Raw genomic sequence first — 111,327 nt, forward strand, 5'->3', positions numbered from 1 at the left:
CCTCCGAACTGTGGGAGGAAACCGGAGCACCCGGAGGAAACCCACGCAGACACGGGGAGAACGTGCAGACTCCGCACAGACAGTGACCCGAGCCGAGAATCGAACCCAGGTCCCTGGCGCTCTGAGGCAGCAGTGCTAACCACCGTGCTGCCCACATGCTGGTGTTTCTATGTGAATGACAGTTTGTCATAGAACAAGCAACAGGGGATGGACAGTACGCCGATGGCTGTCTGTATTTCATGTCTCAATCTGGACACAGTCAGTCGCACTCTCATCACTGTCGCTAGAAGGTTATAGGTTCAGGTCCCTCTGCAGGGGGCCGAGGAAGTGCTGCACTGTAGGGGATGCCATCTTTTGGATGAGACAAGGCCATGTGTGAACATAAAAAGATCCCTTGGCACTTTCCTTGAAGAAGTGCCCTATCACAGGATCATAGAACCCCGGCAGTGCAGAAGGAGGCCATTCGGCCCATTGAGCCTGCACCGACCACAATCCCATCCAGGCCCCATCCCTGTAACCCTACTAATCCCCCCCGACACTAAGGGGCAATTCAGCATGGCCAATCAACCTAACCCGCGTCTGTGGGTTCTCCCCAGGGAGAGTGCCAGGGACCCGGGTTCGATTCCCGGCTTGGGTGACTGTCTGTGCCGAGTCTGCCCAAGTCTGCGTGGGATTCCTCTGGGTGCTCCGGTTTCCTCCCACAGTCCGAAAGACGTGCTGGTTAGGGTGCATCGGCCGTGCTAAATTCTCCCTCAGTGTATCCGAACAGGCGCGGGAGTGTGGCGACTGGGGGAATTTCACAGTAACTTCACTGTAGTGTTAATGTAAGCCTACTTGTGACACTAATAAATAAACTTAACACTTTAAACTTTATGCGGAAATCACAAACCTAGATTGACCATTCCCTGTGGTGAACGGATCAGGGGTCCGACAGAAGGAAACCAGTAAAAGAAAGAGCTTGGATTTATGGTAACATTTCTCATGAGGTTAAACAGGAGTGTTATAGAATACATGTTGGCACGGAGGCACTTTGAAGAATGACCAGGGTGAGGTTAGGGCCGGTCAAGGACAGTGGTGGGAACTTGTGTATGGAATCAGTAGAGATAGGCGAGGTGATGAATGAATACTTTTCTTCAGTGTTCACCAAGGAGAGGGGCCATGTTTTTCAGGAAGAGAAGGTGTTACAGGCTAATAGGCTGGAGGAAATAGATGTTCGGAGGGAGGATGTATTGGCAGTTTTGAATAAACTGAAGGTCGATAAGTCCCCTGGGCCTGATGAAATGTATCCTAGGATTCGTTGGGAGGCGAGGGATGAGATTGCAGAGCCTTTGGCTTTGATCTTTGGGTCCTCGCTGTCCACGGGGATGGTGCCAGAGGACTGGAGAGTGGCAAATGTTGTTCCTCTGTTTAAGAAAGGAAATAGAAATGACCCTGGTAATTATAGACCGGTTAGTCTGACTTCGGTGGTTGGTAAATTGATGGAAAAGGTCCTTAGGGATGGGATTTACGACCATTTAGAAAGATGCGGATTAATCCGGGATAGTCAGCACGGATTTGTGAAGGGCAAATCGTGCCTCACAAATTTGATAGAATTTTTTGAGGAGGTAACTAGGTGTGTTGATGAAGGTAGGGCGGTTGATGTCATATACATGGATTTTAGTAAGGCGTTTGATAAGGTCCCCCATGGTCGGCTTATGATGAAAGTAAGGAGGTGTGGGATAGAGGGAAAGTTGGCCGATTGGATAGGTAACTGGCTGTCTGATCGAAGACAGAGGGTGGTGGTGGATGGAAAATTTTCGGACTGGAGGCAGGTTGCTAGCGGAGTGCCGCAGGGATCGGTGCTTGGTCCTCTGCTCTTTGTGATTTTTATTAATGACTTAGAGGAGGGGGCTGAAGGGTGGATCAGTAAATTTGCTGATGACACCAAGATTGGTGGAGTAGTGGATGAGGTGGAGGGCTGTTGTAGGCTGCAAAGAGACATAGATAGGATGCAAAGCTGGGCTGAAAAATGGCAAATGGAGTTTAACCCTGATAAATGTGAGGTGATTCATTTTGGTAGGACTAATTTAAATGTGGATTACAGGGTCAAAGGTAGGGTTCTGAAGACTGTGGAGGAACAGAGAGATCTTGGGGTCCATATCCACAGATCTCTAAAGGTTGCCACTCAAGTGGATAGAGCTGTGAAGAAGGCATATAGTGTGTTAGCTTTTATTAACAGGGGGTTGGAGTTTAAGAGCCGTGGGGTTATGCTGCAACTGTACAGGACCTTGGTGAGACCGCATTTGGAATATTGCGTGCAGTTCTGGTCACCTCACTATAAGAAGGATGTGGAAGCGCTGGAAAGAGTGCAGAGGAGATTTACCAGGATGCTGCCTGGTTTGGAGTGTCGGTCTTATGAGGAAAGGTTGAGGGAGCTGGGGCTGTTCTCTCTGGAGCGGAGGAGATTGAGGGGAGACTTAATAGAGGTTTATAAAATGATGAAGGGGATAGATCGAGTGAACGTTCAAAGACTATTTCCTCGGGTGGATGGAGCTATTACGAGGGGGCATAACTATAGGGTTCATGGTGGGAGATATAGGAAGGATATCAGAGGTAGGTTCTTCACGCAGAGAGTGGTTGGGGTGTGGAATGGACTGCCTGCAGTGATAGTGGAGTCAGACACTTTAGGAACATTTAAGCGGTTATTGGATAGGCACATGGAGCACACCAGGATGGTAGGGAGTGGGATAGCTTGATCTTGGTTTCAGATGAAGGTCGGCACAACATCGTGGGCCGAAGGGCCTGTTCTGTGCTGTACTGTTCTATGTTCTAAGAAATTAGAAAAAACAAACAAAACCTGGATCATAGAATTAGGTTTTAAGGAGTCTCTTGAAAGAGACAGACATTGAGGTTTAAAGAGGGAATTCCAGAGCTTTAGGTCCAGACAAAACAAATTGGGGTCAGAATTAGAGGAAATCGCAGAGATCATAGATTCTCTACAGTGCAGAAGGAAGCCATTCGGCCGATTGAGTCTGCACCGACCACAATCCCACCGAGCCCCTATTCCCTTGACCCGACATATTTACCCTGCTAATCCCCTTGACCCTAAGGGGCAATTGAGCACAGCCAATCAACCCAACCCGCACATCTTTGGACTGTGGGAGGAAACCGGAGCACCCGGAGGAAACCCACGCAGACACGGGGAGAACGTGCAAACTCCACACAAGTCACCCGAGGCCAGAATCGAACCCGGGTCCCTGGCGCTGTGAGGCAGCAGTGCTAACCACTGTGCCATCGTGCTTCTCAGACCTCTGAGAGTTGAAGTGCTGGAGGAGATTACAGAGATAGGGAGGGGCACCAGGGAAGGATATGCAATCGAGGATGAGAATTTTGTGAAAGACTCCACCTGTGTGAGTCAAATGATGATGTGGCAATCAGACCCACTGGTTGTGTATTTGGTGGCATTGGGTGCAGTTTATGTGTTAGCGGGTGCAATGTGGAGAGTAGGAGAAGACTTACATAAACAATGCAGGGATTGGTCATTGGTCAGCTCCAGGGACCCGAGTTCAATTCCAGCCTCGGGTCACTGTCTGTGTGGAGTCTGCATGTCCTCCCCATGTCTGCGTGGGTTTCCTCCCACAGTCCAAAGATGTGCGGTTAGGTGGATTGTCCATGCTAAATTGTCCCTTAGCGCCCCAAGATGTGTAGATTAGGTGGATTGGCCATGCTAAATTGCCCCTTAGTGTCCAAAGATGTGCAGGTTAGGTGGATTGGCCATGCTAAATTGCCCCTTAATGTCCAAAGCTGAGCAGGTTAGAGGGATTAATGGGGTAAAGGTGTGAGGCTACGGGGGATAGGGCCTGGGTGGGATGCTCTGTTGGAGAGTCAGTACAGATTCGATGCGCCGAATGGCCTCCTTCTGCACTGTAGGGATTCTATGATTTTAATCTGATGAAATTTTTTCTTACTATTCGACTGTTTTCGCTTTCTCCCCGGGGAAAATCCCAACCCGTAACTATTTAAATTACAAGCTCAAAGATGTCCAAGGTTGGCCTGCAGACATGAAGCAAGTATTTTTTTTACGTTCGAAAACGCCAGTTTCAGATGTCCACGAGGAATGCGCAGATCTGGAACAGGCTGCCCGACTGTCTGAAACTTGTTTGCCTTGTGGCTATCTTATAGATGCCAATTTCGATTTCTGAAAGAAAAGTCACAACCAGTGCTTGCCAAAGCTTCCCAATTTCATGTGACAAAGGACTTGCACAACAGTTGTACTTTTCTGGAAAATGTGACACCGGCACAGTGACTCAATACTGGCCGCCTCGGGCCTGAAGGCGTGCCAGATTTCGGATCCTGTCAGATTTGAGCTGGGCGGTTCAGGTCAAGGGTCACTGGGAGTGTGGGAATGGATCATTGTGCAAGATGCGAATGATATAACTAGAGCGACACCACCTTGTGCCAAAAGCAACGCCAAGACAAATTGTCCAGGAAATCATTTTTAAAATTTAATTTAATTAAAATTATGCACAGTGGTTGGCACTGCTGCCTCACAGCACCAGTGACTGAGGTTCAATTCCAGCCTCGGGTGGTTGTCTGTGTGGAGTTTGCACATTCTCCCCGTGTTTCCTCCGGGTGCTCTGGTTTCCTCCCACACTCCAAAGATGTGTCGGTTAGGTGGATTGGCCATGGTAATATTGCCCCTTAATGTCCAAAGATGTTCAGGTTAGGTTGATTGGCCATGCTAAATTGCCCCTTTGTGTCCAAAGATATGCAGATCAGGTGGATTGGCCATGCTAAATTGCCCCTTAGTATCCAAAGGTTTGTAGGTTGGGTGGATTGGCCATGTTAAATTGCCCCTTAGTGTCCAAAGGTTTGGAGGTTGGGTGGATTGGCCATGTTAAATTGCCCCTTAGTGTCCAAAGGTTTGTAGGTTGGGTGGATTGGCCATGTTAAATTGCCCCTTAGTATCCAAAGGTTTGTAGGTTGGGTGGATTGGCCATGTTAAATTGCCCCTTGGTGTCCAAAGGTGTGTCCAATTCAAACTGACTTTTGAAGTGACTTTCCCTTTAGTTTGTCAAAGAACAGTTCACCAGTGAACAGAGTGGGTTACAGGGTTCGAATCCTGGCTTGGGTCACTATTTGTGCAGAGTCTGCACGTGCTCCTTGTGTCTGCATGGGTTTCCTCCGGATGCTCAGGTTTCCTTCCACAGTCCGAAAGACGTGCTGGTTAGGGCGCATTGGACATGCTAAATTCTCCCTCAGTGTACCCGAACAGGCGCCGGAGTGTGACGACTGAGGGATTTTCACAGTAACTTCATTGCAGTGTGAATGTAAGCCTACTTCTGACACTAATAAATAAACTTTACTTTAGTTTCTTGTGGTCTTGGACAGAGCAGGAGTCATACCAAGTTGTGATACAACTGGAAAGAATACTTTTTATGGTGCACCTGTAAAATCAGAAGGAGTTTCTGGCCAATATAACATTGCTGTTTGTGGGTGTTTGCTGTGTGAAAACCGCCTGCCACGTTCCTCACTTTACAAAGCACTTTGCGATGCCCTTCCTCCTCTCATATCGCTCAACTCTTCCCCATATCAGCTCATCTGCTGCTGGAACCGTCATTTATGTCTTTGTTATCTCTAGACTTTATTATTCCAACACACCCCCGGCTAGTCTTCCCCATTCTAACCTCCCTAAACTTGAGCTCATCAAAACCCTCTATGTCTTAACTTGCACCAACCACTACAGTTTGCCTACCGCCGCAACAGGTTCACAGCAGACGCTGGCTCTGCACTCAATCCTGGAACACCTAGATAACAAGGACACCTATGTCAGACTCCTTTTTATTGACTACAGCTCAGCCTTCAACACTATTAGAAACATAGAAACATAGAAAAACTACAGAACAAACAAGCCCTTTGGCCCACAAGTTGTGCCGAACCCGTCCCTACCTTCTAGACCTACCTATAACCCTCCATCCTATTAAGCTCCATGTACTCATCCAGGAGTCTCTTAAAAGACCCTATTGAGTTCACCTCCACCACCACTGACGGCAGCCAATTCCACTCGCCCACCACCCTCTGTGTGAAAAACTTACCCCTAACATCTCCCCTGTACCTATCCCCCAGCACCTTAAACCTGTGTCCTCTCGTAGCAGACATTTCCACCCTGGGAAAAAGCCTCTGAGAGTCCACCCGATCTATGCCTCTCAACATCTTATACACCTCTATTAGGTCTCCTCTCATCCTTCGTCTCTCCAAGGAGAAAAGACCGAGCTCCCTCAGCCTATCCTCATAAGGCATGCCACTCAATCCAGGCAACATCCTTGTAAATCTCCTCTGCACCCTTTCAATCTTTTCCACATCCTTCCTATAGTGAGGCGACCAGAACTGAGCACAGTACTCCAAGTGGGGTCTGACGAGGGTCTTATATAGCTGCATCATTATCCCCGGACTCCTAAACTCAATCCCTTGATTGATAAAGGCCAGCACACCATACACCTTCTTAACCACCTCCTCCACCTGCGGGGCCGATTTTAGAGTCCTATGGACCCGGACCCCAAGGTCCTTCTGATCCTCTACAGTACTAAGAGTCTTTCCCTTTATATTGTACTCCTTCATCCCATTTGACCTACCAAAATGGACCACGACGCATTTATCTGGGTTGAAGTCCATCTGCCACTTCTCCGCCCAGTCTTGCATCCTATCTATGTCCCTCTGTAACTTCTGACATCCCACAAAACTCATCTCCAAACTCTGTGGCCTGAACCTCGGCACTTTCCTCTGTGATTGGATCCTGAACTTTCTAACTCACAGACCACAATCAGTAAGGATAGACAACACCACCTCCTCCACGATCACCCTCAACACCGGTGCCCCACAAGGCTGTGTTCTCAGCCCCCTACTATACTCCTTATACACCGATGACTGTGCGGCCAAATTCCCCTCCAATTTGATTTTCAAGTTTGCTGATGACGCCACCGTAGTGGGTCGGATCTCAAACAATGACGAGACAGAGTACAGGAATGAGATAGAGAATCTGGTGAACTGGAGCGGCAACAATAATCTCTCCCTCAATGGCAACAAAATGAAGGAGATTGTCATCGACTTCAGGAAGTGTAAAGGAAAACATGCCCCTGTCTACATCATTGGGGACAAAGAACAGTTCACCAGCGAACAGAGTGGGTTACTTTACACAGGAGTACATCGGGTTCGAATCCTGGTTTGGGTCACTATCTGTGCAGAGTCTGCACGTGCTCCTTGTGTCTGCATGGGTTTCCTCCGGATGCTCAGGTTTCCTTCCACAGTCCGAAAGATGTGCTGGTTAGGTGCATTGGCCATGCTAAATTCTCCCTCAGTGTACCCGAACAGGCGCCGGAGTGTGGCGACTAGGGGATTTTCACAGTAACTTCATTACAGTGTTAATGTGAGCCTACTTGTGACGAACAAATAAACTTCACTTTACTTAGACAGAAGCAAAGCACAAGAGAAAACTAATTAAAGGCAAAAAACTGGGAACTCAAAGGAGCAGGGAGCAATTGAGGATTTCTGAGGATGGCGTAGCGGTATTGTCACCGGACTAGTAACCCAGAGACCCAGGCTAATGCTCTGGGGACGCGAGTTTAAATCCTGCCACGGCAGATGGTGAAATTTGAATTGAATTAAAAAATCAACAGTCCATTCTGCGGTGACCATGAAACCATTGTCGTAAAAACCTATGTGGTTCACTAATACCCTTTAGGGAAGGAAATCTGCCGTCCTTACCTGGCCTGGCCTACATGTGACTCCAGAGCCACAGCAATGTGGTTAACCTTTAACTGTCCCCTCAAGGGCAATAAATGCTGGCCCAGCCGGCAATGCCATGAATGAATAAGGAAAAAAGTAGCAACAAGAACGAAAATGAAGTTTTCGGACATGAAGCAGAGAGTTTCAGTTTAAATTTCCTTTTGGAAGACAATCTGAATTTGCATTCACCCGCCAGCCAATCAAACAGATTACAACAGCACCTGTCTAGTATTCAAACAAAAACCCTTTATCGTAAATGGACAGATTACTTTCAACAAAATGTAAAGAAATTTGATGTGAAGTTTCAGAATGCTACCATAGATGTGCGTTAACATTGTGAAACCCAATGTCACAATACAAGTGATTGTTGTAAAAAACATTTGTTTTATGATATAACCTGATTACTAAATTGCTCTTCTTTGTCTCTGATCAGGTTGTCCCATCACAATTTATTTAATCACCACACTGTGTGATCTCCCTGACGCACACTGGCTTCCAGTTAAGCAATGTCACCATTTGCAAATTCTCATTTTTGGTTTCAAATGCCTCCGTGGCATTTACATGGAAGGAATTTTTTTATTATTATTCATTCATGGGACATGGGCGTCGCTGGCTGGCCAGCATTTGTTGTTGCCCGAGTTGATTTATTATTGTCACATGTATCGGTATGCAGTATTGTTTCTTGCGCGCGTTACAGACAAAGCCTACTGTTCATAGAGAAGGAAAGGAGAGGGTGCAGAATGTAGTATTACAGTCTTAGCTAGGGTGTAGAGAAAAGGTTAACTTAAGTTGAATGAAGGAGCAGGTTTGAAGGGCCGAGTGGCCTACTCCTGCTCCTATTTTCTATGAAAGTGGAAATAGATACAGACATGAGATGAGGTTCAGACGGGCGGCACAGTGGTTAGCACTGCTGCCTCACAGCACCATTGCTGTGGATCTGGAGTCACATGTAGGCCAGACCAGGTAAGGACATTAGTGAACCAGATGGCTTTTTCCGACAATCGACAATGGCTTGATGGTCATCAGTAGATTCTTAATTCCAGATTTTGTTTTTAGTGAATTCAAATTCCACCACCTGCCGTGGCGGGATTCAAACCCGGGTCCCCAGAGCATTAGCTGAGTTTCTGGATTAATAGTCAAGCGATAATGCCACTAGGCTATCACCTCCCCTTGGTCATAGGGGAAAAAAAAGAGGAGATGCATTGGCCATGCTAAATTGCTCCTAAGTGTCCAAAGATGTGTGGGTTAGGTGGCTAGGCCATGCTAAATTGCCCCTTAGCATTCAAAGATGTGTAGGTAGGTGGATTGGCCATACTAAATTGCCCCTTAGTGTCCAAAGATGTGTCCAATTCAGACTGACTTTTGAAGTGACTTTCATTTTGCTTGTCAAAGGACAGTTCACCAGTGAACAGAATGGGTTACTTTACACAGGAGTACATTGGGCTCGATTCCTGGCTTGGGTCACTGTCTGTGCGGAGTCTGCACGTTCTCCCCATGTCTGTGTGGGTTTTCTCCGTGTGCTCCGGTTTCAAAGAACAAAGAACAAAGAACAGTACAGCACAGGAAACAGGCCCTTCGGCCCTCCAAGCCTGTGCTGCTCCTTGGTCCAATTAGACCAATCGTTTGTATCCCTCCATTCCCAGGCTGCTCATGTGACTATCCAGGTAAGTCTTAAACGATGTCAGCGTGCCTGCCTCCACCACCCTACTTGGCAGCGCATTCCAGGCCCCCACCACCCTCTGTGTAAAAAACGTCCCTCTGATGTCTGAGTTATACTTCGCCCCTCTCAGCTTGAGCCCGTGACCCCTCGTGATCGTCACCTCCGACCTGGGAAAAAGCTTCCCACTGTTCACCCTATCTATACCCTTCATAATCTTGTATACCTCTATTAGATCTCCCCTCATTCTCCGTCTTTCCAAGGAGAACAACCCCAGTCTACCCAATCTCTCCTCATAGCTAAGACCCTCCATACCAGGCAACATCCTGGTAAACCTTCTCTGCACTCTCTCCAATGCCTCCACGTCCTTCTGGTAGTGCGGCGACCAGAACTGGACGCAGTACTCCAAATGCGGCCTAACCAGCGTTCTATACAGCTGCATCATCAGACTCCAGCTTTTATACTCTATACCCCGTCCTATAAAGGCAAGCATACCATATGCCTTCTTCACCACCTTCTCCACCTGTGTTGCCACTTTCAAGGATTTGTGGACTTGCACACCTAGGTCCCTCTGTGTTTCTATACTCCTGATGACTCTGCCATTTATTGCATAACTCCTCCCTACATTATTTCTTCCAAAATGCATCACTTCGCATTTATCCGGATTAAATTCCATCTGCCACCTCTCCGCCCAATTTTCCAGCCTATCTATATCCTGCTGTATTGCCCGACAATGCTCTTCGCTATCCGCAATTCCAGCCATCTTTGTGTCATCTGCAAACTTGCTGATTACACCAGTTACACCTTCTTCCAAATCATTTATATATATCACAAATAGCAGAGGTCCCAGTACAGAGCCCTGCGGAACACCACTGGTCACAGACCTCCAGCCGGAAAAAGACCCTTCGACCACTACCCTCTGTCTCCTATGGCCAAGCCAGTTCTCCACCCATCGAGCCACTTCTCCTTGTATCCCATGAGCCTTAACCTTCTTAACCAACCTGCCATGTGGGACTTTGTCAAATGCCTTACTGAAATCCATATAGACGACATCCACGGCCCTTCCTTCATCAACCGTTTTTGTCACTTCCTCAAAAAACTCCACCAAATTTGTAAGGCACGACCTCCCTCTTACAAAACCATGCTGTCTGTCACTAATGAGATTGTTCCGTTCTAAATGCACATACATCCTGTCTCTAAGAATCCTCTCCAACAACTTCCCTACCACGGACGTCAAGCTCACCGGCCTATAATTTCCTGGGTTATCCCTGCTACCCTTCTTAAACAACGGGACCACATTTCCTCCCACAGTCCGAAAGACGTGCTGGTTAGGTGCATTGGCCATGCTAAATTCTCCCTCAGTGTACCCGAACAGGTGCCGGAGTGTGGCGACTCGGGGATTTTCACAGTAACTTCACTGCAGTGTTAATGTAAGCCGACTTGTGACTAACAAATAACCTTTACTTCACTTTACTTAGACAGAAGCAAAGCACAAGAGAAAACTAATTACAGGCAAAGAACTGGGAACTCGAAAGGAGCAGGGAGCAATTGAGGATTCCTCCAAGGGGAGACGATGGCGTAGTGGTATTGTCACTGGACTAGTAGCCCAGAGACCCAGGGTAATGCTCTGGGGACGTGGGTTCAAATCCTGCTACGGCAGATGGTGAAATTTGAATTGAATTGAATTAAAAAATCAAAAGTTTATTCAGCGGTGACCATGAAACCAATCAATCAAACAGATCATAACAGCACCTGCCTAATATTCAAACAAAAACCCTTTGTTGTAAATGGACAGATTACTTTCAACAAAATGTAAAGAAATTTGATGTGAAGTTTCAGAATGCTACCATAGATGTGCGTTAACATTGTGAAACCCAATGTCACAATACAAGTGATTGTTGTAAAAAACATTTGTTTTATGATATAACCTGATTACTAAATTGTTCTTCTTTGTCTCTGATCAGGTTGTCCCATCACAATTTATTTAATCACCACACTGTGTGATCTCCCTGACGTACACTGGCTTCCAGTCAAGTAATGTCACCATTTGCAAATTCTCATTTTTGGTTTCAAATGCCTCCGTGGCATTTACAGGGAAGGAGTTTTTTTAAAAATTCCTTCATGGGACATGGGCGTCGCTGGCTGGCCAGCATTTGTTGTTGCCCAAGTTGATTCGATTTGATCTTGATTTGATTTATTATTGTCACATGTATTGGTGTACAGTATTGTTTCTTGCGAGCTATACAGACAAAGCATACTGTTCATAGAGAAGGAAAGGAGAGGGTGCAGTATTACAGTCAAAGCTAGGGTGTAGAGAAAGATTAACTTAAGTTGAATCCTGCTCCTATTTTCGATGAAAGTTGAAAAGGAGAAATAGATACAGACATGAGATGAGGTTCAGTAGGGCGGCACAGTGGTTAGCACTGCTGCCTCACAGCACCATTGCTGTGGCTCTGGAGTCACATGTAGGTCAGACCAGGTAAGGATGGTAGATTTCCTTCCCTAAAGGACATTAGTGAACCAGATGGGTTTTTCCGACAATGGCTTGATGGTCATCAGTAAATTCTTAATTCCAGATTTTTTTTTTAGTGAATTCAAATCCCACCATCTGCTGTGGTGGGATTCGAACCCGGGTCCCCAGACCATTAGCTGAGTTTCTGGATTAATAGTCAAGCGATAATATCACTAGACCATCACCTCCTCTTGGTTATAGGGGAGAAAAAAAAGGAGTGGGACTAATTGGATAGCTTTTTCAAAGAAACATAGAAAAACTACAGCACAATACAGGCCCTTCAGCCCACAAAGTTGTGCTGAACATGTCCCTACTTTAGTGATTACTAGGCTTACCTCTAACCCTCTATCTTACTAAGTTCCATGTACTTATCTAAAAGTCTCTTGAAAGACCCTATCGAATCCGCCTCCACCACCGTTGCTGGCAGCCCATTCCACGCACCCACCACCCTCTGAGTGAAAAACTTACCCCTGACATCTCCTCTGTACCTACTCCCCAGCACCTTAAACCTGTGTCCTCTTGTGGCAACCATTTCAGCCTGAGGAAAAAGCCTCTGACTGTCCACTCAATCAAAACCTCTCAACATCTTATACACCTCTATCAGGTCACCCCTCATCCTTCGTCTCTCCAAGGAGAAAAGGCTGAGCTCACTCAACCTATCCTCATAAGGCATGCCCCCCAACCCAGGTGACATCTTTGTAAATCTCCTCTGCACCCTTTCTATGGCTTCCACATCCTTCCTGTAATGAGACGACCAGAACTGAGCACAGTACTCCAAGTGGGGTCTGACCAGGGTCCTATATAGCTGCAACATTATCTCACGACTCCTAAACTCAATTCCTCGATTGATGAAGGCCAGTACACCATACGCCTTCTTAACCACAGCCTCAACCTGCACAGCTGCTTTGAGCGTCCTATGAACTCGGACCTCAAGATCCTTCTGATCTTCCACACTGCCAAGAGTCCTACCATTAATATATTCCACCATCCTATTTGATCTGCCAAAATGAACCACCTCACACTTATCTGGGTTAAACTCCATCTGCCACTTCTCCGCCCAGTCTTGCATCCTATCAATGTCTCACTGCAACTTCTGACATCCCTCCACACGATCCACAACACCTTAGCGATTACAAAAGAACCAGTAACAAGGGCGATGGGCTGAATGGTCTCCTGTGCAGTATTCTTTTGTCAGGTTAAATACATTTTCTAATAAAAAATGAAAAGATGGAAGATCAGCGAATTTCACCTGCTAAATTGCAAGTGCAGGACCAACTGCTGTAAAACTGTAGCCATGACTTACGATAGTCCAAAGATGTGCGGGTTAGATGGATTGGTCATGGTAAATTGACCCTTCGTGTCAGGGGGATTAGCACGGGTAAATACGTGGGGTTACAGGAATAGATCCTGAGTGAGATTGTGGTCGGTGCAGACTCGATGGGCAGAATGGCATTCTTCTGCACTGTAGGGATTCCATGTTTCTATAATGCGTAAACCCAGATTTCTTTGTAATATGTTGTATGGGGAGGTGATGGCCTAGTGGTATTATCGCTAGACTATTAATCCAGAAACTTAGCTACTGCTCCGGGGACCCGGGTTCGAATCCCGCCACGGCAGATGGTGGAATTTGAATTACAAAATTATTGCAATTACGAATCTACTGATGACTATGAAACCAATGTCAATTGTCGGAAAAACCCATCTGGTTCGCTAATGTCCTTTAGGGAAGGAAATCTGTCGTCCTTCCCTGGTCTGGCCTACATGTGACTCCAGAGCCACAGCAATGTGGTTGACTGCCAACTGTCCTAGGGCAACAAAGGGATGGGCAATAAATGCTGGCCCAGTCAGCGATGCCCATGTCCCATGAATGTCCATGTTTTCCTCAGCATGCATGCACGTGACATGTTGTCAGCATGTGCTCAACTGATGAGCATGAAGTACTTCAGAAGCTTCCGGAAACCTCAATACCAAAGGAATGCTATATACACATTATAAGGAAGTCTAACCACAAGTGTGCCATTCTGCCTCATTATTTTAAGGCTGTATAGCTACATGTACAATAGGGGTGGCACAGTGGTTAGCACTGCTGCTTCACAGCGCCAGGGACCCGGGATCGATTCCTGGCTTGGGTCACTGTCTGTGCGGAATCTGCACGCTCTGCCCATGTCTGCGTGGGTTTCCTCCGGTTTCCTCCCTCAGTCCGAAAGACGTGCTGGTTAGGGTGGATTGGCCGTGCTAAATTCTCCCTCAGTGTACCCGAACAGGCACCGGAGTGTGGCGACTTGGGGATTTTCGCAGTAACTTCATTGCAGTGTTAATGTAAGCCTACTTGTGACACGAATCAATAAACTTTAAAAATAGCACGACTGCTTCCTGATGGTCTTTCCTGGGGAAGAGGCTGTATTGCGAAACAGGAATTCTACATTCTTTAGCCACCCTTCAACAATCAGCTGATACACCCTCCTTGAAGGCTACCGTGCCACCCAAGCAGAGGTCATAACATTGCCTTTTCTTGGAATTTCTTTTATCTACCTGGAACCAGCAACCTTTGCACCCTCAGTTATTAACTCCTCATGAATTGTAATGAAAGGGCAGCAGCCACATTGCCATCTGAGACTTTGCTGCAGCTATTTTTGAGTTGATCTATAAATGGGCATCACAGGGGTTGATTCTCGCATCCTGCTGTGCTGCTTATGTAGCACAGCGGGCCGGGAGACTCGAGTCAAGGCCATTTTGTGGGCTGCCTGCTGGGTGCTATGGCCTCCAAGTGTCTCCCAGTGCCGGATTTCCAGCGCAAAGCTGAATAATTTACGCAAAGTCTCATTTTAATACTAGTTTAATATCATTAGCAGGCCCGGGACTAAAGTCTCCAGGTCCGCTAGCCTCTCCCCCATCACCAGGAGTAGTTCACTCCAGCAGGGTTTACTGTAGATCCCCACTGCGGGGGGGTTGGTGGCGCAACCCTGTTGGAGTGAAGGGGTGACAATTGAGGCCACCCAAGAGGGTCGGGAGCCAGGGGGTTGCCCCCTGGGCATTGGCACCTTGACAGTGCCAGCCTGGCTTCTTGGCGCTGCCCATGGGGCTAAGTGCCAATGCCCTGGGGTCACCTTGGCACTGCCCACCTGGGCACCGGGCTCTGCCAAGGGGGCGGGGGCTAATGGGGACGGGGCCTGGTGGGGGCGATCGATGGGGATTCCTGCCGCTGCTCTGCACTTTGGACTGAGTGACAGAGGGAGGGGGGCCAGCGACTGGGGCTGGCCATCAGGGTTGGGTGGGAAGGGGGGAGTCAGTCTGTTGGGGGGCCAGCACTGCGAGGGGATTGGAACTGCTGGTGGGGAGAGAGAGGGGGAATCGGGGGGAGTGGGTGGCACTGCGGGGGAGGGGGTGGTGGTCTGGACTGCTGGTGGTGATGGTTGGGGGGGGGGGAATTGGGAGGGGCAGAAGATCGGATCTGTCAATGGGAGGGGCGGGGTGGGGCGGGAGATCGAGGCGGGCTGGAAGTGGATGGCAGGGCTGGCCAGGGCATGTTTGGGGGGCCAGTGATCAGGCCGTGGGGGGGGGGTGTGGGGGGTTGCCGGCCTCCCAATCGCTGGCCAGCTCGATCTCAGGCCAGCCACACGACCCCCGCCCCAGCTGGCGTCTCGACCCTGCCGGAGTGAAGAGGGAGCAATTGAGACCACCCAAGAGGGTCGGGAGTCAGGGGGTGTGCCTCCTGAGCATTGGCACCTTGGCACTGCCAGCCTGGCTTCTTGGCACTGCCTGAGGGGCTAAGTGCCAATGTCCTGGGGCCATGGTGGCACTGCCCACTTGGGCACCGGGCAGTGCCAGGTGGCAGGGCCTAATGGGGACGGGGCCTGATGGGGGGGGCAGGGCTTCTGAGGGTGATTGGTGATGGGGGCGTTGGGGGGCTGGCCAGGGATTGGGAGGCCGGCAGTGCGGGGCCACGGGATATGCACTGAATGCACCGATCTCGGCACTGACAGATCGGTGTACGCGCAGTGGCCCACTCAGTGCCATGCTGCCGGCCTCTCCAGCGGGAATCGGCCCCGTCCACTGACCTTCTGGTGTGACTCACACTGAGGCGCTCTGCAGAGCACAGAGTGTGGGAGATTCATTTTGAAACTCCCACAGAAAAAAACCCAGCGGGATTTACTCCAGTTTTTACGCAAATGCGACACTTGGAATTCTTTTGGGGGAATCGCCCCAAGGGCAAAAAAAAGGGCAATTTCTCTCAGAGGTGAAACAATTGCCCTTCTTGAGACAGTTGAGTGTGGGCAACACTGCTACACTTGTCCCTTACACAAATATGCAATGTGTGTGCTCCTTCAGCATTACACCAAGACTTACCTTGTAATATCTGCCTGTGAAACCCTTGCCACTTCAGACATCCATCTTGATTAAGTGAGGTGAATCTCCAAGGCATGTGCAATAATGTTTATTTCTTAAAAGTATTTCCTAAAAGTTTAATAACCCCACCAGCTGAGAAGCATCGCTGGATGTCATTGTAAAGACATTCAGCAAATGGAAAGCACATCGGCACAACCCCTCATCCCATTTGGTACAACTGGATGTGCCAGTGGCAACAGTGGGCACAGCAAACATTCACTGCCCACCCACGGGCGGCACAGTGGTTAGCATTGCTGTCTCACAGCGCCAGGGACCAGGGTTCGATTGCCACCTTGGGTCACTGTCTGTGCAGAGTCTGCACGTTCTCCCCGTGTCTGCGTGGCTCAGTAAAGATAGTTAAATAAACAGCTAGCAACACCCAATGGAACTGCACCAGATTTGCTCTTCACTCCCCTTGTACGCGCATTTGAAATGGGAACGGGTAGACGAAGGAACTTATAAGTCGTGTGTTTTCTTGCTGTCGTAACATTTCGGCACAAGCCTACTTGTGACGCTAACAAATAAAAAAAAAACCTTTTATAAATATATACGGGCAGTGCTAACCACTGTGCCACCATGTTGAATGCAAACTCCCCAGGGAGTTCAAGTTTAAAGGGCTTAAAGTTTATTTATTATTGTCACAAGTCGGCTTACATTAACACTGCAATGAAGTTACTGTGAAAATCCCCTAGTCGCCCACACCCCGGCGCCTGTTTGGGTTACGCTGAGGGAGAATTTAGCATGGCCAACGCACCTAACCAGCACGTCTTTTGGACTGTGGGAGGAAACCAGAGCATCTGGAGGAAACCCACGCAGACACGGGGAGAATGTGCACAGACGGTGACCTGAGGCGGGAATCGAACTCTGGTCCCTGGCACTGTGAGGCAGCAGCGCTAACCACTGTGCCACCGTGCTGCTTGGAGAATGTTTTTCTGTCTGATCTTTGACAGAGGCTCCGACTCATTTCTAAGTGGTTGGCAATGCGAATTCTGTGCCCTATATCAGTCCATTGGTAAAGTATCATTACTGTACCATGCGGCAACGGTATCAATCATCGAGAGGCGAAGGCTGAACAAATATACCAAGAGAGAGAGAGAGAGAAATACTCCCACTGTTCGCCTTTTTTTGCTGAAGTTTTGTTGACTTGTTTCAGTTTATACTCACAGGAGCAATTTGTCCATTCAGACGCTTGCTAATACATTGCGCAATTTTCAATTACTTAACTTGAAAATGTGGTGGATGTTGCACATTTCTTTTTCTTCATCCATGGGACATGGGCGTCGCTGGCTAGGTCAGCATTTATTGCCCATCCCTAGTTGCCCCTTGAGAAGGTGGTGGTGAGCTGCCTTCTTGAATCGCTGCAGTCCATGTTCACTCACCTGATGAAGGAGCAGCGCTCTGAAAGCTCGTGAGTCCAAATAAACTTGTTGGACTTCAACTTGGTGTTGTGAGACTTCTTACTGTGCCCCACCCCAGTCCAACGCCGGCATCTCCACATCATGTGCTGTGGGTTGACCCACAATGCCGTTAGGGAGGGAATCCCAGGATTTTGACCCAGCAACTGTGAATACCCCACGTATTCGCCCTGCTAATCTCCCTGACACTAAGGGGCAATTTAGCATGGCGATATGTTTCCAAGTCAGGATGGTGAATGACTTGGAGGAGAGCTTGCAGGTGGTGATGTTCCCATGTATCTGCTATCCTTGTCCTTCTAGATGGAAGTGGTCGTGGGTTTGGAAGATGCTGTCTAAGGATCTTTGGCGAATTGTTGCAGTCCATCTTGTGGATAGTACCCACTGCTGCTACTGAGCATCGGTGGTGAAGAGATTGAATGTTTGTATGTGTGGTGCCAATCAAGCAGGCTGCTTTGTCCTGGATGGTGTGGATCTTCTTGAGTGTTGTTGGAGCTGCACCCATCCAGACAAGTGGGAAATATTCTATCACACTCCTGATTTGTGCCTTGTAGATGGTGGACAGGCTTTGGGGAGTCGAGGGTGAGTTACCGCAGAATTCCGAGCCTCTGACCTATTCTTGTAGCCACTGTGCTTATGTGGCGAGTCCAGTTGAGTTTCACATCTGCACTCATCAACTGGATATCACTTATCTCCTCTTGTCTCTCATCTTCCAACCTAGCTTTTATTATTAGGCAACTGATTGTCGAAGCAATCTGGCTATTTACCATTTTGCACGTTCTCCCCATGTCTGTGTAGGTTTCCTCCCACACTCCAAAGATGTGCAGGTTAGCTGGTCTGGCCATGCTAAATTGCCCCTTAGTGTCCCAAGATGTACGGGTTAGGTGGATTAGCCACGGTAAATATATGGGGTTGCAGGCTTATCATAGAATCCCGACTGTGCAGAAATAGGCCATTCGGCCCATTGAGTCTGTACTGACAACAATCTCATCCAGGTCTTATCCACGTAACCCCACGTATTCACCCTGCTAATCTCCCTGACACTAAGGGGGAAATTTAGCACGGCCAATCCACCTAACCTACACATCTTTGGAGTGAGGAAACCGGAGCACCCGGAGGAAACCCGCGCAGACACGGGGAGAATGCGCAAACTCTACACAGACAGTGACCCGAGGCCAGATTCAAACCCGGGTCCCTTGGCGCTGTGAGGCAGCAGTGCTAATCGCTGTGCCACCATGCTGCCCCATGTGTAGGGCAGGGGAGAGGGTCTGGGTAAGATACTCAATCAGAGGGTCGGTGTGGATTTGATGGGCTGAGTGGCCTCCTTCGGCACTGTTGGGATCCTATGATTATAGACAATGAGGCTGGAATATCTTGCTTGTGTATATCTTGGGTAAGCGCATATCACCACATGCGCTCACAGCGCAACCCCTGTATCACTGAAGCAAAACAGTGGCTAGGGGAGGGATTGAGAGGGGCCATCACATTTGAGACCAATCCTTGAACCCATCTGGCATCCACACACTGTCAACACCCATTAGCTGTCACATGATGGGGTTCAGACGAGGCACGATGGCCCAGTGGTTAGTTAGCACTGCTGCCTCACAGCACCAGGGACCTGGGTTCAATTCCAGGCTTGGGTCACTGTCTGTGTGGAGTTTGCACATTCTCCCTGTGTCTGTGTGGGTTTCCTCCGGGTGCTCCGGTTTCCTCCCCGAGTCCAAAAATATTGGCCATGCTAAATTGCCCCTTAGTCGGGGGATTATCAGGGTAAATACGTAGGGTTACAGGGATAGGGCCTGGGTGGGATTATGGTCGGTGCAGACGCGATGGGCCAAATGGCCTCTTTCTGTAGGGATTCTATGTTTGAAAAGGGAGGATGTTGCGTTTCTTAAGGCTGGTGGATAAGTAGATATTTTGATGAGGGATTTCCAGATAGTTGGGGGTAGGGGGATGAGGGTGTCGCGATGGGGGGAGGGAGGGGTATCGCGATGGGTGAGGTAGGGGAGGCGATGGCCAAGTGGTATTATCGCTAGACTATTAATCCAGAAACTCAGCTAATGTTCTGGAGACCCGGGTTCGAATCCCACCACGGCAGATGGTGAAATTTGAATTCAATAGAAAATATCTGAAATTAAGAATCTACTGATGACCATGAAACCATTGTCGGAAAAACCCATCTGGTTCACTAATGTCCTTTAGGGAAGGAAATCTGCCGTCCTTACCCGGTCTGGCCTACATGTGACTCCAGAGCCACAGCAATGTGGTTGACTCTCAACTGCTCTCAGGCAACTAGGGATGGGCAATAAATGCTGGCCCAGCCAGCGACGCCCATGTCCCATGAATGAGTGAAGAAAAGAGTGCTGCCAATTTCATTTTTTGCTGCGTTCATTATTTTGGTGTTTGTGCATGCCTGGTATCTGCTCCCTGTTTACCGTGTGTGATTAATTAAACCTGGGTGAGAAAAAAAGCAGAACTGTAAGCAAGCAGCTGTAGACACGAATGCTGACATCTCAAACTGTCCTGAATAAATCTCCTGCACATATAGAAACTGGCGCATCATCTCTGCATATCTCCGAAGCACGGCAGCAGGGTGGTTAGCACTGCTGCCTCACAGCGCCAGGGACCCCGGTTCGATTCCCGGCTTGGGGTCACTGTCTGTGCGGAGTCTGCACGTTCTCACCGTGTCTGCGTGGGTTTCCTCCGGGTGCTCCGATTTCCTCCCACAGTCCCAAAAATGTGTGGGCTAGGCTGCTTGGCCGTGCTAAAGTGCCACTCAGTGTCCCAGGATGTGTAGGTTAGAGGGATCAGTGGGGTAAATATGTGGGGTTGTGGGGATAGTGCCTGGGGTGGGATTGTGGTCGGTGCAGACTCGATAGGCCGAATGGCCTCCTTCTGCACTGTAGGGATTCTATGATTCTATAAAACACAAATGGTAATGGCAGCCAGAGCAGTTGGGCTGGTATTGGGTGGACCAGACAGGGACATTACTGGAACAGGGTTTTCATTTTTTGATTTGATTTATTATTGTCACATGCATTAATATACAGTGAAAAGTATTGTTTCTTGCGCGCTATAGAGACAAAGCATACTGTTCATAGAGTACATAGGGGAGAAGGAAAGGAGAGGGTGCATAATGTAATGGTACAGACATAGCTAGGGTGTAGAGAAAGATCAACTAAATATAAGGTAGGACCATTCAAAAGCCTGATGGCAGCAGGGAAAAAGCTGTTCGTATCACAGAATCCATAGAATCCCTACAGTACAGAAGGAAGCCATTCGGTCCATCGAGTCTGTACCAACCACAATCCCACCCAGGCCCTATTCCCGTAACCCTCATCTACCCTGCTAATCTTCTGACACTACGGGGCAATTTAGCACGGCCAATCAACCCAAGCCGCACATCTTTGGAGTGTGGGAGGAAACCGGAGCACCCGGAGGAAACCCACGCAGACCCGGGGAGAACGTGCAGACTCCACACAGACAGTGACCCGAGGCTGGAATTGAACCTGGGTTCCTGGCGCTGTGAAGCCCTAATTGAGTTGGTTGGTACGTGACCTCAGATTTTGTATCTTTTTCCCGACGGAAGAAGGTGGAAGAGAGAATCTCCGGGGTGGGTGGGGTCCTTAATTTTATGCTGGCTGCTTTTCCGAGGCAGCGGGAAGTGTAGACAGAGTCGATGGATGGGAGGCTGGTTTGCGAGATGGACTGGGCTACATTCACAACCCTTTGTAGTTTCCTGGGGGCTTGGGAAAAGCAGGAGCCACACCAAGCCGTGATACATCTGGATAGGTGACAGGTTGAGAGTGAACTGATGCCGTGGTGAAATTTAGAAGATGAGGAAGATTCCCAGTGGATGGAGGAAATTCCCAAGAAATTCCCAAGAAAGAGTCATACAAAGGAAGAAAGTCTATTAGTGGGTTCAGCACGGTCACAAGCCTTGTAAGTTTCCCCTGCTTTGTCTCTCCAGCCTTGCCCGGTCCCCAGCTGCAGCTTTCGAAGGCTTGTTATGGAAATGAATTTGATTTCAAAAGGGCAAGGTGACAAGAAGCGATGAAGCCACAAAAGCAGAGCTTAACTGGAAAAGCAAACTGCATTCTTTTAGCAGGGGAATCTGCTAATCCCGGAGTCCGCATTCTGATGAAAGTTCCTTTCTCTCGAAGTGCTCTCAGGTTCCCCTCACATTGGCAATAAAGACGAGTCCCGGGGTTTCATTTCCACCTGGTGGGATTGTTTGAAACAAGTCACTCAGGGTGAATTGTCGCTAATTGCGCTTAGAAATGATTATGTGTGATTCTTAGATATTTCTGTGGGCAACGGACCGGGTGCTCATCTTGCAGTGGGATGGGGGGGGTAGAGGGTTGGGGGGGAGGGGGTGGGAGGGATGGTTCTTCCCGTGTCTGCATGGGTTTCCTCCGGGTGCATTGGTTTTCCCCCATACTCTAAAGATGTGCGGGTTAGGTGGATTGGCTATGTTAAATTGCTCCTTAGTGTCCAAAAATGGGCAAGTTAGGTGGATTGGCCATGCTGAATTGCCCCTTAGTGTCCAAAGATGTGCAAGTTAGATGGATTGGCCATGCTAAATTGCTCCTTAGTGTCCAAAGGTGTGCAGGTTAGATGGATTGGCCGTGCTAAATTGCCCCTTAGTGTCCAAAAATGGGCAAGTTAGGTGGATTGGTCATGCTGAATTGCCCCTTAGTGTCCAAAGATGTACAGATTCGGTGGATTGGCCATGCTAAATTGCCCCTTAGTGTCCAAAGATGTGTAGGTTAGGTGGATTGGCCATGCTAAATTGCCCCTTAGTGTCCAAAGATGTGTAGGTTAGGTGGATTGGCCATGCTAAATTGCCCCTTACTGTCCAAAGATGTTTAGGTTAGGTGGATCAGCCATGATAAATGTGCAGGGTTATTGGAATAGGGTGGGATAGTGGGCCTGGATAAGATGCTCTATCAGAGAGTCAGTGTACCTTTGATGGGCCAAATGGCCTCCATCTGCACTGTAGGGATTCTATGATTCTATGAAGTGTAAATCTTTTTTGTTTTTACCACTTGAAGTTGATAATAGTTATATTATATAAATGTTTGCGCATTTTCTATAACTTAAGACTTATGCCTCACAGCGCCAGGGACCTGGGTTCAATTCCGGCCTCAGATGGCTGCCTATGCGGAGTCTGCACGTTCTCCCCGTGTCTGCGTGGGTTTCCTCCGGGTGCTCCGGTTTCCTCCCACAGTCCAAAGATGTGCGGTTTAGGTGGACTGGCTGTGCCAAATTGCCATTTCATATCGGGAGAGCAACAGGGTAAATACGTGAGGTCACGGTGATAGGGCCTGGGTGAGATTGTTGTTGTGTGCAGCCTCGATGGGCCGAATGATCTCCGTCTGCACTGTAGGGATTCTATGATTATGAAATTTTTGGCTTGCATTAAATATATTTAATCTTATTCATGGGGTCATGGTGAGTGAGCACACCCAGTTACAAACTTGCGGCCCATTGAGATAAAGGAGGGCCACTCAGTCAGTCCAGTCACTAGCCTAGGTTACTCATCATCGCTCTATCTTATGCACGGTGGCACAGTGGTTAGCACTGCTGCCTCACAGCGCCAGGGACCCGGGTTCGATTCTCGGCTTGGGTCACTTTCTGTGTGGAGTCTGCACGTTCTCCTCGTGTCTCCGTGGGTTTCCTCCGGGTGCTCTGGTTTCCTCCCACAGTCCAAAAGACGTGCTGGTTAGGCGCGTTGACCGTGCTAAATTCTCCCTCAGTATACCCGAACAGGCGCCGGAGTGTGGCAACTCGCAGTAACGTCATTGCAGTGTCAATGTAAGCCTACTTGTGACACTAATAAATAAACTTTAAACTTTTTGCTAGCCCCCCTGACACTAAGGGGCAAGTTAGATCGGCCAATCCACTTAACCTACACATCTTTGGAGTGTGGGAGGGAACCGGAGCACCCGGAGGAAACCCACAATGTGACGACCCGGGGGCTTTCACAGTAACTTCATTGCAGAGTTGATGTAAGCCGACTTGTGAAACTGATAAATAAACTTAAAACTGCTGTGGCAACAAATCAGTTCTGCTTTTAGCGACAGCTGAAGTGTTTATACCCATTTGTGTACCAGTCGATGCCCCAAATTTGACGCAAAGGTCGTTAAATAAACAGTGAGCAACACTCAATGGAACTGCACCAGAATTACTCTTCACTCCCCTTGTACGCACATTTGAAATGGGAACAAGTGGACGAAGGAACCCATAAATCGTGCATTTTCTTGCCGTCTTAACTTTACAGTACATGTATTCTGGTCGCCTCCATTTGTTGCATAGTTCTGAAGCATTTATTTTCCAGATAATTTGATATTGAGAACCCTATTCAATTTTTAACTTTGTGTTCTTGTGATGTGAGGGTAGTTGGCAAGGATATCTTGCCCTGTGGTGGAGATTACACAACTAAGTGCTCCTTTCCAAACAAAGCTGAACACAATCAATCAATCAAGCTTCGTGAAGGTAGGTACAGGGAGATCTTTGACATAACTTAGAATGACGTCTTGTTGATAGCGATGCATAACTTGTAAGTGGGGTTTTGGTGCTGTTTGTTGTTGACTTAGGCATGTTGCTCAATCCTGGAATGGCCCAATCGTTAGGCCATTCCAGGAATGTTGTCAAATCCAAAGCAAGAGGTCAAGGCCGGTAATGACATGGCTGGCTTCAGGAGAGTAGGAGGGAAGGCCATGCATGACCAAGCAGTGTTGAATGTGAGGGACGAAGCCTGTGGGACTTAAAACTTTATTTATTAGTCACAAGTAGCTATATAAGACCCTCGTCAGACCCCACTTGGAGTACTGTGCTCAGTTCTGGCCGCCTCATTACAGGAAGGATGTGGAAAAGATTGAAAGGGTGCAGAGGAGATTTAGAAGGATGTTGCCTGGATTGAGTGGCATGCCTTACGAGGATAGGCTGAGGGAGCTCGGTCTTTTCTCCTTGGAGAGACGTAGGATGAGAGGAGGCCTAATAGAGGTATACAAGATGTTGAGAGGCGTAGATCGGGTGGACTCTCAGAGGCTTTTTCCCAGGGTGGAAACGGCTGCTACGAGAGGACACAGGTTTAAGGTGCTGGGGGGTAGGTACAGGGGAAATGTTCGGGGGAAGTTTTTCACACAGACGGTGGTGGGCAAGTGGAATCGGCTGCCGTCAGTGGTGGTGGAGGCAAACTCAATAGGGTCTTTTAAGAGACTCCTGGATGAGTACATGGGACTTAATAGGATGGAGGGTTATAGGCAGGCCTAAAAGGTAGGGATATGTTCGGCACAACTTGTGGGGCCGAAGGGCCTGTTTTGTGCTGTAGCTTTTCTATGTTTCTATGTTTCTAAGTAAGCTTACATTAACACTGCAATGAAGTTACTGTGAAAATCCCCTAGTTGCCACACTCCGGCACCTGTTTGGGTACACTGAGGGAGAATTTAGCACGGCCAATGCACCCTAACCAGCACGTCATTCCAACTATGGGAGGAAACCGGAGCACTTCGAGGAAACCCACACGGACACGGGGAATAGGCCCTAGGTGGGATTATGGTCTATGCACTCTCCGCGCAGACAGTGGCCCAAGCCGGGAATTGAACCCAGGTCCCTGGCGTTGTGAGGGAGGACTTGTGACATTGGATAACTGTCTGACACTAAGGAGGGACAATCTTGGTGAGAGAGGAGGGTGGTAGGTTTACTAACCCGCAGTCTTCATCACTTGAGGTTTGATCGGAGCAATCTATAATTTGCCTGTTGAGAAATAAAATAAAATTTATCATAGAATCCCTACAGTGCAGGAGGAGGCCATTCGGCCCATTGGGTCTGCGCCGACCACCATCCCACCCAGGTCCCATCCCCATAACCCCACACATTTACCCTTCTAATCCCCCTGACACTAAGGGGCAATTTAGCATGGCCAATCAACCTAACCCGTCCATCTTTGGACTGTGGGAGGAAACCGGAGGAAACCCACGCAGACACAGGGAGAATGTGCAAACTCCACACTGACAGTGACGCAAGCTGGGAATCGAACCTGGCTCACTGGCACAATGAGGCAGCAGTGCTAACCACTGTGGATGAGTACTTGCCAGAGCACTGAAGACAGCTCCAAAGGCCCTTCTTAGAATACTGCTATGAAGCTTTCTTTGCCTCCACGTGAACAAGCAGACAGGGCTTCGATTGAGGGTGTAAGCTTTGACAGCAACTCCTGACGGTGCTGTGCTCCCTCAGTACTGCACTGGAGTATCAGCCTAGATTCTGTGGTTGCAATTCTCGGGCAATTTGTTTTCAATTCAATCTGTTTTCATTTATTAAAGTAAAGTAAAGTTTATTTATTAGTGTCACAAGTAAGGTTTACATTAACACTGCAATGAAGTTACTGTGAAAATCCTCTAGTCGCCACACTCCGGCACCTGTTTGGGTAACACTGAGGGAGAATTTAGCACGGCCAATGCACCCTAACCAGCACGTCTTCCAGACTGTGGGAGGAAACCGGAGCACCCGGAGGAAACCCACGCAGACACGGGGAGAATGCGCAGACTCCACACAGACAGTGACCCAAGGCTGGAATCGAACCTGGGTCCCTGGCGCTGTGAGGCGGCAGTGCTAACCACTGTGCCACCGTGCCGCCCCTCATTACCACCGCATTGCAGCACTGAAGTATGGAACCTGACATCTCATGTATATTCTGTCCTTTTGTTCCGCCTGGACGTATTTAGGTGAGGTTTGTTAATTATTGGTGCGCTCCAAATGGACTGAGGCAATTTATGTCACGTGCCAGACACTGCGACGACAAACATTGGCCTGGATTTTGTGCACCTGGGGGTGTCAGGTTCAGCAAGTACGGGACGATCAAGTGGGAAGGAGTGCACGAGTGAGCTCCGTTCTGTTCATTGTCGAGGGGCAGGTGGAGTCACTCACGAGTCCTGTTCTCTCAACCTGATTATTAGGCCTTTACCTTCCCAGGTAATGGAATACGTCCCCGTCACAGAACAAAGGAAATTTGTTCTTGGGTCTGAGGAATGTGATATAATAATCGCTTTGTGTGTTGCAAAATTTGCTGAAGGTACAAAAACCTAGTTTGTTGATTGATGAGTCAGTGTTTGCCAGAACGTGTGGACGAGTTCTCCCCGGCTCTGAATAGTGCTGCTGTGATCTTCGTATCCTCCTGAGAGAACAGACGGGAGTCTCAGTTTAATCTTTCATCTGGAAGATGGCACCCCTAACCGTGCAGTTTTGATGTCACATCTACAAGACTGCCCCCATCGACAATTGTGGTCGGGGTTACCCTAAGCCTGCCTCATCTGGAAACTTGCCCACACTTGCTGTTTAGCAGCCCCGGCTGGGCACGTGGGTGTCAGATGCCAGGAGGGTGCCCATACCCGCAAGGAAAGAACGAGAGGGGAAAAAAAATTGGAAGAGTGTTAAGAATGTGCTACCGCAGGAAGTGAATACTGTTGAACCCTAACAATGCAGAAGGACGCCATTTGGCCCATCGAGTCTGCATCGACCACAATCCCACCCAGGTCCTATCCCCATAGCCCCATGCTTTACCCCAGCTAGTCCCCCGACACTAAGGGACAATTTATCATGGCCAATAACCTGACCTGCATACCTTTGGACTGTGGGAGGAAACCGGAGCAAACCCACGCAGACACGGGAAGAACGTGCAAACTCCACACAGACGGTGACCCGAAGCCAGGAATCGAACCCAGGTCCCTGGTGTTGTGAGGCAGCAGTGCTAACCACTGTGCCACCGTGCCGCCCAATGAAGCCAGTAGGATAGATTTGATTTATTATTATCACATCATTTTTAATTTATTTGTGGGACATGGGTGTCGCTGGCCAGCATTTACTGCCCATCCCCAGGTTGCCTGAAGGCAGTTGAGAATCTGGCCTACATGACTCCAGAGCCACAATGCATTGTGACTGCCCTTTCAACTAAGGGGAACAGAGACTAGGTAAAGGCAGCTGAATTCCTTCGTGAACCAAATGGGTTTTTCCGACAATGGTTTCATGGTCATCAGTAGATTCCTAATTCCAGATATTTTTCAATAAATTCAAATTTCACCATCTGCCGTGGCGGGATTCGAACCCGGGTCCCCAGCACATGAGCTGAGTTTTTGGATTAATAGTCTAGTGATAATACCACTAGGCCTCCCCATGTATTAGTATGCAGTGAAAAGCATTGTTTCTTGCATGCAATACAGACAAAGCATACCGTTCATAGGGAAGAAAAGGGGAGAGTGCAGTCATAGCTAGGGTGTAGAGAAAGATCAACTGAATATGAGGTAGGTCCATTCAAAAGTCTGATGGCAGCAGGGAAGAAGCTGTTCTCGAGTCGGTCGGTACGTGACCTCAGACTTTTGTATCTTTTTCCCGACGGAAGAAGTTGGAAGAGAGAATGTCCGGGGTGCGTGAGGTCCTTAATTATGCTGGCTGTTTTGCCGAGGCAGCGGGAAGTGTAGACAGAGTCAATGGATGGGAGGCTGGTTTGCGTGATGGATTAGACCCTTTGTATTTGGGGAGGAAGCTAGACAGGCCAGAACAAGATTGTGAGGGGCATGGACAGAGTGGGTAAAAAGCATCTGTTCCCCTTAGTTGAAGGGTCAGTCACGAGGGGACATAGGTTCAAGGCAGGAGGCTTGGGGAAAGACTTTTTGATCCAGAGTGTAGTAACAGTCTGGAAAGCGCTGCCTGGTAGAGGCGGGTTGCCTCACATCATAGAGAATCATCGAGTCCCTACAGTGCAGAAGGAGGCCATTCGGCCCATCGAGTCTGCCCTGACCACAATCCCATCCAGGCCCTTTCCCTGGGACCTCACATATTTACCCTGACAATCCCCTTGAGACTAAGGGGCAATTTAACATGGTCAATCAACCTAACCCCGCAACTCTTAGGACTGTGGGAGGAAACCCACACAGACACGGGGAGAATGTACAAAACTCCACACATCCTTTAAAAAGTACCTAGATGAGCACTTGGCACGTCAGAACATTCAGGGCTATGGGCCAAGTGCTGGTAAATGGGATTAGGTGGGAGGTCAGGTATTGCTAGCGTGTCAGTGCAGACTCGATGGGCTGAAGGACCTGTTCTGCACTGGACGATTCTATGTAAATGTGGGGGAAGGGAATAGCGGTTGCGATGGCAGATTTAGATGAGGATAAATGGGATTCCGATGGATTGGATGTGCAGCATAGCCGATGTAATTCCATGTAGTAGGGAAAATGCTGGAATCCATTATTAAAGAGGAGATAGCAGGGCATCTGGATAGAAATGGTTCGATCAATCAGACGCAGCATGGATTCATGAGGGGAAAGTCGTGCTTGACGAACATGTTGGATTTTTATGAAGATGTGACTAGGGCGGTTGATGGAGGAGAACCGGTGGATGCGGTGTTTTTGGATTTCCAAAAGGCATTTGATAAGCCCCATAAAAGGCTGCTGAAGAAGATTAGGGCACACGGAGTTGGGGGTAGTGTGTTAAAGTGGATTGGGGACTGGCTATCCGACAGGAAGCAAAGAGTCGGAATAAATGGGTGTTTTTCCGGTTGGAGGAAGGTAACTAGTGGCGTGCCGCAGGGATCGGTACTCGGGCCGCAACTGTTTACCATTTATATAGATGATCTGGAGGAGGGGACGGAGTGTAGGGTAACGAAGTTTGCAGACGACACAAAGATAAGTGGAAAAGTGAATCGTGTGGAGGACGGAGAAGATCTGCAGAGAGATTTGGACAGGCTGAGTGAGTGGGCGAGGATATGGCAAATGGAGTATAACGTTGATAAATGCGAGGTTATACACTTTGGAGGAAATAATAACAAATGGGATTACTATCTCAATGGAAACAAATTAAAACATGCTACCGTGCAAAGGGACCTGGGGGTCCTTGTGCATGAGACGCAAAAGCCCAGTCTGCAGGTACAACAGGTGATCAAGAAGGCAAATGGGATGTTGGCCTATATCGCGAGGGGGATAGAATATAAAAGCAGGGATGTCTTGATGCACCTGTACAGGGCATTGGTGAGGCCGCAGCTGGAATACTGTGTGCAGTATTGGTCCCCTTATATGAGGAGGGATATATTGGCATTGGAGGGAGTGCAGAGAAGGTTCACCAGGTTGATACCGGAGATGAGGGGTTTGGATTATGAGGAGAGGCTGAGGAGATTGGGTTTGTACTCGTTGGAGTTTAGAAGGATGAGGGGGGATCTTATGGAGACTTATAAGATAATGCGGGGGCTGGATAGGGTGGAGGCGGAGAGATTCTTTCCACTTAGTAAGGAAGTTAAAACTAGAGGACACAGCCTCAAAATAAAGGGGGGTCGGTTTAAGACAGAGTTGAGGAGGAACTTCTTCTCCCAGAGGGTGGTGAATCTCTGGAATTCTCTGCCCACTGAGGTGGTGGAGGCTACCTCGCTGAATATGTTTAAAGCGCGGATGGATGGATTCCTGATCGGTAAGGGAATTAAGGGTTATGGGGATCAGGCGGGTAAGTGGTACTGATCCACGTCAGATCAGCCATGATCTTATTGAATGGCGGGGCAGGCTCGAGGGGCTAGATGGCCTACTCCTGCTCCTATTTCTTATGTTCTTATGTACAAATTGTATAATTTTCCTCCTTTTCATGCACTATTAATCACTCCTGTGAATTTGCTTTTGCTACGCACCGAGTTTGACTTGTACAGTTTTTTGTGTACTTCACCCCTTATGTTTGTTTAGTGTCTTTCATGCAATCTATGTATTTATACTGGAGAAATGATGGCTGATTTAGGGCATTAGGATTCATATATAAATTTAATTATAATTCTTCAAAGGGCCATTAATGCCCAGGTTTGGAAAATGTAAACCCCAGTCGTTTTTAAGCTCATGATCCTTAAAGGTGGCAGCACAGGTGGAGAAGGTGGTCAAGAAGGCATATGGCATGCTTGCCTTTATTGGACGGGGCATAGAGTATAAAAGTTGGCATATGATATTGCGGCTGTATAGAACATTGGTTAGGCCACATTTGGAATACTGCGTCCAGTTCTGGTCACCACACTACCAGAAGGACGTGGAGGCTTTGGAGAGAGTACAGAGAAGGTTTACCAGGATGTTGCCTGGTATGGAGGGTCTTAGCTATGAGGAGAGATTGGGTAAACTGGGGTTGTTCTCCCTGGAAAGACGGAGGATGAGGGGTGACCTAATAGAGGTGTATAAAATTATGAAGGGCATAGATAGGGTGAACGGTGGGAAGCTTTTTCCCAGGTCGGAGGTGACGAACACAAGGGGTCACGGGTTCAAGGTGAGCGGGGCAATGTTCAACACAGATGTCAGGGGACGTATTTTACACAGAGGGTGGTGGGGGCCTGGAATGCACTGCCAAGCAAGGTGATTGAGGCAGACACGCTGGGATCGTTTAAGATTTATCTAGATAGCCATATGAACAGACTGGGAATAGAGGGATACAAACGAATGGTCTAGTTGGGCACATGAGCAGCGCAGGCTTGGAGGGCCGAAGGGCCTGTTCCTGTGCTGTATTGTTCTTTGTTCTTTGTTCAAGTTTTTAAGTTAAGTTTATTTATTATTATCACAAGTAAGGCTTACATTAACGCTGCAATGAAGTTACTGTGAAATTTCCCTCGTCGACACACTCCGGCGCCTGTTCGCCATGGTAGGTGGTGGAATTTGAATTCAATAAAAAATACCTGGAATTAAGCTAAAGTTTATTTATTAGTGTCACAGGTAGGCTTACATTAATGCTGCAATGAAGTTACTGTGAATATCCCCGTGTCGCCACACTCCAGCGCCTGTTAGGGTACACTGAGAGAGAATTTAGCACAGCCAACCCACCTAACCAGCACATCTTTTGGACTGTGAGAGGAAACCGGAGTACCCGGAGGAAACCCACGCAGACACGTGGAGAATGTGCAGACTCCACACAGGCAGTGACCCGAGTTGGGAATTGAACCCGGGTCCCTGGCGCTGTGAGGCAGCAGTGCGAACCACTGTGCCACCGTGCCGCCCAGAATCTACAATTAAGAATCTACTGATGACTATGAAACCATTGTCGATTGTCGGAAAAACCCATCTGGTTCACTAATGTCCTTTAGGGAAGGAAATCTGCTGTCCTTACCTGGTCTGGTCTATTGGGGGAGTCAAGATGGAGGAGAAAGTTCACAGTGTAAAGTGGTTGAACTCAATGTTGGGTCCAGAAGGCTGTAACGTGCCTAATTGGAAGATGAGGACCTGATTATGTTAAATTGGTTGTTGGTGTAGCTAGGAGCACACGTAATGTTTGTCAGCAATCTTTAATCTTTAACGCAATGCCCCGCTGCACAGTTGTACAACTTGGAAGTTGAGTGACTGCCTCGTGGCAACTAACCTAAAGTAAAAGTTTATTTATTAGTCACAAGTCGGCTTACATTCACCCTGCAATGAAGTTACTGTGCAAATCCCCGGTTTGCCACACTCCGGCGCCTGTTCGGGTACACTGAGGAAGAATTTAGCACGGCCAATGCACCCTAACCAGCACGTCTTTCGGAGTGTGGGAGGAAACCGGGGCACCCGGAGGAAACCCACGCAGACACGGGGAGAATGTGCAGACTCCGCACAGACAGTGACCCAAGCCGGGAATCGAACCCAGGTCCCTGGCGCTGTGAGGCAGCAATGCTAACCACTGTGCCACCGTGCCGTCCCACGTGGTATGGTACCCACAGGAGGAGGAGGAGTAATTAAGACAAGGAGAAGGAATGCATTTCAGCGGAAGTACATCCAATCCAACAACTGCAGTTTCCGATACACACTTGAGCACACGTGAAAATCCCTAATTAATATCCACCATCTGAATATAATTATAACACAAATGATGTACAATTAGCACCCAATTCCATTCTGATTTTGTCCCTTTCACAGCCCCGGGGTATCATAGAATCCTACAGTGCAGAAGGAGGCCATTCGGCCCATCAAGTCTGCACCGACCACACTCCCACCCAGGCCCTATCCCCGTAACCCCACATATTTACCCTAGCTAGTCCCCCTGACACTAAAGGGCAATTTAGCATGGCCAATCCACCTAACCCGCACATCTTTGGACTGTGGGAGGAAACCAGAGCACCCGGAGGGAACCCACGCGAGAATCTGCAAACTCCACACAGCCAGTGTCCCAAGCCAGGAATCGAACCCGGGTTGCTGGCCCTGTGAGGCAGCAGTGTGAACCACCGTGCCGCCCCTATTGTCCCCATTGTCGTGTGCCAATTAACTTGAGACTAGCGAACTCTGAACAGGCCAAGACAAAATCTGGATCAGTGGTATACTTTGCTTTCATCTGTTCCACTCCACCTTTGTGTCATTCTCCTAGTTATACAGTCGATAATGTAATCATGGCAGCGTGATTGAAGCATGGTATTTTCAAAACCTTGGTAAACATTGGCCAACCAACACAAAGTAGGTTAGGCAATGCTCGGTTGCAATCAGTCTTTCAACAACTCCCTGGTCTCCCATATCTGTCAGCCTTTGAGACTGGATTTTTTGAAGCCAGACCTTAGCTAGTCTGCAAAATTAAATGTGTCTCATGAAAGACCCCCACAATTAACTCTTTGCCCATGTTTTGTCTCGCCTAAGAGCCTGAACAATGCCCGACTGTAGTTTAGACAACTCGTGCACACTTATTCTGTCCAAGGTAATTTTGTTTTTGGAATAAAAGCAAGTTACTGCGGATGCTGGAGTCTAAAACCAAAAGAGAAAATGCTGGAAGATCTCAGCAGGCCTGGCAGCATCTGTAAGGAGAGAAAAGAGCTGACGTTTCGAGTCCAGGTGACCCTTTGCCAAATCTGTTTTTTGGATTCGGCAACAGTGAACAGCACCCGGAGGAAACCCACGCAGACACGGGGAGAACGTGTAGGCTCCGCACAGACAGTGACCCAAGCCGGGAATCGAACCCGGGTCTCTGGCGCTGTTTAAAGTTTATTTATCGGTGTCACAAGTAGGGTTACATTAACAATGCAATGAAGATACTGTGAAAATCCCCCTAGTCGCCACACTCTGGTACCTGTTCGGGTACACTGAGGGAGAATTTTCTGTATTTTCAGAAGTCTTCTCGCAGGCTACTCTGGCATTTTGAATCTCTTGCACTTCTCATTGGAAGTGTATAAAGCTCAGGAAATAGCCTCCTGGGTTGATTCTCTTATCGTTTGACCTCACTGTACTGACGAGGACTTTATATCGCTGCCTTCCATGGATGCGAGCTGCCAAAAACACTTTACGCCTACTGCAACTTTGGAAGAACAACTATAAGCCTATGGGGTGGTACGATGGCACAGTGGGTTAGCACTGCTGCCTCACAGCGTCAGGGACCCGGGTTCAATTCCTGGCTTGGGTCCCACACTCCCAAAACTTTCTGTCTCTTTCTACCTCTCATTCTTTAAGACTTTCCTGAAAACCTACTTCTTCAGCCAATCTTTTGATTTGATTTATTAGCACTGTTGCGTCCCGGCTTGGGTGACTGTGCGGAGTCTGCACGTTCTCCCCGTGTCTGTGTGGGTTTCCTCCGGGTGTTCCGGTTTCCTCCCACAGTCCTAAAGACGTGCTGGTTAGGGTGCATTGACCCGAACAGGCGCCGGAGTGTGGCAACTCAGGAATTTTCACAGTAACTTCATTACAGTGTTAATGTAAGCCTACTTATGTAACTAATAAATAAACTTTAAACAGTGCCTGGGACCCGGGTTCGAGTCCTGGCTTGGGTCACTGTCTGTGTGGAGTTTGCACATTCTCCCCGTGTCTGCGTGGGTTTCCTCCGGGTGCTCCGGTTTTCTCCCACAGTCTGAAAGACGTGCTGGTTAGGGTGCATTGGCCGTGCTAAATTCTCCCTCAGTGTACCCGAACAGGTGCCGGAGTGTGGCGACTTGAGGAATTTTCACAGTAACTTCATTGCAATGTTAATGTAAGCCTACTTGTGACATTAATAAGTAAACTTAAACCCAAGAGAGAATTTAGGAGGAACTTCTTTACCCAAACAATGGTTGGAATATGGAACTCATTAACGGCACCGGTGCATTTCGAGAGAAGCTTGAGAAACATGTGAGTGAGAATGGAATGGAAGGATATCTTGATAGGTTGGGAGACATTCTTATGGAGCATCAAGACCAGGATGGAGCTATTGGGCCAAATGACTTGCTCCTCTACTGCACATTCAATATAAAGTCAGCCTAGAAGGAAGGTCTTGCATTTATAAACCGTTTTCATAGAATCCCTCCAGTACAGTAGGAGGCCATTCAGCCCATCGCGCCTCCACCAACACCAACAATCCCGCCCAGGCCCTATCCCCACATATTTACCCTCCTAGTCCCCCTGACACTAAGGGGCAATTTAGCATGGCCAATCAACTTAACCCGCCCATCTTAGGAGTGTGGGAGGAAACCTGAGCACCCGGAGGAAACCCACGCAGACACGGGGAGAATGTGCAAACTCCACACAGTCAGTGACCCAAGGCTGGAATTGAACCCGGGGCCCTGGCGCTGTGAGGCAGCGGTGCTAACCGCTGTGCCACCGTGCTGCCCCATTACATTATAACAGAGAATGCGCTTCTACTATACTTCATTGGCAGTGAAGAACTTTAAGACATCCCGAGGTTGCAAAATGAGCCAAGCACTTTGAGCTTACTGCCATTTTCTAATACAGAATTTAAATGTTGAAAAAAGGAGACATGTTGCCAAAGCTTTTTGTCTTGCACTCACCAGGACCAACGCAAGAATACCAAATTTCAAACAATCACTATTTAATCTACAGGAGAAATACAGGTGCTGATTTGTGGGTAAGTCGACTCCGATTGGCTCAGATGTTGACATGGAGAAAGCAACAGAGAGCTATTGGCTCCCCTGATAATTCAAAAAAGGCGAAATGAAATTTTGTTTGGAGAGAACCGAGAACCTGTGCATGAATGTACGTTGCTTCCAATAGGCCAAAATGAGCCATAATACAAGATCTCAAATCAAAGCAAAATACTGCAGATGCTGGAAATCTGAAATAAACACAGAAAATGCTAGGGCGACACGGTGGCACAGCGGTCAGCACTGCTGCCTCACAGCGCCAGGGACCCGGGTTCGATTCCTGGCTTGGGTCACTGTCTGTCTGGAGTTTGTATGTTGTCTGCGTGGGTTTTCTCCGGGCGCTCCCATTTCCTCCCACAGTCCAGAGATGCGTGGGGTTAGGTGGATTGGCTGTGCTAAATTGCCCCTGAGTGTCAGGGGGACTAGCGAGGGTAAATGGATGTGGTTATGGGGATAGGGTTTGGGTGAGATTGTGCCGAATGGCCTCCTTCTGCACTGTAGCATTCTATGCTGGATAAACCCAGCAGGTCTGGGTTTATCCAGCATGAATATCCAGGGGTATCAGGCGTTTAGGAAGAATAGACAGGAAGGAAAAGGTGGTGGGGTCGCGCTATTAATAAGAGATAATATCAGGGTAGTACTGAGGGATGACATAGGCTCTGAGGAACAAAACGTGGAATCGTTATGGGTAGAGATGAGGAATAGTAGAGGGAGAAAGACACTAGTAGGTGCGGTATATAGGCCCCCAAATAATAATGTTGAGGTAGGGAGGGCTATAAACAAGCAGATAAGGGATGCGTGTAAAAACGGAACGGCAATAATCATGGGGGACTTCAACATGCACATTGACTGGCAGACTCAAGTCGGTAAGGGTGGAATGGAGGAAGAGTTCTTAGAATGCTGTCGGGATAGTTTCCTTGAACAGCATGTTACGGAACCGACGAGGGAACGAGCTATTTTGGATCTGGTATTGTGTAACGAGGTAGGTAGAATTAAGGATCTTATTGTGAAGGACCCTCTTGGGTCTAGTGACCACAATATGGTCGAATTTCTGATTCAGATGGAAGAGGAGAAAGTTTGGTCTCAAACCAGTGTCCTCTGTTTGAACAGAGGGAAATATGATAGGATGAGGGATGAATTGGCTAAGGTAGACTGGGAGAGCAGGCTGGCAGGTAGGATAGCTGAGGAACAGTGGAGGATTTTTAAGGAGATCCTTTTCAGTTCTCAGCAAAAATATATTCCAGCAAAAAACAAAGATTGTAAGAAAAGGGAGAACCGGCCGTGGATAACGAAGGAAATAAAGGAGAGTATTAAAATAAAAACAGCTGCGTACAGAGTGGCCAAAAATAGTGGAGAAACAAGTGATTGGGAAAAATTTAAGAAACAACAAAGAGAGACTAAGAAAGCGATAAAGAAAGGAAGGATAGACTATGAAGCTAGGCTAGCAATTAATATAAAAAATGATAGTAAAAGTTTTTATCAATATATAAAAAGGAATAGAGTGGCTAGAGTGAATGTTGGACCCTTGGAGGACGAGAGGGGGGAGTTAATAGTGGGAAATGAGGATATGGCTGAGTCTTTAAATAAGTTTTTTGTGTCGGTCTTCACGGTGGAGGACACAAATAGTTTGCCAAATATTAACGATAGAGGGTTGGCAGCAGGAGAAATACTTAACACAATTAATGTTACCAGAGAGGCAGTGCTGGGTAGACTAATGGGACTGAAGGTGGACAAGTCCCCGGGTCCGGATGGAATGCATCCCAGGGTATTGAAAGAAATGTCAGAGGTAATAGTGGATGCGTTAGTGATTATTTATCAAAACTCGTTGCATTCTGGGGTAGTGCCGGTTGATTGGAAAACGGCTAATGTTACGCCGCTGTTTAAAAAAGGAAGGAAACAAAAGGCGGGTAACTATAGGCCGGTCAGCTTAACGTCTGTAGTAGGGAAAATGCTGGAATCCATTATTAAAGAGGAGATAGCAGGGCATCTGGATAGAAATGGTTCGATCAATCAGACGCAGCATGGATTCATGAGGGGAAAGTCGTGCTTGACGAACATGTTGGATTTTTATGAAGATGTGACTAGGGCGGTTGATGGAGGAGAACCGGTGGATGCGGTGTTTTTGGATTTCCAAAAGGCGTTTGATAAGGTGCCCCATAAAAGGCTGCTGAAGAAGATTAGGGCACACGGAGTTGGGGGTAGTGTGTTAAAGTGGATTGGGGACTGGCTATCCGACTGGAAGCAAAGAGTCGGAATAAATGGGTGTTTTTCCGGTTGGAGGAAGGTAACTAGTGGCGTGCCGCAGGGATCGGTATTCGGGCCGCAACTGTTTACCATTTATATAGATGATCTGGAGGAGGGGACGGAGTGTAGGGTAACGAAGTTTGCAGACGACACAAAGATAAGTGGAAAAGTGAATCGTGTGGAGGACGGAGAAGATCTGCAGAGAGATTTGGACAGGCTGAGTGAGTGGGCGAGGATATGGCAAATGGAGTATAACGTTGATAAATGCGAGGTTATACACTTTGGAGGAAATAATAACAAATGGGATTACTATCTCAATGGAAACAAATTAAAACATGCTACCGTGCAAAGGGACCTGGGGGTCCTTGTGCATGAGACGCAAAAGCCCAGTGTGCAGGTACAACAGGTGATCAAGAAGGCAAATGGGATGTTGGCCTATATCGCGAGGGGGATAGAATATAAAAGCAGGGATGTCTTGATGCACCTGTACAGGGCATTGGTGAGGCCGCAGCTGGAATACTGTGTGCAGTATTGGTCCCCTTATATGAGGAAGGATATATTGGCATTGGAGGGAGTGCAGAGAAGGTTCACCAGGTTGATACCGGAGATGAGGGGTTTGGATTATGAGGAGAGGCTGAGGAGATTGGGTTTGTACTCGTTGGAGTTTAGAAGGATGAGGGGGGATCTTATGGAGACTTATAAGATAATGCGGGGGCTGGATAGGGTGGAGGCGGAGAGATTCTTTCCACTTAGTAAGGAAGTTAAAACTAGAGGACACAGCCTCAAAATAAAGGGGGGTCGGTTTAAGACAGAGTTGAGGAGGAACTTCTTCTCCCAGAGGGTGGTGAATCTCTGGAATTCTCTGCCCACTGAGGTGGTGGAGGCTACCTCGCTGAATATGTTTAAAGCGCGGATGGATGGATTCCTGATCGGTAAGGGAATTAAGGGTTATGGGGATCAGGCGGGTAAGTGGTCCTGATCCACGTCAGATCAGCCATGATCTTATTGAATGGCGGGGCAGGCTCGAGGGGCTAGATGGCCTACTCCTGCTCCTATTTCTTATGTTCTCATGTTCTTATGTTCTTATCTGCGGAGAGAGAAACAGAGATGACATTTTGAGTTCTTTTGACCCTGCCACAGAACTGAAGAAGGGAAGGCCTAGTGGTATTATCACTAGATTATTAATTCGGAAACTCAGCTAATATTCTGGGGACCCGGGTTCGAATCCCGCCACGGGTAGTTGGTGAAATTTGAATTCAATAAGAAATAAGAATCTATGATGACCATTGTCGATTGTCGGAAAAACCCATCTGGTTCACTAATGACCCTTGAGGGAAGGAAATTTGCCATCCTTACCCAGTCTGGCCTATTGGGGGAGTCAAGATGGAGGGGAAAGTTCACAGTGTGAAGTGGTTGAACTCAATGTTGGGTCCAGAAGGCTGTGACGTGCCTAATTGGAAGATGAGGACCTGATTATGTTAAATTGGTTGTTGGTGTAGCTAGGAGCACACGTAATGTTTGTCAGCAATCTTTTATCTTCAGTGCAATGCCCCGCTGCACAGTTGAACAATTTGGAAGTTGAGTGACTGCCTTGTGGCAACTAACCTCCCACAAAGTAGTGATTAGATGAATAACAATCAGGGAGCCCAAACTACTTGTATTTACAGAACGCTTTTAATTTAGTAAACTCATCCCAAGTCACTTTGCAGGAATGCTATCAGATGAACTTTGGCATTGAACCACATGTGGAGATTAAAGCAAATGGCTAAAAGATTTTAACAAAGAACAAAGAAAATTACAGCACAGGAACAGGCCCTTCGGCCCTCCAAGACTGCACCGACCATGCTGCCCGACTTAACTAAAACCCCTTACCCTTTCGGGAACCATATCCCTTTATTCCCATCCTATTCATGTATTTGTCAAGACAACCCTTAAAAGTCACTACCGTATCCGCTTCCACTACCTCCCCCAGCAACGAGTTCCAGGTACCCACTACCCTCTGTGTAAAAAATCTGTCTCGTACATCTCCTTTAAACCTTGCCCCTCGCACCTTAAACCTGTGCCCCCTAGTAATTGAGTCTTCCACCCTGGGAAAAAGCTTCTGACTATCCACTCTGTCCATGCCCCTCATAATCTTGTAGACTTCTATCAGGTCGCCCCTCAACTTCCGTCGTTCCAGTGAGAACAAACCAAGTTTCTCCAACCTCTCCTCATACCTAATACCCTCCATACCAGGCAACATCCTGATAAATCTTTTCTGTACCCTTTCCAAAGCCTCCACATCCTTCTGGTAGTGTGGCAACCAGAATTGAACACTATATTCCAGGTGCAGCCTAACTAAGGTTCTATAAAGCTGCAACATGACTTGCCAATTTTTAGACTCATTGCCCCGGCCGATGAAGGCAAGCCATGCCATATGCCTTCTTGACTGTGTCAATGTAGCCCAATCCATCACGCAAACCAACCTCCCATCCATTGACTCTTCCATTGACACTTCCCAGTGCCTCAGAAAAGCAACCAGCATAATCAAGCACCCCAAGCACGCTGGACATTCTCTCTTCCACCTTCTTCTGTCGGGAAAAAGGTACAAAAGTCTGAGGTCGCATACTCAAGAACAGCTTCTCCCCTGCTGCCATCAGACTATTGAATGGACCTACCCTATATTAAGCTGATCTTTCTCTTCGCCCTATTGGTAATTGTAACACTACATTCAGCACTCTCTCCTTTCCTTCTCCCCTATGTACTCTATGAATGGTATGTTTTGTCTGTATAGTGCACAAGAAGCAGTACTTTTTGCTGTAACCCATTTGATTTGATTTGATTTATTATTCTCACACGTATTAATAAATAGTGAAAAGTATTGTTTCTTATGCTATACAAAGCATACCATTCATAGAGAAGGAAAGGAGAGACTGCAGAATGTAGTGTTACAGTCATGGCTAGGGTGTAGAGAAAGATCAACTTAATGCAAGGTAGGTCCATTCAAAAGTCTAATGGCAGTAGGGAAGAAGCTATTCTTGAGTTGGTTGGTACGTGACCTCAGACTTTTGTGTTTTTTTCCCGATGGAAGAAGGTCCAATACATGTGACAAGAATGAAGTTGTAAACTTAAAATTTTTTAAGTTTAAAGTTTTTAAACTTTATTAGTGTCACAAGTAGGCTTACATTAACACTGCAATGAAGTTACTGTGAAAATCCCCGAGTCGCCACACTCTGGCACCTGTTCGGGTACACTGAGGGAGAATTTAGCACGGCCAATGCACCCTAACCAGCACGTCTTTCAGACTGTGGGGGAAAATCGGAGCACCCGGAGGAAACCCAGACAGACACGGGGAGAACGTGCAGACTCCACACAGACAGTGACCCAAGCCGGGATGCAACAGTGCTAATAAATCAAATCAAATCAAAAGATTGGCAGCCGAAGTAGGTTTTAAGGAAAGTCTTAAAGAATGAGAGGTAGAAAGAGATGGTAAGTTTGGGGGGGGGAATTCCAACTTAGAACTGAGCCAGTTGAAGACACGGCCCCAAGTGCTGTGGCAAAGAAAATAAGTTGACCACCGATGGACAGCAGTTTGAATGAACATTGCAGTCAAAGGACTGTACCTCTGACAATGCAGCACTCTTCACAATGTCATGATGCAATCAGGACCTGGAGTGGGCCTTGTTTCTACCACCTTTTGGGTTGAAGGCTACCCACTGAGCTAAGCCAACAGCAGAACAGTGATAGGAGACGGAAGATTAGGAATTTACAGTTCATGTCCCTTCAGAGGCTTTTCTGGGGATGTAAGGAAGAGGAAATTCTAGCGTGAAGCAAAAGCCCCCAGTGGAGTCCAAGAGGAGATACAACCATCCAATAAGGCATTCCATATTAATCAGGGTTATCGGAAACAGAGTGGAGAATTGAAGCACTCCATTTAAACCTCGCCACTCCATTCCCGCTCCCTGTCTCCCGAACCCCCCCAGCCCTGGAGTTAACCCGGACCTGCCAAATATAAAATGTCGGCCTGGCAGTGATTTGGCACCTTGGCCGCTGTTTTATGCTCCCGATTTCACCGGGAGAGTTTGGCGACGGGTGCGAGAGCAGCCCAATTGCATTTAACAGCAACATAAATGCATGACAGGGTGGATTCAGAAAGAATGTTCCCGATGGTGATGGGAGCCCAGAACTAGTGGTGTTATCGCTAGATTATTAACCTAGAGACTAAGCTAATGTTCTGGGGACCCAGGTTTCGAATCCTGCCACGGCAGGTGGTGGAATTTGAATTCAATTTTTTTTAAAATCTAGAATTAAGAATCGACTGATGACCATGAAACCATTGTCGATTGTTGGAAAAACCCACCTGGTTCACTAATGTCCAGTAAGTAGCCTCACAACACCAGGTTAAAGTCCAACAGGTTTATTTGGTGGCAGGGGAGTGGCACTGATGAAGGAGCGGCACTCCGAAAGCTCGTGCTACCAAGTAAACCTGTTGGACTTTAACCTGGTGTTGTGAGACTACTTACTGTGCCCACCCCAGTCCTACGCTGGCCTCTCCACTTCATCACTAACGTCCTTTAGGGAAGGAAATCTGCTGTCTTTACCTGGTCTGGTCTACATGTGACTCTAGAGCCACAGCAAGGTGGTTGACTCTCAACTGCCATCCAAGGGCAATTAGGGATGTCCCACGAAAAAAAGTTTGAGGATAAGGGGTAAACCTTTTAGAACTGAGGTGAGGAGAAATTTCTTCACCCAGAGAATGGTGAAGGTGTGGAATTCACTCCCACAGAAAGTAGTTGAGGCCAAAACGTTGTCTGATTTCAAGAAGAAATTAGATATAGCTCTTGGGACTAAAGGGATATTGGAGGGGGGAGGAAGGGGGGATCAGGATATTGAATTTGATGATCAGCCATGATCAAGATGAATGGCAGAGCAGGCTCAAAGGGCCAAATGGCTTCCTCCTGCTTTTATTTGTGATTTATTATTGTCACCTGTATTGGGATACAGTGAAAAGTATTGTTCCTTGCCCCCTATACAGACAAAGCATACCGTTCATAGAGAAGGAAACGAGAGAGTACAGAATGTAGTGTTATAGTCATAACTAGGGTGTAGAGAAAGATCACTTAATGCAAGGTAGGTCCATCCAAAAGTCTGATGACAGCAGGGAAGAAGCTGTTCATGAGTCGGTTGGTGCGTGTCCTCAGACCTTTGTATTGTTTCCTGGTGGAGCAAATTTGTTCAGCATGACCTCCCTCTGGCGAAGCCATGCTGACTACCCCTGATCAAGCTTTGCCTCTCCAAGGGGCAGCACGGTGGCACAGTGGTTAGCACTGCTGCCTCACAGCGCCAGGGACCCAGCGTCAATTCCAGCCTCGGGTCACTGTCTGTGTGGAGTTTGCACGTTCTCCCCGTGTCTGCGTGGGTTTCCTCCAGGTACTCCGGTTTCCTCCCACAGTCCAAAGATGTGCAGGTTAGGTGGATTGGCTGTGCTAAATTGCCCCTTAATGTCAGGGGGACTAGCTAGGGTAAATGCATGGGGTTAGGGGGATAGTACCTGGGTGGGATTGTGGTCGGTGCAGATTCAATGGGCCGAATGGCCTCCTTCTGCCCTGTAGGAATTCTTCTATGTGCTAAGTGGAGATAGATGCTCTCCTTGCGTGGGGTGCTTGATTATGCTGGCTGCTTTTCCGAGAGCAGCGGGAAGTGTGGACGGAATTGATGGATGGGAGGCTGACTTGCGTGATGGACTGGGCTGCGTTCATGAGCCTTTGTAGTTTCTTGCAGTCTTAAGAACATAAGAACATAAGAAATAGGAGCAGGAGTAGGCCATCTAGCCCCTCGAGCCTGCCCCGCCATTCAATAAGATCATGGCTGATCTGACGTGGATCAGTACCACTTACCCGCCTGATCCCCATAACCCTTAATTCCCTTACCGATCAGGAATCCATCCATCCGCGCTTTAAACATATTCAGCGAGGTAGCCTCCACCACCTCAGTGGGCAGAGAATTCCAGAGATTCACCACCCTCTGGGAGAAGAAGTTCCTCCTCAACTCTGTCTTAAACCGACCCCCCTTTATTTTGAGGCTGTGTCCTCTAGTTTTAACTTCCTTACTAAGTGGAAAGATTCTCTCCGCCTCCACCCTATCCAGCCCCCGCATTATCTTATAAGTCTCCATAAGATCCCCCCTCATCCTTCTAAACTCCAACGAGTACAAACCCAATCTCCTCAGCCTCTCCTCATAATCCAAACCCCTCATCTCAGGTATCAACCTGGTGAACCTTCTCTGCACTCCCTCCAATGCCAATATATCCCTCCTCATATAAGGGGACCAATACTGCACACAGTATTCCAGCTGCGGCCTCACCAATGCCCTGTACAGGTGCATCAAGACATCCCTGCTTTTATATTCTATCCCCTTCGCAATATAGGCCAACTTGTCAGAGCAGGAGCCATAACCGAGCTGTGATATATCGGGAAAGGATGCTTTCTATTGCGCATCTGTCAAAACGTGGGATGATGTGTGGAAATAAAACAAATTTGAACAACTGATTTACTCTATTTATCCAAAGATAGACTTTGTTCCACTAAATGAGAGGGCGGTGGGGAGCTGAGATAGCTACTCAGCTTTGCCTGAAGGACAGCAGGGAGATTAAAAAAGGCCTTTGAACTCAGTTAAGTTTTGAGTAAAAACTTAATTCCGCTGGATAGCATCTGCTTTAGGCTCAAGAGACTTGAGATGGCAACACAAGAGAACCTATCGGTTGTGGTGCACTCCCCTGGAGATCTGCGGCTGGTAATCTGTAGTTTTTTGTGATTTTATTTTGTGTACTCTGGGGAAGATCATGCCTAAACCCTGACTGACATGTTCGTTCCTTTCCAAACTCTTGTGGTGAATTGTCAGAATAGTGAAATTTGAAGGCTGCCTATCTAATTTCTTCTGCCTGTTTTGCAATCGTGGAAAACGTTCCAAGTTGTCACCTTGCCAGTCGAGTGAAGGGAAACAAGAGCAGAAGATACTGGTAAAGCTCAGCAGGTCAGACAACATCTGTGGAGAGAGAATAGAGGCAACATTTTGGGTCTGGGTGACCCTTCGTCGAAGCTGAATGAAGGGTTATCCAGACTTGAAACGTTAGCTCTATTCTCTCCCCACACATGTTGTCAGACCTGCTGAGGTTTTCCAGCATTTTCTGGTTTTATTTCAGATTCCAGCATCCGCAGTGATTTGCTCTTATCTGAGTGAAGGGAAGGTGCTTTAGCGTACATGAGGGAGCAGAAATCGGGATATACCCAAACACAGGAAGCTGGGCACACATTGTACGCACCTATGTCAGTGTTGTCCCAGCTGTACATAGAAACCTATAAAAATAGAACCTCATGGAAACTTGTAAAATTCCAGCAGGGTAGATTCAGAAAGAATGTTCCCGATGGTGGGGGGATCATAGTTTGAGGATAAGGGGTAAATCTTTTAGAACTGAGGTGAGGAGAAATTTCTTCACCCAGAGGATGATGAATGTGTGGAATTCACTGCCACAGAAAGTAGTTGAGGCCAAAACGTTGTGTGATTTCAAGAAGAAATTAGATATAGCTCTTGGGGCTAAAGGGATCAAGCGATATGGGGGAAAGGGGGGGTATCAGGATATTGAATTCGATGAATGGTGTAGCAGGCTCAAAGGGCTGAATAGCCTGCTCCTGCTTCTTGGGTCTGAAGGGATATGGGGGGGGGGGGGGGGGGGAAGGGAGGATCAGGATATTGAGTTTGATGATCAGCCATGATCAAAATGAATGGTGGAGCAGGCTCGAAGGGCCGAAAGACCTCCTCCAAGGCCTAGTTTCTATGTACAGCCAGTGCTGTCTGTGTTATTTATTGACCCTGCATCTGTTTGACGGGGGTACGCTGAGCGACTATTGAGGGCACCTCATGTGACAGCAAAGGACAAACTCTCTCCAGCCCTCTAACATGTTTGAATGAGAATGGTGCTAATGTTGTGTGGGAGCTGTGGGGAAGTGAGGGTTGCAGTAATAAAGAACAAAGAACAATACAGCAGAGGAACAGGCCCTTCGGCCCATCAAGCCTGCACCCATACGTGGTTTCTAACCCTCTGTTCGCCTCCCATTCATGTGTCTGTCAAGATACATCTTGAGCGTTGCTAATGTGCCCGCTTCCACCACCTCCACTGGCAGTGAGTTCCAGGCACCCACCACTCTCTGTGTGAAAAACTTTCTCTGCACGTCTCCCCTGAACGTCTCACCTTAAACCTGTGCCCTTTTGTAGTCAACCTTTCCACCCTGGTTGTCTATCCACCCTATCTGTGCCTCTCACAATTTTGTAGGCACCTGTCAGGTCTCCCCTCAGCCTCTGTCTTTCCAATGAAAACAATCCGAGTTTATCCAGCCTCTCCTCATACCTAAAACCCTCCATACCAGGCAACATCCTGGTAAACCTTCTTTGCACCCTCTCCAAAGCATCCACGTCCTTCTGGTAGTGTGGCGACCAGAACACAGTGATTCAAGAAGGCAGCTCACCACCATCTTCTCAAGGGCAGCTGGGGATGGGCAATAAATGCTGGCCAAACCAGCGATGCCCATGTCCCACGGATGAATTAAAAAAACTGCACACAATATTCCAAATACGGCCTAACTAAAGTTTTATACAGCTGTACATCATAACTTGCCAACTTTTGTACTCAGTGCCCTGGCTGATGAAGGCAAGCATGCTGCATGCCTTCTTGACCATCTTATACACCTGTGTTGCCACTTCCAAGGATCTGTGGACCTGTACGCCCAGATCCCTCTGTATATCAATGTTCCTAAGGGTTCTGCCATATACTGTATAATTGGCACCTGAATTTGATCTTCCAAAATGCATCACCTCGCATTTGTCTGGATTAAACTCCATCTGTCATTTCTCTGCCCAAGTCCGCAATCTATCTATATCCTGTTGCATCCTTTGACAATCCTCCCCACTATCTGCAACTCCACCAATTTCCGTCCTCAAACTTACCAATCAGACCACCTACATTTCCTCCAGATCATTTAAATACGGTAAAAGTGGGGAGTGCAAAATGTGTGTAAAGTAAAGTTTAGTTATTAGTCACAAGTAAGGCTTACATTAACACTGCAATGAAGTTACTGTGAAATTCCCCTAGTCGCCACACTCCGGCACCTGTTTGGGTCAATGCACCCTAACCAGCACGTCTTTCAGACTGTGGGAGGAAACCGGAGCACCTGGAGGAAACCCACGCAGACACGGGGAGAATGTGCAAACTCCACACAGACAGTGACCCAAGCCAGGAATCGAACCCGGGTCACTGGCGCTGTGAGTGCTAACCCACTGTGTCACCGTGCCACCCATTTGCATGTTTGCATGTGGTTCACCAAGTAATGTGTTAAAGTACTAATGGAGGCCCCTTGTACATCATGGTTCAAAGAACAAACAAAGAACAAAGAACAGTACAGCACAGGAAACAGGCCCTTCGGCCCTCCAAGCCTGTGCCGCTCCTTGGTCCAACTAGACCAATCGTTTGTATCCCTCCATTCCCAGGCTGCTCATGTGACTATCCAGGTAAGTCTTAAACGATGTCAGCGTGCCTGCCTCCACCACCCTACTTGGCAGCGCATTCCAGGCCCCCACCACCCTCTGTGTAAAAAACGTCCCTCTGATGTCTGAGTTATACTTCGCCCCTCTCAGCTTGAGCCCGTGACCCCTCGTGATCGTCACCTCCGACCTGGGAAAAAGCTTCCCACTGTTCACCCTATCTATACCCTTCATAATCTTGTATACCTCTATTAGATCGCCCCTCATTCTCCGTCTTTCCAAGGAGAACAACCCCAGTCTACCCAATCTCTCCTCATAGCTAAGACCCTCCATACCAGGCAACATCCTGGTAAACCTTCTCTGCACTCTCTCCAATGCCTCCACGTCCTTCTGGTAGTGCGGTGACCAGAACTGGACGCAGTACTCCAAATGTGGCCTAACCAGCGTTCTATACAGCTGCATCATCAGACTCCAGCTTTTATACTCTATACCCCGTCCTATAAAGGCAAGCATACCATATGCCTTCTTCACCACCTCCTGGATTTGCACACACAAAAGGCACCTGAAGAAAGATATGGACACCATTAAAGTGAAGGGGGCAAGTACCATTTCCCTGCCCCCATCCAGTTGAAGCAGGAAACTTCAGAACGTCCCACAGGGGTTCATTTAACAGGAGTAGTTTCAGCAGGAAACACGTTTATCATATTCAATGAGTGTGATTTGGGAAATCATGTTGCAGCTATATAAAACCTTGGTCAGGCCGCATTCGGGGCATCACATGCAGTCTCTGGTCATCACATTACCAGAAGGATGTGGAAGCTTTGGAGAGAATGCGAAGAAGGTTCACCAGGATGTTACCTGGTCTCGAGGGCGTTGGCTATGAGGAGAGGTTGAATAAACTAAGATTGTTTTCACTGGAAAGATGGAGGCTGAGGGGGAGACCTGATAGAGGTCAACAAAATCATGAGAGGCAGAGACAGGGTGGACTGTCAGAGGCTTTTTCCCAGGGTAGAAGTGTCAATTACAAGGGGGCACAGATTCAAGGTGAGAGGGGGAAAGTTTAAGGGGGGGGGGGTGTGAGAGGGGGAAAATTTAAGGGAGATGTGTGGGGTGATGCACCATCAATCGGGCAAAGACTAGTTTGTATGTAAGAACAAATAGGCTTTTATTAGCAAAAGACTTGGAGCACACCTATGCCGATGAACTGGTCCAGACTGAGGCAGGGGGGTGGCCAGCAGTCGCCTTTATACCTGGACCAGGGGGGGGAGGTGTCTCGGATAGGGCCGGCAGGGATGTGTCCAGGCATGTCACATGTACAGGTAATAAGCTAACAGTGGTTTACCACACAGGGGACGTTTTTCACGCAGAGAGTGGTGGGTGCCTGGAACGCGCTGCCAGAGGAGGTGGTGGAAGCAGACACATTAGCAACGTTTAAGAGGCATCTGGATGGGCATGAATAGGGAGGGAATAGAGGGATATGGACCCAGTCAGGGCTGAAGGTATTTTTTTAGTTTACTTAAAGCATCACGATTGGCATGGGCTTAGAGGCTTGAAGGGCCTGTTCCTGTGTTGTACTTTTCTTTGTTCTATGTCCTATGACAGAGTATGTCTCCATGAGTTATAAATCACTGCCTTTGTAAACCTCCCCTATGTCAATTTGAGGTCAGGCCAAAGCTCCTACAAGCAAAAAAGGGTGTTGGGTTCATTCAGTCCACGTCTTCGTGTGCAGGTATTCAATGGATTTGTTTGCTGTGTTACTCCTCCCAATGGGGCTACTTTCTATCAATCCAACAATCAGAGATATTTCCCCTAGTGAAGGAAGAGTTCGTTCAGCTGGGTGTTAAGAGTTGAGGGAAAGTCACGTTGCAAAGTGATGTCTCAGGGAGTTCGTATTTTCAATAGCTATGACATTGAATGATGGCCAGTTGAAATGTTTACTCTCATGGTGCGGGGGTAGAATTTCTGCTGTAGGTCCCTGATTTTTTTTAGTTTACTTATTAGTTTTTAAAAAATTCATTTGTGGAACATGGCTGGCCAGCATTTATTGCTCATGCCCGGGTTGCTCAAGGGCAGCTGAGAGTCAACCACATTGCTGTGGCTCTGGAGTCACATGTAGGCCAGACCAGGTAAGGATGGTAGATTTCCTTCCCTAAAGGACATTAGTGAACCAGGTGGGTTTTTCCAACGATCGACAAAGGTTTCATGGTCATCAGTAGATTCTTATTTCCAGATGTATTTTATTGAATTCAAATTCCACCAGCTGCCACGGTGGGATTCGAACCCGGGTCCCCAGAACATTAGCTGAGTTTCTAGATTGTTAGTCCAGCAATAATATCACTAGGCCATCGCCTTCCCCTAGTGTCACAAGTAAGCTTATATTAACACTGCAAATGAAGTTACTGTGAAAATCCCCTAGTCACCACACTCCGGCGCCTGTTCAGATACACTGAGGGAGAATTTAGCATGGCCAATGCACCCTAACCAGTACGTCTTTCGGACTGTGGGAGGAAACCGGAGCACCCGGAGGAAACCCACGCAGACACGGGGAGAACGTGCAGACAGTGGACCCAAGCCAGCAATCGAACCTGGGTCCCTGGCGCTGTGAGGCAGCAGTGCTAAGCCACTGTGTTATAATTTTGTGGAAGACAACATCGTGCATTTATATAGTGCCTTTAACACAGTAAAGAAACTCCAAGGTTCCTTGCAGAAGGGTTATCAAACCAAAAATTTAGATTTAAAAATTTGAATTCAATTAATAAATCTGCGATATAAAGTTAGTTTCAGTAATCATGATGTGGAGATGCCGGCGTTGGACTGGGGTGGGCACAGTAAGTCATCTCACAACACCAGGTTAAAGTCCAACAAGTTTATTTGGTAACACGAGCTTTCGGAGCAGTGCTCCGAAAGCTCGTGCTACCAAATAAACCCGTTGGACTTTAACCTGGTGTTGTGAGACTACTTACAGTCTCAGTAATGGTGATCATGAAACAAGCATCAATTGTTGAAAAAAACCATCTGGTTCACTAATGTCCTTTAGGGAAGGAAATCTGCCGTCCTTACCCGGTCTGGCCTACATGTGACTCCAGAGCCACAGCAATGTGGTTGACTCTTAACTGCCTTCTGAAATGGCCTACCTAAGGGCAGTCGAAGATGAGCAACAAATGCTAGCTTTGCCAGTGATGCCCACATTCCATGAAAGAAGAGAGAACAAAAAAAAGGAAGGTGACCAAGGGCTTGGTTTGGAGTAGGGTCTTAAATGGGGAGAGAGAGGTCGAGGAATAGGACCTGGCTGGGTGGAAGTTTGATTGGCAGTGGTGGAGCGATTAAAATTATGGATGTGCAGTTGGTCAGAATTGGAGGAGCGAAGAGACCTCAGAGGGTTATCGGAGGAGATTAGGAAGTACCCTCTCCTTTCCGTCTCCCCTATGTATCATAGAATTTATACATATATAAAGAGCAACAGGGTAGCCAGGGAGAGGGTTGGCCCACTCAAGGACAAGGGAGGGAATCTATGCGTGGAGCCAGAGGAAATGGGCGAGGTATTAAATGAGTACTTTGCGTCAGTATTCACCAAAGAGAAGGACTTGGTGGATGATGAGTCTGGGGAAGGGTGTGTAGATAGTTTGAGTCATGTTGAGATCAAAAAGGAGGAGGTATTGGGGTTCTTGAGAAACATTAAGGTAGACAAGTCCCCAGGGCCTGATGGGATATACCCCAGAATACTGAGAGAGGCAAGGGAGGAAATTGCTGGGTCTTGAGAGAAATCTTTGTATCCTCACTGGCTACAGGGGAGGTCCCAGAGGATTGGAGAATAACCAATGTTGTTCCTTTGTTTTAGAATAATCCAGGTAATTACAGGCTGGTGAGCCTTACATCAGTGGTAGGAAAATTATTGGAGAGGATTCTTTGAGACAGGATTTATTCCCACTTGGAAATAAATGGACGTATTAGTGAGAGGCAACATGGCTTTGTGAAGGGGAGGTCGTGTCTCACTAACTTAATTGAGTTTTTTGAGGAAGTGATGAAGATGATTGATGAAGGTAGGGCAGTGGATGTTGTCTACATGGACTTCAGTAAGGCCTTTGACAAGGTCCCTCATGGCAGACTGGTGCAGAAGGTGAAGTCGCATGCGATCAGAGGTGAGCTGGCAAGGTGGATACAAAACTGGCTCGATCAAAGAAGACAGGGGGTAGCAGTGGAAGGGTGCATTTCTGAATGGAGGGCTGTGACAAGTGGCGTTCCTTAGGGATCAGTGCTGGGACCTTTGCTGTTTGTAATATATATCAATGATTTGGGGGAAAATGTAACTGGTTTGATTAGTACGTTTGCGGACGACACAAAGGTTGGTGAATTTGCAGATAGCGATGAGGATGATCAGAGGATACAGCAGGATACAGATCAGTTGGAGACTTGGGCGGAGAGATGGTAGATGGAGTTTAATCCGGGCAAATGTGAGGTAATGCATTTTGGAAGGTCTAATACAGATAGGAAATATACAGTAAATGGCAGAACCCTTAAGAGTATTGATAGGCAAAGAGATCTGGGTGTACAGGTACACAGGTCATTGAAAGTGGCAATGCAGGTTGAGAAGGTAGTCAAGAAGGCATACGGCATGCTTGCCTTCATCGGTCGGGACATTGAGTTTAAAAATTGGCAAGTCATGTTGCAGCTTTATAGAAACTTTGTTAGGCCACACTTGGAATATAGTGCTCAATTCTGGTCGCCACGCTACCAGAAGGATGTGGAGGCTTTGGAGAGGGTACAGAAAAGATTTACCAGGATGTTGCCTGGTATGGAGGGTATTAGCTATGAGGAGAGGTTGGCGAAACTTGGTTTGTTCTCACTGGAACAACGGAGGTGGTAGAAGTCTACAAGATTATGAGAGACATGAAGCTTTTTCCCAGGGTGGAAGAGTCAATTACTAGGGGACACAGGTTTAATGTGTGAGGGGCAAGGTTTAAAGGAGATGTACGAGGCAGATTTTTCACACAGAGGGTGGTGGGTGCCTGGAACTCACTGCCAGGGGAGGTAGTGGAAGCAGATACGATAGTGATTTTTAAGGAGCATCTTGACAAACATATGTGTTGGAGTAAAATCAAAATTAAAGGACACAAAATGGTTACCTGGCACACAATGGACTCTGGGAAAAGACATTAAGATGTGCTGACTTGGGCACAGACATTGCACAGCAAGTTAAAACATGTTAGTGTTTGAATTGCTGCAAGAAACAGATCAGACCTTGAGGCACCTTAGCTGCTTGATATAAAGCAGAACCAAAATAATGAGTTTTAATAACGAGATCAGTCGTTGATGGGGAACATAAGTGCATAAATGTATCTACTCTATGAACAACGATGTGTTAACTGCCGATGTCTGTACTTGTCGACTCAACGTATAACGATGGGCCCGAATTTACCAAAACTTCGCGCCCGTTTTCGTGGTAAAGTTGGGCATCGGGCCTATACCGTGATCTGCACCCGATTCCGAGCAGATCGCGGGCTTTACCGACACCCGATTCGGGCGCAGGTCCGGCCCGTGCCCGAATCGGGCGGCAATGAACCGCGCGCCCAACTCTACCGCCAAATCCCACTTTACCGTCTTCTGGCCCGTTCCGCATCCGCGCTGTAAGCGACCTGCCAAATAAAAGTCTGAAGTTGTCGCTGCAGCGGGATCAGAGACTGCAATGGCTCCCTGACCCAGGTCATCCTCTAGGTGGGGGGGGCTGGGTGGGAGGAGGGGGGGGGCGGGACCCAGATCATGCTCTGGTCGGGGGGTGGGGGGGGGGGGGGTGGTGGGAGGAGGGAGGGGTGGGTGGGAGGAGGAGGGGGATGGCGGGACCCAGATCATCCTCTGGTCGGGTGGGGGTCCGCTGCCAGTCTGCGGCCGATCCCTCCTCCCGGAGTGGACGTGCGGCCATGCCATCCCACAAAACCTTCAGGATGAAGCGATTCCTCGCTAAGAGGATGAAGCAGAACCGGCCGATTCCACAGTGGATCCGCTTGAAAACCGGCTACAAGATCAGTACCAGTCCAAGAGGAGACACTGGAGAAGGACCAAGCTGGGCCTGTAGAGGGATACACCATCACTGGAACACTACCAGCCACAGCCATCTCTCCCGCTCTCTTGCCCCTGCAGGGAAGAGTAATCTGTGGCTCGTAGTGTGCGCGGATCTATTTGACGCCCAGATTCGGCACTTAGACTCAAAATGGTAAAATCAGGCCCGATGTGCTAACGGCTAATGTCCGTCCTTGTCTATTATTTGAAAAGGTATAAAGATGTTCAACTGCCATTGTAAAGTTGAGATGGTGACTGCGCGCACTGCAGAGAGCCCAGCGCTTCTCCCAAAGCTTTGTCCGATAAAACTACACGTTGAATCTTTAAGTCTGACTCCGAGTGGTGATTTTCCCACAACACATGAATAGGATAGGAATGGAGGGATACGGTCCCCGGGAGGGTAGGGGGTTTTAGTTAAGTCACGCAGCATGGTTGGTGCAGGATTGGAAGGCCGAAGGGCCTGTTCCTGTGCTGTAATTTTCTTTGTTCTTTGTTCAGAAGGAGGCCATTCGGCCCATCAAGTCTGCACAGACAACAATCCCACCCAGGCCCTATTCCCATAATCCCACATAATTACCCTGCTAATCCCCCTGATACTGAGGGCAATTGAGCACGGCCAATCAACCTAAACCGCACATCTTTGGACTGTGGGAGGAAACCGGAGCACCCGGAGGAAACCCATGCAGACACGGGGAGAACTTCTGTTACTCTGCAGTTAGACCACCAATGCCTCTACTTTCTCAGGAGGCTACAGAAATTTGGCATGTCCGCTACAACTTTCACCAATTTTTACAGAGGCACCATAGAAAGCATCCTTTCTGGATGTATCACAGCTTGGTATGGCTCCTGCTCTGCCCAAGATCGCAAGAAACTTCAAAAGGGTTGTGAACGAAGCCCAGACCATCACACAACCCAGCTTCCCATCCATCAACTCCGTCTACACTTCCCTCCGCAAAGCAGCCAGCATAATCAAGGACCCCACGCACCCCGGACATTCTCTCTTCCACCTTCTTCCATCGGGAAAAAGATACACAAATCTGAGGTCACGTACCAACCGACTCAAGAACAGCTTCCTCCCTGCAGCCATCAGACTTTTTAATGGATCTATCATATATTAAGCTGATCTTTCTCTACACCCTAAATACGACTGTAGCACTACATTCTGCACTCTCTCCTTTCTTCTCCCCTACGCACTCTATGAACGGTATGTTCTGTCTGTATAGCGCGCAAGAAACAATACTCACTGTATCCCAATACATGCGGCAATAATAAATCAAATCAAAAGGGGAGATCAAAGAATGGTTTGAAGGCGAGGATGGGGACTTTTTTAAACTGAAGTGTGCCCATGTTGGGAGCCGGTGGCCAGTGTGGGTCGGTGAGCACAGAGAATGGCGTGACTAACGATAAAGGTGTTATTTCTTTCGAATTTCCGCTGAAGTTACAGAGATTGGCTGGTGACCATCTCAAATGCAACACTGGAATCAGAGGCACCAGGGAGAAGTTGATCGAACCATAGAAAAGTTACAGCACGGAAGGAGGTCATTCAGCCCATCTTGTCCATGCCAGCCCAAGGACTCCCAGGTGCCCTTTCTAATCCCACTGTCCTGCACTCGGCCCAGAGTTTACAGCAATTGAGGTGCAGGTCCAGTTGTTTTTTTAAAGGATTTTAAGGTCTCTGCCTCCACCACCAAGTTCCAAGTCTGTCACTCACCAGAACGAAGTTTAACAACACCAGGTTAAAGTCCAACAGGTTTATTTGGTAGCAAAAGCCACACAAGCTTTCGGAGCTCTAAGCCCCTTGGGCTTAGAGCTCCGAAAGCTTGTGTGGCTTTTGCTACCAAATAAACCTGTTGGACTTTAACCTGGTGTTGTTAAACTTCTTACTGTGTTTACCCCAGTCCAACGCCGGCATCTCCACATCATGACTCACCAGAACAGACAGAGATCTGGGGATAGCCACCCTTTAGCCATTGGATAACGCTGTCCTGTTGATCTGTGCCGCCATATTCCAGGGCATTGCCACACTAGAACAGACAGCAGTCCCAGCCGCACTGTGACTCACCCGCAGCAAATCCACATTGAGATAAGCCTTTTCACTCCTTATTTCCAGCCTGGGGTGGCTTTTAAAATTTCAGTTGACAGAAATTTAGAAACTAGAAGGAGGAGGCCATTCGGCCCTTCGAGCCTGCTCTGCCATTCATTATGATCATGGCTGATCATCAAATTCAATATCCTTCCCCTTCCCCCCATATCCCTTGATCCTTTTAGCCACAAGAGCTATAACTAATTTCTTCTTGAAATCGCGCAACGTTTTGGCCTCAACCGCTTTCTGTGGTAGTATAGAAAACAGATGTTCGAGAGGCACAGCAAACTTTCATATAGAATCATAGAATCCCTGCAGTGCAGAAAGAGGCCGTTCGGCCCATTAGGTTTCCACCGATACCATTCCCACCGAGGCCCTACCCCCGTAACCCCACATATTTGCCCTGCTAATCCCCCTGACACTAAGGGGCAATTTAGCACGGCCATTCCACCTAGCCCGCAATTCTTGGGACACTAAGGGACAGTTCAGCATGGCCAATCCACCTAACCTGCACATCTTTGGATACTAAGGGGCAATTTAGCATGGCCAATTCATCTAACCCGCACATCTTTGGACACTAAGGGGCAATTTAGCATGGCTAATCCACCTAACCCGCACATCTTTGGACACTAAGGGGCAATTTAGCATGGCTAATCCACCTAACCCGCACATCTTTGGACACTAAGGGGCAATTTAGCGTGGCCAATCCACCTAACCTGCACATCTTTGGCCTGTGGGAGGAAACCGGCGCAGCAGCTGGAGGAAACCCACTCAGACACGGGGAGAACGTGCAGACTCCACACAGACAGTCAGCCGAGTCCAGAATTGAAGCCGGGTGCCTGCCACTGCGAGGCAAGCCACAGATACCTGATCGTCCTGGCGTCACATCATGTCACCCGAGATGCTGAGCTGGCCTGTGGTGTTCGGAAGATCGCAGTGAAAGGGGTGGAGGGGTGTTAACGCCGCGAGTCACAGCTACATCAGGATCCAAAGCTAGGAGGGGGAAAACCCTACCTGTGCAGCATGAGGAAGTCACACCTGAGAATTCAGTCCGAACAATTGATTTGGAAACTTCAAATTTATAAAGAAAAGAGGCAGATTGCGAAAGACCTCAAGGTTGAAAAACAATAGATGCACTTTCCTTAATGGGCATCAAATGCAAAAAAAACCGCTGCACCCTTATGTCTAAATTTCCAAACCAGCCAAGATCACTTCAGTGAAACCGCCTTCAAGCTTCTCAGTTTACATAACCATCCCCAACCTTTTTCCTTACCCTCCCCAGCTCGCCTGTGTTTAGTTAACTTCATCCGTGCCAAATACTGTCGATCATTTGGCCTAGAATTTGGCGATTGTAAGTAACTTGGCTCAGAAGTACCCTTTGTGGGCCCAGCTTCAGTAAATAAAAGTTCGGCCACTTTGTCCAACACCAAGTTCGCCACTAAGCGTTGGCCGAATACGGGTGCCGTGCACACGGCAAGTGCTTTGGCTACACGTCCCTGAAGTCGCTTTGCAGAACCCGGGCGGCATGGTGGCACAGTGGGTTAGCACTGCTGTCTCACAGTGCCAGGGACCCAGGTTCAATTCCTGGCTTGGGTGACTTTTTAAAAATATAATTGTTCATGGAATGTGGGCGTGACTGGCCGGACCAGCATCTATTGCCCATCCCTGAGGGCATTTAAGAGTCAACCACGTTGCTGTGGCCCTGGAGTCACATGTAGGCCAGACCGGGTAAGGACGGCAGATTTCCTTCCCTAAAGGACATTAGTGAACCAAATAGGTTTTTCTGACAATTGACAACAGTTTCATGGTCATCAGTAGACTTTTAATTCTAGATTTTATTGAATTCAAATTTCACCATCTGCCGTGGTGGGATTTGAACCCGGGTCCCCAGAGCATTGCCCTGAGTTTCTGGATTACAAGTCCAGTGCTAATACCACTACACCACTGCCTCCTTTTTATATAAAATGTCTGTGTGGAGTCTGCACATTCTCCCCATGTCTGCGTGGGTTTCCTCCAGGCGCTCCGGTTTCCTCCCACAGTCCAAAGATGTGTGGGTTAGTTGGATTGGCCATGCTAAATTGCCCCTTAGTGTCAGGGGGACTAGCTAGGGTAAATGCAAGTGGCGATGGGGATAGGGCCTGGGTCGGATTGTGGTCGGTGCAGATTCGATGGACCGAATGGCCTCCTTGATGCGCGATTAATCCACTCGGGAGGCTAGATCGTACCCGGGAATAAAGGCTTTTATTCGCAACAAGAATAGAGCATACTGCTTAACAATACTATGATGTGGAGATGCCGGCGTTGGACTGGGGTAAGCACAGTAAGAAGTCTCACAACACCAGGTTAAAGTCCAACAGGTTTATTTGGTAGCAAATACCATAAGCTTTCGGAGCACAGCTCCTTCGTCAGATGGAGTGGATATCTGTTCTCAAACAGTGCACAGACACAGAAATCAAATTACAGAATACTGATTAGAATGCAAATCTCTACAGCCAGCCAGGTCTTAAATGTCATCTGACGAAGGAGCATTGCTCCGAAAGCTTATGGTATTTGCTACCAAATAAACCTGTTGGACTTTAACCTGGTGTTGTGAGACTTCTTACTAACAATACTATCCCAGACTAAGGGTCACTAGGAAGTGGCAGTGATCTTTATACTCCTATAAGAAGGCGGAGCCAAACGGAGTGTACCACAGAACAATGCTAACAGGTGGAACACCCCAACCCTAACCTCAACAGTAACAAGAGTAACATATGCACAAGTACCCATAGTGGTAACCATCTATGGTTCACCACACTCCTTCTGCACTGTGGGGATTCTATGATATCTATGATAACCAGTGATGGCACTAATGCCAGGAGTGGCCCACAATGCATTTCTGCTGCTGATTGCTTGCTGGTTTTGACCACGATTAGAGAGATAAGGGAGGGGGAGGGGGAGGGGGAGGGGGAGGGGGGCGATAAGGCCATGGGTGGGTTTGAAAGCAAGGGAAGAGAATTTTCAAAATCAAGGCATTGCTTGACGGAGAGACAATATATCTATGTGAGCACAGGGAGCGGGGCTTGGTACCTGTTCAGACAGAGCTAGCAGAGCTTTGGATGAGCTCAGGTTTACGGGAGGATAGAATGTGGGAGACCAGCCAGGACAGCCTTAGACAGATCATTCGATAGACATGTAGAGGCTAGATGTACGTTCCCAGTCTTGTGCCTATGCTGTGTGCCAAACAACACTGTCTTTCCCAACAATGCCAGTTCAGAGCAGCTCAATGTTTCTGTGACACACTTGGAATCGGTAAGAAGTCTCACAACACCAGGTTAAAGTCCAACAGGTTTATTTGGTGTCATGAACTTTCGGAGCACGGCTCCTTCATCAGGCGACTCACCTGATGAAGGAGTAGCATTCCGAAAGCTCATGACACCAAATAAACCTGTTGGACTTTAATCTGGAGTTGCGAGGCTTTTTACTGCGCCCACCTCAGTCCAACGCCAGTATCTTCACATCACACTTGGAATCGAACTGGAAACAAAAATTGGCACAATTGCAGATAGTGACAAGGATTGTCAAAGAATACAGCAGGATATCGATAGATTGCAGACTTGGGCAGTGAAGTGATAAATGGAGTTTAATCCAGACAAATGTGAGGTGATGCATTTTGGAGGATCAAATTCACGTGTGAGTTATACAGTAAACGGCAGAACTCCTAGTTGCATTGACATACAGAGGGATCTGGGCGTACAGGTCCACAGATCCCTGGAAGTGGCAATACAGGTGGCTAAGGTGGACAAGAAGGCATGCGGCATGCTTGCCTTCATTGGCCGGGGCAAAGAAATTAGCGCAGCAGGATGGGCGGGAGAATCGTCCATTGTTTCTTGCGCACTATACAGACAAAGCATACCATATATAGAGAAGAAAAGGAGAGGGTGCAGAACGTAGTGTAACAGTCATAGCTAGGGTGTGCAGAATGATCAGCTTAATGTAAGGTAGGTCCATTCAAAAGTCTGACAGCAGCAGGGAAAAAGCTGTTCTTGAGTCGGTGGTACGTGACCTCAGACTTTTGTATCTTTTTCCTGACGGAAGACGATGGAAGAGAGAATGTCCGGGGTGCGTGGGGTCCTTAATTATGTTGACTGCTCTTCCATGGCAGTGGGAAGTGTAGACAGAGTCAATGGATGGGAGGCGAGTTTGAGTGATGGGCTGGGCTTTGTTCATGACCCTTTGTGGTTTCTTGTGGCCTTGGGCAGAGCAGGAGCCATACCAAGCTGCGATACATCCAGTAAGGATGCTTTCTTTGGTGCATCTGTAAAAGTTGATGAGAGTTGTGACGGACATGCCAAATTTCCTTAGTCTCCTGAGAAAGTAAAGGCGTTGGTGGGCTTTCTTAACTATGGTGTCGGCATGGAGGGACCAGGACAGGTTGTTGGTTACCTAGACATCTAAAAACCTGAAGCTCTCGACCATTTCCACTTCATCACCGTTGATGTGGATGAGGATAGAAAACAAGATTTGCGACTATTACAGTTTCAGGATGTTGCAAAGTGTTTCACAGCCAGCAAGTGTAGTCACTGTGATAATGTAGAAGACACGACAATGTGATAATGGCCAGACGGTGTGATGTTGCTGGAGGAATAAATGTTGCTTGTCCCCTCCTCTTTGTGGAAACAAAGCCATGGGATCTTCATTAGAATCCTACAGTGCAAAAGCAGGCCATTCAGCCCATCGAGTCTGCACCGACCACAATTCCACCCAGGCACTATCCCCATAACCCCATGATTTACCCTAGCTAGTCCCCTTACACTTAGGGGCAATTTAGCATGGCCAATCCATCTAACCCGCACATCTTTGGAGTGTGGGAGGAAACCGGAGCACCCGGAGGAAACCCACGCAGACACGGGGAGAACGTGCAGACTCCGCACAGACAGTGACCCAAGCCGGGAATCGAACCTGGGTCTCTAACGCTGTGAGGCAGCAGTGCCAACCACTGTGCCACCACTTCTGTGCTCATCTAAATGGGCAGACAATATCTCATCTGAAAAATGGAAGCTCTGACAATCCCGTTCTGCTGTCAGTATTACACAGGGAATGTCAACCTGGATATAGGCTGGAATTTTACTACCACGCCTGCCACGGGAATCGGAGCGGGCGAGAGGCGGACAATGGGAATGTCTGTGTAATAAGTCTTCGGAGGCAGAATCCCTTCTTCAAAATCCCATTATTTACAAGTCTGACGACAGCATACATGGTGCTTTCAGTTAGTAGTCGACACTAGGAGTTCCAGAGGAACTGACACTCCTGGTTAAATACAAAGCAAGAGGCTCCCTGATTTATATATCGCAAGGGGGATAGAATATAAAAGCAGAGATGTCTTGCTGCATCTGTACAGGGCATTGGTGAGGCCGCAGCTGGAATACTGTGTGCAGTATTGGTCCCCTTATTTGCAGAAGGATTGGCCTTGGAGGGAGTGCAGAGAAGGTACACCAGGTTGATACCAGAGATGAGGGGTGTTGATTATGAGGAGAGACTGAGCAGATTGGGTTTGTACTCGTTGGAATTTAGAAGGCTGAGGGGGGATCTTATAGAGACCTATAAGATAATGAAGGGGCTGGATAGGGTAGAGGTAGAGAGATTCTTTCCACTTAGAAAGGAAGCTAGAACTAGAGGGCACAGCCTCAAAATAAAGGGGGGTCAGTTTAGGACAGAGTTGAGGAGGAACTTCTTCTTCTCAGAGGGTGGTGAATCTCTGGAATTCTCTGCCCACTGAAGTGGTGGAGGCTACCTCGTTGAATATGTTTAAATCACGGATAGATGGATTCCTGATCGGTAAGGGAATTAGGGGTTATGGGGATAAGTGGAACTGATCCACTTCAGATCAGCCATGATCTTACTGAATGGCGGGGCAGGCTCGAGGGGCTAGATGGCCTACTCCTGCTCCTATTTCTTATGTTCTTATGATTTGGCCCTTAGTCCGGAAGTTCATATTCTAAGAGGCCCACCTGAATTGCTTGATTAAAGTCATAACACTCTGTTGACCTCAAGCGGGATTTTACGGTTTCGGGATGACTGAGGCCATAAAATCCCGCCCCTATTGTCAAGCCCCTGGAGTGGGGCTTGATTGAACCCAGGACCCTACTGATACAGAGGCGAGCATGTTAGCAACAAGTGTTGACATCTTTGTAATCCAGGGAGTAGAATTGTGGTGGATAAAGGCAAAATACTGCGGATGCTGGAGTCTGAAACAAAGACAGAAAACATTGGAAAATCTCAACAGGTCCAACAGCATCCGTGGAGAGAGAATAGAGCCAACGTTTCGAGTCAGGATGACCCTTCGTCAGAGCTGAGGACAAGCAAAATCGGAGAAGCCTTACACTGTGAGAGTGAGGGGTGGGGGTGCGGGTAGGAATAGCATAGACAAAAAGGCAAAGGGAATGTAAATGGTGGTGATAAAGGCCGGGGATGGTGCTAATAGCGTCCATAAAGAGATCAGAATGTGTAAATGGCAGGACGGAATGTAGGAATGTGGCAGTTGGCCCTAGTGGGGTGGGGGGGGGGGGAGGGGAAACGAGATGGAAAGCGAGATTTAAAGAAGTGCAAAAATAAAAATAAGAATATAAAGTAATAACTCACTGGCCTGACTTCGAAATATATCGGCCGTTCCTTCACAGTCGCTGGGTCAAAATTTTGGAATTCATAGTATAATAAAATCCCTACAGTGCAGCAGGCGGCCATTTGGCCCATCGAGTCTGCACTGACAACAATCCCACACAGGCCTTATTCCCGAAACCCCACTTATTTACCCTGCTAACCCCCCCCCCACATCATCATAGAATCCCTACAGCGCAGAAGGAGGCCATTCGGCCCATCGAGTCCACACTGACAACAATCCCACACAGACCCTATTCCCGTAACCCCACATTTTTACCCTGCTAACCCTCCTCCCCGACACTGGAGTCAATTTACCATGGCCAATCAACCTAACCTGCACATCTTTGGAGTTCTGTCCCCATCAGCATTGTGGGTCAACCCACAGCACGTGGACTGCAGCGATTCAAGAAGGCAGCTCACCACCACCTTCTCAAGGGCAACTAGAGATGGGCAATAAATGCTGGCCAGCCAGCGACGCCCATGTCCAATGAATGAATAAAATAAATGTATGAATAAGACAAAAAGAAGAAATGAAACAAAATAAATGGGGTGAAGGTGGAGGAGGGAGTTTATGCTCTGAAGTTGTTGAACTCAATGTTCAGTCCGAAAGGCTGTAAAGTGCCCAGTCGGAAGATGAGGTGCCGTTCCTCCAGTTTGCGATATTTAACGATACGGTGTCTGTTACAGTGATGAAGGATTCTTTCTTTCTCAAATACGTTTCTTCTCTTAGGAGAAACGGCCAATCCCAGAACCAGGTCAGAATGGTGAGTGTTGTTATTCATTTCTATCCCAAGGTTCTGCAACTCAACGTTAAATTCTACATGAAAGTTTAAAGTTCATTTATCAGTGTCGCAAGTCGGCTTACACTAACACTTCAATGAAATGAAAATCCCATAGTCGCCACACTCCGGCGCCTGTTCGGGTACACTGAGGGAGAATTTAGCACGGCCAATTCTCCCTATTATAAAAAGGATATTATTAAACTAGAAACAGTGCAGAAAAGATTTACTAGAATGCTACCAGGATTTGATGATTTGAGTTATAAGGAGAGGCTGGGATTTCTTTCCCTGGAACGTAGGAGACTTAGGGGTGATCTTATAGAGGTAGAATCATAGAATCATAGAAATCCTACAGTGCAGAAGGAGGCCATTTGGCCCATCGAGTCTGCACCAACCACAATCCCCCCCAAACCCTACCCCCATATCCCTACACATTTACCCGCTAATCCCTCTGAACTACACATCTCAGGACACTAAGGGACAATTTTTTAGCATGGCCAATCAACCTAACCCGCACATCTTTGGACTGTGGGAGGAAACCGGAGCACCCAGAGGAAACCCACACAGACACGAGGAGAATGTGCAAACTCCACACAGACAGTGACCCAAGCCGGGAATCGAACCCAGGTCCCTGGAGCTGTGAAGCAGCAGTGCTAACCACTGTGCTACCGTGCCGCCCTGGTCTATAAAATAATGAGGGACATAGATCAACTAGATAGTCAACATCTTTTCCCAAAGGTAGGGGAGTCTAAAACTACAGGGCATAGGTTTAAGGTGAGAGGGGAGAGAAACAAAAGGATCCAGAGAGGCAATTTTTTCACACAGAGGGCGGTGAGTGTCTGGAACGAGCTGCCAGAGGCACTAGTAGAGGCGGGTACAATTTTGTCTTCTAAAAAGCAGTTAGACAGTTACATGGGTACGATGGGTATAGAGGGATATGGGCCAAATGCGGGCAATTGGGACTAGCTTACCGGTTTAAACCTCTATGACTCTAATGCCCCTAACCAGCATTTTTATTCGGGCTGTGGGAGGAAACCGGAGCACCCGGAGAAAACCCATGCAGACACGGGGAGAATGCACAGATTCCACACACGGACTCCTTTGGGAAAAGATGTTGACTATCTAGCTGATCTATGTCCCTCATTATTTTTATAGACTTCTATAAGATCACCTCTAGGTCTCCTACGTTCCAGGGAAAAAAGTCCCAGTCTATCCAGCCTCTCCTTATAACTCAAACCATCAAGTCCCGGTCGCATTCTAGTAAATCTTTTCTGCACTGTTTCTAGTTTAATAATATCCACACAGACAGTGACCTAAGCCGGGAATCGAACCTGGGTCCCTGGCGCTGTGAGGCAGCAGTGCTAACCCACTGGGCCACCGTGCTCCCCCTACATTTCAGGTGCAACACCATTAATCTTTAAGTAACAAAATAATTTTAATCTGTTTTATTTTTATTGTTTTGTTTAGGGTGGCACAGTGGTTAGCACTGCTGCCTCACAGCGCCAGGGACCCCGGGTTCGATTCCCAGCTTGGGTCACTGTCTGTGCATTCTCCCCGAGTCTGTGTGGGCTTCCTCCGGGTGCTCCAGTTTCCTCCCACAGTCCAAAAGATGTGCTGGTTTGGTGCATTGGCCCGAACAGGCGCCGGAGTGTGGCGACTAGGGGAATTTCACAGTAACTTCATTGCAGTGTTAATGTAAGCCTTACTTGTGATTAATAACTTCTTAACTTTAATTTTGAGATTTAGAAGTCAAACTCTTTATCATATTCATAATGTGCACAAATGTCATAAAAATGATGCATAGGATTCATAATTGGTAACTTCATGGAATCATAAAATGTTACAGCACAGAAGGAGACCACTTGGCCCTTTATACCTGTGCCAGCTCTTTCGCAGTAGACATACCATTAGTCTCAGCCACTTGCTAATTCCCCGAAGCCCTCCAAGCTTTCCTTTTCAAGTATGTATTTATTCACTTCTCTTTGGCAAGTGGTTGTTGAATCTGCTTCTCCCACCCTCTCACTGTGGCAAAGCAGTTGACCTTGATTCTGGGTGCAGGACTGGAGTCGGGCCAGTGTTCATGCACGCACACGATTTACAAAAGCAGCTTCCACCATCGAAGTGGGATTTTGTAAGAGCAGCCACGTAGAATCTGGAGTGCGCAGATCAGAACAGGTAACAGGAGGTCTGAACCTGGCGAATTCATATGGAAAACCAACCCTTTCGATAGAGTTCTGGGACACCTTTGTAGGGCGTCCTTTGGGATTGTTAAAAGTGGTCATGATTGTGCATCTTTCATGCACCAACCCATTGCAACTGTAAAAGAGGAAGCCAGCGGTCAAAGGAGTGCGAAGGAGATGTCCAGCCTCCAAGGAAATGTCCAAGAATTGTCCAACTGTCCAGGAACTGTCCAGCTGTCAAATCATCAAAGCTACCCAGGAAGTGTCGATGCTGCTCAGGAACTGCCAAAGGATACTCATTGAATTGGCCTGGAGGGGGTAGGTAAGGACGAAAGGGTGGTGGAGGGTCATAAATTGGCACGCGTTGGCACTACTTGGCATAGGGGCGGATAGAGTTGGCATACAGGTGTGGGGCCATAGAGTGTGTATAGAGGTTGATTTGATTTATTACTGTCACATGTATTGGGATACAGTGAAATGTATTTGTCTATACAGCAGTGCCAACCACTGAGTCACTGTGCCAGAAATGTGGTTGACTCTCAACTGCCCTCGGGCAACTAGGGATGGGCAATAAATTCTGGCCCAGCCAGCGACGCCCAAGTCCCACGAATAAAAACCTGTGGTCCTTTTGCCAGTTTCCGTAAACCCTTTTGCTACTGAGCCCGGAAGCAGTTTCTCCTTTCATATTCCGTTTCCTTTTCTATGAGCGGTATGCTTTGTATCCAAAAGAGAAAATGTCAGCAGGTCTGGCAGCATCTGTAAGGAGAGGAAAGAGCTGATGTTTCGAGTCCAGATGACCCTTTGTCAAAGCTAAAAGGCAGAGAAAGTGGGAGATATTTATACTGCAGGCGGTGGGAGTGAAAGATGAGTCAGAGCCACAGAAACCAGGGGAAAAGGCTGCTAATAACTGTCCTATGCTTTGTCTGTACAATATGCTTTGTATAGCGCGCAAGAAACAATACTTTTCACTGTAAACTAATACATGTGACATAAATCGAATCAAATCAAATCAAATCTTGCACAAGTCCTCATGTTTAAAAGTAAGATAGGGTTGTGCCTCTAGGGTATTAACAATGGAAACTGGTGATACATAGTAAGGTTTGCAGTTTCTTTTTCCAACCCTGGGAAGAATGGAATGCAGTGTTGTAAAACTCCTGTTATTGTGACACACAATTGGGTAATATTTCCAGAATGCAAGGGTCAGAGACTTGAAGCATTGCACTGATGAGAAGTTCCTGGAAACTCCAAGAATGTAGAAACTTTAGTTTAAAACGGAGAGACGGTTAGTAAATCCTTCTTTGTTTCAACCAGCATTCTTGCAAGCTGTCGACTGATGAAGCAACTCATGTTAAGGTGCTAAATGCGCAGATATCCCAAATCCCGGAAGGGAAATTTGGAACGTCAGTTCTTAGCTGTCTATTTTGCAATTTTGCATCATGTGAGGCAAATTTAAGTTCATTTATTAGTGTCACAAGTCGGCTGACATTAACACTGCAGTGAAGTCACTGTGAAAATCCCCCAGTCGCCGCACTCCGGCGCCTGTTCGGGTACACTGAGGGAGAATTTAGCACGGCCAATGCACCCTAACCAGCACGTCTTTCAGACTGTGGGAGGAAACCGGAGCACCCGGAGGAAACCCACGTAGACACGGGGAGAACATGCAGACTCCACAATCACCCAAGCCGGGAATCAAACCCAGGTCCCTGGCGCTGTTAAAGTTTAAGTTTATTTAAGGTTTAAAGTTTATTAAAGTTTAAGTTTATTTATTAGTGTCACAAGTCGGCTGACATTGACACTGCAATGAAGTTACTGTGAAAATCCCCTAGTCGCCACACTCCCGTGCCTGTTCGGGTACACTGAGGGAGAATTTAGCATAGCCAATGCACACCTAACCAGCACATCTTTCAGACTGTGGGAGGAAACCGGAGCACCCGGAGGAAACCCACATAGACATGGGGAGAACGTGCAGACTCCACACAGACAGTGACCCAAGCCAGGAATCGAACCTGGGTCTCTGGCGCTGTGAGGCAGCAGTGCTAACCACTGTGCCTGGAATGGCAGGTCTGTCATATGAAGAGAGACTAAGTCAGTTAGGATTATATTCACTGGAATCTAGAAGAGTGAGAGGGGATCTCATAGAAACTTATAAAATTCTCACACGGTTAGACCGGGTAGATTCAGAAAGAATGTTCCCGATGGTGAGGGGAGTCCAGAACTAGGGGTCATAGTTTGAGGATAAGGGGCAAACCTTTTAGAACTGAGGTGAGGAGAACTTTCTTCGCCCAGAGGGTGGTGAATGTGTAGAACTCAGTCCCACAGAAAGTAGTTGAGGCCAAAACATCTGATTTCAAGAAGAAATTAGATATAGCTCTTGGGGCTAAAGGGATCAAGAGATATGGAGGGAAGGGGGGGATCAGGATATTGAATTTGATGATCAGCCACAATCATAATAAATGGCAGAGCAGGCTTGAAGGGCCGAATGGCCTACTCCTGCTTCTAGTTTCCATGTTTCTATGTTCATAGAATCCCTACAGTACAGAAAGAGGCCATTCGGCCCATCGAGTCTGCACCGACCACAGTCCCACCCAGGCCCTACCCCCATATCCCTACATATTTTACCCACTAATCCCTCTAACCTGCACATCTCAGGACACTAAGGGGAAATTTAAGCATGGCCAATCAACCTAATTCGCACATCTTTGGAGTGTGGGAGGAAACTGGAGCACCCGGAGGAAACCCACGCAGACACGGGGAGAATGTGCAAACTCCGTACAGACAGTGACCCAAGCCGGGAATCGAACCCAGGTCCCTGGAGCTGTGAAGCAGCAGTGCTAAGCACTGTGCCACCGTGCCACCCTCCATCCTAAAAGCATGCCTCGAAAGTTTCTTGGGATGTTTTATCATAGAATCCCTACGGTGCAGAAGGAGGCTATTCGGCCCATGGAGTCTGCACCGACCACAATCCCACCCAGGCCCTATTCCCGTAACCCCACATATTTACCCTGCTAATCCCCTGACACTCGGGGCAATTTAGCACGGCCAGTCCACCCAAGCAGCACGTCTTTCGGATAGTGGGAGGAAACCGGAGCAAACCCACGCAGGCATGGGGAGAAAGTGCAAACTCCACACAGACAGTAACCCGAGGCCGGAATTGAACCCAGAGCCCTGGCTGTGAGGCAGCAGTGTTAACCACCATGCCACCGTCCCCCCCCTTTACTATATTAAAGGCTCTATGCATAGCCAGGTGTTTGACGTTGGAATAAACTCCTTTTGAAAAGTAATTGTATTGGGTAGTTTGAGTGGATTGAAAAGCTGCAGGAAGTGGAAAGTAGCCAGAATGTAGAGCCTTGTTCGTCCCAACAACTTTTATCTATCATTATTGGTGTTGTGCTCCAGAGAACTTCAGTTTCTCAAGTAATCTGTGAGGGCAGACGAAGACCAAATAAATCAAAGAATAAAGGAAGCCGACATTCCTGGATATGTCCCAGGTATCACTCAGGTGTTCTGTCCAAAGGTTTAAATTCCCGAATTTTTCTTTCCCTGCCGTGCTTGCAGAGGTGCTCCTGCAGATGAGTGCCGTTGGGATCTGTGGATCGGACGTCCATTATTGGCAGCATGGAAAATTAGGAGACTTCCTCATGCGAAAGCCCATGGTGCTGGGACATGAAGGCTCGGGGACTGTGGTTAAAGTGGGATCGGACGTGCAACATCTCAAAGCAGGTCAGTAACTGGGAAACAGAAGTGGATTTTTATTTATTAAACCTTTGTTTTAAGTAAAAGATGTCCCCGACCCTCGTCCACATTTTCTCAACACGTGCGGGGGTGAGGGGAGGGGAGAGTGGAGGGGGGGGGGGGGGGGGGGGGGGGACAATGGATAAGTGGCACCCAGGTTACTGGAAGTTTTGATAAACTGTATGCAGGGACGGTGGCACAGTGGTTAGCACAGCTGCCTCACAGTTCCAGTCACCGTCCCTCAATGAAAAGGGTTTCAATCTAATTTTATGACTGTCACTTTGGGGCAGCACGTTAGCACAGCGGATTCAATTCCAGCCTCGAGTTCCTGTCTGTTGGAGTCTGCACATTCTCCACGTATCTGCGTGGGTTTCCTCCAGGTGCCACGGTTTCCTCCCACAGTTCAAAGACTACTATTTTGATCCATTTAAACCACCCAATGCAATTACTTTTCGAAGGGAGTTTATTCCAATGTCAAACACCTGGATATGTATGGTGCCTTTAACGTTGTAAAGGGGCGGCACGGCGGCACAGTGGTTAGCACTGCCGCCTCACAGCGCCAGGGACCCGGGTTCGATTCCCGGCTTGGGTCACTGTCTGTGTGGAGTTTGCACATTCTCCCCGTGTCTGCGTGGGTTTCCTCCGGTTGCTCCAATTTCCTCCCACAAACTACTTGTGACTAATAAATAAACTCAATTTCTCCAGTTGCAAAAATCCAGAAAAAGTCTAAGTTTATTTATTAGTGTCACAAGTAGGCTTACATTAACACTGCAATGAAGTTACTGTGAAAGTCCCCTAGTCACCACACTCCTGTTCGGGTACACTGAGGGAGAATTTAGCACGGCCAATGCACCTTTTTATAGAAACCCTACAGCACAGAAAGAGGCCATTCGGCCCATCGAGTCTGCACCGACCACAATCCCACCCAGGCCCTACCCCCATATCCACTCACTAATCCCTCTAACCTACGCATCTCAGGACACTAAGGGGCAATTTAGCATGGCCAATCAACCTAACCCGCACGTCTTTCAGACTGTGGGAGGAAACCGGAGCACCCGGAGGAAACCCACGCAGACACGGGGAGAAGGTGCAAACTCCACACAGTGACCCGATGCTGGGAATTGAACTCGGGGAGCAGTGCCAACCGTTGTGCTAACGTGCTGCCCCAAGGTGGCATAGTCACAAAACTAGAGTGAAGCCCTTTTCATTGAGGGATGATTCATAAAGCATTTTTCCGTAGAGAGGGTCGTGGTACTGATTTGATTTGATTTATTATTGTCATTGTATTGGTACACAGTGAAAAGTATTGTTTCTTGTGCGCTATACAGACAAAGCATACCGTTCATAGAGAAGGAAAGGAGAGAGTGCAGAATGTAGTGTTACGGTCACAGTGAGGGTGTAGAGAAAGATCAACTTAATACGAGGTAGGTCCATTCAAAAGTCTGATGGCAACAGGGAAGAAACTGTTCTTGAGTCGGTTGGTACGTGACCTCAGACTTTTGTATCTTTTTCCCGAAGGAAGAAGGTGGAAGAGAGAATGTCCGGGGTGCGCGGTGTCCTTAATTATGCTGGCTGCTTTGCCGAGGCAGCGGGAAGTGTAGATGGAATCGATGGATGGGAGGCTGGTTTGCATGATGGACTGGGCTTCATTCACGATCTTTTGTAGTTCCTTGCGGTCTTAGAAACTGACGTGTTTCTTGGCCAAGAAAATTCAAGAGGCGGGGGGGGGGGGGGCGGTGGCGATTCACACCATCATAGGGGAGGATGGCGATTAAACTCGCTGGCAAAACTCAACTGCTCAGAGATCCGAGCGCCATCTCTTAAGGGTGGTCTCAGAGGGTCCCCTTCCCACCCCCAATCGGAGCCAGTGTGCGAGGTGTCCGGGGTGTGAGGGGTCCTTAATTACGCTGGCTGTTTTGCCGAGGCAGCGTGAAGTGTAGACGGAATTGACGGATGGGAGGCTGGGGTTTGTGTGATGGATTGGGTTACGTTCACAACCCTTTGTGGTTTCTTGCGGGTCTTGGACAGAGAAGGAGACATACGATACATCCGGAAAGGAATCACGGTTGCAATATTGGAGCTTTCAAGATATAGATGGAGAGTTTTTATTAAGATATGAGTTTCAAAGGATATAGGCCCATTGCCCCCACTCCCTCCCTTCCTCCACCTCCCTCCCTCCCTGCTGCTGTTGACCCTTGCAGGAATGCCTTTATTAAAGAGTTGTACCTATCCCCTTTCTCATAGGTGACAGAGTTGCCATTGAGCCCGCTTACCCCCTTCAAAATGATGACTTCTGCAAATCAGGACGCTACAACCTGTCACCAAGGATGTTCTGCTGTGCGACCCCACCCTACGATGGCCACCTGTCCCGATACTATGCCCACAATGCCAACTACTGCTTCAAGTGAGTTCTGCGGGGGTTCCTGTCTTAATGATTCCTCATCACCGTCCACTGTTGGAAAGTTTCACACTCAAGAGGCTCAGAAGAGCTTAGCTTCAGTTCACCAATAGCGCAGCAACTAACTCTTAATTCACTCTAATGCCCTGGTCTAACCACGACTTGGATACTTCTCCATGCGTGACGTGGTATTTTAACATGCTAGCCCATGATGAGCTTTGGTTGGCTGACGTACTGCATCATACCACCCTGTGGGCATTGTCACACATGGGAAGAACGTGCAGACTCCGTACAGACAGTGACCCAAGCCGGGAATCGAACCCGGGACCCTGGCACTGTGAGGCAGCAGTGCTTACCACTGTGCCACTGTTGGCTAAAAATTGTCAGTTGTTAGAAATATCCAAACGTATCATCACTGGTGACTTAACACATCAATGAAATGTTAGGGTAAGTCAGGCCGGTCACCTTTCACATAGCTCTGACCTAGATACCTGTTGCTGTTCCGGTTTCAACATCGCTGTGTGAGATTTGGAAAGGAACCCAGGCCAAAAGTAAATAGTGTCAAAGCAAACTATTTGCATAATTGCAATGCCAGTGCCAGTAATTCAAGAATGCAATGGAGTGACAAAGAGTTTCCTCAGAGTATCCGTTTTACCATTTCCCTGTGGAATTGAAGCGAATGGATAGCACAGAAGCTGGCTGATGCATGCTGGCATTTGAACTTCACATGAATCTACCTCCTCCCACCCTATTTCCTTTCACTCCGTCATCGTATTTCTTTCTCCTTCACGTGTTCATTTAGTTTCCCGTCAACCGCATCTAGGCTTTGAGTCCCCACTGCTCCCTGCGGTGGTGAGTTCCACATTGTGTTAAGACCCAGGCCAGAAGCTCCAAGGTGTTTTATGAAGATAGCCTAGGCCTTAAGGGTGGGATTTTCCGACCGCGCTCACCCCAAAGCCGGAAAATCCCATCCAAGTTCAACGGACATTTGCATGGTCCAGGGGAACACCAACAACCCCTTGGAAAAGAGGCGCATCTTCCTCCCCAACCGCTCCCCCCATCCCCAACCGGGTCCCTGGCGCTTTGAGGCAGCCACTGTGCCACCGTTTCATAATAAGCTATTTTGAAAATGCATAATCATTCATCTATATATTAATCAAACTTGAAATGGTAAAAAAAAGAAATGTTTGTATTTGATTGGAGCACGGCTTTCACAGTCAATGTTGTGAGCAATCAGCACGGACCTCACTTCACTTCCCTTTGCTTCACGTGTGAATCACTTCAGTCAGACCGGTCGGAAAAAACTACATGGACGGGAATCAGCGGAATGAGTCATAGAGGTTTACAGCAAGGAAAAGGCCCTTCAGCCCAACTTGTCCCTTTTATTAACCACTAAGCTCGCCCCAATTGCCCACGTTTGGCCCATCTCCCTCTATACCCATCCTACCCATGTAACTGCCTAAATGCTTTTTAAAAGACAAAATTGTACCTGCCTCTACTACTACCTAAGTTCTAAAAGAGATAGCTGAGGAAATTGTGGAGGCATTGGTGGTGATCTTTCAGGAATCACTGGAGGCAGGGAGGGTCCCAGAGGACTGGAAAGTAGCTGATGTAACACCGCTGTTTAAGAAGGGGGGAAGGCAGCAGATGGGAAATTATAGGCCGGTTGGCCTGACTTTGGTCATTGGCAAGATTTTAGAGTCCATTATTAAAGAGGAGATCATGGAGTACTTGGAAGCGCATGATAAAGTAGGACTGAGTCAGCACGGCTTTGTCAAGGGGAGGTCATGTCTGACAAATCTGTTAGAGTTCTTTGAGGAGGGAACAAGGAAGTTAAATAAAGGAGAATCAGTGGATGTGATTTATTTAGATTTCCAGAAGGCCTTTGACAAGGAGACTGTTAAATAAGTTAAGAGCCCATAGTGTTAAGGGTAAGATCCTGGCAGGGATAGAGGATTGGCTGAATGGCAGAAGGCAGAGAGTGGGGATAAAGGGGTCTTTCTCAGGATGGCAGCCGGTGACTAGTGGTGTGCCTCAGGGGTCAGTGCTGGGACCACAACTTTTCACAATGTACACTAACGATTTGGAGGAAGGAACTGAAGGCATTGTTGCTAAGTTTGCAGATAATACAAAGATATGTAGAGGGACAGGTAGTATTGAGGAAGCAGGGGGGCTGCAGAAGGACTTGGACAGGTTGGGAGAGTGGGCAAAGAAGTGGCAGATGGAATACAATGTGGAAAAGTGTGAGGTTATGCACTTTGGAAGGAGGAATGGAGGCATAGACTATTTTTTAAATGGGGGAATGCTTAGGAAATCAGAAGCACAAAGGGACTTGGGAGTCATTGTTCAAGATTCCCTTAAGGTTAACGTGCAGGTTCAGTAGGCAGTTAGGAAGACAAATGCAATGTTAGCATTCATGTCGAGAGGGCTAGAATACAAGAGCAGGGATACATCCCTGCTTCTGAGGCTGTATAAGGCTCTGGTCAGACCCATTTGGAGTATTGTGAGCAGTTTTGGGCCCTGTATCGAAGGAAGGATGTGCTGGCCTTGGAAAGGGTCCAGAGGAGGTTCACAAGAATGATCCCTGGAATGAAGAGCTTGTCATATGTGGAAAGGTTGAGGACTCTGGGTCTGTACTCGTTGGAGTTTAGAAGGATGAGGGGGGGATCTTATTGAAACTTACAGGATGCTGCAAGGCCTGGATAGAGTGGACGTGGAGATGATGTTTCCACTAGTAGGAAAAACTAGAACCAGAGGGCACAATCTCAGGCTAAAGGGACGATCCTTTAAAACAGAGATGAGGATGAATTTCTTCAGCCAGAGAGTGGGGAATCTGTGGAACTCTTTGCCACAGAAAGCTGTGGAGGCCGGGTCATTGAGTGTCTTTAAGACAGAGATAGATAGATTCTTGATTAATAAGGGAATCAGGGATAATGGGGAAAGGGCAGGAGAATGGGGATGGGAAAAATATCAGCCATGATTGAATGGCGGAGCAGACTCGATGGCCAAGTCGCCCAATTCTGCTCCTATGTCTTTGGTCTAAATGGCTACTGGACCTTACATATACCCCTTTGGGGCCCAAAACACCAGGCTAGGGTGTCATTGCGACGGGGAAGTGCATTGTTGGCACTGCCAAGGTGTAGGGAGACTGAAGGGAGGCTTAGTGGGGAGGTATGAAGGGGAAGGGGGGCTGAGGGGGGAGGGTCGGGTCACCCTCATCCCTGTGTGGTGTGTTTGGGGGGGAGCGGTTGGGCAGGAAGATGCGCCTCTTTTCTAAGGGGTTGTTGGTGTTCCCCTGGACCATGCAAATGTCCGTTGACCTCGGGCGGGATTTTCCGGCTTTGGGGTGAGCGCGGTTGGCAAATCCCACCCTTAAGGCCTAGGCTATCTTCACAAAACGCCTTGGAGCTTCTGGCCTGGGTCTTAACACAATGTGGAACTCACCACCGCAGGGAGCAGTGGGGACTCAAAGCCTAGATGCAGTTGACTGGAAACTAAATGAACACGTGAAGGAGAAAGAAATACGATGACGGAGTGAAAGGAAATAGGGTGGGAGGAGGTAGATTCATGTGAAGTTCAAATGCCAGCATGCATCAGCCAGCTTCTGTGCTATCCATTCTCTGCAATTCCACAGGGAAATGGTAAAACGGATACTCTGAGGAAACTCTATGTCACTCCATTGCATTCTTGAATTACTGGCACTGGCATTGCAATTATGCAAATAGTTTGCGTGGACACTATTTACTTTTGGTCTGGGTTCCTTTCCAAAACTCACACAGCGATGTTGAAACCGGAACAGCAACAGGTATCTAGGTCAGAGCTATGTGAAAGGTGACCGGCCTGACTTACCCTAACATTTCATTGATGTGTTAAGTCACCAGTGACAGTATGTTTGGACATTTCTAACAACTGACTATCTGTAGCCAACAGCGGCACAGTTGTTAGCACTGCCGCCTCACAACGCCAGGGACCAGGGTTCGATTCCCGGCTTGGGTCACTGTCTCTGCGGAGTTTGCACGTTCTCCCCGTGTCTGCGTGGGTTTCCGCCGGGTGCTCTGGTTTCCTCCCACAGTCCAACGACGTGCGGGGTAGGTTGGATTGGCCATGTTAAATTGCCCCTTAGTGTCAGGGGGACTAGCTGGGGTAAATGCATGGTGTTATGGGGATAGGCTCTGGGTGGGATTGTGGTCAGTACAGACTCGATGGGCCAAATGGCCTCCTTTTGCACTGGAGTAGTTCTATAAACAGCAGCTTTTCATGGCCACAGGTGCAAGATCTCAACCTGCTTTTGCAGATAGAGTCACCTGATGAAGGAGCAGCGCTCCGAAAGCTCATGATTCCAAATAAACCTGTTGGACGTTAACCTGATGTTGTGAGGCTTCTCACTTTTGCAGACAGAGACAGCATGTACCAAACAATTTCAATACGAGATAAGGGTTAACGTACGTAGCTGGCAGTTTGTGACCTGCTCAGTATGTTTTGAGTTCTTTGATCAACACAGGACTGGCTTTTGCCAGTATCTGAATTTTGCAAGATTTTTACACAGAGGGGGCGGGGTGGGGGTGGAGGGGAGGCGGGGGGGGGGGGGGGGGGGGTGCCTGGAACTTGCTGCCGGGGGAGGTAGTGGAAGCAGATATGATAGTGACTTTAAGGGGCGTCTTGACAAATACATGAATAGGATGGGAATAGAGGGATACGGTCCCCGGAAGGGTAGGGGGTTTTAGTTCAGTCGGGCAGTGTGGTCATTGCAGGCTTGGAGGGCCGAAGGGCCTGTTCCTGTGCTGTAATTTTCTTTGTTCTTTGTTCTATCTCTATCTCTCTGGGGTGGCATGGTGGCACAGTGGTTAGCACTGCTGTTTCATAGCGCCAGGGACCCGGGTTCGATTCCTGGCTTGGGTCAATGTCTGTGTGGAGTTTGCACGTTCTCCCCGTGTCTGCGTGGGTTTCCTCCGGGTGCTCCGGCTTCCTCCCACATTCTGAAAGACGTGCTGGTTAGGGTGCATTGACCCGAACAGGCGCCGGAGTGTGGCGACTAGGGGGGAATTTCACAGTAACTTCATTGCAGTGTTAATATAAGCCTTACTTGTGACTAATAAATAAACTTTTTCTCTCTCCCAGTAATTCTTTTCAGTTTGCTTTCTGCAATGTTTTAATTTTAAATTCTGCTCAATAAAAGACAAATCATCGTATCAGTGCCGTCTCCGCCTATTCTGAGGAATGAACGGACCCTACAGGATGATACTAACATTTATTTACTGAAGGAACAAACGATCAGAGTTGTTCTTTTGTTGCAGGCTTCCCGAGTGTGTGAGCTCTGAAGAAGGCGCTTTCATTGAACCCCTTTCAGTTGCGATTCATGCCTGTCGCAGGGGACGAGTAAAACTGGGAAGCAAAATCTTAATCTGTGGAGCAGGTAAATATCTGGATTGTTTGTTACAAATGTCATCCGCCATTGAATAGTTTTGAAGATCGCACGGTAACAATTGAAGTGACTTGTAGCCAGCGTAACAACAAAGCAGCAACATCCTTCCCCACCTCACCTCAACCCCTTTGTTTCCATTTTATTTAATTTTGTACTGTTCCCTACCTTTTATTTCTTCATTGTCTTTCTTCATTTTTCTTCCCCCCCCCACTCTTTCGCCCTACTTTATCACCCCTTTCCTTTTTCTCCCCCTTTGCTTCCCCTTTCCCCCTTTTTCTACATTTTATCTCTCTCCCACCCATTCCCCCTCCTTCCCCCCACATTTTCATTTGTCACAGTTTACCCTCTGATTTCAGCTTCTCTGCCGTTTGACCATTCACACCTTCTATTCTCTCTATGGGCTGCCATTAGCAGCCTTTCCCCTTGGTTTCTGTGGCTCTGATTCATCTTTCATTCCCTCCCTTTGCAGTATAAATATCTCCCACTTTCTCTGCCTTTTAGCTTTGACAAAGGGTCACCTGGACTCGAAACATCAGCTCTTTTCCCTCCTTTCCGATGCTGCCAGACCTGCTGAGATTTTCCAGCATTTTCTCTTTTGGTTTCAGATTCCAGCCTCCGCAGTAATTTGCCTTTATCCTTCCTTAATTATTCAGGGCCCATTGGACTTCTGAACCTGTTGGTTGCCAAGGCAATGGGGGCGGCTCAGGTTGTGATCTGCGGTAAGCCTTGTTTTGTGTTGTTCTCACTCGGTTCCCTTGCAGCCGAAGATTTCCGTGTGTCCTCGTTTTGTTCAGAACCTAGTAAAGCAACCCCACTTTTCTTTTCATGCAAATCTCAGCAGGTCTGACAGCATCTGACGAAGGGTCATCCAGACTCGAAACATTGGCTGTATTCCCTCCCCACAGATGCTGTCAGACCTGCTGAGACTTTTCCAGCATTTTCTGTTTTTGTTTCAGATTCCGCAATATTTTGCTTTTACCACTTTTTAAGAATTCATTCGTGGGACATGGGCGTCGCTGGCTGGGCCAGTATTTATTGCCCATCCCGAGTTGCCCTTGGAGGGCAGTTGAGAGTCAACCACATTGCTGTGGCTCTGGAGTCACATGTAGGCCAGACCGAGTAAGGACGGCAGATTTCCTTCCCTAAAGGACATTAGTGAACCAGATGGGTTTTTCCAACAATCGACAATGGTTATCAGTAGATTCTTAAAGAACAAAGAACAGTACAGCACAGGAACAGGCCCTTCGGCCCACCAAGTCAGTGCCGACACAGATGCCTCTCTAATCTAATATTTTCTTGCCTCTACATGGTCCCTATCCCTCTATTCGCTGCCTATTCCTGTATCTATCCAGATGCCTCTTGAACGTTGTTATAGAATCTGCTTCCACCACCTCCTCCGGCAGCGCGTTCCAGCCATTCACCACCCTCTGCCTAAAAAAACGTGCCCCTTGCATCTCTTTTAAACTTTTCCCCCTCTCACTTTCAACCTATACCCCTTCGACCCTGGGAAAAAGTCTCTGACTATCCAAGCCAGTCATAATCTTGTAAACCTCTATCAGGTCCCCCCAATTCCAGATTTCTTTTATTGAATTCAAATTCCACCATCTGCCGTGGCGGGATTCAAACCCAGGTCCCCCAGAACATTAGTTGAGTTTCTGGATTAATAATCGAGCGATAATACCACTAGGCCGTCGCCTTCCACTGCCCCATGCCTGGGCATGTACCTACCTCCCCTTGAAGAAAATGGCAAGGCGATTACTAGTTTAGACAAAAAGAAGTTCGGCTTATTTACAAATTTTGGGAGTCCTTCCTGATCGATGGCAAATCAGATACTCCGACTCAGTTCCCCTTGTTGACTTCTCTGTAATGGGGCGTCACGGTGGCACCGTGGTTAGCACTACTGCCTCACAGCTCCAGGGATATGGGTTCGATTCCTGGCTCGGGTCACCGTCTGTGTGGAGTCTGCATGTTCTCCCCCGTGTCTGTGTGGGTTTCCTCCCACAGTCCAAAAATGTGTGGGTTAGGTGTATTGGCCATGCTAAATTGCCCCTTAGTGTCCTGGGATGTGTTAGAGGGGATCAACGGAGTAAATATGTGGCGTTACAGGGATAAGGCCGAGGTGGGATTGTTGTCGGTGTAGACTCGATGGGCCGAATGGCCTCCTTCTGCACTATCGGGATTCTATGATTTCTAAGCGTGGATCAGATTGGTGGTAACAGCGTGGGGTTTGATACCCTTTCTGGCTGGGTTGAATTCGTGACCTGCCTCTTTGCCCTCCCAGTGGTGGTTGTCGTGACGCTCTGGGTCAGACCTGTCTTGGGGCAGCGAACTAAAGGACAACGCTTTTATGCCAAACAAGCACCTTAGTTATAGAAAATGACAAAGAACAAAGAACAAAGAACAGTACAGCACAGGAAACAGGCCCTTCGGCCCTCCAAGCCTGTGCCGCTCCTTGGTCCAACTAGACCAATCGTTTGTATCCCTCCATTCCCAGGCTGCTCATGTGACTATCCAGGTAAGTCTTAAATGATGTCAGCGTGCCTGCCTCCACCACCCTACTTGGCAGCGCATTCCAGGCCCCCACCACCCTCTGTGTAAAAAACGTCCCTCTGATGTCTGAGTTATACTTCGCCCCTCTCACCTTGAGCCCGTGACCTCTCGTGATCGTCACCTCCGACCTGGGAAAAAGCTTCCCACTGTTCACCCTATCTATACCCTTCATAATCTTGTACACCTCTATTAGATCTCCCCTCATTCGCCGTCTTTCCAAGGAGAACAACCCCAGTCTACCCAATCTCTCCTCATAGCTAAGACCCTCCATACCAGGCAACATCCTGGTAAACCTTCTCGGCACTCTCTCTAACGCCTCCACGTCCTTCTGGTAGTGCGGCGACCAGAACTGGACGCAGTACTCCAAATGTGGCCTAACCAGCGTTCTATACAGCTGCATCATCAGACTCCAGCTTTTATACTCTATACCCCGTCCTATAAAGGCAAGCATACCATATGCCTTCTTCACCACCTTCTCCACCTGTGTTGCCACCTTCAAGGATTTGTGGACTTGCACACCTAGGTCCCTCTGTGTTTCTATACTCCTGATGACTCTGCCATTTATTGTATAACCCCTCCCGACATTATTTCTTCCAAAATGCATCACTTCGCATTTATCCGGATTAAACTCCATCTGCCACCTCTCCGCCCAATTTTCCAGCCTATCTATATCCTGCTGTATTGCCCGACAATGCTCTTCGCTATCCACAAGTCCAGCCATCTTCGTGTCATCCGCAAACTTGCTGATTACACCAGTTACACCTTCTTCCAAATCATTTATATATATCACAAATAGCAGAGGTCCCAGTACAGAGCCCTGCGGAACACCACTGGTCACAGACCTCCAGCCGGAAAAAGACCCTTCGACCACTACCCTCTGTCTCCTATGGCCAAGCCAGTTCTCCACCCATCTAGCCACTTCTCCTTGTATCCCATGAGCCTTAACCTTCTTAACCAACCTGCCATGTGGGACTTTGTCAAATGCCTTACTGAAATCCATATAGACGACATCCACGGCCCTTCCTTCATCAACCGTTTTTGTCACTTCCTCAAAAAACTCCACCAAATTTGTAAGGCACGACCTCCCTCTTACAAAGCCATGCTGTCTGTCACTAATGAGATTGTTCCGTTCTAAATGCACATACATCCTGTCTCTAAGAATCCTCTCCAACAACTTCCCTACCACGGACGTCAAGCTCACCGGCCTATAATTTCCCGGGTTATCCCTGCTACCCTTCTTAAACAACGGGACCACATTCGCTATCCTCCAATCCTCAGGGACCTCACCCGTGTCCAAAGAAGCGACAAAGATTTCCGTCAGAGGCCCAACAATTTCATCTCTCGTCTCCCTGAGCAGTCGAGGATAGATGCCATCAGGCCCTGGGGCTTTGTCAGTTTTAATGTTCCCTAAAAAACCTAACACTTCCTCTCTTGTAATGGAGATTTTCTCTAACGGGCCAACACCTCCCTCCGAGACACTCCCGGTTAACACGCCCCTCTCCTTCGTGAATACCGATGCAAAGTATTCATTTAGGATCTCCCCTATTCCCTTGGGTTCTAAGCATAATTCCCCTCCTTTGTCCCTGAGAGGTCCGATTTTCTCCCTGACAACTCTTTTGTTCCTAACGTATGAATAGAATGCCTTAGGATTCTCCTTAATCCTGCCTGCCAAGAACATCTCGTGACCTCTTTTTGCCCTTCTAACTCCCCGTTTGAGTTCTTTCCTACTCTCTCTGTATTCCTCCAGAGCTCCATCTGTTTTCAGTTGCCTGGACTTAACGTACGCCTCACTTTTCATTTTAATCAGATCCTCAATTTCCCTGGTTATCCACGGCTCTCGAATCCTACCTTTCCTATCTTTCCTTTTTACAGGCACATGCCTATCCTGCAGCCTTATCAATAGTTCCTTAAAAGACTCCCACACGCCAGACGCGGACTTACCCTCGAACATCCTCTCCCAACCAACATCCACCAATTCCTGCCTAATCCGGCTATAGTTAGCCTTCCCCCAATTTAGCACCCTGCCCGTAGGACAGCACTCATCCTTGTCCATTACTATCCTAAAGTTAACAGAGTTGTGGTCACTATTTGCCACATGTTCCCCTACATTATGAATGACGTTATGAATGAGTCTGCCATTCAACCCATAGTACTCTGACACAAAACAACTATTCATAAGATGAAAGCTTGGCATAAAAATAGAACGTCACTGCAACAATTGCCCATGTCTCTTTTACACTGTGCTTTTGAACTTCCTGTATTCCCCAGCGATACATGTAACTGAGATACTAATGACCAGAAGTGAGTGGCTATAAGTGAACCATGCATGGAATTACCAAATCTCCTTTATCTTTGGCAATTGCTTTTGAATTCTCTGCCCGGAAGTATCTCCACTCACAATAATGGGGAACTTAACTAATTAAACCAAAGTATCGTTCATAGAGTCCCCACCGCGCAGAAGGAGGCCATTTGGCCCATCGATCTACACTGACTCTCCGACAGAGCGTCCCACCCAGGCCCTAACCCCTGCGGGTGGCATGGTGGCACAGTGATTAGCACTGCTGCCTCACAGCGCCAGGGACCCGTGTTCAATTCCTGAGTGAAGCATTGGGCCATGACATGAATAACAAGGTGTCCAAACCTGAATTCCTGAGGCAACTTGCTCACAGCGTCAGGGACCTGGGTTCAATTCCGGCCTCGGGTCACTGCCTGTGTGGAGTTTGCACGTTCTCCCCATGTCTGCGAGTGCTCCGGTTTCCTCCCACAGTCCAAAGATGTGCGGGTTAGGTGGTTTGGCCATGCTAAATTAACCCGAGGGTCAGGGCGATTAGCAGGGTAAATGTGTGGGGTTACGGGAATAGGGCATGAGTGGGATTGTGGTCGGTGCAGACTCAATGGGCCGACTGGCCCCCTGCACTGTAGGGATTCTATGATAACCCCATGTATTTACCCTACTAATCAAGTTACACATTTCCTGATATTGGCCTGCCTTGTGTTAATTGCATTGTTAATTAAGGTTCAGGATCTGCAGGTCAAGGGCATTCGTTAAAGGATTACTTCAGCACGTATAAAGAGAGCCTATTTTGGTTTAGTTAGCTAAATTTCCTTTCTGGTTTTGTTTTAGTTACAGTACCCCACCAGGGGCTGTGATCACCCCCCCACCCCCAACCCCTCTCATTTGTGTTTAATTTATTGATCATTTCTTCAATTGGAAGAGTATAAATAGGGGATCACCCCCGGGCAGCACGGTGGCACAGAGGTTGGCACTGCTGCCTCACAGCGCCAGGGACCCGGGTTCAATTCCAACCTGGGGTGTGGAGTCTGCATGTTCTCCCCATGTCTGCGTGGGTTTCCTCCGGGTGCTCCGGTTTCCTCCCACACTCCAAAGATGTGCAGGTTAGGTGGATTGGCCATGCTAAATTGTCCCATAGTGTCCAAAGATTTGTAAGTTAGGTGTATTGACCATGCTAAATTGCCCCTTAGTGTCCAAAGATGTGCAGGTTAGGTGGATTGGCCATGCTAAATTGCCCCTTAGTGTCCAAAGATGTGCAGGTTAGGTGGATTGGCCATGCTAAATTGCCCCTTAGTGTCCAAAGATGTGCAGGTTAGGTGGATTGGCCATCCTAAATTGCCCCTTAGTGTCCCAGGATGTGTGGGTTAAGGGGTAAATATGTGGGTTACAAAGATAGGGCAGGAGAGGTTGGCCTAAGTAAGATGCTCTGTCGGAGAGTCAGTGTAGACTCGACGGGCCGAATGGCCTCCTTCTGCACTATCGGGATTCTATGATATATATAGAAAGATCCTATTTTGGCTTTAGTTCGCTCAGGTTCCTTTGAGGTTTTGGTTTAGTTACAGTGCCGCACCAGGGGCTGTCACCTCCCTGACCCCTCTCACGTGTGCTTAATTTATTGCTCATTTCTTTATTTAAAAGAATATCGATAGGGGATCACCCCCGGGGAATGATACTTTGGTTTAATTAGATAAGTTTCCTTTTAATGTTTTATTTTAGTTACAGTGACACACCATTTTGGGGTGTGGGGGGGCGGCGGGGGGGGGGGGGGGGGGGGGGGGGGCGTGGGGGGGCGGTGAGTGTTGCCTTAGATCTCTGTCACTTTCGATTATTTTATTAATCATTGTTTCTCTTACAAGAGTCATTCCAGACCTTTATTGACACTGGTGGTGACTTAGAGAGAGTTTGGAGCTATTCATTGGTAGTATTTCACTTTGTGGCTAGATCTGAAACTTGAGTAAACATGGCACAGTGATCAGCACTGCTGCCTCACAGCGCCAGGGACCCGAGTTCGATTCCCGCCTTGGGTCACTGTCTGTGTGGAGTTTGCACATTCTCCCCGTGTCTGCGTGGGTTTCCTCCGGGTGCTCCGGTTTCCTCCCACAGTCTGAAAGACGTGCTGGTTGGGCGCATTGGCCGTGCTAAATTCTCCCTCAGTGTACCCGAACAGGCACCAGAGTGTGGCGACCACGGAATTTTCACAGTAACTTCATTGCAGTGTGAATATAAGCCTACTTGTGACAATAATAAATAAACTTTAACTTTAAATTTTAAAAACTAAACCAGTAATCAGTAAATTAACACCTTCGAGACCAACTTCACATTGTAATCAGACCAGGAAAGAAGGACTATTTCTAGTGACGTGTTTGCAATTTTCTGGAAAATTTTTTATCCTGGGACCTGAAGTGTATTTCTTTTCCTTTCTATGCATTTTTTGCAGTATAAATATGATATGCTAAAAATTGAAAACCTTCTCCTTATTTTTAAAGTTCATTTATTGGTCACAAGTAGGCTGACATTAACACCGCAATGAAGTTACTGTGAAAATCCCCTAGTCGCCACACTCCTGTTCGGGTACACTGAGGGAGAATTTAGAACGGCCAATGCACCCTAACCAGCACATCTTTCGGACTGTGGGAGGAAACCGGAGCACCCGGAGGAAACCCACACAAACACGGGGAGAAGGTGGAAACTCCACACAGACAGTACCCTGAAGCCGGGAATTGAACCCAGGTCCCTGGCGCTGTGAGGCAGCAGTGCTGACCACTGTGCCACCCGTGTCGCATGCTTCCGTAAATTTGTATGAACGATGGCTGAACTTGTTGAAGCTTTAATTTTCATATTGATGTGAATTCAATGCTTTCGATGGATCGCAATTATTTTACACTGATTTACTCCCATTTCACAGTAGGTCGAATTCTAATGAGATCCACAGGAGGTTTGAATGTAACTTAACATTGGCAGAATGAATAAAATTTCAGAACTAACTTCTCGGCTGCGATCATGGAGGAAAATCCGGTCTTGGTGTTTTGACTCTTAAAGAAAGGACTTTGCCCGACAAAACTAATAGGTGGACATAATTGTACATACGTGACAACATCTACCTCATTCCCCCTCTTAGACATCCTCTTTCACTGTACCTCCCTCGCTTTGCTTCCTTTAAGTTTATTTATTAGTCACAAGTAAGCTTACATTAACACTGCAATGAAGTTACTGTGAAAATCCCTTAGTCGCCACACTCCGGCGCCTGTTTAGCACGGCCGACGCACTCAACCGACACGTCTTTCGGACTGTGGGAGGAAACCGGAGCACCCGGAGGAAACCCACGCAGACACGGGGAGAACAAGCAGATTCCGCACAGATAGTGACCCAAGCCGAGAATCGAACCCGGGTCCCTGGCGTTGTGAAGCAGCGCTGCTAACCACTGTGCCACTGTAAAAGAACAAGCTTGCATTGTTCAGTGGCTTTAATGACACCCCAGGGCGTTCCGTAGAGCTTTACTGCCATTGAAATACCTCCCCATTCCTGACCTTCTCCATTTTGCAACCTGTTCACTGTGTTGTGGGAAAAATCCACCAGTAGTCAGACTTCGAGATTCAGAAAATACGATTTATTAAACGGAGCTCCGTGGAGAAAAGCGCTATGTTCATAGAACACTTTTTCTCAATTGTATACCGGGAGCGGTTCAATTTTATACCCTTTACACAATGGGTTAGACCGGTGATTCGAAGATTATCACATTTACAAGTATTTAACATTTCATGAATGGGTACATTTCCCCATATTTACAAGAATACAAACAGGTATAGACATTTAGCATTTTATGAATGGGTCTATCAATGGCTAGTTTCGTCTTGTGCGGGTGCTAATCGGTTCCCTCGCATTCATATTTCCCGCCTTCCTCTAGCATTAATCTAAGCTCTTTGTTTAGGGGTTTCCTTATCTTAAAGATGTTTCGACCCTTGGCTTTGGCTTCCTGAGGTGTTTGTTTGCTATGAGTCACTGTCTGTACTTTGTAAGTGGTTTGTCTGTCAGGATTCTGGCTTGACGTTATTTCTGAAAAGCGGGAGCCTGTGGCTGTTTTTCTGGCTTCTTTCCCAGTTAACCCTGTGTGTGCCAGGCAGCCATTTCAGAGTGTGCTTTCTTGTGCTGCCATTTTAAAGTGTGCCCCCCTTGTATTTTCCCCTTACAACTGTCCAGGTGATTCATGCAGAGTGTGAACCACTGTGCCGCGCTAACCTTCTACCTGTCTCCCTCTCGTCTTTCCTTCTTTCTCTCTCTTTCTCCCTGTCTCACTTTCTCCTCTTCCTTCTGCAACTGCTTACCATTTATATAGATGATCTGGAGGAGGGGACGGAGTGTAGGGTAACGAAGTTTGCAGACGACACAAAGATAAGTGGAAAAGTGAATCGTGTGGAGGACGGAGAAGATCTGCAGAGAGATTTGGACAGGCTGAGTGAGTGGGCGAGGATATGGCAAATGGAGTATAACGTTGAGAAATGCGAGGTTATACACTTTGGAGGAAATAATAACAAATGGGATTACTATCTCAATGGAAACAAATTAAAACATACTACCGTGCAAAGGGACCTGGGGGTCCTTGTGCATGAGACGCAAAAGCCCATTCTGCAGGTACAACAGGTGATCAAGAAGTCAAATGGGATGTTGGCCTATATTGCGAGGGGGATAGAATATAAAAGCAGGGATGCCTTGATGCACCTGTACAGGGCATTGGTGAGGCCGCAGCTGGAATACTGTGTGCAGTATTGGTCCCCTTATATGAGGAAGGATATATTGGCATTGGAGGGAGTGCAGAGAAGGTTCACCAGGTTGATACCGGAGATGAGGGGTTTGGATTATGAGGAGAGGCTGAGGAGATTGGGTTTGTACTCGTTGGAGTTTAGAAGGATGAGGGGGGATCTTATGGAGACTTATAAGATAATGCGGGGGCTGGATAGGGTGGAGGCGGAGAGATTCTTTCCACTTAGTAAGGAAGTTAAAACTAGAGGACACAGCCTCAAAATAAAGGGGGGTCGGTTTAAGACAGAGTTGAGGAGGAACTTCTTCTCCCAGAGGGTGGTGAATCTCTGGAATTCTCTGCCCACTGAGGTGGTGGAGGCTACCTCGCTGAATATGTTTAAAGCGCGGATGGACGGATTCCTGAGCGGTAAGGGAATTAAGGGTTATGGGGATCAGGCGGGTAAGTGGTACTGATCCACGTCAGATCAGCCATGATCTTATTGAATGGCGGGGCAGGCTCGAGGGGCTAGATGGCCTACTCCTGCTCCTATTTCTTATGTTCTTCTCCATTTCTCTCTCGCTGCTTTTCTGTCTCTCCACTCATTTTCTTGCCTCTGTCGCGCTGAACTAATCTAATCCTTTGTCTGACCTCGCTCCCTCCTGTTGTCCTTAGAAGAAGATCACAGTCTCGGAAAGCCCGACCATCACAAAACACCTTTAATGTGGCAAAATAATCCCAGCGTCTCGAGGCTGGGAGGGGTGGGAGGAGGTAGAGGCGTACAAATACTGAGCAGGAGTTAAACAAATTATTAATCATATTGCCAGAGGCAGTGTGGTGACAGCACTGGCTTCAACACAAGGCAATAATGCTGGTTTATTGCAATCTATCTCGGCCTGTACTGGTTGTACAAAACGTTCATTGTTCCAGGGTTTTACCCAGGCAGTGAAACGGATAAGTCAGGACGTTTTCCATTAATGCCCGCACTTCCAGTTCTGCCAAGGTCAACATTGTCCACCACCTTGGAGGGAGAGGGTGGCACGGTGGTTAGCACTGCTGCCTCGCAGCGCCAGGGACCCGGGTTCGATTCCCGGCTTGGGTCACTGTCTGTGTGGAGTCTGCACGTTCTCCCCGTGTCTGCGTGGGTTTCCTCCGGGTGCTCCGGTTTCCTCCCACAGTCTGAAAGAGACGTGCTGCTTAGGGTGCATTGGCCATGATAAATTCCCCCTCAGTGTACCCGAACGGGACCCGGAATGTGGTGACCAAAGAACAAAGAACAATACAGCACAGGAACAGGCCCTTCGGCCCTCCAAGCCTGCGCCGCTCATGTGCCCAACTAGACCATTCGTTTGTGTCCCTCTATTCCCAGTCTGTTCATGTGGCTATCTAGATAAATCTTAAACGATCCCAGCGTGTCCGCCTCAATCACCTTGCTTGGCAGTGCATTCCAGGCCCCCACCACCCTCTGTGTAAAATACGTCCCCTGACATCTGTGTTGAACCTTGCCCCACTCACCTTGAACCCGTGACCCCTTGTGTTCGTCACCTCCGACCTGGGAAAAGACATCCCACTGTTCACCCTATCTATGCCCTTCATAATTTTATACACCTCTATTAGGTCGCCCCTCATCCTCCGTCTTTCCAGGGAGAACATCCCCAGTTTACCCAATCTCTCCTCATAGCTGAGACACTCTGAGGCAACATCCTGGTAAACCTTTTCTGTACCCTCTCCAAAGCCTCCACGTCCTTCTGGTAGTATGGCAACCAGAACTGGACGCAGTATTCCAAATGTGGCCTAACCAACGTTCTATACAGCCGCAACATCATATGCCAACTTTTATATTCTATGCCCCGTCCAATAAAGGCAAGCATGCCATATGCCTTCTTCACCACCCTCTCCACCTGTGCTGCCACCTTTAAGGATCTGTGGACTTGTACACCCAGGTCCCTCTGTGTGTCTATACTCCTGATGGTTCTGCCATTTATTGTATAGCTCCCCCTTACATTAGACCTACCGAAATGCATCACTTCGCATTTATCTGGATTAAATTCCATCTGCCATTTCTCCGCCCAATGTTCCAGCCTATCTATATCCTGCTGTATTCTCTGACAATGTTCATCACTATCCGCAACTCCAGCAATCTTTGTGTCATCTGCAAACTTACTGATCACACCAGCTACATCTTCCTCCAAATCATTTATATATATCACAAACAGCAGATGTCCCAGTACAGAGCCCTGAGGAACACCACTAGTCACAGACCTCCAACCGGAAAAAGACCCCTCCTCTGCTACCCTCTGTCTTCTATGGCTAAGCCAGTTCTCCACGCATCTAGCGAGCTCACCTTTTATCCCGTGAGATTTAACCTTTTGCACCAGCCTGCCATGAGGGACCTTGTCAAACGCTTTACTAGAATCATAGAATCATAGAATCATAGAAACCCTACAGTGCAAGAAAAGGCCATTCGGCCCATCGAGTCTGCACCGACCACAATCCCACCCAGGCCCTACCCCCATATCCCTGCATATTTTTACCCCCTAATCCCTCTAACCTACACACCTCAGGACACTAAGGGGCAATTTTACAATGGCCAATCAACCTAACCCGCACATCTTTGGACTGTGAGAGGAAACCGGAGCACCCGGAGGAAACCCACGCAGACACGAGGAGATTGCGCAAACTCCACACAGACAGTGACCCAAGCTGGGAATCGAACCCAGGTCCCTGGAGCTGTGAAGCAGCAGTGCTAACCACTGTGCTACCGTGCCGCCCAAGGCATAGACTAAAATCCATATAGACGACATCCACGGCCCTTCCCTCGTCAATCGTTTTGTCACCTCCTCAAAAAACTCAACCAAATTTGTGAGGCATGACCTCCCTCTTACAAAACCATGCTGTCTATCACTAATGAGATTATTCAGTTCTAAATGCGCATATATCCTATCTCTAAGAATCCTCTCCAACAATTTCCCTACCACGGACGTCAAGCTCACCGGCCTATAATTACCCGGGTTTTCCTTGCTACCCTTCTTAAATAACAGGACCACATTTGCTATCCTCCAATCCTCTGGGACTTTCACAATCCTAGGGGATTTTCACAGTAACTTCATTGCAGTGTGAATGTAAGCTGTCTTGTGACGCAAATAAATAAACTTTCACTAGTCTCCTTCATTTGCAAGTTCTACCAGTTTTCCTACAGCAATGACCAAAACAGAGCTTTTTCTTTCATAAGATTATTTTAGCACTTTTCCATCTGTTGGTCCCACCTTAAGTTTTTTTCCCCCACCTTGAGGTTTTTTTTCCTTTCCTTTGGGTTTCCATTTTGTGCAATGCTTATTTTTTTGTGAAAAAGTTTATTTATTCATCACAAGTAGTCTTACACTAACATCGCAATGAGGTTACTGTCTAAATCCCCTAGTCGCCACACTCCCAGCGCCTGTTTGGGTACAACTGAGGGAGAATTTAGCATGGCCAATCCACCTAACCTGCACACCGTTGGACTGTGGGAAGAAACTGGAGCACCCGGAGGAAACCCACGCAGACACGGGGAGAACGTGCAGACTCCGCACAGACAGTGACCCAAGCCGGGAATCAAACCCGGGTCCCTGGTGCTGCGAGGCAGCAGTGCTAACCCACTGTGCCACCTGTCACTCTCTCCCTCCAAAGACTATTTCCTCGGGTGGATGGAGCTATTACAAGGGGGCATAACTATAGGGTTCGTGGTGGGAGATACAGGAAGGATATCAGAGGTAGGTTCTTTACGCAGAGAGTGGTTGGGATGTGGAATGGACTGCCTGCAGTGATAGTGGAGTCAGACACTTTAGGAACATTTAAGCGCTTATTGGATAGGCACATGGAGCACACCAGGATGATAGGGAGTGGGATAGCTTGATCTTGGTTTCAGATAAAGCTCGGCACAACATCGTGGGCCGAAGGGCCTGTTCTGTGCTGTACTGTTCTATGTTCTATGTTCAAGGCGGTGGACAATGTTAAGCTTGGCGGAACTGGAAGTGCGGGCATTAATGGAAAACTTCCTTACTTACCCGTTTCACTGCCAAGGCGCTGTGAGGCAGCAGTGCTAACCACTGTGCCGGCCTTACGTTAGCTTAAAACATACTGATGTTTGCACTTTGTTGCAGGAATAGAGGATAGAAAAGAATCAGTGTGAATGGGGAGGGTCCGTGAGAGCGTGTTGAGACTCAGTGAGAATGGAGGGAATCACTCCCAGTGATACAAGACAAGCGAGTGTGGTGGAACCACAAGAACCGGCGAGAGTAGCCCCGTTCTGTTTATTGCACACTTAGCTTTGCTAAAGCATCAAGGGGAAAGCAAAATCATTGTTGTTTGCTCTGAACCAAGATAAAACTCTGGGATTGTGTCTGGTGAATTGGAGGTGGATTTCTTTTCTTAGATTTGTCAAGTGCCCGGCTGGAAAAGGCAAAGGAGTTGGGGGCTGATTTTACAATAATGGTTCTGGAGGAGACGCCCCAGGATCTGGCCCAGAAAGTGGAGGAGCTTCTGGGCTGCATGCCCGATTCAACTATCGAGTGCACGGGTGCAGAGTTCTGTGTCCACACTGGCATCTATGTAAGTACTGGCTTAGATGGAATTAACATCCTTTTAACATCATCAGGATCGTAACCCAGGTACACAGCATGGGAGGCACGTTTCCTCTGGTCAGGTCAACCTTGATGTCAGCACGGTGGCACAGTGGTTAGCACTGCTGCCTCACAGCGCCAGGGACCCGGGTTCGAATCCCGGCTCGGGTCGCTGTGATAGAAAGAATCATAGAATCGTACAGTGCAGACGGAGGCCATTCAGCCCATCAAGTCTGCACCAATCACAATCCCACTCAGACCCCATCCCTATAATCCCATGCATTTACCCTAGCTAGTCCCCCTTGACACTAATGGTCAATTTAGCATTGGCCAATCCACCTAACCCGCACGTCTTTGGACTGTGGGAGGAAACCGGAGCACCCGGAGGAAACCCACGGGGAGAACGTGCAAACTCCACACAGACGGTGACCCAAGGCCAGGAATCGAACCCGGGTCTCTGGCACAATGAGGCAGCAGTGCTAACCACTGTGCCACCGTGCCGCCCCAGTCATGTAGATAGGTTGGAAAAGTTGGGCACGGTAGCAGCATAAATGTGTGTGGGGTTGCAGGAATGGGGTCTGGGTGGGATTGTGGTCAGTGCAGACTCGGATGGGCCGAATGGCCTCTTTCTGCACTGTAGGGATTCTAGTGCTTCTAGTTCTAGCGCTAACGTGGAATTTCATGTGGAGGAAAAAATTGCCCAGGTTTTGTGAAAATATACATGAAATGTGTAACAGTAACTCATGAAAATTCACAAACTAAAAGATGAGCCACTGGAGGAGTTGTTGTCAGACGCAGTAGATGTGACAGGGTACCTGACAACAATGTGGCATCACCAAAGTTTGGGGAAAGAATAAAAATGTGACTCTTACGTTTTCCTGGATATTTCGACAGTATCTGTTCCTTTCCGAGGTGCTTTGTCAACCTGTAATCCTGTGTCGCTGTGAACGGTTGTTCAGAATCGAGCTGCGTTGCTTTTCCCTCCCTCTTAGCTCACGTATCTGATATCTCTCCTAGTCTACCCGCTCCGGAGGGACTGTCCTCCTTGTGGGTCATGGCCCAGCTTTGGTGAGTGTTCCCCTGCTAAACGCGGCGATCCGAGAGGTGGATATCCGAGGAATGTTCAGATACTGTAACACGTAAGTACCGACACAGTCCTCATTCCGGCGACAAATCCATCACTTCAATCCTTGCTTTTTCATATTAATTTTGTGTGGAGATGGTGACGTAGGAGATGGGGGCGGCACGGTGGCACAGTGGGTTAGCACTGCCGCCTCACAGCGCCAGGGACCCGGGTTCGATTCCCGGCTTGGGTCACTGTATGTGTGGAGTTTGCATGTTCTTCCCCGTGTCTGCGTGGGTTTCCTCCGGGTGCTCCGGTTTCCTCCCACTGTCCAAAGATGTGCGGGTTAGGTTAATTGGCCGTGCTAAATTCTCCCTCAGTGTTAGGGGGATTAGCAGGCTAAATGCGGGTTACGGGAATAGGGCCTGGGTGGGATTGTGATCGGTGCAGACTCGATGGGCCGAATGTCTTCTCGATGCTGTAATGATTCTATGATTCTGTGGTTCTCGTGGTATTGTCACTGCGCTAGTAATCCAGAGACACTGGGTAATACTCTGGGGACATGGGTTCAAATCTCACCAAGGCAGCCGGTTAAATTTAAATTCAATTAATCACTGTGGAATATGAAGCTAGACCTCAGTAATAGTGCTCATAAAGCGATCATCAATTGTCATAAAAGCCCACATTGACTCTGTCTACACTTCCTACTGCTATGAAAAAGCAGCCAGCATAGTCAAGGACCCCACGCACCCCGGACATTCTCTCTTCCGCCTTCTTTCGTCGGGAAAAAGATACAGAAGTCTGAGGTCACGAACCAACCAACTCAAGAACAGCTTCTTCCCTGCTGCCATCAGATTTTGGAATTGACGTAGCTTGAATTAACCAGATCTTTCTCTACACCCTAGCTATGAGTGTAACATTACATTCTGCACTCTCTCCTTTCCCTTTCCCCTATGTACTCTATGAACAGTATGCTTTGTCTGCATAGCGCGCAAGAAACAATACTCTTCACTATATGTTAATACATGTGACAATAATAAGTCAAATCAAATCAAACCTTAGTGTCCAAAGATGTGCGGATCAGGGGGACTAGCTTGGGTAAATGTATGGGGTTATGGGGATAGGGCCTGGGTGGGATTGTGGTTGGTGCAGACCCGATGGGCCGAATGGCCTCCTTCTGCACCGTAGGATTCTATGATTCTATGATTACCGGGTCTAGCCTACATATGACTCGAGATGCATAGCAGTATGGTTGACTGATGACTGTCATTTGAAAAACATCTTCAAATCATGAAGGATCTGGACAGCGTATACAGGGAGCAATAGCTCCCACTCGCAGGAGGATTGAGAGCGAGAGGGCGCTGATTTAAGGTGATTAGCAAAAGGACCAAAGGCATTATGAGGAAAAAGCTTTCTATGCAGCCAGTGGTTAGAATCTGGAATGCACTGTCTGAGAGTGTGGTGGAGACAGATTCATACAGCGAGTGGGTAGGATCTGGAATGTACTGTCTGAGAGTGTGATGGAGGCAGATTCACACAGCGAGTGGTTAGGATCTGGAACGCGCTGTCTGAGAGTGTGGTGGAGACAGATTCACACAGCGAGTGGTTAGGATCTGGAACGCGCTGTCTGAGAGTGTGGTGGAGACAGATTCACACAGCGAGTGGTTAGGATCTGGAACGCGCTGTCTGAGAGTGTGGTGGAGACAGATTCAATTGTGATCAAAAGAGGATTGAACAATCAGCTGAAGATAAATAAAATGCAGTGGTCTGCAGAAAAGTGGGACGGGGGGACTCGGAGAGTTGCTCTTGTGGAGACTCCCTTCTTTACCTGATTGGATGGTTATTGGCCGTCAATCAAAGTCTTTCAATTCCCCAGTTTCAAAACCTTCTGCAAAATCAAAATACCGTGGATGCTGGAAATCTGAAACAAAAACAGAAAATGCTGGATAGACTCAGCAGGTCTGGCAGCGTCCATGAGGAGAGAAGCAAGAGTTAACGTTTTTGATTTGATTTCATTAGTTATTGTCACGTGTATTGGAATACAGTGAAAAGTATCATGTCTTGTGGGCTATACAGATAAGACACACCATTCATAGAGCACATAGGGGAGAAGGAAAGGAGAGGGTGCAAAATGTAGTGTTAAAGTCACAGATAGGGTGTAGAGAAAGATCAACTTAATATAAGATAGCCATGATGTGGAGATGCCAGCGTTGGACTGGGGTGGGCACAGTAAGAAGTCTCACAACGCCAGGTTAAAGTCCAACAGGTTTATTTGCAACCATGAGCTTTCGGAGTGCTGCTCCTTCATCACTCACCTGATGAAAGAGCAGCACTCTGAAAGCTCGTGATTCCAAATAAACCTGTTGGACTTTAACCTGGTGCTGTGAGATTAATATAAGGTAGGTCCACTCAAAAGCCTGATGGCAGCAGGGAAGAAGCTGTTCTTGAGTTGGTTGGTATGTGACCTGAGACATTTATATCTTTTTCTCGACGGAAGAAGGTGAGAAGAGAGAATGTCCGGGGTGTGTGGGGTCCTTGATTATGCTGGCTGCTTTTCAAGTGGGAACTGTAGACAGAGTCAATGGATGGGAGGCCGGTTTGCGTGATGGGACTGGGCTACATTCATAGAATCATAGAAACCCTACAGTGCAGAAGGAGGCCATTCGGCCCATCGAGTCTGCACCGACCACAATCCCACCCAGGCCCTACCCCCACATATTTTACCCGCTAATCCCTCTAACCTACACATCCTCGGACTCTAAGGGGCAATTTTTTTAACCTAGCCAATCAACCTAACCCGCACATCTTTGGACTGTGGGAGGAAACCGGAGCACCCGGAGGAAACCCACGCAGACACGAGGAGAATGTGCAAACTCCACACAGACAGTGACCCGAGCCGGGAATCGAACCCGGGACCCTGGAGCTGTGAAGCAGCAGTGCTAACCACTGTGCTACCGTGCCGCCCCTGTGCTACCGTGTCACAACCCTTTGTAGTTCCTTGCGGTCTTGGGCAGAGCAGGAGCCATACCAAGCTGTGATACAACCAGAAAGAATGCTTTCTATGGTTTTTCTGTAAAAATTGGTGAGAGTTGTATTGGAAATGCCGAATTTCCATAGCCCCCTGAGAAAGTAGAGGCATTGGTGGGTTTTCTTACCTATAGCATCGGCATGGAGAGGGACCAGGACAGGTTGTTGGTGATCTGGACACCTAGAAACCTGAAACTCTCAAGTTTCGAGTCCATATGGCCTTTCTTCAATATCTTTTCTAACTGGAAAAGCAAAACTGCTCAGACTTCTCCCAGGTTAATCCTCCTCACGTGCAATTAATTTTTAATTACTGGAGGCTACCGGCCAGTCTGGAGGATTGACAACGCTCTGCAGATCTGATGGGCGACCAGTGATAGTACGCAGGTGGATCAAGGATCAGTATTCATCACATGTAGAACTCTTTTAAATGCTGTTGGCTTGATTTTAGAATAATTATCTACAAGAGATTGAAGACGGCAACTTGGCATATATCAGTGCCAAGCTCCACAAGGCACGATGGCTTTTGGAAGATAAACTTAAAAAAATACCTGGTTACACAGATTACCTTCTTTTGCTCCTCAAATTGATGGTGCATTTTCAAACCCCAAAATCTATGTCAGCAAACACCCTGGTCCACCTCAGTCTTAACGACCCAGCAGGATTATGGGTGACACAGTGGTTAGCACTGCTGCCTCACAGAGCCAGGGACCCGGGTTCAATTCCCTGTGGTGAACCACTGTTACTACATGTATGTGCCTGGACACACCCATGCTGCACCTGGCCCGAGACTCCTCCCTTTCCACCTGAGACCCCTCCCTTTCCACCCAGAGTGGGGTATAAAGGTGATGGTCCCTCCTCCTCGCCTCAGTCCAGACCAGGTCAGCTACAAGGGCGTGCTCCTGTTCTCTGTGAATAAAAGCCTATTAGTTTTCCCTCACTCTCAGAAGTCTTCGCGTCGTACTTGATAGTGCATCATTCCCGGCTTGGGTCACTGTCTGAGTAGAGTTTGCACATTCTCCCCGTGTCTGCGTGGGTTTTCTCCGGGTGCTTCGGTTTCCTCCCACAGTCCGAAAGACGTGCTGGTTAGGGTGTATTGGCCGTGCTGAATTCTCCCTCAGTGTACCCGAACAGGTGCCGGAGTGTGGCGACTAGCGGATTTTCACAGTAACCTCATTGCAGTGTTAATGTAAGCCTACTTGTGACATGAATAAATAAACTTTAAACAGGCACATAAGAACATCAGTGCCTCCAAGTTCTCCCTCAGTGTATCCGAACAAGGTCCAAAGTGTGGCGACTAGAGGATTTTCACAGTAACTTCATTGCAGTGTTAATGTGAGCCGACTTGTGTCACTAATAGATAAAAGGACTTGGTTACGCTCTGGTTTCTGCTATCAGCCTCGTGTTTTAAAGTTTATTTATTTGTGTCACAAGTAGGCTTACATTAACACTGCAATGAAGTTACTGTGAAAATCCCCTAGTCGCCACACTCCGGCGCCTGAGGGAGAATTTAGCATGGCCAGTGGACCCAACCAGCACGTCTTTCGGACTGTGGGAGGAAACCAGAGCACCCGGAGGAAACCCACGCAGAGAAGGTGCAGACTCTGCACAGACAGTGACCCAAGCCGGGAATCGAACCCGGGTCCCTGGCGCTGTGAGGCAGCCGTGCTAACCACTGTGCCGCCGTGCCACTCCCACATGGTGGGTTCCAAGTCAGACTCTCAGGGAACTGTACACAGAATTGTTCCCAAACTGAACGTGATCCAAGTGTATCATCCTCTCTCTCTCTCTGCGTTCCCTTTCTGGTTCAACTCCTCCCCTGCACTCTAATTCCAATTGGCCTTCTCCTGACACCTTCCCATGCAAACACAGGATGTGAGATACCAGCCCTTCACCTACTCCCATAGATTTATATACTGAGCCTCCAACACCCACTCTCTCAGTGTGAGATAGCAGTTTTCACATACTTCCTGTAATCAAGCAAACCGTTCACTCTCCAGTCTCTGCTGCATTTCGAAGAGCAAGTACAGAATTTGGGGCAGGATTTTCCAACCTCGCTCACCCCAAAACCGGAGAATCCTGCCGAAGTAATTTGGAATGTCCACTACGACTCTCAGCAATTGTTACAGATGCACCATAGAAAGCATTCTTTCTGGTTGTATCACAGCTTGGTATGGCTCCTGCTCTGCCCAAGACCGCAAGGAACTACAAAGGGTCGTGAACGAAGTCCAGTCTATCACGCAAACCAGCCTCCCATCCATTGACTCTGTCTACACTTCCCACTGCCTCGGAAAAGCAGCCAGCATAATCAAGGACCCCATGCACCCCGGGCATTCTCTCTTCCATATTCAAGGACCCCACGCACCCCGGACATCCTCCCTTCCACCTTCTTCCTTTGGGAAAAAGATGCAAAAGTCTGGGGTCACGTACCAACCAACTCAAGAACAGCTTCTTCCCTGCTGCCATCAAACATTTGAATGGACCTACCTTGCATTAACTTGATCTTTCTCTACACCCTAGCTATGACTGTAACACTACATCCTGCACCCTCTCCTTTCCTTCTCTATGAACGGTATGCTTTGTCTGTATGGCGCGCAAGAAACAATACTTTTCACTGTATCCCAATACATGTGACAATAATAAATCAAATCAAATCAAAAAAGGTTAATGGACCTTTGCGTGGCTCTGGAGTCACATGTAGGCCAGACTGGGTAAGGATGGCAGATTTCCTTCCCTAAAGGACATTAGTGAACCAGATGGGTTTTTCCAACAATCGACAATGGTTTCATGGTCATCAGTAGATTCTTAATTCCAGATATCATTTTATTGAATTCAAATTCCATCATCTGCCGTGGTGGGATTCGAACCCGGGTCCCCAGAACATTAGCTGAGTTTCTGGATTAATAGTCTGCACAACTTTGGATGGGAGGAAAGCGGAGCACCTGGAGGAAACCCACGCGGACACGGGGAGAACGTGCAGACTCCACACTAAGAGCTGGAATGGAACCCGGGTTGCTGGCACATCATGAGCAGAATAAAACAGGAAGAGTTGCCACCCTGTTCAATGACTGCCAATGGAGATATAACACCCCTTACTGGTCCTAACTGGGCAAAAGGATTGGTGTGTTTGTTTTGAAGGGGCACGGGTGAAGGGGCAAGGGTGAAGGGGCATGGGTGAAGGGGCATGGGTGAAGAGGTGAGGAATCATGGCGAAAATATGAAAAGAGAAACTGCTTCCAGGCTCAGTAGCCAAAGGGTTTAAGGAAATTGGCAAAAGGACCACAGGTTTTTTTCATTCATTCGTGGGACATAGGCATCGCTGGCTGGGCCAGCATTTATTACCCATCCCTAGTTGCCCTTGTTCAGAGAGCAGTTGAGAGTCAACCACATTGCTGCAGCTCTGGAGTCACATGTAGGCCAGACCGGGCGAGGACGGCAGATTTCCTTCCTTAAAGGAACCAGATGGGTCTTTCCGACAATCGACAATGGTTTCATGGTCATCAGTAGATTCTTAATTCCAGATATTTTTAAATTGAATTCAAATTCTACCATCTACCATGGCGGAATTCGAACCCAGGTCCCCAGCTGAGTTTCTGGATTAATAGTCTTGCGATAATACCACTAGGCCATCGCCTCCCCCTGGTCTGGTCCGAGTTAGTCCATGAATTGTTGGATTCATCAGAGGGTCAGTTAAAGGTTATCTGGCTTTGCACTTTACTTGTTGCTTCCAGGAGCTCCTTGTGCTGGTGTGAGTGCCGAACCTTTTCATGGCCCCTTCCAGCCTCATCAGTGCTCATTGTCAAGGCAGCAGCCCCCAACATAGCTGCCACCTTCCCTTGCTGCTGGTCCTACCTGGAGGCACTCAGTGTTTCTTCCCCTACCACCTTCAGCCCACCAGACGGGGGCGGGCTGGGAGAGACCGCTGTCCACATAGCGATGGTTGGTAACGGAAATGGCCATTTTGGCTGACGGATGAGTTAGGAAAAACTGACAGAAGACAGGTCCCAGCTCCTTTCTCATTGCCCCAGCGTTAGCTGAGTGAGGGGGGAGCAGAGCTGGGTTTGATAGACAGTCATCGCAAGCTTAATTCCAGAGAAGGCTACGTCCTTCCAGGGAGAGAGCCCATCTGCAGAGGGACATGTCCACGATCTCAGATAGGAAACCTCACCATTAAGTAAGAGCAATGGACTTTGTTGGGATTAGACAGGACTTATTGGTCTCTGCAATATACCATAGAATCATAGAATCCCTAAGGTGCAAAAGAGAACAAAGAACAAAGAACATTACAGCACAGGAACAGGCCCTTCGGCCCTCCAAGCCTGCACCGAATCATAGAATCCTACAGTGCAGAAAGAGGCCATTCGGCCCATCGAGTCTGCACCAACCACAATCCCACCCAGGCCCGATCCACATATCCCTACATATTTACCCACTAACCCCTCTAACCTATGCATCCCAGGACACTAAGGGGCAATTTAGAATGGCCAATCAACCTAGCCCGCACATCTTTGGACTGTGGGAGGAAACCGGAGCACCCAGAGGAAACCCACGCAGACACAGGGAGAATGTGCAAACTCCACACAGACAGCGACCCGAGCCGAGATTTGAACCCAGGTCCCTGGAGCTGTGAAGCAGCAGTGCTAACCACTGTGCTACCGTGCCACCCTGTTGCCTATCTGAACTAAAACCCCCTCCCCTTCCGGGGACCATATCCCTCTATTCATGTATTTGTCAAGACGGCCCTTAAAAGTCACTATCGTATCTTTTTCCACTACCTTCCCCAGCAGCGAGTTCCAGGCACCCACCACCCTCCACGCAAAAAACTTGCCTCATACATCTCCTTTAAACCTTGCCCCGCACGCCTTAAACCTTTCCACCTAGGGAAAAAGCTTCTGACTATCCAATCTGTCCATGCCCTTCAAAATCTTAGGGGTCCATTCGGCCCATCGAGTCTGCACTGACAACAATCCCACCCAGACCCTGTACCCATAACCCCACGCATTTACCTTAGCTAGTCCCCCTGACACTAAGGGGCAATTTAGCACGGCCAATCCACCAAACCCGCACATCTTTGGAGCGTGGGAGGAAACCGGAGAACCTGAAGGAAACCCACGCAGACACGGGGAGAACATGCGGACTCCGCACAGGCAGTCACCCGAGATTAGAATTGAACCCCGATCCCTGGCGCTGTGAGGCTGCAGTGCTAACCACTGTGCCGCCGTGCCGCCCATAGCAGAGGCTCTTAGAAGCAGATTCCTTGAAAGATGCTCAAAACACCTACTTAGGTCATGCATGAAGGCACCTCAATATGTGACATAAGTAAAATGCACGAGAGCTGATGATTTAATGAAAAGAACACTAGGTGCCTTACACAATTCATTCATGTCCTAGAAATTAATTCTATGACTAACGCTGTTGCTATTTTATCAATAATTCTCTGACATCTTTCTAGATCCATTACTTAATTACAGTGAGCCAAGAAATTTCTTGGGTATGTTCCACCTATTTGCAGAGATCTGACAGCACGAGATAGTTCTTAAAAAGATCTCTATTGAGTAATTTGGCATTTGGAACCCGAGGTTTGGCCACTTTCCTATTTGCTATTGTCCTTCCTGGTTATCTCTTAATTTAAATGCATTGAAACCTTGCGGTAAATCAGCGTATAGAAAATCCCAAAGTATTTATCGCACTGTGCATGAGTAGGAGCGTATGTGGAGGGTAGAATATTCTATTTATTATTATCACAAGTAGGCTGACAATAACAAAGTTACTGTGAAAATCCCCTAGTCGCCACACTCCGGCGCCTGTTCGGGTAGAATCATAGAAAACCTACAGTTTGAAGGTGGCCATTTGGCCCATCGAGCCTGCACCGACAACAATCCCACTCAGGCCCTATCCCCGCGACCCCAGGTATTTATTCTACTAATCCCTCTAACCGACACATCTTGGGACACTAAGGGGCAATTTAGCACGGCCAATCAACCTAACCCACACCTCTTTGGACTGTGGGAGGAAACCGGAGCACCCGGAGGAAACCCACGCAGACACGGGGAGAACGTACAGACTCCGCACAGACAGTGACCCAAGCCAGGAATTGAACCCCGGTCCCTGGTGCTGTGAGGCAGCAGTGCTAATCCCTGGGGCGCCCTTGGTATGAACGTATATTGAGGGTGGATAATTCGAGAAGGTTTTCTTTGAACTTGTGTCGCTCATTTACGTTAGAATTTCTCCTATCTTATGGAGAATCCATTGACTCTGTCTGCACTTCCTGCTGCCTCGGCAAAGCAGCCAGCATAATCAAGGACCCCACGCACCCTGGACATTCTCTCTTCTACCTTCTTCTGTTGGGATAAAGATAGAAAAGTCTGAGATCACGTACCAAATTCAAGGATATGGGACAAGTGCATGAAAATGGAATTAGCATTCCTTCAGTGGTAGTTATTGTCAGTGCAGTCTCGATGGGTCGAAGGGCCTTTTCTGCATTGTTTGACTATGTAACTCGTCTGTACCCCTGTCACCCGCTCAAGAACAGCTTCTTCCCTGCTGTCATCAGACTTTTGAATGGACCTACCTATATTAAGTTGATCTTTCTCTGCACCCTAGCTATGACTGTAACACTACATTCTGCACCCTCTCCTTTCCTTCTCCCCTATGTTCTCTATGAATGGTATACTTTGTCTGTATAGCGCACAAGAAACAATACTTTTCACTGTATGTTTCAATGAGATCACCTCTCACTCTTCTACATTCCAATGGGTAGAGTCCCGACCTGTTTAACCTTTCCTCATAAGACAATCCTTTGGTTTTTATTTCCAAATGGGAGCACATGTTTAATTGGGTGCTGAGATGTCTATGCTCTATTATCCCGCTCTTATCCAGAGATTTGTCACCAATTGAATGGTGAGGCAATTCCCCACCCCTCCACGCATGCCCCTTCACCCATGCCCCTTCGCCTATGCCCCTTCACCCATGCACCTTCATCCATGCCCCTTCACCCATGCCCCTTCACCCATGCACCTTCATCCATGCCCCTTCACCCATGCACCTTCATCCATGCCCCCTCACCCATGCCCCTTCACCCATGTGCCTTCTCCTATGCCCCTTCAAACAAACCCCTTCACACATGCCCCTTCACCTATGTGCCTTCACCCATGCCCCTTCATCCATGCCCCTTCACCCATGCCCCTTCACCCATGCCCCTTCATCCATGCCCTTCTCCCATGCTCCTTCACCCATGCCCTTTCATCCATGCCCTTCTCCCATGCGCCTTCACCCATGCCCCTTCACCTATGTGCCTTCACCCATGCCCCTTCACCCATGCCCCTTCATCCATGCCCCTTCACCCATGCCCCTTCACCCATGCCCCTTCATCCATGCCCTTCTCCCATGCTCCTTCACCCATGCCCTTTCATCCATGCCCTTCTCCCATGCGCCTTCACCCATGCCCCTTCACCTATGTGCCTTCACCCATGCCCCTTCACCCATGCCCCTTCATCCATGCCCCTTCACCCATGCCCCTTCACCCATGCCCCTTCACCCATGCCCCTTCACCCATGGCCCTTCATCTATGCCCCTTCGCCCATGCCCCTTCACTCATGCCCCTTCACTCATGTCCCTTCACCAAGCACCTTCTCCCATGCCCCTTCACCCATGCCCCTTCACCCATGCCCCTTCACCCATACCCCTTCATCCATGCCCTTCTCCCATGCCCCTTCTCCCATGCCCCTTCACCCATGTCCCTTCACCCATGCCCTTCTCCCATGCCCCTTCTCCCATGCCCCTTCACCCATGCCCTTCATCTATGCCCCTTCACCCATGCCCATCATCTATGCCCCTTCACCATGCCCCCTCGCCCATGCCCCTTCAAAACAAACACACCAATCCTTTTGCCCAGTTAGCACCAGTAAGGGGTGTTATATCTCCATTGACAGTCATTGAACAGGATGGTAACTCTTCCTGTTTTATTCTGCTAATGATGTGCCAGCAACCCAGGTTCAATTCCAGCCTCGATTAACTCTCAGTGTGGAGTCTGCACATTCTCCCCGTGTCTGCGTGGGTTTCCTCCGGGTGCTCCGATTTCCTCCCACAGTCCGAAAGACGTGCTGGTTAGGTGTATTGGCCGTGCTAAGTTCTCCCTCAGTGTAACCCGAACAGGGGCCGGAGTATGGCGACTAGGGGATTTTCACAATAACTTCATTGCAGTGTTAATGTAAGCCGACTTGTGACACTAATAATAAATAATATTAATAAATAAATGTATGCAGGCAAGAATCATCTCCAGGTAGCAGTGATGAAGGGCAGATGTCTTTCAGTTTAGTACAGGCAGGAGATGAGAAGGCAAGCAGTGCATACACGCATTCATGCAATCAATTGGAAGGTATTTTGCTCTGTTTGAATCACCCTATTTTCCCTGTTACTTTTATTCATCAGCCACATCACCGCTTTCCGCATTGAGCCCAACAACTCAACACTTAGTTCAGCTCCCAGTCTCCACCTTGAGCTAGTTACCCTCTCGAGACAACCTCCCCACACCTCCAATCTCAGCGCAAAAGCAGCAGCACATTCTGGAGGCATCGGAAGGCAGAGGGGAGGCGATGGCCTCGTGGTATTATCGCTAGACTGTTTATCCAGAAACTCAGCTAATGTTCCGGGGGACCCAGGTTCGAATCCCACCACGGCAGATGGTGGAATTTGAATTCAATAAAAAATATCCGGAATTAAGAATCTACTGATGACCATGAAACCATTGTCGAAAAAACCCATCTGGGTCACTAACGTCCTTTAGGGAAGGAAATCTGCCGTCCTTACCTGGTCTGGCCGACATGTGACTCCAGAGCCACAGCAATGTGGTTGACTCTCAACTGCCCTCTGGCAACTAGGGATGGGCAATAAATGCTGGCCCAGCCAGCGACGCCCATGTCCCATGAATGAATTTTAAAAACTGACACATGGGGTTGGGTTTTAACGCTTCACTCAAGCAAGACCGGAAATTCCCGCCTCAGGTCAATGGAAACTTCCGTTGTTGAATGCTCGCCCGCTCCAATTTTTTTTCACATGTAGGCCAGACCAGCTAAGGACGGCAGATTTCCTTCCCGAAAGGACATTAGTGAACCAGATGGGTTTTTCCGACAATGGTTTCATGGTCATCGGTAGATTCTTAATTCCAGATTTTTAAAAATTGAATTCAAATTCCACCATCTGCCGTGGTGGGATTCGAACCTGGGTCCCCCAGAACTTTAGCTGAGTTTCTGATTTGATTTGATTTATTATTGCCACATGTATCGGGATGCAGTGAAAAGTATTGTTTCTTGCGCACTTTACAGACAAAACATACTGTTTGTAGAGAAGAAAACGAGAGAGTGCAGAATGTAGTGTTACAATCATAGCTAGGGTGTAGAGAAAGATCAACTTAATGCGAGGTAGGTCCATTCAAAAGTCTGACAGCAGCAGGGAAGAAGCTGTTCTTGAGTCGGTCGGTACGTGACCTCAGACTTTTGTATCTTTTTCCTAATGGAAGAAGGTGGAAGAGAGAATGTCCGGGGTGCGTGGGGTCCTTAATTATGCTGGCTGCTTTTCCGAGACAGCGGGAAGTGTAGACAGAGTCAATAGGTGGGAGGCTCGTTTGCGTGATGGATTGGGCTACATTCACAACGTTTTGTAGTTCCTTGCGGTCTTGGGCAGAGCAGGAGCCATACCACTCTGTGATACAACCAGAAATTAATACTCTAGATTAATAGTCTAGAGATAATAACACTAGGCCATGGCCTCCGTGGCGGGCAAGGTGATCGAGTTCCGGCCATTGTCCGGGAGTCCTATTCTCAACTTGTGCCCACACTGGGCCTCATCCCCACTGGGATTTTGCGAGTCAAACCACTAGAGTTTGAGAAAATAACTGAGGAACCAGCAGGTACAATGTGAAGGTCAGGTGTTGGGTTCCAGGAAATATGAGAAGCATGTTTTTGCAATGTGTTGGGCAACACTTGTCAATAACATCGAGTGGGCTTGATGTAACTGAGCCAATCCCCTGTCCTACATTACTTTCTTCAAAGCGTTTTCCTTCCTGTGGTTATATTTACTCAGTCATTAAACTGTGGAGATTCTAGACAGAGCACACGGTTGATTCGATGCAGATGACTTGTTTTATGTGGGGGACATGAGCACTTAATATGCTTTGGTGGCCCGAATTTTATTACTATTCTCGGATAGCAGAGTATTGAATCGAGTAATTAAATATGATGACATTGTACAGTGCAGTTTTTGGCAAGGCCAGCTCTATCAATGGGACATTCAGAAGTGCACCAAGTGCTTCAAGAAATGTTCATTTTAAGAAAAATCTTCTTTGTAAATATTGCTTGTCACAATTTGTTGACCTCATAGAATCCCTACAGTGCAGAAGGAGGCCATTCGGCCCACCGAGTCTGTACCGACTACAGCCCCACCATCCCCACAACCCCAAACATTTACCCTACTAGTCCCCCTGACACTAAGGGGCAATTTAGCACAGCCAATCCACCTCACCCGCACATCTTTGGAGTGTTCAGGTACACTGAGGGAGAATTTAGCACGGCCAATGCACCTAACCAGCACGTCTTTCGGACTGTGGGAGGAAACCGGAGCACCCGGAGGAACCCCACGCAGACACGGGGAGAATGGGCAGACTTTGCACAGACAGTGACCCAAGCCGGGAATTGAACCCGGGTCCCTGGCGCTGTGAGGCAGCAGTGCTAACCACTGTGCCGCCCACGTTTGGACACCTTGATATTTGTGTCATGGCCCAGTTCTTCACGCAGGAGGAATGGGCAAGGTGTCACGGCCGCCTGGCGCAGTGGCTGTTCATGCCGTTCCAAGGGCTTTACAGCCTGGCAGAAGGTAAACTTGGTCCGCATCGGTATTGTGTAAAAATTTCACATTGCAGCCAATAGCTTCAACTGGACGTGTTCATAGAATCAGCCCACTGCGTCTGCACCGACTCTCTGACAGAACATCCCACCCAGGCCCTCTCCCCCACCCTATCCCTGGAAACCCACACATTTACCATAGCCAATCCACCTAACCTGCACATCTTTGGACACTAGGGACCAATTTAGCATGGCCAATCCACCCAACCTGCACATCTTTGGACACTAGGGACCAATTTAGCATGGCCAATCCACCTAACCTACACATCTTTGGACACTAAGGACCAATTTAGCATGGCCAATCCGCCTAACCTACACATCTTTGGACACTAAGGGGCAATTTAGCGTGGCCAATCCACCTAAACATAGAACATAGAACATTACAGCGCAGTACAGGCCCATCGGCCCTCAATGGTACCAATCTAAAGCCCCTCTAATCTACACTATTCCAATAACATCCATATGTTTATCCAATAACCACTTGAACGCTCTCAATGTTGACGAGTCCACCACTGCTTCACAAGTTGGGACACTAAGGGGCAATTTAGCATGGCCAATCCCCCTAACCTGCACATCTTTGGACACTAAGGGGTCAATTTAATATGGCCAGTCCACTGTGCCTTTAGCTGCCAAGACACCTAGCCTTGGAATTCCATCCCGAAATCTATTTTTCTTTGTCTAGCTCCTCCTTCTTCTAGACGCGTAGAAGAGAATATTCATAGAGTGCAGAGAGGAGATTTTTTTTCTCTCAGAGGGTCATTCGTCTGTGGAATTCTCTTCCATTGCAAGCTGGGTCATCGTATATACTCAAGGCCGAGTTAGACAGAGTTTTGATGAACAGGTGAGTCAAGGTTGTGGGCGAGGGGCGGGCGGAGGTGGAGGAGGAGAGACAGGAAAGTGGAGTTGGTGCCTCAGTCAGATCAGCCATCGAATGATGGGCCAGGCTCAAAGGATCGATTGGCCGACGCCTGGCTTCTAACCCTTGTGTCCCCACTCCATTTTCCAAACCAGGTATCCCATGGCGATTGCTATGTTGGCTTCAAAGAAAGTGGATGTAAAACCCCTGATCACCCATCGCTTCCCTCTGGAGCGGGCAATTGAGGCCTTTGAAACCACAAAGAAAAGGCTGGGAATTAAAGTGATGCTGAAGTGTGACTAAGTATGACTTCTCGAGAAGCTCCTTCCACGTGTGAACCTTTGGGAAGCTTACTCCCCCAGAGCTGCCTCAAACACTGGGGCAGTGCATTAACAACTGAAGCTGACTCGCCTGGCTAATTAGCCTATCACTATTAAAAGATTTTCTCTGGGAAATCCTGCATTTTCCTGTTTCTCTTGGCATCCCAAATTCAAAGTTAGCCGGCGGATCCCACCGACATCCTTCGTCTCTTCTTCAATGGCACTTGCGAATCTATTGAAACAAAGTTTATTTATTGATCACAAGTAGGCTTACATTAACAATGCAATGACATTACTGTGAAAATCCCCTAGACGCCACACTCCGGCGCCTGTTCGGGTACACTGAGGGAGAACTTAGCATGGCCAATGCATCTAACCAGCACGTCTTTTGGACTGTGGGAGGAAACCAGAGTTCCCGGAGGAAACCCACGCAGATACGGGGGGAGAACGTACAGACTCCACACAGACAGTCACCCAAGCCGGGACTCGAACCCAGGTCCCTGGTGCTGTTCGGCAGCACTGCTAACCACTGTGCCACCCAAGGAGGAATAATTTTTAAAAAGCCCTGAGGATGCATCTGCACCCTAAAAGAGAAATATACCCTTTTCTCACACTGGATTTAAAGGGTGTTAACAGACCATTTGGCCCAACTGGTCTATGCTGTTTTTTAAAAATTCATTCATGGGACATGGGCGTCACTGGCTGGCCAGCATTTATTTCCCTTCCCTAGTTGCCCCTTGAGAAGGCGGTGGTGAGCTGCCTTCTTGAATCTCTGCAGTCCACGTGCTGTGGGTTGACCCACAATGCCGTTAGGGAGGGAATTCCAGGATTTTGACCTAGCGACTGCGAAGGAACGGCGATATATTTCCAATATATTGAGTTTAGGAGTCCGGGGATAATGATGCAGCTATATAAGACCCTCGTCAGACCCCACTTGGAGTACTGTGCTCAGTTCTGGTCGCCTCACTATAGGAAGGATGTGGAAAAGATTGAAAGGGTGCAGAGGAGATTTATAAGGATGTTGCCTGGATTGAGTGGCATGCCTTATGAGGATAGGCTGAGGGAGCTCGGTCTTTTCTCCTTGGAGAGACGAAGGTTGAGAGGAGACCTAATAGAGGTGTATAAGATGTTGAGAGGCATAGATCGGGTGGACTCTCAGAGGCTTTTTCCCAGGGTGGAAATGTCTGCTACGAGAGGACACAGGTTTAAGGTGCTGGGGGGTAGGTACAGGGGAGATGTTAGGGGTAAGTTTTTCACACAGAGGGTGGTGGGCGAGTGGAATCGGCTGCCGTCAGTGGTGGTGGAGGCGAACTCAATAGGGTCAAAGAACAAAGAACAATACAGCACAGGAACAGGCCCTTCGGCCCTCCAAGTCCGTGCCGCTCCCTGGTCCAAACTAGACCATTCTTTTGTATCCCTCCATTCCCACTCCGTTCATATGGCTATCTAGATAAGTCTTAAACGTTCCCAGTGTGTCCGCCTCCACCACCTTGCCTGGCAGCGCATTCCAGGCCCCCACCACCCTCTGTGTAAAATATGTCCTTCTGATATCTGTGTTAAACCTCCCCCCCTTCACCTTGAACCTATGACCCCTCGTGAACGTCACCACCGACCTGGGGAAAAGCTTCCCACCGTTCACCCTATCTATGCCTTTCATAATTTTATACACTTTTAAGAGACTTTTAAGAGACTCCTGGATGAGTACATGGAGCTTAATAGGATGGAGGGTTATAGGTAGGTCTAGAAGGTAGGGATATGTTCGGCACAACTTGTGAACCGAAGGGTCTGTTTGTGCTATAGTTGTTCCATGTTCTATGTTCTAAGTCAGGACGGTGAGTGGCTTGAAGGGGAACTTGCAGGTGGTGGTGTTCCCATGTATCTGCTGCCCTTGTCCTCCTAGATGGAAGTGGTCGTGGGTTTGGAAGGTGCTGTCGAAGGATCTTTGGTGAATTGCTGCAGTGCATCTTGTAGATAGTACACACTGCTGCTACTGTTGCAGTGTTAATGTAAGCCTACTTGTGACACTAATAAATAAAACTTAAGATGTACGGGGTAACTGTGTGGAGTTGCAGGGATAGGGCCTGAGTAAGATGTGCAGTCAAAGAGTCGGTGCAGACTCGATGGGCTGAATGGCCTCCTTCTGCACAGTAGGGATTCTATGATTCTTTTTGACATTGCTTTAATTTTGGTTCATTTGAATCTGGTTCATTCTTGGAGGAATATTCACTAAAATTTAGGTCACAGCTTGTTCTCACCTGAAACCATGCTGTGTAGCAATGATTGTAATTAGTGAAAGTTTTGTTATGAGAAGAATGGATCTACGTATGAATCAGTAACAGCTGCAGGAAAGCAAACATCACACCCAAGAAAGCGGTTTCCTGAAATGTTTCAATCCTCACTAATCACTCCTGTAAATATTTAGTTCTCCATAATTAGTTCTCTGTAATAAGTTATCACCCTGCTGTGGTGAAGACCAAAGCCAAAAGATGTATGTGTAAGATTGTTACTGATAAATCAACAAAGAAGTCAGAAGCAAAAAGTCCTTTACTCAAGTTTTTTTTAAAGTTTAATTATTATTAGGCTTACATTAACACTGCAATGAAGTTACTGTGAAAATCCCCTGGTCGCCACACTCTGGCACCTGTTCAGGCGGCACGGTGGCACATTGGTTAGCGCTGCTGCCTCACAGCGCCAGGGACCCGGGTTCGTTTCCTGGTTTGTGTCACTGTCCGTGTAGAATTTGCATGTTCTCCCCGTATCTGCGTGGGTTTCCTCCGGGTGCTCCGATTTCCTCCCACAATCCAGAGATGTGTGGGTTAGGTTGATTGGCCGTAGTTTAGGGGGAATTAGTAGGGCAAATGTGCAGGGTTACGGTGGGATTGTTGTCAGTGCAGGCTCGATGGGCCAAATGGCCTCCTTCTCTATTGTAGGGATTCTATGAACATATTCTACACTGAGGGAGAATTTAGCATGGCCAGTGCACCTAACCAGCCCATCTTTCGGACTGTGGGAGGAAACCGGAGCACCCGGAGGAAACCCATGCAGACACAGGGAGAAACTCCACACAGACAGTGACTCTAGCCGAGAATCGAACCCAGGTCCCTGGCACTGTGAGGCAGCAGTGCTAAGCACTGTGCCATCGTGGTTAGACAGTAGAACTTGCCACATAGAAACATAGAGAATAGGTGCAGGAGTAGGCCATTCGGCCCTGACTAAGGCTGATTTTGTTCTTTCAGTACCCTACTCCGGCTTTCTCTCCATATCCCTTGATCCCTTTAGCTGTAAGGACCACATGGAATAGCTGCAGCTAATAAATTAGAAGCCTTTAAGGCTGTGGTGGGTAACCCGCAGCCCAGGGGCCACATGCGGCCTATCTGGGTTCTGATTGCGGCCCCCACAATGCATTGCGTTGACCGTTGCCCATGCGCAGGTTGCCACATTCCGCTGGTTTCCATCCGTATAGCTTTCCTCCTATCTAAGGAAGAGGGTCCAGACGAGCTTCACGAGAATGATCCCGGGAACGAAAGGCTTGACGTATGAGGTGTGTTTGAGGACTCTGGGTCTGTACTTGATGGAGTTTAGAAGGATGGGGAAGAAGTCATAGAAATCATAGAAACCCTACAGTGCAGAAAGAGGCCATTTGGCCCATCGAGTCTGCACCGACCACAATCCCACCCAGGCCCTACCTCCATATCCCTACATATTTACCCGCTAATCCCTCTAACCCACACATCTCAGGACACTAAGGGGCAATTTTTAGCATGGCCAATCAACCTAACCTGCACATCTTTGGACTGTGGGAGGAAACCGGAGCACCCGGAGGAAACCCACACAGACACAAGGAGAATGTGCAAACTCCAAGGGTGTTTGGAGGGTGGGGACCTCATTGAAACTTACAGAATACTGAAAGGCCTGGATAGAGTGGGCGTGGGGAAGATGTTTCCGTTAGCAGGAGAGACGAGAATCCGAGGGCACAGCCTCAGAGTAAAGGGACGACCCTTTAGCACCGAGATGAGGAGGAATTTCTTCAGCCAGAGGGTGGTGAATCTGTGGAATTCATTGCCGCAGAAGGCTGTGGATGGCAGGTCATTGAGTGTATTTAAGACAGAGATAGAGAGGTTCTTGATTGGTAAGGGGATCAAAGTTAAGGTGTAAAGGTGGGAGAATGAGGTTGAGAAACTTATCAGCCATGATCGAATGGTGAAGCAGACCCGATGGGCCGAATGGCCTGATTCTGCTCCCTATATCTTATGGTCGTATCGTGTGACTGAAGTGATTGGCACGTCAAGCAAGGGCGAGTGAAGTGAGGTGGGTGCTGATTGCTCACAACACTGACTGTGAGAGCCGTGCGCTCCCTCTGTGTCCAATCAAACACAAATATTTAATTTACTTTTATCAGTTGAATTTGA

At 48.0% G+C, this 111,327-nt stretch overlaps 1 protein-coding gene across 4 annotated transcripts; it reads left to right on the forward strand.

Moving 5' to 3' along the window:
- Nucleotides 1–44,372: 44,372 nt before the first annotated feature.
- Nucleotides 44,373–107,040, forward strand: LOC144480394 (sorbitol dehydrogenase-like). 4 transcript variants are annotated; one of them, XM_078199795.1, is made up of 9 exons: nucleotides 44,373–44,552; nucleotides 62,801–62,834; nucleotides 68,585–68,749; nucleotides 71,006–71,165; nucleotides 76,454–76,572; nucleotides 77,235–77,300; nucleotides 90,571–90,746; nucleotides 91,775–91,896; nucleotides 106,754–107,040. In XM_078199795.1, the coding sequence occupies exons 1-9, from the start codon at nucleotides 44,496–44,498 to the stop codon at nucleotides 106,899–106,901; spliced, it is 1,047 nt and encodes a 348-aa protein (XP_078055921.1). In that variant the 5' UTR covers nucleotides 44,373–44,495; the 3' UTR covers nucleotides 106,902–107,040. The 4 variants fall into 4 exon arrangements, with proteins under 4 accessions (XP_078055921.1, XP_078055925.1, XP_078055923.1 ...); XM_078199799.1 differs by lacking the exon at nucleotides 91,775–91,896; XM_078199797.1 differs by lacking the exon at nucleotides 68,585–68,749.
- The last annotated feature ends 4,287 nt before the right edge of the window (nucleotides 107,041–111,327 follow it).

The sequence above is a fragment of the Mustelus asterias genome, chromosome 29, assembly GCF_964213995.1.
Source record: "Mustelus asterias chromosome 29, sMusAst1.hap1.1, whole genome shotgun sequence".
Taxonomy (NCBI): domain Eukaryota; kingdom Metazoa; phylum Chordata; class Chondrichthyes; order Carcharhiniformes; family Triakidae; genus Mustelus; species Mustelus asterias.

Bases quoted from the DNA above. Each gene is read 5' to 3' on its own strand.
- LOC144480394 (XM_078199795.1), top strand. From the start codon at position 44,496: ATGGCAACACAAGAGAACCTATCGGTTGTGGTGCACTCCCCTGGAGAT. The intron at 44,553-62,800 runs GTAATCTGTAGT...TTCTTCTCTTAG, and splicing joins CCCCTGGAGATCTGCGGCTG to GAGAAACGGCCAATCCCAGA. The intron at 90,747-91,774 runs GTAAGTACTGGC...TATCTCTCCTAG, and splicing joins GTGTCCACACTGGCATCTAT to TCTACCCGCTCCGGAGGGAC.